Raw genomic sequence first — 144,179 nt, forward strand, 5'->3', positions numbered from 1 at the left:
GGTCCCCAGCCACCACCTGGAGGTTGGCAACCCTACTCCTGGCCACCCCTCCCATCATTGGCGATGCTGCTGTGCCCACTGTGTCTCCCAGCCACTCCCCCTCCCCAGCCTGCTGACAGGTTAAGTACGTTGTCTGCTTGTGCACAGGAAGCACTTTTGTTTTGAGGGGAGATTCAACCCTCCCATGTTACTTTTTAATGATTTTAGGTTTTCCTGTAAACCCGGAGGACTCCCCAAGTTTGCAGAACTATCTGATTTATGCCAGTTGGCCCTGATCAACAGATTAGGCCACAGTTGACTATTAGAATTTAAGATGACAAGCCCTTGTTTTACTTACAAGAAGTTCTCCTTTTTTACATGGAGCGGAGAATCAGATTTTGCCCATTCCAATTAACCACAACTGAGATTATGGTGAAGAGAGGGATGTGTGGGACATTATAGCCCCTGTGGTGAGACCGTGTGTATTTTTCATCTGCCTGTTTTCCTTGGCAATTTCCTTGTTTTCATTTGTTACTTTTAAGCCATTTTAACACCATTTCTGCAACATGTGCATACCATTCATATGCAATTGATGCAAAACCATCAAAAAAATTTTGATGGCAGTGTTTCCATTTAATTTTGTTAATATGATTGAGAACAGGACAATCTCAGTTTTATCATGGCTGTTAAGGTTGCCAAGTGCCTGGAGAAATGCCCTGTCTCTTTGGTAAAGGCTTAATGGAATGTGACCTACCTCCATGCCCTGAAAAGCATCGGCTGCCCATTTCTGCACATTACGTTTCTATTAAAAGGGGCAGGCCATTTTTCTCCAGGCCTGCTGGCAACCCAACTAGCTGTAGAAACCATAATAGAAACTTCTTCTTGTACTGTTACGTGTGATAGGTCATCTTCTAGTTTTGCAATCTGACAAGAACTGCAAAAACAGGACAAGTATGTCACACCAAGTAAGTCTTATAGCTGGGTTTGGCTTGATGCCTATGAGAGTTTTCATCTCACTTGTATAACCTTTACTTTCCCAGGTCCTTTTTGTTGTCATTTTCAAATGTTTTTCCCTGTTTTAAATTAGCGCTAAATTCATCATGTGAGTGGATGGAGGAAGTGTAGGTGCTAACTAATTTGAACTTTGGAGAACTGGAGTACAAATAAGTGACAGAGTGGTTTTTTCCTTCCAAAAGTATCTTAGGAACAGGAAATAAAGTACACAAAAAATGAAGCCACGTTAACTTAACAAACATTCAAAGGTCTGAGTGGAACTTGCCACAGACATCTTACTTGAAACGCCTCATAGTACACTGTGTTCTCTCTAGCCGATTTCCACAAAAAGTACTAATGGGAAAATATTTATTTATCATATCTGAGTCATCTTGAGGAATATCAATATTTTGTATGTTACTTATTGAAGAGTATTAAAATTATAACATCCTAGCTGTCAGGATTCACTGTACATAAACATGCATTATGTTCAACTTGGATTTTAAAACAATGGCCTTTTGCATTTGTTTATACTGAGTAACTCCTGAGTATTATTAATCTTATACTCTACAATAAGTTCCAGGGGGGGAGGGGTCCAGTTAGGGTTGCCAGCTCCAGTTTGGAAATACCTGGAAATTTGGGGGGTGGAGCCTAAAGAAGGTGAGGTTTGGAGCAGGAAGGAACCTCAGCAGGGTACAGTGCTATAGAGTCCACCTTCCAAAGCAGCTATTTTCTCAAGGGAACTGATCTCTTTTGCCTGGATATCAGTTGTACTCCCAGATCTCCAGCTACCACCTTGAGGTTGGCAGCCATAGATCCACTTATAAACATAGATGCATTTAGTTAGGTTTTTCGAGACCTCTGAGCAATTTTGTTCTGAACCAAACACATCAGGTGTTTTTTTTTAATGCTTTTCACTCTTGTTCCTAGGCCTACAGCCAATCACGTTTGAAAAATTAAAATGGCCTGAGGGTTTTTGGCTATTATCAAGTGTTTTTCTTTCTATAGTGGGAAAGGGGAGTGTCTTATTAATGCCAGGGACTTCAGGTGTTCAACAAGCTATTTATTGAACTTCTATAACACAAAGAAAAGTCAACAGTTCCTCCCTAGCGCCTGCTTGCTCTTTCTTCCCTGGGTCTCCTTCTAACTTCCTGTTTCCTGTTTAGTTGCTCCTCCCCTGTTCCAGCTCCTTAATTAAGTTTACATTTTACTACATTTTCCCCCCTTTTGAGTTAACAACAGTTTCATTTTAATTATACTAACAACAACATTAAACTATAAGCTATCAATATTCTCCATGAACTTCCTACCTTGAGGTGGTTAGACTGTCAACCACCCCAATAGTACCTGGGGATTATTCTGCCCCATTGCAGGTTGCTATTGCTATCTATAGGCAAAAGAAGTCAATCTCTATAGGAAAAAGAGGTCAATCTCTGTAACATGCTGGTTTTTAAATCACTCTGCTTCTTGAGGTCATTCTCTCAGGGTTTGAAGGTGGGGAATAAGATTTGCTGAGTGTAGACTGAACTGGACCTGGGACAGACACTGATGAGTCAGTTCCAGTCTAGTGATTTGTGGATGAGCTTTGCACGTTGTCTGGGTTTTCAGTTTCTGGAGCTTTTGCTGGTGATGTATCTGAACGTTCTTCTGGTACAAGTTGCAAATGTCTTCTGTTTCTGTACTGGTTTCTACAAGGTATGTTCGTGGTGTTTGACTTTGTTTCAAAACTATTGCAGGATCAGACCATTCCTTTTGGTCATCAAGCTTTGTTCTCACCTGCGACCCAGTGGTGATCTTTGGCAATGCTGTTACTAGGTGAGCAGCCTGACCTCCCGCCCTGGTCATGGCAACCACACCAGAGACTCATTATACTGCCTAAGTGGCAATGCCCGTCACTTTGGCAAGTGTTCCTTTGCTTCGTGCAAGCCAGACTGTCCAGGACAAGAGACTGGGTCGCCCCTAAACAAGCCAGAGGGAAGCCATGATCCTGATTGTCTCCTGATCCAAAGAGAAGCCATGGAGCCGAGGCGAGAGCACCACGTAGCCTTCTCCTACATTTCCCCCCTCCCAACAGTTCAATCAGCAAAACATCCGTTGCAATCTACATTAGCAGCTGGAGACGATTCCCACAGCTGCCACATCCTGGAAAGCCGAGATTCACACCTTCATGGGACATTGCCATAAATCTCCAAGAGATAAGAATCAGATTCCAGCCAGTCCTGCGGATGTACGAATCACTGGTGTCAGGATAGTATATAATATTGCCACATCACAAGAAGTCTTTGATCCCCATTATTTTGAGAAGGAGCCATCTGGGGTAATCTCTTCCCCTACCCCCCCGGCAAGCCCCTCACCACCCCGCCCCCAGAGTAAGGTATAAGTGAATCCCCCAAAAGTCCTTAGCTCTCTCTCTTCCTCTCTCTCTGATACTGACTGTCACTCAGCCAGAGTGAGCAGCCATGCTGGAACATACAGGGGACTCCACCTGCCCCCTTTTTATTCCTCTCTGCCATGGAACTCGGACATCTTCTGGATTTGGTAATGTATTACCCACCAACAACCTTAGAACCGTCTCTGTATATACCACCTTTTTCTTTCTTAGGAATTTCTGTATGTGTGCATGCATCATTGAATGTTTGCTTATATAAACTCTCTTAATCCGAAAGCCATTTGCCCAATGTCTTTATTCAGTGGTTACTGAAAACAACTTTGGTATACATTGGGTGTTGGGCTCTTTTCCTGCATTTGGTAAGTCCTTGGTGACCAGTGTGGAGCTGCTGCAATATTTCTTCTCTGTTCTGTGGTGGGATAACAATGTGGTCACCACGAAAAAGTAGCCCCTGGGACTCTGTGAGGTGTCCCCATTCAGCAAAATAGGGCTTGAGCTCACTTGGTATACTTCACATGTTTTGTGACCAACCTGTTTTCACAAATCCCAATACCTTTTGTAGCTCTGCATCAGAGGTGGTAAGAGCCTGTAACTGTTGGAGTAAGGAATCCAAAATTGGCTTCAAGCTTTGCACAGTGGTTTCATAACATGCAACCTCTTCTACAAGTGTAAATGCATCAGCATCAATAGTCTTCAGTGGATGTCATGACAATGTATCTGCAATGACTAGAGTTTTGCCCGGACGGTATGCCACCTGTGGGTTAAATCTCATCAGACGCAGGAGTCTTTGGCATCTTATTGGTACTTTGTCCAAGTCTTTACAATTTATCAAGGGTACCAAAGGTTTTTGATCTGTGAAAAGCTAGAAGGAAGTGAGACCATAAAGATATTTGGGAAACCTTTCACATATCCAAACGGCTGCTAAACACTCCTTTTCAATTTGGGCATAACATGTCTCAGAATCTGTCAGTGTTCTGGAGCAAAACATGGCAGGTTTCAATTCTCCTTCAAATTCTTGGAGGATCACACCTCCCAGGCCATAGCTGCTTATGTCCACACTCACAATGGTGCAGCGAGTGACATCATAAAATGCTAGTACAGGCATCTGAGTCTGAAGCTGTTTTATCTTCAAGAATGCTGCATCTTGATGTGGGCCACAGTGCCAAGCAACATCCGCCTTCAGCAAGTCATTTAATGGATGTAAGACCTCTGCTAGGTTTGACAAGAATCTGCCCAAATAGTGCACCATGCCTAGGAAACGTTTTAAATCAGTAGTGGAGTTTGGAGGGTCTATCCCCAATAGAGCTTCTATTTTCTGTACATCTGGCCTGATGCCATGTTCATCTATGCAGTGGCCAAGATAAGTGAGAGTCTTCTGGCATATGAGGCATTTTGTATCATTCAGCTTCAGGCCTGCCCGTCACAGAGTGTCTAGAACCTTGTCTAGTCAAGCATCATGCGCTTCCTCTGTGTGGCCATACACCAAGATATCATCCATGTACTGTCGCGGTTCGGGCCGTTAAGTGCCTACACTCTTAGAATGTACCATTTACTAAGAAATGGAGTTATCTTATTCAGCGAGACACCACTAGACCGGAATCAACTGTTCCTAGAAACTTGTTATTGCTTCTAGGACATCTCTTGAATACGCCAGTAAATTTATAATAATGGACAAGAGTAGAAGTATATATAAAAAACATTTATTTACATTATACAATATATGCTTTTCGGTTGCAAAAGCCTTAAAATATCATATAAGGATAGACATCATTAGTCTTAAACATGTTTATGTAGCAAGTAATCATTCACATTCTCTATGCCTCCATAAAGGAGTATCTTAGTCAGAATATACTCATAAAGTATCCTTAGTGCAATGCACCTTCATTCAGAATATAAGGTTACAGAAATCCTGTCAAAATATGGTTAATTCTTTAGAGAAAGATTTGGTTAGAAACATCCTAACTTAAATCATTCAAAACATCATAACATTTCTGTACAGCAGACACACTATACCTTGCTGTGTCATCTGTGTATGTGCATTGTGCATATCTCACAGAGTACAGAGAATCTCCTTTCCCTTCTCTGGTCTCTTGCTCTGAGGAGGTTCAGAAGTCCCTCTGTTAAGTAGAGGACGTTCTGACACAATCTCAGAGGTCTAGCTATTATCCCTGTGTTCAGGATGCTTCTTAGCATTGGTAAGCCAAATAGGCTTAGTTTGTAAGAATCCATAAATCTGATGGACTCTCAGTGTTCCAATACATGGAAAGATCTCTGCACTTAGATTCCCATTCAAAGAATAGGAATTCTAAGGGTCTCTATCCTCTTCTAGGAATAGAGCAGTCTCACAAGAAGACTGTAAGTAAGATATGTTGAAATATCCAGATCTTGATATTTCAAGATATCTGAGAACTTCTGTCCACGCAAGGATCAGAGTTTCAATGTTTTACATCTCAAGCCTTTTGAGATGGAGGTACTACGCCAGACAGCTGCAGTCTGCCAGCCATAGGACTCTAAAATGCAAGCTGGACTGTGGCTGGTATTTATACTATTTCTAGACCCATTAAGAGTGAAGATTATTCCTTTCCCCTCAGGAACTTTTCTTCCTTAGCCCTTGAAAGGATAATTTTATTCCCTTTCGTATCCAAAACCAGGAGCTTTGGTGGTTTCTTTTCCTGTCTTCTGATATCTTATTGCCCAAATATGGACATCCTTTCCTTTCAGTCCTCTGTGCCTAAAGTATAAATCCTTATTTCTGAGTTTCATGATCAAGTTACATATTTAATTTCTATACCATCCTCTTCGTTAGGACTATACGCATTAAATGAGACTACTTAGAAACCTGTAGCACAACGTTTAACTATATAACTCATGAAACATAATTTTAGCTGACATTGTCACTTTACAAACTGTTTTGTTTACATAAGTTTAGCAGGTTTATATTCTGCCGCTTTCTCTGCTGCATTCTCTGCTGCAAGATTACAGTAGAGCAAGGAAGCATATTATCCTTATGTTGAGAGAATTATGTTTAAGCACACTTCCAACTATTAATGCACTCTTAGTAGATTAAGATTCTGACATCTGGCAGCTAAGGCTTTTACGCTGCCCCTTCAAGGGCAAGCCAGAGTAACTTTAGTAGTTAGCTTTGATTAGAGCTAACCTTGAACTAGCCTGTCAGCATGACACAGAGTTGCCTGTCAGCATGACACAGACTTTCATTATACATTACACAAACCTCTGTATGTGTATGTGTGTTTAAGTTTTATATGGAATTAATTCTGCACATGTTCATAAGATACCATGATCATGTCAGAGACTGCTACACCCTCTCCTATGAACATTTGCAGCATTTATTCCCGCAAAATATTCAACATGTCACAGAAATACAAAAACACAACTTAGGTACTTTCATTAAGTTGTAGAGTCTTTCAATTGTCTTGGATCTGTCATTCCAATTTTTGAATCCTCCATTTCTTATCTGTTCTCACTCCGAGGCTTAAGGGAGAGAGAGACCCTTAGTTAAAGGGTCCAAGACAGTAAAAGAACTTAATTTTGTATAAAGCCTCTCTGCATATTCTAGAGAAGTACTGATACAAAGTATTGAATACAGCAGTATTCTACCTCATTTTATACATTTAAGAATATGAGATGGGAATCCATGAGCATAACATGCCTCATGAATCCCCCCCATGCTCATGGAATACCATAGAATCAATCACCAAAAGTAAGTAGTAGTGAGAAACAGTATCACTATTACATATCAATACAAATCAAACTGTAATACAGCAGAGCCAGTACATGTAGGCTATTACAAAATATTACAAAATAACAATGAAGTACAATGAAGGAGATGCCGTTACATAAGTCTTCATGCCATAATATAATGTCTTCTTGAATCAGTTGTCTTCAAACATTTGCATCTGCAAATCCATAGTTCTTCCTACCTCAGTGGAGGAAAGTATTTAAAAACAATCTGTTAATCATAATTCCAAAGCACTTAACAGTAGCTTTACTGTTCAAACCAGTGTTAAAGCTTAACTAAGCTCATAATTGCAACTGCAATCATACAGTCCTTTAGTGTTACTTCTCTGAAAACACCAAGACCAGGGTCATATAGCCCATATAATTTACAAGAACTTTGACCATGAAAATCCTTGACAATATATAGTTCAAGCAGTCTATGCTGGATACATACAAATTGTGGCATATATGCATTCCTTTTAGCAATGGTTATAATTGCATTGGAAACCTCAGTTTCATAAAAGCTTATTCAGTGAACGAGAAAGAGTAGAGAGTTACACATATCTTATCTGGAGCTGTTGGCTCTGAGCCCAGACACAGCTCTCTTCATTTTTTCTAAAGTCAAGCTTCGGCACAGGAAAAAAGTGGTCGTTTTAAAATGTACTGTAAATGATAGAACGCTCGTTCATTCTCAAAAAAGGTTAATCTCATGTAGATCGAGATGAGCCCTCAAGTTATGTATGATTTCGTAGGGTTGCTTTAAACCCATTCCAGAATTGGTCTTTTTGGCTTTTGGTTTAAAAGCATGGCCAAACGTTAGTCTCAAACAAATTGGAGTTGCAAGGTTAACATTGCAACATCTACAAAAATATGTTCTGGGTTCTTCCCTTCAGATTGACATCCAAAGTGCCAGAAACCATGTTTCCTGGTCATCTCATTGTGAGAACCCACAATTAAATTGGAGCAGAGTGTACTGCTATATGGGCCCATATCTTTCAACATGAGTTTTAATGCAGAATTAGCTAATTCTAAGAGATCATTAAAATCATTTAACACAAACTCTTACATGTCACTGTCACTGTGTGTCAGTTGTGTCATTATGTAATCTTGCATTCTATGACACAAGTAAACATGACATCCTTACAGTTATAGTTCAATTCTGTATAATACTAATACATTCTGAATTGTAACAAACATGAATAGTATATTTATAATATACTCACACACCCATAAATCTTAAGACCTGCTCACTGCGGAGACCAGAAACTTGTGTCTCCCTTAGTGGGCAGCACTCATTATGGGTGAACAATTTATGTTTGTAAAATATAAATGTGAGAAGCTTTCACATTCTTAACATACAAGTATAGGCAATACCTCACATTACATTGTATAGTTATTACATTGAATTAGGCATATAATCAATTATGCCATACATTCCCTGTGGGAAACATATCATTTTTACCTCCAATTACCTGGTGCCACGAAATACTCTAGGAAATATTCTTGTTTACACCCTTGGCGTAATCTTTTTGTATTCAGCTTTCAAAACTCTAGACCATATTATTTCCATCTCTGGATACATATCTTCTTTGAAGCACTTTACTTGCTTGTAGTCATATTTTGCTGAACTGTGAGCTTTTCTCAGCCATGTTAGCCAGCATATGAACATTAGTATATAGAAATCTATACAGTCTTGTTTGACTATTTCTTCTTATCACCAGAGCTTCTTTGGAGTATAAACCTACAACTTTGTTGTGGTTTTCTATGATCTTCCACTTCAAGTTTATCTTCAGGAAGAATAAGATTACAGTTTCTTTCTTTCTGTATCAGTATGTAAAAAATATTATTTCTCATTCTGGTCATCATAATACAATTCTTCTTGTTGTGCTGTTTAGTCTTGGATAATCATCCGCAATGAACTCTTTTGTGGGCCATTCACGAAGTTTTTTTCCAAGAGGAATAACACAAAAAAGAGTCTCAATGTCCCGTTTACGTAGCTACATATCTTGGACTTCCTAAACTGAAGTCCCTCTCCTTAGGACAGAATGAGGTTAAAGCTTCCAGCTTCTCTTGTATATGGAGCTTCCATAATACAGACTCACTGATCTTTAATTCTTTTTCCAATGGCATTGGAATATACTGTAATATACTGAAGCATAATTATTTCTTGCTTCTTTATCATAAAGCATTTATGCTAGTCTTGCATTTTCTTCTTGGATGCAAAGTATATAAAAAAGTTCACTGTACCTTTATCAAGGCTGTCTTCAATCCTTTGTTGAATGACAAATATGGTTAATATGGTTGTTTCTTCCATATTTCTTCTGACATGAATATTGATTCATCACATTTATGGTATCATCAGTTCCTCCAGCCCATATAAGTTTGCATTTTAGACAGTCTCTGAGGAGTTTGCCTCAAACTCATAAAGGTCTATCATGAGAGTCCTTATTTCAAAAGGTCCTCTATGCAGGGGTTTTGACTTGCTGCAATCCGATGTATATTGTACTGGGTGGTATCCCAAAACATCAATTGCTCACAAGCTGAGAAGTATTCTTGCTTCTGAGTATATAAATGGGTTGGATGGATAAACAGTTGTTTTCACGCATAACATATATCACATCATTTTTCAGACATCAATACCTGCTTCTGATGGTTAGTATGGATAACCAGTGTCAAGTCACCAAGCAGGGGTAGGTTCCAGATCAGAGTTAGTCACTTATTCTGGGGGGTGACTTTTCCTGCCAATTCAATCAGAGACTCATCAGGTTAGTCCCTGTATATTCTCTTCTTCAGCTGCACATCTTATGTAGCAGATGGATTCCAATACAGTTCAGATACAGTAGGCCTTAGACATCTGCCCGTTGTTTATAGCTGTGGAGTAAATACAGTTTTACTTACTTCTTTAACAATGATCCCTTTGGGCTGTGTTCCATCATATTATGTTCCACTATGTGGTTTTCACAACTCTTCAAAATATTCTCTTCAGATCATTGTTCAATTATTTTCTTCAAACATATATGGTCCTTTATTCTCAGATGACCTCAGGGTGGTGATGGCATTTCACCAAATTCTTCTTTCACATCTGCTGGAAAGTAAGATCTAAAACACTTGTACTTTCTGAAAAGTATAACATATACTTATATAAAATATCTTCATGTTTCTGAACATTATCATTGGTCTGAGTAACATCAGCTGAACCTTATCCAAATTCCTAGACACCAAGATTCCTTTTACTCTATTTGAAGATAAAAACGAAATATTTTTACAATGAATCATTGTATATTTTCTTTCAATCATATTTTTAATGCATGATATTTACTTAGTAATTACACATTGGGGAACAAATAGGAGTTCAATCATACTACATGTCATTCTGTCCTTTTTTCGCTCCACTTACCCATTACTTAGGGTGTGACAAACGCTCCTGTATTGATGATCATAATTGCCCAGGTTTCAGTTTGTCTATCCAGCAGACAACTATTTGTCCTTAGTACAATAATCTCATAATAGCATAATGAGGAACAGAAAAGTGAGTAGCAGACATCCCTTCAACCACCTGAACACTCGTGGGTTAAGAACCAAGTAAAGAAACATACATTCCATTTCATTAATATTCATTTGTATTCATCATGTTTTACATTCTCTTATATAAAGACATGTTTCAGAAATTCCAGATATTTTCTAATCTGGCATATAGCATTGTATGTGTACCTTAGTACTTCAATTCAACATATCAATGCATTTAAAACCTTATGTACCTTAGTACAACCATCAATACATCTTAATGTATCTTAATATATCTGACTGCATATCATACAGTTATCACATAGAGTTGCTTACTTGCTCAGCCACCTGTAGGCTGTTATTGAAAAGGCTAGTACAGTATAGTAGCCTTCATTTCTCTATAAGTACTTAGAGAAATGCCCATTGGTTTAGTTGTGCCCTGGCTCAATGTACAGTATACAAAGGGCAGTAGATTGCAAAGTAATGTTACCTTTACCTTCACCTTATGAAGTCAGTCAATTCCTGACTGTGGTATTGTCATTGTAGTCACTTCTACAAGCTTTGCAAATATATAGAGCCAAAATCTCCTAAGCCATGCTTTAGGATCCTGCAGGAATAAATACCAATGGTTTAAATTGTGTGCTTGCAAAACACTCTGAATTCGAACCCACGTCTGGATTCAAACCCTTCGCTCTGTCCTGCCGCGGTCGCCAACTGTCGCGGTTCGGGCCGTTAAGTGCCTACACTCTTAGAATGTACCATTTACTAAGAAATGGAGTTATCTTATTCAGCGAGACACCACTAGACCGGAATCAACTGTTCCTAGAAACTTGTTATTGCTTCTAGGACATCTCTTGAATACGCCAGTAAATTTATAATAATGGACAAGAGTAGAAGTATATATAAAAAACATTTATTTACATTATACAATATATGCTTTTCGGTTGCAAAAGCCTTAAAATATCATATAAGGATAGACATCATTAGTCTTAAACATGTTTATGTAGCAAGTAATCATTCACATTCTCTATGCCTCCATAAAGGAGTATCTTAGTCAGAATATACTCATAAAGTATCCTTAGTGCAATGCACCTTCATTCAGAATATAAGGTTACAGAAATCCTGTCAAAATATGGTTAATTCTTTAGAGAAAGATTTGGTTAGAAACATCCTAACTTAAATCATTCAAAACATCATAACATTTCTGTACAGCAGACACACTATACCTTGCTGTGTCATCTGTGTATGTGCATTGTGCATATCTCACAGAGTACAGAGAATCTCCTTTCCCTTCTCTGGTCTCTTGCTCTGAGGAGGTTCAGAAGTCCCTCTGTTAAGTAGAGGACGTTCTGACACAATCTCAGAGGTCTAGCTATTATCCCTGTGTTCAGGATGCTTCTTAGCATTGGTAAGCCAAATAGGCTTAGTTTGTAAGAATCCATAAATCTGATGGACTCTCAGTGTTCCAATACATGGAAAGATCTCTGCACTTAGATTCCCATTCAAAGAATAGGAATTCTAAGGGTCTCTATCCTCTTCTAGGAATAGAGCAGTCTCACAAGAAGACTGTAAGTAAGATATGTTGAAATATCCAGATCTTGATATTTCAAGATATCTGAGAACTTCTGTCCACGCAAGGATCAGAGTTTCAATGTTTTACATCTCAAGCCTTTTGAGATGGAGGTACTACGCCAGACAGCTGCAGTCTGCCAGCCATAGGACTCTAAAATGCAAGCTGGACTGTGGCTGGTATTTATACTATTTCTAGACCCATTAAGAGTGAAGATTATTCCTTTCCCCTCAGGAACTTTTCTTCCTTAGCCCTTGAAAGGATAATTTTATTCCCTTTCGTATCCAAAACCAGGAGCTTTGGTGGTTTCTTTTCCTGTCTTCTGATATCTTATTGCCCAAATATGGACATCCTTTCCTTTCAGTCCTCTGTGCCTAAAGTATAAATCCTTATTTCTGAGTTTCATGATCAAGTTACATATTTAATTTCTATACCATCCTCTTCGTTAGGACTATACGCATTAAATGAGACTACTTAGAAACCTGTAGCACAACGTTTAACTATATAACTCATGAAACATAATTTTAGCTGACATTGTCACTTTACAAACTGTTTTGTTTACATAAGTTTAGCAGGTTTATATTCTGCCGCTTTCTCTGCTGCATTCTCTGCTGCAAGATTACAGTAGAGCAAGGAAGCATATTATCCTTATGTTGAGAGAATTATGTTTAAGCACACTTCCAACTATTAATGCACTCTTAGTAGATTAAGATTCTGACATCTGGCAGCTAAGGCTTTTACGCTGCCCCTTCAAGGGCAAGCCAGAGTAACTTTAGTAGTTAGCTTTGATTAGAGCTAACCTTGAACTAGCCTGTCAGCATGACACAGAGTTGCCTGTCAGCATGACACAGACTTTCATTATACATTACACAAACCTCTGTATGTGTATGTGTGTTTAAGTTTTATATGGAATTAATTCTGCACATGTTCATAAGATACCATGATCATGTCAGAGACTGCTACACAGACACACCATCCAGATGCTGCAACAGTTGAGTCATTTCGCTTTGGAACAACTCAGGGGCACTAGAAATTCCAAAAGGCATTCTATGAAAAAAGTACTGGCCAAATGGTGTGATGAAGGTGGTTAGTTTTGCACTGTCCGGATCCAAGCAGATCTGCCAGAATCCACTTGCTGCATCTAGTCGTGAAAATATGCGAGCACTGGCTAGCCGTGGAAAGATGTCATCAATAGTAGGAAGGATATACTTTTCCCTTTTTACTGCTTTATTAAGCTGCTTCAGCTCTACACAGATTTGCACTGAACCATCCTTTCTGGGTACTGGGACCATTGGAGCACACCAGTCAGTGGGTTCTGTAATTGGCTCTATAACCCCACAGTGAACCATCCTATTTAATTCAGCTTTCACTTTAGGAAGCAGCAAGACTGATATGGTTCTGGCTGTGCTGACAGCATAAGGTATGGCGTTTTCCTTTAACCTTCTCTTTATTGGGGCAATCTGCAGAGTTCCCAACTCATTTTGGGGTCCTATAGGGAGTTCATCTAGATGACATATCAAACCCATTGCGACAGCAGTGTCCCGGCTCAGTAGGTTGTTAGATTGGGCTCGAAGCACGTAGACTTTAAAACTGTAGTTCTAGCCTTTGTATTGAGTTTGAGCATGAAAATATCCTGCACAACTCAAACTAGCTCTCCCACGACTAGAAAATATTGAGGACGTTTGATGGAGAGGAGGAAGACTTTTAAGGCGCCTATAGACTGACTCTAGGATAACATTGACATCTGCCCCGATGTCTGTTTTGAAGTTTAGAGGAAGGGAGGTCACTTTTCAGTTGTAGTTGCTGGGTTAGGTCTTTGTCTAAAATGCCCACTACTAGTTGATCTGAAATGGTTTCGCTTTTGCGCCCACCAAAATCACAGGCCTCTGCTTTCTTGTGCAGCCATCATATATAGGTCTCAGCACACTCCCCTGGCTTCTGTTTTCTCTGGTGAAAGCAGGCCCTCTCGTGAATGAGGTTCCATTTGGGCACAAAATAGCCACCAGATTTCCCCAAGATAAGACTATAGTCATCCTTGTCCCCATCAGCAGAGAAAGCAAAGGAGGTAAAGATGTGGGCCCGTTGCATAGATTAGGGAACATACCTGGATTTCCCCTGTTTCTTTTCAGTTTTTGTTGCAATCCTGTAGCGAGAGAAACATTGTTTCCAGTCAGGCCATCCAGCAGGCCTGCTAAAATCGAAGGTGCTGGAGAAAACAGCCACTGCAGAGGCCCCGTCTGCCTGTAGTTCTGTAGCAGTGAGTGAAGGCTAAGACTTCTGACACCATTAATGCCAGGGACTTCAGGTATTTGTACAACAAGCTATTTATTGAACTTCTGTCACACAAAGAAAAGCCAACCGTTCCTCCCTAGTGCCTGCTTGCTCTTCCCTCCCTGGATCTCCTTTTAACTTCCTGTTTCCTGTTCAGTTGCTCCTCCCCTGTTCCGACACCTTAATTAAGATTACATTTCACTACAGGGAGGTTAGGTGTGCATGTATGAGAATAGGATATAGGTTTCCAAGAGCAAATGGGAAGTCAGAAGAAGGGGTTATATGGTAAGCATTTCAGGTCAGGAAAAAAATAGTCATGCTTTATTACTTACCAGTTTGGCTCATGTCCTGCTTGCCAGCCATGATTAGGGAGCTGAACAGGGTTCTGTTTGAGTGTACCTCAGTGAATTTGGATGCATTGGATTGGGGCAATTACAACTCTTTTCCCCAGGATTAAACTGCTTCCTTGCAGCCACCTCACTGATACCCCCCTTCTGCTGCTTCAACCTCCAAGACACATAGTTTAAAGGGAAAAAAAGTTTGAGCATTTTGAGTTCAGGCTTACTCTGAGGTGTCTCTGTGACTTTGATGTCTGTCCATGTCCATATTCTTGCAGTCAGTTCTTGTGATAACCTTTTGAATAGATGCATGGGTAAAAAGCAGGTAGGCAATCTAGCCAATGTTAACAGGATGCATCCAACTTTTCAGGCACAAAGAAGGGCTGACAAGCAAGTATTTCTATGCATTATAAAACACTTAAGTCAGTTTAATGATCCATCTATAACTCCAGAGGAATGCACACATCTTGTAAATGATTCAAATTACCAGAATTCTCAGACTGGGCAAAAGCAGGCATGTTACAAAACCCTGGTCCTATAATATGTGGCTACTGCACAGTCGCAAAGCTGCTTGACATGGTGCTATGTTTGAAATGAACTTTGCCAGGGAACATCAAGATTATATGATCAAGAACTCACCTTACATGCAAAACAAAACAAGAGACGTGCATGGGCAAGTTGTATTCATGTCAAAGTTCACAGCATGCCTAGAAAATGTTTATGTCAGATGGGGATCACCATATTCCAAAAGGAGCAGAAATCTGCCCCCCTTTTTAGCCAGCAAACCTATGGTGACCCAGTAGGGTTTTCAAGGCAAGAGGCATTCAGAGGTGGTTTGCCATTGCCTGCCTCCATGTCATGCATGACCCTGGTATTGCTTGGAGGTCTCCCATCCAAATATTTGCCAGGGTTGACCCTGCTTGGTTTCTGTGAACTGACAAGATCAGGCTTGCCTGAGCTATCCAGGTCAGGGCCTTAAATATAGTTAATTATTGTGGCTTACAGTACAACACTATGCAGAGTTACTCCATTCTATTGATTTTAATGGGTTTAATTGGAGTAATTCTGCATGGGATTGCACTGGTGGCAACTTCTAAATTTAGTCACTAGGCCTGAGCAGGTTCTTTACAAAAGCGGCACATAATGCTTTACATACATACATACATATGTGGATCATTCTGACAAGCTGGAAACCAAACTATTAAATAAAGGTACGCACCATAAATTATTCAAATGCTTCCTTCTTTCCCTAGTTATATCTAATACTATGTCCTTTATTTTACAGAATGCCCCAAAAAATACCTCTGCGTTTTTTGAGACGTTTATTGCTGTCCTGCCTGGCTTTCACCAAGGTCATCAGATCAAACACTCTGAATATTCAGTCTACTGTGATCTGCGTAAGTTGTCTTAACAGTCATGTATCAACCGCAAACACTAGTCTTTCTCCTTCCCATGTCATGAAGTTTCTCCCTTTACCCAAGACACCCTTGGCATTCTGCCACAGGCAGCATTCTCACCACTTTGACTCGGTCATATTTATTAACGCAGTCTGAATAAACACAGCTGATCAGAAGCAGCCTGTATATCCCACTCAGATTTTCCCCTTCTTCAGTAACTCCAGCCACAGTAGCCAACTGTCCTGTTAGTCAATGCAGCTTCAGCCGAGCTGTATATGAAGAACTGGTGTCCCTGAGTGAGTACAGGGTGAACATAAGCTCACTAAGTAAACATTTTTTTGGTGAATTTTAAAAGTCCAAAGGAAATAACATCCCTGATTCAAATTAATTAGCAGGCTAAGGTTTAGTACATACACAGACCTTGCTTCTGCAGTCAGCACAAATGTAGGATGCCCTTTTTTCGGTCAGGGAAGACACACAGGATCTACTTGGCCAAAGAATGTTAGCCTGTTTATGGCCACAGTTCCCAATCCATTTTGCAGTAGTTAGGGTGCATGCCTCTTAGAAATCAGCCCCCTTTCGTTCCTTGTGTCTAATACTGACAGCTGCCACTTACAAACAGAAAAATTAACTCTTTGAACCAACATTACTGCAAAAGTTCCACAAATTGAGACTCTGTAGCTCAAAATTCACTGCCAGTTTATCTTCCTATCGCCACTATCAGCCCATTCCGGAAGGGAGGTTAGTTAGTCAACAGCCATGGATGGTGCAGCCACGGACACCTCCCGAGAGGCTTCCCGGATGGAAAATGAAAATTTAAAAGGCACTTACAAGAAAAACCCGTGAAACTTGCCCAATGAGTTTCACAGGGCTACGCCAGCTATCTTGCTGGAGTAGCTCTGCTGCAGTGTAAAGGGGTGTTCCCAGGCCAAAAGGGGTTTGGAAGCTGCCTAAAGCAGCTGCACCCCTGAGAATGCCTTGGGAACGCCCACCCCCAACAGCGGCACAGGCACTTGCTTCCAGGAATGCAGCAGCACCGGCGCCCAAGGCCCGCACTGCTGCACCATTATCAGGGGCCAGCATAAGTGCCCCCTTGCTGGCGCAGGTGCCTCTTATCATGGCACAAAGTGTCATGGATGCTGCCACAGAGTCACACCAGCTCCTATGTGGCTCCAACCCCACCCCCATTCAGGGTTGCACGGTATATCTTCTTTCCAAAACAGAGATATATTGAAATGTTTAAAGGTGCTCAGGTTCAAGCTTCAGTGATGGGAACAGAATTCCAAAGTCACAGGGCAAATATCAAGAATACCCTATTGACTGTACATGATAAACAGATGTTATTGTTAAGAGAACACTTCATTTAACATTTAGAGACTATAACGGGCTGTGAAAAAGGAAGCCACATTTTAGGAATGTTGGATACTAATCAACTCAAGATGATATGAGTAGGTCATACATTAGAGACCTTGAATATTGAATCTCATTTTGTGAGGGAGAGGACTCTTCTTGAAAATCTATGATGCAAGAATCCCCAAAGTAGTGCTGGAACCATTTATTTATTTATGTCATTTATACAATGGCTTCCTCAAAGCAACTTACATCATTCTCCTCTCTTCCTGTTGGGTATTAGATAGCAAGCTTTGCTACATGTCAGATAGTTAAGGGGTTAATATTGTAACTGACCAAGTGGTCAGTTTTGGTGGCCATTGCGGCCGTGCCTAAGGGTCACGCATACAATGATTTGCATGTTTAACTGCTTTCGATTCCTTTGTTAGAAGTGAAAGCAGTTACCCCTCTTCTCCAAACATGAGCCTGGAAGGATGGGAGGCTTTCTTGCTCTCAAGAATGCCTACTCATGAGGAAGCTTAGTGCCTGCCAGAGAGACTCTGGCAAGTCTAGGGAACCTAGAATGTAGACAGAATTTCTTGTTTTATTCCCAGTGATTTTACCCTCTACCCTGAGTTAGAGTAAAGATTGTTTTTTGCTTCAAAGACAAACGTCTTGTGTCTTTTGTGCGTGTGTGACTAAGCCTTATTCTCTATAGTTTCAAGAGGAACGATCCAATCCCTCTGACTGGTAGCAGAAAGTTAAGTACTGGGGATTCCTTCACTGGAATAGCTCCCCCGATTTTAACACTTCCAAGTCAAGGCTGCACCTACGACAAAAGCCAGACTAGACTGGGAGGATTTTTGACATCTCACTGACAAATTTCTGCCTTTCCCTCCTTTCCTCTCCCCTGACTTTTATAAGAAGCATAAAAATATACAAGTATAATTGTTGACCCCACCATAGGATACTATGTATCTACACAGTCTCTTTCTATTATTTTGTCAGAATATGTTTCATTTGAACTCAGGAATCTAAGAAAGAATCTCTGGTTAGTTTCATGCTAGAAAACAGCCAATTGAAAAAGATTCCCTTCATTTTGACTTTTTTATCCCATACAGGCTTGATGCCATTCTTGGTGTGGCATAAAGTTAAAATTACAATGACATTTCCCAGAATCTGAGTATCAACTGCATGTATCAATTGAATCAGCAAAAACTGCTCTGGGAAGCCGTCTGCCAGCTGTTTGTCTTCCTGTCTCTGTGCTGAACAGCCCTCTGACTTGCATTTCTTTGTTCATATTTGTGTCTTAAAGAACATAGTCTAGTTGAGCAATTCAACACGGATAAGTGCCGAGTTCTACATCTGGGTAACAGAAATGAGGGACATGCATACTGGATTGGGGACACATTTCTGGGCAGCAGTGTGTGTGAACAAGATCTTGGGGTATGGGTGGACTGTAAGTTAAATATGAGCAGCCTGTGTTATGCAGCAACAAAATACCCCTAATGCGATCTTGGGGTGCATCAACAGAGGCATAACATGTCCCGGGAGGGGCCCCCAAACCCCCTTCCTGGGCCTAGGGGCGGCCCCCACACTCACCGGGTGTCCCCAGAGGGCTGCATCACCGAGGATCCCTCTCCCCCCAGCAGCCCTTCAAGCCGGCCAGCGGGGAGGAAGCCTGTCAGGAGCCGCCGCAGGAGCCGCCAGCCACCGACCCGCCAGCCCGACCCAAGCCGCGGCAGGAGCCGTGGGCCGATGCAGCTCCAGCCCTGCCGCCGCCGAGAGAGCCGGGACCCGACCAGGCGCCAGACCCGGCGCCACAGCCGGAGGCGCCGCAAGCCGCCCCTGCCCCTGCGGGGCCTGGGCCGCTGAAGGCCGCCAGCCTACAGGGCCAGTGGCCGGAGTAGGAGCGCCCGGGAGGGGCGTGGAGAGGGCAACGGCGGTAGCGCCCCCCCCCCCGCGGCCCAGCTGTTCGGCGGGCGAGCAAGGGCGGGGAAGCGGCGGGGACCACGCCTGACTTCCTATGGCGGGGAAACGAGCCCTCCCCGCCCTTATATGGATTTCCGGGGGGAGGGCTAGGGGCGGAGCTGGGGAGGGGCTTCTCTGGCCTGGAGGGTATATAAGGCCAGAGAAGTCTGCCTGCCAGGGAGGATACTGATGCCAGAGGTGTTCTACAAGGTGTGTCCTGTGGCAACCTGGCGACGGCTGAGGGAGAGTCGAGCTCTGACTCCCCCTCGGATTGGTCTGAGGCGGAAGAGATTGTCTCAGCCTCAACATCCTCCAGGCCAGAGACCCTCGTAACGGCCACCCCCAAGGCGCAGCGCGACATAACATCCAAATCTCAAAATGTCATAGTTCTGTTATACACTGCATTGGTCAGGCTGCATCTGGAGTGTTGTGTGTAATTCTGGAGGCCCCGCTTCAAAAAGGATGTGGACAGAATCGAGCAGGTGCAAAAAAGAGTGATGAGGAGGATCAGGGGCCTGGAGACCAAGCCCTATGAAGAAAGGCTGAGGGAGTTGGGGATGTTTAGTCTGGAGAAGAGGAGGCTGAGGGGGGACATGATTGCTCTCTAAGTATTTGAAGGGCTGTCACTTAAAGGAGGTCAGGCAGCTGTTCCTGTTGGCAGCAGAGGATAGGACTCGCAATAATGGGTTTACACTGTTGGCAGAAAGGTACTGGCTGGATATGAGGGGGGAAATTTTTTTTACAGTAAGAGTTGTTCAACAGTGGAATTAGCAACCTAGGGAGGTGGTGAGCTTCCCCTCACTGGCAGTCTTTAAGCAGAGGCTGGACAAGCACTTGTCAGGGATGCTCTAGGCTGATCCTGCATTATGCAGGGGGTTGGACTAGATGGCCTGTATGGCCCCTTCCAACTCTATGATTCTATGAGGAATTTTCTGTGAGTGCAGCTTTATAATATACCTTTACCAGACATGACCTATACATAGGCAGGGGAAAAGATGCCCTATTGAGGACTTTAAATTTGATGCTGTAATGGCATTGTGATATATGGCACCTGTACCTGATACTCCCATACTGATCCATTGATAAGCATGGCACACCAAAGATTTCACAGCAGTTTTCATCCAGAGGGAAAACAGAGTTCTGAGATGTACCTCTGAATGGCACACATATAAAAAGAAATACCTGTCCTATTATCTAGCCCCTCTGGCCCCCATCAATATCAGTTTTATGTGTACCCCAAAGACCTTTGGCCAGGGCCAGATTAAGACCTTTAGAGGCCCTAGGCACTTAAAAGATTTTGGTGCCCCCACATATATGTAAAAAACAACAATTAATATTAAATTATTTAATAATTTAAAAAATAATGTGTTGAGCCTAGTGTGATTAGTGCGAGTATTCTCAGTTCCCACTTTTTCTTCATCCTTATGTTTTTTTTAAGGAAAAGAGTAAAAACTGTGATGTTCAAGGGGGGGGGGGTTGAGTCACTGTATGTACGTAATTTTTTTCCATTTATTATGGGCCCCCCTATTTGTGGACCCCTGGTTCAGCTGCTCCATTTGCAGTTTTGCACCATATGGTCCATTGTTGTGGCTGGAGATGCTATTACAACTGATCTCCAGGTGACAGAGAACAGTTCACCTGGAGAAAATGGCCGCTTTGGAAGGTATGGTATTATACTTCATTGAAGCCCCTCCCCTCCCTAAACCCTGCCCTCCTCAGGCTTCACCCTCAAAATCTCCCAACCTGGAGCTGGCAACCCTAACAAATGCCATAATTCATTGTATTATATTATTTATTTATTTCTATTATTGTAAGTATGTATATTTACACAGATTTATATAAATTGTAAATATTATTTATTTGTTATTTATTTACAGCATTTGGAGCCGTCAAGGTGGCTAACAATTACATATTTATAATTTGTTTGATTTTTTTTTCTAATGAAAGTTCTTAGAATGTAAAATCATAAGGCTATTTTTTCTGAGATTCTGTACCATGGAATTTTGCATACTTTATGTTCCATAAATAAATGCTTGCCATCCTTTGCGGAAGTCCACTTCCCCCAATGATAAAAAGTATTTGCATATTCTACACTTGTAAAGCGAATGCACACGTGCGCTGTACCCGTCACAGTATCCACCACAGTGTCTATTGGGTTTTAAAATGGTTCACTTTCAGTTTCAATATCAACAAATTCTGGAAAGATGTGGAAGGAAACCCAGAGGCATTCTTAGCATTGGTTGCATGGAACAATCTTCCAATTAGATTTCTTTCAGTAGAAACTAAGGCCCACCAGAGGGTATCCTAAACCTAGTCTCTATTTTGCACCAATACAACACAGTACTCGCTTGCAGATCACTTTCCCCTCAGACTGTAAACTTTCACCAATCCTGTGAAAACATGCAAAAATTGAGTCCAGCCATTTGCAATTACCACTTTCTACACAACTATTTCCCCTGTTGCCGTAAGGTGGCAGCATCCACTCACAAAACCTAGCTACTGACGAAGGGAAATGTTGGAACATTTCCCCCTACGCTCTGGGAAGGTTTGCATGAGCTTGAAGCTACACCACTTTTGGAAGCTTTGTTTGGGAAATAAACATGGGGCAGGGACAGGTCAGTAAAAAAAAAGAAGAAGCCCAGAGAAATGTTTTTTAAAAGATTTAAGATCTAAAATATGTGTAGTTAATTCATTGGTCTCAGCTCTGTCAGTCTACATATGTAATAAGGCACCATACAGTGGTCCACATTACACCAGTTAGGATATGAAGGAGAGCAGTGGTGTTACCCAAATACATCTTCATGTGTCAGAGCTGTAATGTGCAGAGGGGTCCCCTTGCTAGCACGGAACAAGCACAGCACATGTACTTTGGGGTACTTTCATACTTCGGATCTTATCCTTTGTATACCACAGTCCAGATTCAGATCAACACTCAGGGAAAACGAGACTCTTAAACAGAAGGGGTTTTTATTTTATAAAGGGAAGAGAAACCAAATTAATTTATGCAATACGGTGGAGCAAAACTGCCTACCTACTGGGGAATAAAACCGAAAGGGAGGAGAAGAGACATATGAGCCTGCTCTTGGAGAGAAGGGTGGTTGTCCTTAGCAGCAAAGAAGCAGAGCCAGGAATTGAAACTGACCAGGCAGGGGAAGAAGACATGGAGATGGGTCCATGAAACAGAGAAGAGAGAGGCCGACTAAGAGGCTGGGGTAACGGGATGAGTCTCAAACTGGCTACAAAATTGGGGCTAAAGGGGAAACTTTTTATAGCTTTTTGCCTGAGATGAGGAGAGAAAGGGGTGTTGGCATTGGAATGTGAGACTAACAAAAATGTGATCTTTTGAGGATGAGCCAGCCTGAAAAGAAGTCCTTTGTCTGTGTGGTAGAGAGTATTCATTCTGTGCATGGGAAGTATTAAAAATGTTCTCTTGGGGAGATTGAGAAGTTCGGTCTATGGCTGAGTACTTGTCATGATTAAGGAAGGGTTGGAAGCTTCTTGTCCTGTCGTTTAGATAGCTGAGAAATTACTGGACCCATTGCTTGTTGTTTTGGAGATCTGGGTCATTAGTTTATATCAAATTAACTGGGAGGAGGCTCCAGGATCCTTGGGGGAAATGGTCCTTGATTGAATCTCTCTTAGGGTGGGCTTTTGCATGATTGATAGAAGAGCTACCTTGCATTCCTTTCCTCTTTTGGCATGACTCACTGCCCTCTGATATCACTTTAATTCAGACTCCTTTTATCAATCCTAGGCCACACTGAAGCGTACGTGTGTACAAAAGGAGGGAAAAGCCATTACAAAATGGTGGTTCCCAGGGGTTGAGGGTCTCGGGGACATCAAACTCTTGCCATGTTTACATGTTACAGTGAACACACATTCAGTTTGCATGCACAGGAACTTGAATTAGTATTGTATTTCCAACAGGATGGCTTCATTTTTGCTCCTTCTTCATAGCATGCCAACTTGCTAGCAGCTAGCCACACCCTATGGCCATCAAAATCAACAAAGCATCTTACACAAGGTGCAGACAGATATAAGCCTCATGTTCATGTCCTAAAAATTCCATTCTCCCTTCTTGCTTTTTACCTTCCAGCCTGGTGAAGAGTTCTGGTGAACATGAAAGCTTACACGATGTGGTATGTTACTTTGGTCGGCCTTAATAAAAGGTATTGCATGGTTTCTGGTACTGGTTTTTGCTGTGGAACAATCTGGCTATCTACATTTTAGTCTACTTTGAGAATACAAGAAAAGTATCACAAACTCATTAGTTGTTGTTTTTAAAACTGAAATTGTACCAGTACTTGCAGCTCACCCTTTTGTCATTTGGTATTTAAAAATATATCTCAGCAGATATGCCATGATCAGTGTCTCATATTCCAGGTTCGCCACAATTCTTCCCCAAACTTAACAACTGCAATCAATCACCAAACCATTCCTTTCCTGCCAGGCAGTAACACAATGTGCAGCGATACATGTTAATGTAATGTGTAGCCGGCAATCCACGTTTTTCATTACACCATTTAGAGGATTTCCTAAATTTCTTGGCCTAAGTAGAGCATATTTCTGAGGAAAGAACTTTTCCTCAGACCACTCATTTCTGCGCCTTCCCTTTCCTGCTCAGGAAAAATCTCCTTAGAATATTTCGATAGTATCATATCTATAAAACTACCAAATTTCATTACCAATAAAATTGCACGTTAGGCCACACTTAAAAGATTAGGACTGAGGAGCCATTTTTCTTTTTCAATCTGCTAACATATTTCCTTTCCCATTCAGAAACAATTACAAGGAAACTTTGGTTTTGAGCCTAAATATAGGGAAGATAGATTATGTCACAGTTTTACAAAAATATCTCTGACAGACCATTTGTGTCAGAAATAAATGCCTTCTTGCAGACAAAGGATGGTTGTTCCATGTGGTTACCCAATGCTTGAGAGCACATGTCTGGGAGAGCTGCAGCAATAGGTATTCATTAGATCAGATGGCAGGACTGGGAAACTGATCATACTAAATGAGGCACATATATATATGATGGCAGGCTGGTATTCCTAAGAAAAGGTTTAGTAATGGACAGTACAGCTGGAGAAATGATGCTGAAGAGGTCTTAAATAATATCCTGAGATGATTGCATTTTCAGTGATTCTCACTATCTACTATAAAATAAAAAATTGGAGTTCCCCCTAGTAAAATGTATCTCATCCTTCCTTCAAGACGGTTAAGGCAGCACACACTGTCTTCATTTATCCTCACAGCAACCATATGTAGTATGTCAGGCAGAGAGAGACTGAGCAGCCCAAAGTCACCCAGGGAGATACGTGGCAGAATAGGGATTTGAAGCCAGATCCTTCCCCCAAAAAAAATCTGGTCCAAACTGGCTCTTATTATAACAGAAGCACTGTGTCAACCACTACAGAAACAGGGGTGAGATAGAAGACAATAGGGGCAGCCCATTCCTGAGCCTTTTGGTGGCCAGGGACGGCCACGGCTTTTGGGATCCATCCAGCTCTACCACCAATCACTGTCATAACTTGCCAGAGACCCAAGACCAGAAGCAAAATAACTCAGCAGACTTCAGGGCGATTAAGGTTATATTTAGTTTATTACAATGGTATCCAAATACAGAGCAACCTTTGGAGTCATAAAGTGAGGTGCCAGGATGAATTAAATGAAATGCTATGAATCAGTTTAGATTATATACTGCAAACCAGTGCACCTTCTGTACATACAATACTGTACATTTTAAAAAGTTTCCCACCCACCCCCATTCAAACAAAGTGAATGCTATTTTGAATGAGCAAATAAAGGCTGCAATTCTAAGGGCTCTTTCCCGGAAGTAAGTTCCACTGAATAACATAGGATTTACATCTGAGTAGAGATTATTAGGATTGCTTCTTTAGTTTATTGATATATATATACAAAAAAACAGTGCAAATGTAACAAAATGGCACAGAGAACATATGTGAGACTCATCAGAATTATAATACAAAGGGCCCACTGTTCCTTGGAGTAGTGGTTGAGATGTACAGCGCAACCAAAAGCATTAACAATAGATTATGGCTTAAACAGGAAGAAGAACTACATAGAACTGGCTCTGTCACATATGGTCTTTCTATTTCAGGTGGTACTGCCATCATTCCTTGTATCTGAAATTTAAAATGAAATAAAATGATCTTCTGCATTTGATCTACAGCATACATGTTTAAAAAGTTGCATTTCACACGGTAACAAGTGGGTCCTGCAATCTGTGAAAACCACTTATGATCACAGATATTTTCCCCATTGCCTCCCCTCAACAGTCCTTTTCAATCCAAGGGAAGTTCATTCCTGGCACTGCAGGATGCATGTGGCGAGTGGGATAAAATCACCTTTTCTGCCTCATCTTTCAGTGTGGCTCTGATAAAGGAAGAGGGAAGAGAGGGTAATTTCACTGCCTTTCCTCTCCCCACTATGGCCTCCTAACCCACATGGGTCATAGGGATAAGCTTTCCTAGGGTTGAAAATGAATACAGTTATAGGAATGTGGAAACATTCATGGATCATAGGATCTAGCCCAGGATCTGTTCATCTGTATCTTATCTGGTATTATCATCTGCAGTACTATATAATAGTGTATGAAACTCATACAGTGGGGGTGGGGGGTTGGCATTCAGTGTAAATTGATTTATTCCTGCTATCTAGTAGCTAATTCCTTATCATGCCCTGTTCCATAAAATTACAAACTATGATCTGAGTAGTAAGTACCCAAACTATGGAGGGATGTTTCTTCTGTATAGCCTCTCTACAGTGCTGTGTAGCATTACACCATGGCCACTCACCACAGGACGCATTCCATTTGTTTAATTAAGGCAAAATAATACAGTATTAAGTTTATAAAATTTAAGTTGCATATCCCTGAAGGAATCATGGGGAAAGGGATCATGTGTTAGGATATAATGCCAGAGAGACCAGGTTTGCTACTGCAACATTGTGGAAGCAACACCTGGTGCAAGTGTCCCATAAAGGAGCAGCTAGCCACTCAGTAGCCATGTACCTATACAGTGCTGCCTTCTTTGTAAGTGCCAATTTATCTGCAGCAACTGTTTGCCTATGACTGTTCCAATAAATCAACTCTCTTTTGGACTTTTGGTCTGTGGATGTTGTTTTGGGATCGTTTAAGGTTTAGTGCTCACATTTTGGCACTTACAAAGAACTAAGGTACAAAGCAGGGTATATTAAGGACTGTGGAAGGAACACATCAAAGGGGAGCATGAAACCCCCTCCCTGGAGTAGGGAGTCATATTCACAGGAACTTCAAAAGCTAGCAGGAAAGCATAACTAGGGAAACGGCCTTGACTAGGCACCTGGGAGGAAGACAAAACAGTGTCAGGCCGTGCTGGGAAACTGTTTGCAGAAGCAAGGTCTGACATCACTACACCACACTGGATGCTGTAGCAGTAGTAGGGACTTCAGCCTTGGGATGGGTGAACCTCTCTGGATTACCAGATTCAGGAGGTAAACAGCTGGTAACAGGTATTGCAATAATGGCCTTTGTGAGCTTGTGAGTCATTTCTCCGGCTGCTCTTTGAAACAGAATGCTGAATCAGATGGTCTTGGTCTGCTCATAAAGGATGCAGTTTGACTGGGGTTCTACAGCTTATGGTGGTATGATCCTGTTTTTCAATTTATGGCTTGGAAACATGACTAGAATAAGTCTACAGTCTATACCAGTGATCCCAATTGTGGCACCATGGCACCCACCAATGTGCTTCCTGGTGCTCATTTGCTTCTTTTCCAAAGCAAAAGGCTAGTCATGGCTTTCGTCCTCCTCTATGTAGCAGGAGAACCCAGAAGCAACCAATTTCATAGCAGGAAGATTCTTGATTTGCAACTTCCCAACATTTTGTGACTGGATCCAATACCCAACTGCAGACATTTTCTGATAGGCCCCCGTCTTCTGTGGCAGCCATTTTGTGGTGGTGCCCATTCCCTATTCTTAAAATTATGAGTGTCCATAGGCTCATCAAGACTGGGGGTTCCTGATCTACACAGTTGAACACATGAAGCTGCCTTATACTGAATCAGACCCTTGGTCCATCAAAGTTGGTATTGTCTACTCAGACCGGCAGCGGCTCTCCAGGGTCTCAGGCAGAGGTCTTTCACATCACCTACTTGCCTAGTCCCTTTAACTGGAGATGCTGGGGATCAAACCTGGGACCTTCTGCATGCCAAGCAGATGCTCTACCGCTGAGCCACAGCCCCTCCCACAGTTGGTCATTCAAGTGTAATTAATATGGATTAAACTTACCGTCCACTCAGCATTATCAGTCTTAGAACATCTTACATTCACTGGCAGCCTAAGAACAAAGTTATTGTAGGAAAGACCCTGTTCTCTGGTCCATTTAAACTTATTCATTGCATCCACAAAAGAGAGGTTTTTGTATTGTTTTGGACTCTTGATAATGAATGGCCAAGTCCTGAATTTGAAAATTAAAAAAACAAACACATATTCATAATATTTCTGAAATTCTTGTACCAGATGTTTAGAATGCGGTTCATTTTTAAATTGAATGTTAGTATTAAATAGTGAATGATTAATGCATCAATCCATTTAATGCTAAATTTATTTGAGCATGATCCAGACCTATCTATCACATTTCTGCACCACCTTTCTTCTAGGGAGCTTAGGGTAGTGTACTGAGAGTGACTGCCCCAAAGTTACCCAGTAAATTTCATGGCTGGGCAGGGATAAGGATGGGAAACACATATGCACACAGATACCAGTTCCCATGCCATACCAGTCATACCAGCTGAGCCAATAGTTCCTTTGCTTCACAGGTACTTAAAACATTATGTACTTTGCCCACACTTGCTCTGTTTTTTGCTTAGTATGACCAGTGTTATAAAGGGTTAGAAAAGTATTCCTAATTTCTTGATGCAAACACTAAAGACTTGAGCAAAACTGAAAAAATAATGTACCCTATTATATTACTTACACACACACCCCTCATATTAATACACCCTGGCATCTGGGATTTTTCCAGTCCTTGTGTGGACTACACAGAATGCTGCATAATGCAGTAAATAAGATTAGATGACTTAAAGGTATCATTCCACTCTGACTTCTATGATCCTATTAGCAAAGTTTCACATTATCTAGAGCTGAATGCTGTGGTCAGTTTCTCATAAGCAGCATATCCTTCAAAATATATAATGTCTTGTTACAGACAGATGTTGCCTACAGGCAAATCCAAGTTTTAATGTGGGCAGTGCTTCTGATTTTTGCTTCTTCTGAGTTTCTCCCTGATTTATCCGTTTCAATTTACTTGGTTCCAGTCAATGAGTTACACTGATACATTTGTTTTACAGTGTTGTTATAGCTTGGGTTTTGAAATTTGTAAATACCAGTGCACATGCATACAATGCTATTGCTGTAGCTTTCTAGTCATTTCATTGTGTGATTTCCCCCCTGTTTATGATCTTAAGCAAGGGCATGCATTAAAATACCAGATAACTGTTTTGATTTTTTTAGCATGATTTTTTAGTGGTGTCTCTGATTGTATCAACATTCTTTTTCAGTTAACAGATAGGTCTCAACATAGCAGCTTGTGTTTTTACTGCACATCTAACTTGCTGTTGGAAACCCAACCATGGTCCAGATGTACAAAGAGATATGCTTAGAAAGTTAGCTTTTCATTTGAAGGAGGTAATGATGGAGACTAGATTATTCATGCCATCGTATTTCCTATTACTATGTATGGGTGTGAAAGCTGGACAGTGAAGAAAGCTGATAGGATGAAAATGGATTCCTTTGAAATGTGGTGTTGGAGGAGAGTGTTACGGATACCGTGGACTGCCAAAAAAACAAATCAGTGGGTTCTAGATCAAATCAAGCCTGAATTGACTTTAGAAGCTAAAATGACTAAACTGGGGCTATTTTGGTCACATCATGAGATGACAAGAGTCACTGGAAAAGACAGTCATGCTAGGAAAAGTTGAGGGCAGCAGGAAAAGAGGAAGACCCAACAAGAGATGAACTGACTCAATAAAGGAAGCCACAGCCCTCAATTTCCAAGATCTGAGTAAGGCTGTCAAAGATAGGACATTTTGGAGGACTTTCATTCATAGGGTCGCCATGAGTCGGAAGCGACTTGACGGCACTTAACACACACACACACACACACACACACACACACACACAATGATGGAGAAAAATGGATTCTGGTTTATGATGAGAAATTTAATCTGCTCATGACGTGACCCCACACCGGCATCCATGCCACTTTACCATGGCGCAAAGTAGCACCTACGCCAGTGTGGGAGCAAACATGCCAGTACCGGGGAGCCACAGAGCTGCGCTGACCTCCGCCGCCATTGCAGCCACACTGGCAGAAAAGTCCTAAAAGTGTGTGTGTGTGGAGGGGGGGGTGTTCCTGGGGCATTCCCAGGGCACAGCGGATGTCAGTCAGCTTCCAGACCCCTTTCAGCCTGGGAATGTCCCTTGCCCTTTGCCATTTTTGGTGGTGCAGCCCTATTATGTTCTATGGGGGATTTTTTTTTTGCATTTTGCATGTACCCTTTTTAAATTCTTGTTTTGCGGCCAGGAATCCTCTGAGGAGGTGGCGCAGCTGTGCTACTCCTGGGCGCCATGTATCCACCCCACCCCAGGAATGGGCTGCCCAACAAGAGGCCATCGCCATATCCTATGAAAGTGTGTTGTGATTAAGCATTGTGTGAAGAACTGTTTCCATTCAAATGATACATAATTAAGTATTGGAATGTGCATATAGCTGACAATTCCTTCAATAATCAAATGAAGTCAAAACTATGTCATGTGTTTTTGGATTACTTTTGGATTAGGTCTTCCAAGAAGGGATAGTTCAGTTAATTGCCATTTTATTTGAAAGAAAACCCTCATATTTTGAATTTTTGGCCCAGCCAAAACAATTGCTTTTCCCCAGACCAAATATGCATCTTTCTTCCCGTCATGATGAATGCACACTCAAGAGAGCACATCATTCATTAGCATATTTTCTTTCTGTCATCAGATACATTTGCATGCTTGAAATCAGAACCTGCAATTTTCTAGCTGTCTAGATATTTTGTAAATATAAAATATCTGCCAAATAGAGGCTGCAAGTATTGTACTCTGAAGATGTGGGATGTGTAAGATTTTAATTAATTTAATTCTAGCATATTAGAAAAATGTTATTTTTCTATTATATTTGTAAGCTGTGGTTATTTATATAAGTCAGTAGAAAATAGTCCTGTCTAACTTAAACTGAACAAAGCAGGTGATTTTTCGTATCTGGTACAGGATATCACCAAATAACAGATGAGATCATATACATGTGACCACAAAAATGAGATCAGAGTTAGGGTGGATTTGAGAGGAGGAGATATTCAAATCCTCTTAGAACAAAGAACTCTGGAAAAGTATAAATATGAGGACTAGGCGGAGTCTGTTAGGAGACTTTCACTTTTGAACCCGAAAAGGGCTGAAATGTCTTCCTCTTTTGCCTGGCAAAATAAAAAAAGCTTTTTTCTCCCTTTGCTTCTTAAACCTGGCGTCGTCTCTACTTTGTGATAATAAATCTGGTCACAGAGGAGAGTGTATATTTACATCCAACAAAGATGCCTGCCCTAAAATAATTTGTAGAATTATGTGTTAATCACTCAGTAGCACAGAGCTCCAGACAATAGTCTTAACTCTGTAAACCATTATCCTACATGCTAAAGCACCAACATGTTAAGCATTTAAAGAGGTACTGCTAGGCTTAATGTCTTCATTTACTTAACCTAATTTCAGCTCTGCCCTCTCCTCTCAATGCTTCAATTTAGAGCATACTTTTCATCACTTTGATTTTACAGTTGCTGAGAAAAGTTACGTGCCAGTAGTGATGGACTGAGCTCTCTGCAACTTGACTGAGAATGGGTTTTTTTGGGGAAATGGTTTCTTAAAAAATAAAATAGTTTTATTTGCAAACCTATTCCAAAGTTCAGGCCCCTCTGTGCTCCTTCTCCCAATCAGTTAACACTTTCCCAGCCACCCCTTACCCTTCTCCATTTGCTGACAGTGGCAGCAACAGGTAGGTCTTATTATAAGGAGACTTCATGGTAGGGCTTCCATTTGGACCTCAGTGCTGCTACAGCAGTATTCCAGGCATCTTCTTCCATACCTGACTGCATATGCATGCTGCTGTGGTGTAGGGCATGTGGCAACTGACAGGAAGCATATGACTTTGTCATTATTAAGACACTGCTGCTGTCCAGTTTCTTGAGGCACATGGGATTTGTGCTTCAGTTGAATAGTTTTTAAATATTGCTTAATAGAATTGCAGTCAATAAGTAATAGTCAAGGTCAGCAGGGGCTGGCCATTGACATCCAAGACATACTAGCTTTTTAGCAGCACAGCATCATATACCCCAGACATTACATCTATCCTACTTACCTTACTGGTCTGTATATATCTTTCACACCAATAAACTGAAGTTGCTCCATGATGTCTGGAATGCTTGCACATCTGGTGAGATTTATTCTTGGATAGTACAGAAGATAGGACAAGCACATTTCATTTCTGGTACTAAAACCACCCTGAAATTGTAAAAAAAAATATTAATCTAAGTCTCAGAATTTGGGGGAGAAATCTGGAATGCTCCCTAGGATTGCTCAGTTTATTCTCAATAATTACAAGAAATCCATACTTAAAATGCAGATAATATATAGAGTAGCAGTGGTAAACAAAGCCACAGCTATGACATGTTTCCATGCAAGCTGTAAAATTATAAAATAAAGAGAAAGATTACTTACAATAGGTGATAAATGGCATATTGTAAATGAAAAGTTATTTCAGCTTTATCTTACAGCTAGGAATTTCCTCCCTTCCCAGTGTCATTCTCCTCATAAGAATGTTGAGAAGACCAAATGGTTTGTCTCGAACTACACCACTCAGCAAAGTTTGAAGCCTTCCTCTGATGGCTCCTTAGGTTAGAAGAACGTTTCGAACTCTGATGAGCAGAGTGGTAAGATGAAAGCCAATATGGCCAAAAAATTCAATTCCTGATCTCATAGCCCTCCTGGCCATTTTACTTAATATACGCCCTGCTCTTCTCCCTATAATGGAAACCCAAAGTGGCTTAGAACAGTCTCATCGGTGGAGATTAGCAGTTTCTCCAGACTCAGAGGTCAGCTTTACAAAACTGATCAATCTTGATGTTAATTCTCAATAATTAACTATTTAAATCTCAAAATATTGTTTGCGGCTAGTATTTTTGGAGTCATTTTCATTCCACATCAAGTCAATTTGTAATTTCTTACCCAAGTCATATGTGATCGATTTACGGTACTATAATGACATTCAGTGACTAAATTATCTCCCTGAAAAACAAAATGGAAGAAATACAATTTTACAAATTTTAGCATGAACACCATCACTTTGGAAAGTGAGTTTTTTCAAAGATGTAGCACATATGCTGAAATTCTATGTTTGGTATTTATACTGCATAGTATTAAATATATGGACACTGAAGCCGGAGATTTTGCTCCCCGTGTCCTGAACCCCAGGAAACTTCATGGCATTATCCCAAAGGGCGGCCTTGAACCTCAGGTCCTGGTCTTTCCGAGCATTAGGGGTGAAGAGGGCACAGGCATGGCAGGAAGACAGAATGTGGCCCTCACCCAGACAGATGAGGCAGTCCTTTTGCTCGTCTGATTTTGCCCTCTTCATCCTGCAGGACTTGCACTTTTTGAAGAGTGCCATAGCAGAATGAAGTGACAGCTTCCAGAAAAGAAGAACGATCTGATGAAATGATGAAGCAACCCAAAAGACATCGGCTAACCTCGGTGGCAGAAAGAGAACTGAGGGAAGGATGCTCCCCGCCCCTCTGTCACATGTCCAAAAGGGCGGTAAGGACCACTGCGGGAGGGGAGGGGGAGCAAACCTTGTTGCTGGGCTAAAAATGAAGCTTTCAAAAAGTCTCCACAGCTGGCCTGAGCATGCGCAGTTCCCATGTGGCACTGCAAAAAGGCCACGAAGATGAACTCTTGAGTTCACATGATGGAGTAAAAGTAGCTTTTGGTACTGCTGCAACAGTGACCCACTGTCCTCTTCCAGACCTGACATGGATACACTGCATTTTTTTGAAGCAGTATACTTTTCAATAGTGCTTCCCATGTTATGTGCATGGTGTTATTCTGAATTCAAAATATGAAATGGACTAGAGCAATTTTGATCCAAAATTAACACATGCAACTTTGAAATAATTAACAGTGAATCAACATATTTGGGGCTAGAAATTTTTTTAAAAAGTTACATCGAAATTCTTGGTTCTTAATGCTGTGCAGGCAAAGGCCAACATTAAAAGTTCTAATAGTCTGGTCATAGCTACTGGGGCACTTTCTGTACTCTGCCTGTTTTCTAGTTCATTGATTAGTATCTGGGCATCGGGAGTTTCAAGAGAGGTGGCAACTGTAACTTCCACATGAGTGGACCATTGAGCTGGCTTCAATAAATTTCCCTTTTGAAAAAGGGGGACCTTATGAGCCAATGGTAGAACACCAAAATTTCCTTTGATTGTTAGTGAAAGAGGTAGATGATCACTTCCATGGAAGGTTTCAACTTGCAATTTCATATTGCAAGGAAATAAATTTGGAGAAACTAAAAAATAGTCTATCAGACTTGCACCTCTACTCAAGAAGAAGGTATACTCTCCCATTTCATTGATGCCCACCCGGCCATTTTTTAAATCTCACAGTTGTGGGCTGCTCTTTGGCTTGGTGCATTAAAAAACCCCCACTAATGCTTAATAGGTACAAAGAAAGTGTTGAGCATTAGGTAGCGAGCTTTGTTTCATTTTAGACAGGCAAGGGTTAATATTGAGGTTAACCAGTTCAAGGTATGATGTAACCTGTAATATGTTAATCTAGCATTTGGTCAGTGAAGAGCATCCGTTGGAGACATGCCGCTTGTCACATACACAAGTGAATCTGCATTTTACTGTGCTTTCCTTATAACCTTTGTTTAGTAGAGAAAGCACAGTCCTAGTTAACTTTTGACCATCAACCTGGAAGGATGGAGGGGCGATTCTTATACCTAGAAATGCCTCATGTTTAAGCTTAGTGCCTGCCAGAAGCATCTGGCAGTATAGGTAACTGTAGAGATGTAGAAAGAATTTATTTGTTTTACCTCCCATGAACCCTATCCCTGATTTAGTGAGTAAAGGTTGTTTGACTAAGACAAAAGGATTTTGTCTAATTTTGTGCGTGTGTGTCACTTACTATATTTTCATTAGGCCATAACCAAACGATCCAACCCTCTGAATCGGTAGCAGATACTAAGAAGTAAGGCTCAATTCTAACAGAAAGTAGATATTGTTATGAGTAGGTGGGGCAGTGCAGTGTTGTCCAAAACAAACAAAAGGGGATGGGGAGGGGTAGAAACAAGAAAGAAAGGACAAAAGAAAGAATGAAAGAAAGACATTGTGTGGCAATAACAACACACAAGGTCACGACACATAATGGTAATCAGAAATTAAATCTACTTTTCAATTTTTTGTAAAAAGCAGACAGTAGAGAAGCTGGGCAAGACTGTTGCATGTATTTGAAGAAGAGTTGGTTTTTATATGCCAACTTTCTCTACCACTTAAGGGAGAATCAAACCAGCTTACAATCACCTTCCCTTCCCCTCCCCACAACAGACACCCTGTGAGGTAGGTGGGGCTGAGAGAGCATGACTAGCCCAAGGTCACCCAGCTGGCTTCGTGTGTAGGAGTGGAGAAACAAATCCAGTTCACCAGATTAGCCTCCACCGCTCATGTGGAGGAGTGGGGAATCAAACCCAGTTCTCCAGATCAAACTCCACTGCTCCAAACCACTGCTCTTAACCACTACACCACACTGGCTCAGCTTGTAATATGGATATTTCTGACCAATATCACTTCAAGCCTCATTTCCAATCATTACTGAAATGGGAAGGAACTTATATATATTCATACGGGCAAGATGAGCCTTTCTTCTTTTAGATACTGAAACTCCTGGAAGTTGAAGTCAAAGTCATCATCATATGCTAGAAGCTGCTGTTCATTGCCGTTGTGGAAATGGCGCACCCTTATAGCTCTTCCAGCAAGGTGTGCATGTAGAAGAACAGCAAAGATGTGAATTCCACTTGGCTTCTCAGCATCCAGGGCCTAGGAAAGACCAATGAAAGCAATCAGCTTACGTCAAAGAGTCAGTGGGTGCACACTTGATATCAGAAGAGTGAAAAGGCTACATTTACACATGTGCAAGACTCACCCCTCTGCACACACAAGCAGTGTCATCAATATATCTAATTCTCATAATATTGCATCTGTGGATACTTAAATTCAGAGACCAGAGCCACGAGCAGCAAGAGAGGATCTTTCTACAGTCTGAGAAAAGCTCCAGGTTTCCCCTGGACTCTTGAAAGTTCATAACCCAAAAATATTGTTGGTCTCTAAGGTGCTACTGGACTGGAATCAAGTTGTTCTAATGCAGACGAACACATCTGCCCTCTGAAACGATCTTCATGGAAGGTTTACAGAAAAATCTCAGATCTAATACACACACATATACATATACATCCATGCATACATCCACAGGGGGTTGACCCCCCCCCCCAAAAATAGAAGCAGCACCTGTAGGCAAAGCAAGCTATAAATCCCCTGACTAATCTCACTTCATCAATTAATACTCTTTCATCCCACAGCACCACCCCAATTTATCGTGAGCGTTTGTTTGCTTTGTATATGCAATGTGGTTCACTGTCGACCGAATGGAAACCAATGAAATTTTACATTTAGTTTAAATGTTATTGTTTTGTGTATGAGTGCCATTTACTTTAGGTGATGCTTCCTCCATGATGAAATGATGAAAACTGTCAATATTTATGGAGAAAAATACTTGTGAAGTGAAGGCCTAAGCCTTCTGTAAAATTCTGAGTTCCTATCTATATGATTTATTTTGTTTGGGATTCAGGTTGGCAAATATATTAACAGTTTTGGTATCAACAAGGTAAGCCCAAATCTTAAATTCTACCTATAAATATGGACTATCAGTACAAAAGGAATGGTCTAATGAAAATATTTCTTGATACAATGAACTTTCATTTCCTATCACACAATGGCTTGCAATTTGAACATAAGAAAAGCCATGCTGGATCAGACCAAAGCCCATCAAGTCCAGCAGTCTGTTCACACAGTGGCCAACCAGGTGCCTCTAGGAAACCCACAAACAAGATGACGGCAGCAGCACCATCCCGCCTGTGTTTCACAGCATCTAATATATTCGGCATGCTCCTCTGAACCTGGAGAGAATAGGTATGCATCATAACTAGTATCTATTTTTACTAGTAGTCATGAATACTCCTCTCTTCCATGAAAATGTCCACTCCCCTCTTAAAGCTTTCCAAGTTGGCAGCCATCACTACATCCTGGGGCAGGAAGTTCCACAATTTATCTATGTGTTGTGTAAAGAAATCTTTCCTTTTATCAGTTTTGAATCTCTCACCCTCCAGCTTCAGCAGATGACCCCGTATTCTAGTATTCTGAGAGGGAGAAAAGCTTCTCCCTGTCCACTCTCTTCAAACCATGCATAATTTTATAGACCTCTATCATGTCTCCCCTTAACCGCCTTCTTTCCAGACTTAACAGTCCTAAGCATTTTAATTGCTCCTTATAGGGCAGTTGCTCTAGTCCGGGAACATTTTTGTTGCTCTTTTCTGCACCTTCTCAAGCTCTGCAATATCCTTTTTTAGATGTAGTGACCAGAACTGTACACAGTATTCCAAGTGTGGTCTCACCATAGATTTATACAAGGGCAGTATGATATCAGGATTTTCCTCCCACTCTATAGGGTCCCCAGTCACAATCCCCAGGCTAAGAGCCACAGGGTAAGAGGCAAAGGCTCGTGCCTCTGGCGAGGAGGAGCCTTTGCAATTTAAATGCTCACAGCCCCGCCTCTCACACACAAACTCCACCCATAAAAAACCCCCTCTTTAGAAGGCTGCAATCAGGCTTTAAGCACCCACTCTCCCTCAGGCACAGTAATCAGTCCTCTCCCAGCAACCTCAGTTAGTTAATACTCAGTTAATTGAGGCTTCCCAGCAGTTTTAGGAAAGGCAAAGGTTAACGCTCACCTCTCCCTCACTGATGCTCTAGGAATTTTCCTATGTGTCTGGGATCTTTACCGTAGAGACCCGGGCAAATTCCCTGAAGTGACGTTACATCCTCCATACTTCACCCTCCCCAGGCACTGCCTTTGAAATCTCCTGGTATTTGCCAAGGCAGTGCTGTCAACCCCTAATACTGCATCATGAAGTTAAGCACATTTGGAAATCTCAGTACACGAGTATCTGCCTTCTCCAGTACAACACACCCCACATAAGTAATGGGCTGACTAATTTATAATATTATTCTTTGAATTAAGTGATTCGCAGTGCATATAGAATTACTCCAGTCTAAACCCAATGGGCTCAACTCACTGTGTTAAAAAAAAAAAAAATCCGTCTATGTATGCAGAATTTAAAGCAGAAGTTCTTGAACCTCTCATGGACTTATTGACAATATTTTGTCTCATGAAATTAGGATGTGTATCCAATGAAACATCCATCTACAAGGTTTTCTCAAATTGCCCTTGAAACTCAGTTAAAAAAAAAAAGGATAGGGCTTGTCTAATGCACGTGACGACGAGAAAGCCTGACTGATGGAAGTCAAGCAGTTCCCCAGAGTGTGTGTGTGTGTGTGTGTTAAGTGCTGTAACTTCCGACTCATGGCGACCCTATGAATGTAAGTCCTCCAAAATGTCCTGTCTTTGACAGCCTTTCTCAGATCTTGCAAATTGACGGCTGTGGCTTCCTTTAGTGAGTCAATCCATCTCTTGTTGGGTCTTCCTCTTTTCCTGCTGCCCCAGAGTACTGACTAAAAAAAAATCCATCATTATTATTCAGACTACTTACCTTAGTTTGCAATTGATAGCATTAACAACATGTATCCTTTTGACCAGAATACAAACCAAGGATATGTGCCTTTTGCAGAAATCTGAGTACTAAAGCTCTTATTTACTGTAGTTTTTCACTACAGAAGTTGAAATTGATAGACACATGCCATTTTTAAAATATGTACAGTGGCTGTTGTGTCCAACAGTGGGACAGATTTGTCCCATGTGCACATATCCCATCTTCTGAACCAGGACATAGAGAGAAGTAAATATCTGTGTACTAATAACTATATCAGTATTTATCATTTTCATTGGAAGAAAGATGCTATGTTTAGTTTATTCAGAGAATAACACTTATTTCGCTAGACAGTAGACATACTTCTTTCAGGCATTCCAGAGTGCAGTGACCCTCTGACATGAATTCAGGCATGGCTGGTGGGATGTTGTGGAAGAGGCTGACCCAAAGACCTGCTTCAATAACTCCAGCATCGTATCTCCTCAAATCTGGAGTATAAAATAGTCTCAGTCCGGAGTTATCCATATTCCCTAAGAACAAAAGAGCCATTGTCAGCTGCTGCTACAAATCAGCAAAGAATACCATATCAGTTTTAAGTTGCTTTGGGACCCACCCATCAAATTTTATGCAAGGAAACAAGACAAGAGAGGGATTGTCCTTAAGATCGGTCAGACAGGTCACAGGAATCAGGAAAGCGGTAAACGAAGCCTAGTCACAAGAGGGTGGTTGAGCAGAGCAGGATGAACTTTGCACTGTTCTAAGCCATACAGAAAATTCTTATGTCCTTGTATGGGCTTTTCAAGACAGAAGTGGCTTAGTATAATAGATGCACAGTTGTTAGTTGTGAGGTATCATCCACATGACTTATCTCAAGGAAGCATATTGCTTGTTGCAAAGGTATCTCAACTCAAGTTGCAGTATTTTGTCTTCCCCTGGGTCAGTCATCCACGGCAATATGGAGTGCGGTAAGAAATGTGGTTTCATATCTGCCTCAGATACCTATTAGATAATGCCTGTAACAGTTGCTAGGGAGGGAAGGTGGCATGGTATAACCCAGTCTCATCAGATCTTGCAAGCTAACCAGGTTGTGCACTTGGAAGGGAGACCACCAAGGAAGGCTCTGCAGAGGAAGGCAATGGCAAACCACCTTAGCTTCTCACTTGCCTTGAAAGCCCCTTGCTGGGGTTGCCATAGGTTTGCTGGGACTTGATGGCATTTTACACACACATAACAGTTGCTGTGACAAGCAACTTATTTCAGTTCCATGTCTCCTCAGTTATGGGTTCATTACAAAGGTTTTATTTATTCCTTTTTTCTTTGCAGGCTGAGTGCTCCCCCAAGGTAGCACCCAGGCAGGGGGATAATGAAGCAGCCCTTAAAAGAAATACATAAATAAATGCATGACTGCCTTTCCTTTTCAGAGCTCCTCTGATCAATAGATCTTGAGCAATGACTGTAAGAGTACTAAATTAGTTTCTAAAGGAAAATATGATAGACAGGTGTTTAGCAACTGATAAGGTTATATTCGGATCACTATCTAGCATCAGACAGGGAATAAAAATTATTAAATGATAAACGTGATAACCCCCTTTTGGATGCACACCTTAACATGGTGAGGGGGTTTGTGTGTGTCAGTGAAGCCGGGAGCAATACCGACAAGAGACTAGACTCCCGGCAGAGTCACTCAAGACGGAATGGTCATAGCTGAGACAGCAGACGAAGATGCACCCACCCACTTCAGGAATCAATGGCCACATCCGCAGAAGAGAACAGGCAGTTCCAATGATGATGGGGGCAGAAGAATCCTTGAAAGCTAGCTACTGGGTGGCAGCAGTAGTGGAAGGTGACATTGGCGGAGGATCTTTTGTAGACAACGGCAGTGCCACTACGGCTAACCCTGGTTAGTACTGTGCAGAAGAAGGCACTGGTAAACCACGTTTGACCAACCTTTACCTTGAAAACCCTATGATGAGACAATCCAAAATAGAAAAAGATATAGTGCTGGAAGATGAGGCCCCCAGGTCGGAAGGCACCCAACCAGCTACTGGGGCAGAGCGGAGGACAAATACGAGTAGCGCTGTTCTTAATGATACGACTGGACTAAAGCCAAAAGGACATTCACAGTCATTGATGTGAATAGATGCAAAAGGAAAGTCCAAAGCTGTTTGTCACATAAAATAGGAACATGGAATGTGAGAAGCATGAATCAAGGTAAGCTTGAAATTGTAAACCAAGAAATGTAATTGTCAAGAAGTTGAGGTCCCTCAATTTCTTGGATTTCATGATTTTCTTGGTTCATAGAGGCCTATGAATTTTGCGCTATTGGGATTTTAGACCAGCAAAATAGATCCATTTTGAAAGCTGCTTCTGGGGAGGGAACAAGATAGGCAACCAGCTGCTTCTTGTTAAACCTTTCTCTCCCCTTTCTGGAATGCAAGGCCGTGCGTTGTCATGGTAACTAATCGGTCAGCCATCATGACGATGTCCAGGTGCAGGGAGTTCTGCAGGCTTCATCACCTGAACCCGTCAATTAGTGAGTCAGCATTCTTTTTTTTAATAAATTTTTTATTTTATTTATTTTATAGCAATCAAACAAAGTATTCAACAATCAATACAAGTAAACATCAGAGTATAGATTCTAATTAATAATTGTTGGAAATACATCCATATATAGATAATAAAAAATAAAATATAAAAACTTCCCCTACACTTCCCTCAGTCTTATCATTTTATTTGTTATCTCCTTTGTTTAAGATTCTAATCCTAATATTATTACAAACATTTACTATTTCATTTACCTATTTTAAAATAAAGAGAAAAAAACAAAAAACAAAAAACAAAAAGGAAATAAGAACAGATATAAAAATAGAAATAAAAATGGATTAGATAATATGTAACATTTTTAACCTCCTTTAGAAATGAATATTCTAATTTCTCCGTTTCTCCCACATATCTAATAACTCAATTATGTTAATGTCATTAATTATGCTGTTTTTATCAAAGCCAAACCGTTTAATCAGACCATTTTAGTTAAATCCCAAAAAACTAAGCCCTTTGACCCAGTCTCTTTATCTTAAATTTCCAACATCTTCTCTTTCCCAAAAAATTTGAATGATGAAGGGCATCCATGGAGGTTGTTAATGCAGTTCCCTCTTTAAAAATTGATGTAAGATAGTGTATCTGCAACAGATTTTCTTCCATCCCCAAGGTGAAGAGAAAAATCCCGGTGTTTCCAGCTATTTGCCCTTTTAAGTTCTCCCAGTTAACTTTGAAAAGTTCATCAGGTAGTACATACAACCAAAAATTCAAGTCGCTTACATTCATCTCCATGGTTATCAGTCGGGTAAATTCAGTTTCTTCTTGCAGGTATATATCCTTCGGAAATCCTTTGTAGCTCTCCATCTCCTTTGCAGTGATTAATTCTTCATTGAATGGTTTATAATTTGGGGAGCTTCCTTCTCTCATCTCAAATCTCATTGTCATAATCCGGACTTTAATGTCCTTAAGATCTCCCAGAATTTCATCCAATTTCTGAATAGCAAGTTCATAGGTGTCGTTTGTCAGAGAGAAGAGACGGTCCATGCATTTAATCTCACTTTCCATGGTTGCCACTTCTGGTGGTTAACTGAAATTTAATTTGTAAGATCCGGACAGGAATATGTTGAGTTGTAAAATGATGTTGCAGGGGGTAGAGTAAAAAGTTGCACATCTGCCTCCCTAGGAACTGGGGAAGTATTTGCCAGTTACACAATGCCACACATCCGGTCTCAAATCCCATAGAATTCTCACGATGGCAGACAATAGCTGATACTTCCGGGTAAGACGTGGCAAAGGGATTTGTTTACTCAGAAAAGCCTCCTCCCAGAAATAGGGGGGAATCTGCTCATCCCTCCTTCTTACACTTCAGGAATTCTGATTGGTGGCTTTACCGTCATTCAAATAGTCCCGATTGTTATGTCTATCCACTGATCAATTTGATTAAGATCCTGTCGGCTTATCGAATGTTTTTAAATGCCAAAGAGTCAACCAAATCTCAGATGGGAGGATTCGGATTCTACAGATATTTTTTCACTCCTTCAAAGCTTCCAATTCCAGGTAAAACAAAAGAGTTCTCGTTACTTACTCAGATTTTAGAAGAGTAGGTATTTTTGCTTAAATATTGTTGCTTAGATGGTGATAGATAGGGGAGAGCTGAGCCTAGATTCCAAAGAAATGTTCCCAGCAATGGTTCCTCCTCAAGCCAGACAGGACCTCATCCAGGATTCCAAGAGTCGCACGATGGCTCTCTCAGCAAAACTGGGGGTCAAACCGCACTTCATGGACAGCAGGAGAGATCCTGTTTCCCAATCCACTGTTTAGGATCGGGTAGGGGTGCAGGATTACACCCCAGATTTGAAAGAATCTTGGTTCTCTTGGGAGCCCCCAAGAGACGTGGCACTCAGTTCAGCATCCCTAGCGGAAGTTTTCCAATTAGTGAGTCAGCATTCTGACCAAGCAATTAATCAACCATTAAATTACTTTCATTTTCTCATTGGCTCTTGAGCTCACACCATTGAGAAAATGATCATAAAACCAGATCAGTTCTGAGCCTAATTATGCTCGTTGGGGGCACAGCAAGAAGGCTGTGCAGGCGGCATCACAACCCATTCTGATTTTGGCCCTAAGGGGAAACTCTGGTCAACTTGACATGCTTGGAGAAACTTTAGACAATTTGTGAAACTTTTGAATGCTGGAAGCATCTCTGGAAGATGGTAACTATAAACCTGATGCAAGAAATCTTTGCCAATCCTTTTGAATCAAAAAGACTTTTGAATGTATTAGTTAGCTATGCTAATGGTTTATTATTTTATTGCCTATCACTTCATGAAACCCTTTTTCTTTCCTGTAAACCAGCATAAATCTGATAAATAAATTGTTAGCCTTTAAATGGATTGTGTAATTTGATTTTGGGATTCCAAGCCTAAATCCAAGTGCCTTGTATGTGTTTTGACCACGCTATAATTGTGCAAACTCTTTTGGGAAGTGTGAACAGTCCTGGCTAGGTCTCAGCCTGGCAGGTAAAGTGTCACACTGAATTTGAAGCTTGCCAGGGGTTACTCTGGAACCTTGCCTGGAGGCTTAACTTTTGGTCCAGTGTTGGTGGCAGCTACTCATTGAACTTGGCGTGGAAGCCCGGAGTTTAATGTTTTGCTTTTTGGGAAACTTTTGACCACCCTAATACCTAACCAAAGCAGCCCAGCTGGTGGAGGCTGGCTGGAGCTCTTTCACAGTAATATTGTGGAAGGCTTTCACGGTCAGAGTTCATTGGTTCTTGTAGGTTATCCGGGCTGTGTAAAAAAATACCAAGACCATGGTTACACAGCCCGGATAACCTACAAGAACCAAGAAATGTAATGTTTGAACACTTCAATCCTGGGAGTAAGTGAACTAAAGTGGACTGGATTAGAACATTTTCAATCAGAAAATCACAGTGTTTTAGTCAGGGAATGACAAAAATAGAAGAAACGGAGTTGCATTAATAGTGAGACAAGATGTAGCAAAGGCAATCAGGAGCTATAATGCAAAGACTGACTGAATAATATCAATCAGACTTCAGGGAAAACCTATCAACATAACCATCATTCAAGTTTATGTCCCAAATACAGATGATGATGAGGAAGAAACTGAAAGTTTTTGTGCAAGTGTTCAAGAAGAAATTGATCACACACCTAAGCAAGATGTGCTGTTAATCTTAGATGACTGGAATGCAAAAGTAGGAAACAAAGCAGAATCAAATGTTGGCGGATTTGGGCTAGCAGCACGGAATGAAGCAGGAAAACGACTCATAGAATTCTGTGAAGACAACAATCTGTTCATTGCAAACACATGTTTCAGGCAACCAAATAGACAATTGTACACATGGACATTATCAAACGGCCAGTATAGAAATCAAATAGATTACATAATTGGAAGCAGAAGATGGAGAAGCTCTATTCTCTCGGCCAAAACAAGACCAGGAGCCAACTGCAATACAGATCATGAACTGTTAATATCGAAAATCAAGATAAAGCTGAAGAAAAATACCAGAGCATTAATAGCACCAAAATACAGTCTAAGCAACATTCCTGAAGAGTTTAAAGACCACATAAAGAATAGATTTGCATTACTTAGTTCAAATGAATGTAAACCAGAAGAACTATGGGTAGAAACTACAGATATTATCAAGGAAGAATGTGCAAAGACTATTCCTGTAGCCAAAAGAAATGAAAAGCCTCAATGGATGTCTGAGGAAATTCTTAAAATTGCCAAAGATAGACGAGACGCAAAAGTAAAAGGTGACAGAAACAGAATCAAAAGTCTAAGTTCAGCATTCCAGCAACTTGCACGTAGAGACAAAGAGAACTATTATAATAAACAGTGTAAAGAAATAGAAGAGAACAACAAAAAAGGAAGAGCAAGGGATCTGTTCCACAAGAAATCAAAGGGAAATTTAAAGCACGGTTAGGCATGCTGAACGATCAACATGGAAATACATTAACTGAACAGGACAAAATAATGAAAAGCTGGGAACAATACAGAAGAGATGAAAGGATGACAGTTTCCTTCCAAGAAGAATCTTTTGAAGAAGAACCTACAGTATTAGAAAGTGAAGTGAAAGCTGCACTAAGAGCAATTGGGAGAAACAAATCACCAGGAGCAGATGGGCTATCAATGGAGGTATTCAAAGCCACAGAAATGGAGTCCATTAAAATCTTGACAAGAATATGCCAACAAATATGGAAAACAAAACAATGGCTCACAGATTGGAAACGATCAGTTTACATCCCAATTCCCAAGAAAGGAGATGTCAAAGATTGCAGCAACTATCGAACCATCACATTAATTTCTCATGCAAGTAAAGTGATGCTCAAAATCCTACAACAAAGACTGTTACCATATATGGAATGAGAAATGCTTGATGTTCAAGCTGGATTCAGAAAAGGAAGAGGCACCAGAGATCATATTGCAAACTTAAGGAGCATACGAGAGAATTTCTCTCATATGCTCCGTACGAGAGAAATTATCTCATATGCTCCTTAAGTTTGTGTTTCATAGATTACAGCAAAGCTTTTGACTGTGTTGATCATGACAAGCTGTGGCTGGTTTTAAAGGAAATGGACGTACCACAACATCTGATCATTTTGATGCGCAACCTGTATTCTGGACAAGAGGCTACTGTTAGGACAGAATATGGAGAAACAGAATGGTTTCAATTTGGCAAAGGTGTTAGACAAGGATATTGAGGCATATTCCATTGCAGGAAAGACTCATTCCTCTAGTGGAAGTTTCTTTCATTTAGCAAAAAGGAACTATAATACTATCAAGGAAATCATCTCAAGACAATGCAAGTGAGGCCATGCTGTAGGTTCCTTCCTACAATGGCACTGTCCAGATCCTTGAACAATGAAGGTCAGACCAGAACCAAAGGGCTGAAATTAAATCAAAAGAATTTCGTCTAGACATTAGGAAGAATTTTCTAACAGAGCTATTCCTCAGTGGAACAGGCTTCCTCGGGAGATAGTAAGCACTCCTTCCCTGGAGATTTTTAAGCAGAGGCTGGATGGCCATCTGTCAGCAATGCTGATTCTATGACCTTAGGCAGATCATGAGAGGAAGGGCGTCTTGGCCATCTTCTGGGCATGGAGTAGGGGTTGCTGGGTGTGTGTGGGGGAGGTGTGAATTTCCTGCATTGTGCAGGGTGTTGGACTAGATGACCCTTCCAACTCTGATTCTATGACGTTGGCATAGGAAACAGGTGCAGCCAGGTGATGGCAGGTGTAGGAAGGAGCTCCCACTACAGCCTTAGGGAAGAACCCACAGCACAAAGATAACATGAAGGGAGGGGGACAAATACAATTGAAATCTATGGAATTAAACACAGTAGGGCTTGTTTCTTGGTAAGTGGCTTCCTGTGTAAAGTACACAGTTCTATGTCCTATTTCAATAATTGTTAACTTGCATGAAAAACCCACTCGTTTTATGAAAACGTATACCCTGATATGAATGTAAAACATTGCAGCCCATTGCTTCCATGGGTTCAGTTGAACTAACTTTTTTCTAAATATATCTGAAGCTTAGAAAACAGAGGCTGACATAATAGAGATTTTTTTAAAATTACCCAGACAACAATGTTAAGAGACTGAAACCATTTTGCTAGTGGTGAGTTTATTTCAACAAGCCTCTGCCATATTCTTACATTACAGTCGACTGAATAGGCATATCATATAGTATAGCTGGCCAGTTGTCAGCAGCAGGCCATGAGGATGGTATGCAGTAGTGCGATTGAGCTGCTTCCAGGTGCTGTTGTGCTATTCTGTCCAAGGCCAGTCTATGCCCCGTGTTTAGTCTTCATAGATTCCCATACTGTGGGAATCGCCAAGTACTCCTTCCTGCCTCTGGGAGGGGGGTTGCCTGGGTTACTAGTTATCTCCTTTTGCTTTTCCATATATGCCATGTACCTTGCCTTTGCCCCTTACTAGTGTCCTTTTGAATATGGCTTCTGAAACCTGTCGATTCTAACCAATAAAACTGCTTTCGTGGACTTGCCGTCTGCTGGAATCTGTTTATGGGTTTGCCGCAGGGCTAGAGCTTACACCAGTATTCTGTGGCAATATGAAGCCAATGTCTTGCATTGGCTTAATTTTCTTTGGGAAGTTGGGGCTCATGTTTGGGTGCATAGTTCACAGAATACACATCCCTAATTAGATATAAACTGATATATCTCCAGTTCACATAACATTCTTCATCACAACTTCAACATGGGCCAGTGCAAGCCCAGGAGATCTTAAGCAGCAAGGTGGACTGTCTGCTGCTAACTCATTTCACCTATTTTAGAAAAAAACTAGCAAGAAAATATATGCAAATACATATTATATTGCAATCTATATGCAAATGTATTAGCAAATACATGAAAACGTATTAGCAAGTTTAACAGCTTAGAAGTTAAAATGGAACAAAGAAAAGTAGTACCTTCCAGATATGATGGATTGTCATAATGGACTTCCATAAGCACATATTGAGGATCCGTTGCTGTTCCAATGGATAAACCAACATGAGGAGGATATGTGAAGCCCTGAAGTTTGAAACATGCAAACAGAGTTAACCAGGCTCTATTGCTATAACATGTTGATTTAGTTTGGAGCATGTCTTTAATTACATCTTGGTATGCCAGCTGAAGAAAATGAAAGATCCCCTAGAACTGACACAAACCCGAAACCGCTACTAGAGTGACAAATATCTGAGTCTGCAGAAGTCACACCCAAGATAGACATAATGCTTTATCATTTTAATTTGTTCTGTTGGATTTTTATGTTTTTGCCTCATTTTTACATCTCCCATCATTGCAGCAAAAAGTGACTGGATAGTGGCAATGGGAGCATGGCTACCCGACTTCCCACTCCTTCCCTAATCATCACCCCTTTCTGTTGCTAACCAAGGTGAAATTATGGAAGAGAACTGGCAATATAATAACAATGATAGGCCAGATATGAAAGGAACCACCCAAGAGCTCATAAAAATGGTAAAAAAAAACAGCTAACTGCAACACCTTCAAACACCATTAGTATTTGATAAATAAATTACATTTAACCTACCTCTCCTCCAATGGCCCAAGCAAAAATTACTGTTTCACATGTGAGGAAAGAATCCGGCATGTTTGGATGATAGCACTCATGGCCATAGTCCAATACACTGTCATTCAGAGTGCTGCTACACTGATAGAGTAGGATGTGATGCACCAGACTCTCATGCTCCTTCTGTATCAGTGGTTCAACCTATTTAAATGATAAAGGAAAGTGTTGAATCAATTCTGTTCTTCAATCAAAACAAAAGGCAACATCATCTATAAAATATCAACAAGACATGTATTGTTTTCAATAACAGATTAAAAGTGCATTCCTGAAGGGGGGCCGAATGCTCTTAGCAGCTGGCGTGACCCCTACGTCGACATCCGTGCCACTTGCACCATGCAAACTGGCACAGTCACCGGCATAGTGCCACTTATGCTGCCCCCCCTGGACAGCGGTGGCAGCATGGGGCTCAGGCGCCGGCAGTGCCTCCCATCAGCGTCCTCCAAGCACAAGTCCCTGCGCCAGCATCCCAGGAGGAACTTCTGGGGTGTTGTGGGGGGGGGTGAGGGTTCCCCACCTCTCTGTGCAAATCCCATAAAGCCACTTGCTCAGACAGTCATGTAGAAACAAGGATCTTTATTGAGAGCTTCAGAAGATGTAAGCCATTCACTGGTTAAAGTTGCAAGTAAATCCGACTACTCTACTACAGAATTATATCTCCTCCAGAGAAGCAAAAGGTCACACCTATGTTATGGGAAGCTACAAGATAGATGGGTACGGTACAGACATCAATCGTCCCCAGGGTGCTAGTTAGGGTTATCTACTTTCCAAGGCCGGAATTGGCAAGAGGGAGTGAACCAAAGCACAGCCGGGGAACACAGCAGGGGAGGCACTCGTGAGACAAACCAGTCAGGGCCTGACAGATATGGCACCTGAACTCAAAGAAGGCCAAATGGTCTGAACTGCTTTTACGAGTCCAGAGGGAGGGGGGAATTGGGATCAGAGCACACAAAGACATACAGACCCTCACATTCTGCCCCCCTTAAGGCCCTCCTCCCCCGAGGTCGGGCGGACGAGGTCGGTCTGGATAAGCAGAATGGAATTCTCGAACCAAACGAGGGGCGGCCACATGGGGAGCTGCCACCCACTCATCCTGAGCGGAGCCCAGGTGTTTCCAACGAACTAAATAGAACAATTTTCCCTTTTTCAGTTTAGAATCCAACACTCGAGAGACTTCCAAATGCGTTTCCCCCCCCACACACACAACAGTAGAAATCTCAGGCTTAGGGAGGGGATGGAACTGAGGTGCTGGAACGTACGGTTTCAGCAAACTGATGTGAAACACAGGGTGTACTCCTCGAAGAGATTTAGGGAGTTCCAATTCCACGGTAACATCATTGATCACCCGGGTGATGGGGAAAGGGCCTACGTACTTGTCACTCAGTTTTTTACAAGGTCGCAGGGAGCGTAGGTTCTTGGTGGAACGGTATACCTGACCCCCCACTTTGAGTTCCCACCCCGGAGACCGATGTTTATCGGCTTGATCCTTGTATTTACGTTTGGCCCTTTCCAGATTTTCCTGCAACCAGGGCCAAGTGGTTTGTACTACCTGTACCCATTCTTGAACCTCCTGCACCCCCTCAAGCTCGGGGGTGATGTTGGGAGAACCAAAAGGTCCAAAGTCTTTCCCATAGACCACACGAAAAGGACTGAAACCTGTGGAAGAATGGGGGGCATTATTGTACGCATATTCAGCAAAATGCAGCAAATCTACCCAATTGTCCTGGTGATAATTGACATAACATCTCAAATAGCACTCAACCACAGCATTGACACGTTCGGTTTGACCATCCGTCTGGGGGTGGTAAGCTGAAGAAAGTCCCTGTTCTTCTACCCCCATTACTTTTAGGAAGGCCCTCCAGAATTTGGCCACAAATTGAGCCCCCCTGTCGGAGAGGACCTTCCTTGGGATCGAATGGTGTTTTACCACGTGATTAACAAATAGTCTAGCCAGCTTCTGAGCTGAAGGTAGACCCGCACAGGGAACGAAGTGAACCTGCTTGGAAAATAAGTCCGTTATTACCCACAACACAGTTTTCCCCCGACTGGGGGGCAAGTCAGTAATAATGTCCATAGCAATCACTTCCCAGGGCATGGTTGGAGTTTCAAGTGGTTTTAAGAGTCCGGGAGTCTTCCCCATCCGTCTTTTGGCAGTGGCGCAGATGGGGCAGCTGCGCACATACATTTCCACATCAGTTCTCATGCCGGGCCACCAAAACTGCCGCCGCAATAAATGCAAGGTCTTGACAAACCCAAAATGCCCCGCAAGTTTGGCCCCGTGAACCATCCCCAGGACCTCTTTCCGGAGTGCCTCTGGAACATAGATCTTACCCCCCTGTGCCCATAAGGAGTCCTGTTGGGTGAGCTGCGTGGGGAGGACTTGCCGTTCCGCTTCCTTTAGAGAAGCATCTCGGAGCCGCTGCAGAAAGGCCTCCAGGATCCCTTTGGGGGGGGGAACTTGCTGGTACTGGGATTGGGAGCGGGTGGTGACTGCGAGTCCCGAGGCTTCCCCCCTCTGCTCAGGGGTGAATAAGGAATCTACTGGTCGATCGAAGTCGTTGCGATACTGGGGAAGCCTAGAGAGAGCATCCGCTAACGCATTGTCTTTCCCTGGTACATGCTTTAGAACGAAGCGGAACTTAGCAAAGAACTGAGCCCAACGAATCTGTTTCGCGTTGAGCTTTCTAGCCCCTTTTAGAGCCTCGAGGTTCTTGTGATCGGTGCAAACCTCAAACGGGGATTCCGCCCCTTCCAGAAAGTGTCTCCAAATGGTGAGGGCATGTTTGACAGCAGCTGCCTCCTTCTCCCAAATGGCCCAGTTAATTTCCGACTGGGAAAACTTTTTAGAGAAATAGGCACACGGTTTCAATTGGCCGTTCCCGTCCCGCTGTAAAAGGGCTCCCCCCATGGCTACATCAGAAGCATCCACTTGGACCACGAAAGGCTTATTACAATCGGGGTGAGCAAGAACGGGCTCGGACGAGAAAAGCAGCTTGAGTGTATCGAAAGCCTGCTGGCAGTCCGAAGTCCATTGTAATCTAGCTGAAGGCAGAGCGGCGTTTGCTCCCTTCCCCTTAGTGCGCAGGAGCGAGGTGAGGGGGAGCGCTACCTGGGCAAAATTAGGAATAAAATTCCGGTAAAAGTTGGCAAAGCCTAGAAATTGTTGCAAATGTCTACGCGTGGTGGGAGGTTCCCAGTCCATTACTGCCCGAACCTTCTCGGGGTCCATTTCCAATCCTTGATGGGAAATTACATAGCCCAGGAAGGTGATGGAGGGTTGGTGGAAATCACATTTGGAAACCTTAGCAAACAGTTTGTGCTCGCGCAGCCGCTGCAGCACTTCGGGCACCAGTTGAACATGCTCTTCTATGGTTTCAGAATAAATGAGGATGTCGTCCAGAAATACCACCACCCCTCGAAACAATAGATCATGTAGGACTTCATTAATTAATTGCATAAACACACTCGGAGCCCCCGAAAGTCCGAACGGCATCACTAAATACTCAAACATTCCAAAACAACAAGAAAATGCAGTCTTTGGTTCATCCCCTTCTCGGATGCGGACTCGGTGGTAGGCCTCCACCAAATCCAATTTGGTGAAGATTCGGCCCTCCTTCAATTGCGCGAGAAGGTCTGGAATGAGAGGGAGGGGGTATGCGTTAGACTGAGTGACCGCATTCAGTCTACGAAAATCAATGCAGAGTCTTAAATCCCCCGTCTTTTTCTTGACAAAGAAGGCGGGAGCCGAGTAAGGAGCTTTGGACGGGCGGATGAAGCCCCGCGCCAAATTGGTGTCCAAATACTCGCGCAACACAGCCTTTTCATTTGGGCTCATGGGGTACACCTTCCCTTTGGACAGTTTGCCATCCCCCACTATTTCAATAGCACAGTCCGTTTCTCGGTGGGGGGGCAATTCGTCGCTTTCCTGCACGTCAAACACATCTGCGAACTGGGAATACTCGTTGGGAAGCTGGGGTGGAGCAGTCCCGGGAAGGGGGGCCCCCACTAGGGCGGCTGCCGGGGCGCTAAGCACCCTATCTTTATCATGGAGTTCGCATGAGTTGCGAGGGAAGGTGAGCGTCCGCTTCATCCAATCTATAGAGGGATTGTGCCCCAGCAACCAGTTCATTCCTAAAACTACGGGTGCGACTATGGGAGCGATGGTAAAATAAAGGCGCTCCCAATGTTCCCCTACGGACATGATGACCGCTGCGGTGCGGTGGGTGACGGGTCCCTTTTTAAAGTCACTGCCATCCATCTGGGCAAAGCGGATGGGTTCGGGAAGCCGTTTCCGCCTAACTTGAAGCACCTTGGCTGCTTCTTCGCTCATCATGGTACGGGCACATCCCGAATCCACCAGGGCCGTGAATTCTAAGGTGGGACCCCCTTTGGGTAGAGAAAGTTTGACTTTAACATATACATTGTCTTCCTGAGCGCTTACCATCAGCGGAGCTCCTTGCACAACGTTCGGCGCGGTCTGCTGAGGAGCCCCCTTTACAGCAGACCGGGGGCGTTTTTTGCCGGCAAGTTACAGTCCTCCTCTTCGCTGGAGGAAGTGGTCGTGGTATTTGTAATCCGCGACTCCGACGAGTCAAACGTTGCCATTGTAATCTGTGACCCCGATGGGTCGGTGGTGTCCGAGGCTACGACCTCGGTACGAGCGTGCAGGGCTGAGGGAGCGCTGCGTCGGCTCGGAAGTGGTGCGCCCCTCTGGCAGCGAGGTGGCCCTTCGGGGGAGGGCTTCTCAGGTTCGGTTGTGATCAGACGAGTCGGTCCCGGACGTCCGGTTCGAGACGGGCATTGCGAAGCAAAGTGTCCTTTTCCCCCGCAAACGAGACAGACCCCGCTCTCAAAGCGCCTGCGGCGTTCGGCCATGGAGGGTCCACTCCCCGAGGGAGTGCGGGGTTCCTTCGGGCCGCCGGGTCTGTCTCCACGGGGTTTGGTCTCTCGTCCGGTGCGTTGTCGGGACAGAAGCAGCAGTTGCTTACGGTTTTCAATATCGGCAGCGTGGCGAATCCAGCCTTCAACGTCAGGAGGGTTGCCCTGCATGAAAGCCCAGTGTTGTAAGTCCGGGTTTAAGCCCTCCCGGAAACACTGCACCTTGGTCGTTTCGCTCCAATCCAAAACCCGACTTGAGAGCGACTGGAACTCACTAGCATACTGCGTGACTGTCTTAGTACCTTGGCGCAGTTGTTGCAGGGCCACCTTGGCTCGCTCGCCCAAATGCGGGTCCTCAAAACGGTGTCAAAGGGCAATCATGAAGTCATCCAGGCTTCGCAAAACCGGGGAGCGAAGTTCATACTGCTGTACCATCCAGGCAGCCGCTTCCCCTTGTAGGAGAGAAGCGACATACTGGACCCGGGAGTCTTCCGAAGTAAAAGTCTGGTTTTGCTCACGCATAAACACATCTACTTGTACCATGAAAAACGTTAGTTGGTCACTCGACCCGTCGTATGTGATTTTCAAATCCCTACGGGCCGGTGGAGCAGGTCGGATGGGGGGTGCCTGGGGCACGGGGGCTGGAGGCTCACCGTCCGGCGGATTGGCGGGTGGAGTCTGAATCTTCATCACATCCATGGCTCCGGCCATCTCCAGCATCACTGCTTGCATAGTATCCATCCGGTCCAACAATTCCTGGCGTTCCGACTGCCAGCGCCGTCGCTCCTCTTCCATCTGATGGAGCAGTACGGCTTCCTTTCGGGCGGGATCGTCCTCGAACCCCATCCCGTGCATCACAGTCCGTCTTGACTGTGTGTCGCTCATCGGTAGCGACCAATGCTTAGGGGTTTGTAGCCAGTTCTCCAAGCGAGTTTGCTTGGGCCTCGTTCCCAGACCTAATTTGGAGTCGGGCTCACTGGGCGTCTTCCCAGTCGACTTCCCATCTGGAGGGGATGAGTCCGGTTTCGTGGGTACAGCATCGCCCTTCTTGTCGCCGTCGTCCGGCTTATCGTTGGAGTCCCCGTTGCCAGCCATAGCTGTCCAGAGACGGTACAGGAGCAGGACAACGTGGTAAAAGACTTGCAACTTAATGTGAGGGTTCCCCACCTCTCTGTGCAAATCCCATAAAGCCACTTGCTCAGACAGTCATGTAGAAACAAGGATCTTTATTGAGAGCTTCAGAAGATGTAAGCCATTCACTGGTTAAAGTTGCAAGTAAATCCGACTACTCTACTACAGAATTATATCTCCTCCAGAGAAGCAAAAGGTCACACCTATGTTATGGGAAGCTACAAGATAGATGGGTACGGTACAGACATCAATCGTCCCCAGGGTGCTAGTTAGGGTTATCTACTTTCCAAGGCCGGAATTGGCAAGAGGGAGTGAACCAAAGCACAGCCGGGGAACACAGCAAGGGAGGCACTCGTGAGACAAACCAGTCAGGGCCTGACAGATATGGCACCTGAACTCAAAGAAGGCCAAATGGTCTGAACTGCTTTTACGAGTCCAGAGGGAGGGGGGAATTGGGATCAGAGCACACAAAGACATACAGACCCTCACAGGGTGGAGCTGCCATTAGGCAGCTTCCAAACTCTTTTTGCCCTGGGAGCACCTCCCAGGATGCACCACCTTTTTATGTGGTGCAGGCCCGCTTTCTCCTATGGGGGGAAAAGCCTTTTTTCCTGGTTTGGAGAAAAGGCCTTTTTCCCCCTCTGCAGCAGCCAGGGAGTTCTGAGTGGGTTTCTCAGCTACACCGTCCCGGCCACAGCAGTTTGCCCCCCGCCCCCATTTCAGGAATCACTATAAATAGCTTCACACAGAAGCCAAGGAGAAACTGAATACTAAACGTCTCATTTATTAAGGACTGCATTGAACTGATCTCAGTCGAGCAACTGTAGCTTTTCAAAGCTTGACTCCGAGAAAACACAGTGCTGCCTCCTCCTCCTCCTCTACTTCTTCTTTTTCTTTGTTGTTTTCTTCTTCATTGTCTTCTTCTTCTGTTCATGGTTTTTGCTGGTTTTGCAACCTTATTATAAACTGTGACTACCCTGTCGAAACACATGTATGCTTAGATCTGATCATCTCAGGACATATACCAAACAATGTAGGGTTGTGCAAAAAAAAAAAAATCTGTAAATTTTGGGCTCGGGTTTATTGGTCCTGATTTTTTTCAGGAAACCTGAAATAATCCGAATTACCATACCGGTAAATTTGGGGATTTGGCTTATTTTCAGGTTTCCCCCCCAAAACATTCAGCCATTAGAGTCCATAGGGACTTTTTGCGGCTCCTGGGGGGCGTTTTTTGCAGGTAGAGCCCCCAAATTTTCAGGGTAGCTTGAAGGGACTCCCTTTGCAAGAATCCCCAAGTTTGGTGAAGACTGGGTCAGGAGGTCCAATTTTATGGGTTCTGGAAGAGGTCACTCCCCCTCCTCCATACAGAAGCACTGCAAAAAAATCCCCATAGACTTTAGTGGTGGAAATTTTCAATTAGCCTACTTCTCACATAGACCTGAGGTGGAGAGGAAGTAGGCTAACTAAAAATTCCCACCACAAAATTCTATGGGGATTTTTTTGTGAAGCTTCTGGGTTTGTTTGTTTTTTGAGATAGAGGTCCCAAATTTTCAGGGTAGCTTGAAGGGACTCTCCTTGCCAGAACCCCCATGTTTGGTGAAGATTGGGTGAGGGGGTCCGATTTTATGGGGTCTGGAACAGGTTGCTCCCTCCTCCATAGAGAAACACTGCAAAGACTTTACATCTACCTCAAAAAATGCCCCCACAGGAACTTTGCAAAAAAAATCCGTGTAGACTTTAATGGGTGGTAAAATTTCCCAGCACATTTTCTTGAAAGCAATGGGAAGACAGGTCTAAGTTCCAGCATAAAAGCGGAGACAAGCACAGGCCGATACCTCCCTCCAAAACAACTCACGCAAGCCCTACACAACCACCAGACACCAACCTTGCAGCACAACAAACCACATAGAGAAGTCTAATGGAGTCAAGACTCTTTACAAAAACCATGAAACACAACACACCACAACAAAATCAAAAGCAGGGCCCCTTTTGCCATCCCATACAATACCTACACTATGTGCAGGGCAGAGGCCAGACACAGCACCCAGGCATGCACCCAGGCACACCCCACAAAACCCACATCCAGCCACATGATGCCAGGTAGTTGGAGGTCTGGGGGCACTGCTACCAGCCCAGATGTGGTGTCAACCAAGCCAAACCGATGCACAGTGCAAAACCTGACAACAACAACCAGACATGCCATACATATACCCACATTTTCCCCAGGCCTCAGACAGTGAGAGGGAGGGGGGTCGTTATGCTCCCAGATCCTCCTCTCTCTGAGTCTCACACAGGTAGAAACTGTGGTGTAGGGCTGTTGAAAAAAAATTAGGTAAAATTCGGATTCGGTAAAATTCGGCCTGTTTTTATTAAGGAAATGCCAAAGTCCGAAATCCCCCACTTCGGGTCCGTGCAATTCAGCATGAGATCTGGAGTTCAGGGAAAAATTTGGCCGAATAAAGCTATTAAAAACACAATTGCGCCTTTCCGCAGCTCCAGGGGGAGCATTTTGGGGGGTAGAGGTCCAAAACTTTCAGCGTGGCTTGAGGGGACCCTTCTTGCAAGAACCCCCAAGTTTTGTGAAGATTGGGTCGGGGGGGCTGAGATATGGGCCCCGAAAGGGGTCCCCCCTTCTTAATGTGCATCTCTGACAATGGGGGTTTGCAATTAGCAGAGCTTGCCACCCACTCCCGAAGCTCCCAGCCCCGACAAACAGCTGAGCTGGGGGGAGCAAGGGCAGGGCAGGAGTGAAGAAGTTTGCAAACCATGCAAAGCAACACGTTTGCAGCCATGCAAACCATGCAAAGCAACACGTTTGCAACCATGCAAAGCAAAACGTGACACCTGGGAGTTTGCAAACCATGGAAAGGGACAGAGGCATGCTAAAGGAGCAGGAGGGGGTGGAATTTCCCCTTTTGCATCGGACTCGGGACCAGGCAAATGCATTCTTTAAGTCACAAATTGAAAACCAGTTTTGGCAAGCATCAAAATAGACCTAACCGATCTTATGAATGAGGGAAAACCTGAGGACACACAACTGAAGCCCCCCCCCCCTCAAACCAGAGAGAGAGAGACTCGAGGGGGCACACACACCCCAGGCAGAATGGGTGAAAGCCCCCTTTGGCTTCCCCACCCACCCACAGAAACTGCTCCCTCCTCACACACACAGAGACTCTGCTTCCCCCCCGCACACACACACACAGGAGAAAAAGTATAGAGAAAAGCCCCAAAACGGGTCTTACTGTGGATGTCTTCTGTTCCATCTTCTTCGCACCTGCCTCGCCCTTGCTCCCCGCAGCTCAGCTGTTTGTCGGGGCTGGGAGCTTTGGGCGTGGGTGGCAAGCTCTGCTAATTGCAAACCCCCATTTTCAGAGATGCACATTAAGGAAAGGGGACCCCTTTCGGGGCCCATATCTCAGCCCTCCTGACCCAATCTTTACAAAACTGGGGGTTCTTGCAAGAAGGGTCCTCTGAAGCTATGCTGAAAGTTTGGGGGCTCTACCCCCAAAAATGCACCCCCTGCAGGCACAGAATGGCTCGAATGTGCACACGCACCCCCCCAAGGGGGATCTCTCTCTCACACAAACAAGATACTCTTTCTCTCCCCAGGCCATGCATCAGCTGGGCTCATGCACTCAATCGTGACTGATTGGCCAGAAGAAGACCCAGCTTGGCCACCGATTGCCGCGGGAGAATGCTGCTTACTAACTGACGGTTATGCTGCTGCGCCGAACCCTGAATTTGCTGAATTTATTTGCCGAACACCCCAAACTCGCTGAATCCGGCTCCCCGTTTTCCCACCTTTTTTGAGTTCGGTTCCATCCGAACTAAAAACCACCGAATCAGGGGAAATTCGGCTGCTTTTCAGTTCGGGACAAACCGAATTGACCGCCCTATTGTGGTGATGTGGCTGCCTTTCATCATCACTGGATCTCCTCTTCCCACCCCCCACCCCTGCAAAGAAGAAAGTTACGGGGTACACACTTGAAGAGCTTCATTACTGTGGTAGCCAATCTGTTGGTTTCTGCTGTGTAACGCATGTTTAAAATGCTGACCCCTATCCTACTGTGTCCTCTTAAGAGACAAGGAACAGTTTTGGTGCAGCTGCATCAATCTCAGCAGCATGCAAATTTGGTGTGGGTTGCATATCCAAGGGGCTGAGTGAGTGAGCCGAGAACCACCTTCAACATTCCCCTATGGCGAATGGCCATGAAGGGTCAATAGAGGCCTCGGTGTGCTTGCAGGTGTGTTTGAGGTGGCATTAGGGGCTGGGGAGGGGAGACTGCCAATTCAATTAAGAATCTGACCTGCCACTTCTTTCTAATGATTATGACTTTTTATTCTGGGAAGAGCATTTCACCCAAACTTTCCAAGACAGGCCCTGAGGAGATGCTGACACAAACATGTGCTCACCTCAGTCCTCCTCAAAGTCCAGAACTGGGAAGCCAAACAAAGGCAAGTTGACCTTGAGGAAGAATAACTGCTCTGCATACCAGGGTGCCAGGCATGAGCTATGTGGGCTGAGCATGTCGCCCAAATAGGAAAAAGGAGCTCACTCTGGACACTTGTCGGAGGGCAAAAGAGGAGCCTCTGGGCCACTACAAAGAGGGCCAGCCAGACTGACTCCTTCATGGCCCATTAGCTCAGCGGACTCGTGGACTATGACTCATAGGGCTCCACAAAGTATTCCCTCACCATCGCAGCCCCTGAGTCCTGTCTCGTGACCCTCATCCTCCCAGAGAAGCCGAGTGCCCACCTGATGAGCTCCATCTCCCGGCTCATCTTGGGGGGGTTGCCCCGTGGGGGCTAGCGGGTTGGGGGAGGTGGGGGACAAGCAGCAGAGGAGCTGCTTGGGCCCCCCACCCCCTTCTCCCCTAGCAAGGTCCCCCTTTGGGCTTGCATTTGTGGCACATGCTGGGAGAGTTTGTCTCTCCAGTGCACCAGCTGGTTGGCCCACTTGGTGATACTGCCCTTGATGCATGGGTCACACATGGTCACCAACATGTAGACTTTCATCTGGGCGAGAAGCTGAAGACAGGTTGTCAGACTGTCTTGTAGCATCTGCACCAGCGGGCGCACTGCTGGAAGGTACTCTGTACATCCTTTGGCTGGCTCCAGAAACTCGGCCATCCTCTCATGAAGTGTGTGCGTCATGGGAATGTCCAGAGGAGAGCAACTGTGGGTAGTCCTTACAGGGCTGAAGGACCTCCACAGTTTGAGAGATAGTCAGTCAGTTGTCCCAGCTGAGCTGGCTCTCTAGCCGCAACACATCGCTCTCATGAAACAATGCCCTGAGGGCTGTCTTCTGCTCCACCGAACGCTCAAGCATGGTGTGGGTGGAGTTCCAGCAGAGGAACTAGATGGTCATCTGTCAGCAATGCTGATTCTGTGACCTTAGACAGATCATGAGAGGGAGGGCATCTTGGCCATCTTCTGGTTCCTGGGGTGTGTGTGGGAGAAGGTAATTGTGAATTTCCTGCATTGTGCAGGGGGTTGTATTAGATGACCCTGGTGGTCCCTTCCAACTCTAGGATTCTATGATTCTATGAAATAACCACATGATTGTGATAAATCAACCTTAGAGAATGATAAGACTGATATTTTTCTATAAATATGCACCTCTGTGACAAGCAAATCATGTTTCTTTGGCTGGAAGTCTCAAAAGAAGAGGTGAACATCTCTTGTCAAGATCTGGGGTAACTTAGGCTTTTTTTATAATCCCTAAAAGCAGTGAGATAGGCTTCCAGCAGAAGATGGCCGACGAGCGGGGCAATTTTTGCTAGCCACTCGCAACCTTCTCCAAGTTGGAGGATCTTTGGCTGAAGCTAAAGACTCGGTGTCTCAGGAATCCTTTTCTGAGCCACCCCTCCATTAGATTGGAGGTCCACATGTTCTGGGCACCTGTGATTTTTAACGCAGGCTCCAGGCGAAGCTGAGAGCAGGACAGGTGCTCCTGAGCCGGCCTGAACTCTGCCATTTCCCCCTCTTTTTATTTTGCTTTGTTCTACTTTTGCTGTCTGTGTTTGAGCCTAGCATTCAAGATGGAGGTCGGATAATTGCTTCAGGTCATCTCTAAAGCTGTGAGTAATTGCTTAATAAATGTTTGGCTGGAAGAAGAGAAGCTGCGGTGCAATCGAAACTAAACAAGAAACAGCCCAGTGGGGGAAGCAAACTTACTCCGATGGGCTGTAAATCATGTTCAGATAAGAACTGACATTAAACTTACTATTAGTGAAGTACTGAATGAGCAGTCCTGCGTGATTTTCCTTTTTAAAATGATGAGCCAAGTGTCAATGAGCCAGGAGCAGAGAGTGTGTGAAGGAGCTGAGTGACGACATTGGGCAAGTGCAAAGGAGCTGGGAGACGGGCAGCTAACAGATGTTGAAGGGGTGTGTGAGGAGAAATGACATCAGCGGTAGAAAGACTCCCGATTGCATTTGGAGGAACTTTGATGTGGACTGACAGAGGAGAGCTGGAGTGCTTGGAAAGGGGAGACAAAGTTTTGTTTCCTACTAAGCGTTTTTACACCCCGTGTTCTGTGCTTCCTGGGAGCGTCTGGCCCTCTGGTTTACAAGACTTTGCTGCAATTGGTGGTCTAGGATTGGTGATCTCTTTTAATGGGCCCCCACTCGGTTTGGTCATTTATTTTATGAACTAACTTTAAAGGTCTCCATTTTTTATTGTTGGACTGCCCTCCCACCTTCCTTTTTCTTCACGGAAGCTGTACTAGATGGATAGTTAAGCCAAAGACTCACGAACACCAACTATACAACAGTGACACCCAGTGGACAATTGAATAAAAGACATTCTATATTCAGCCTGCAACTAAATTTCACTGCAACTAAATTTCCTCCCCTTCTTGCATTAATTTCAATGTGGTCTGCTTAATTTTAAATATTTCTTAATACTAACTCAAGGCATAGTATTTAACCAATTAATTGATTAATAGTTACTCATATTAACTAATTTTGTACAAGTCATTACTAACCTAAATTAACTGATAAGCGTTTCAACTTACAAGAGATCATCAACCGTGAGAACCATTTAAAATTTCAAGGCTTTGATGAAAAATTCGGTGTGACAGACCTTGAAGGGGAACTAAGATCACTCTTACAACAACATTTTATCTTCGAGACAGTTTTCTTCAAATAGAGATGATTCATAGAATCAGCTCAGTATATGCAAGGAAAAATAAGACTCCCAGAGACATTTTTGGTTAAATTTGCATATCAAAGAATGAGAGACAAAATTCTAAAAGCGCAAATGGATACTCATCTATAACAAAAATGAGATACAAATTCTTTCGGATTTACCAGCTAATGTCATACAACAAAGGAAACAGTTCGATGACTTAAGAACCATTCTCCATAGAAAAAAGAAACAGTTTTGTTGGATTGCACTTTACACATTAAATATATCGCTACCATTAGGAAGGAGAATTGTAAAATCCAAAGAAGAAGCTGATCAATTGATAGAAGAATTTCTCCACCAATCTTCATCATATCCCAATGAAGCGGTCAGTATTGCTTCAGGTAACTAGGTGTCAGGATCATAAGCCCATCTCTGGTTCTTTCCCAAGGATCCACTCAGACAACTTGAAGTCTAAAGTTAAACTCTTTATTAGAAAGACTAACAGATACAGACTAAAGGCATGACAGCTCAGAGGCTTGAAAAGTTGGCAATGTCCCTCAAGGAAAGCTGTAGGTTTTAAAAGCATAAGTCCAGGAAACTCGCCTGACGTTTCCAGGCAACTCTGATAAGGTTATCACGGACAAAGACATGGGTAAAGACACAACAACTACTAGGTGCTCAAACAGCATAACACTTTGGGAAAACACTCTGGGAAATGGAAGCAGGCCAAGACCTGACATTCTGCTCCCCCTAAGGCCCTCCTCCCCCTGACAAAGATCGAGGTTTGTCGGGATAGGTCTCATGGAATAACTGCACCAGGCGAGGGGCAGCAGCATGACGATCAGCGACCCACTCGTCCTGCCCAGGGCCCAAATGCTTCCATCGGACCAGGTAGTACAACACCCCCTTGTGAACACGAGAGTCCAGGATCTTAGAAATTTCAAAGTATTTCTCCCCCTGGACCAGGACAGTAGACCCCGGGGCGGGTTCCGGGTGCCAATCAGGAGCCGCCACGTACTTTTTAGCAGACTGATATGAAACATCTGGTGGATTCCTTTCAGAGACTTTGGGAGATCCAATTCCACCATGACATCATTGATTAGACGTGAAATAGTAAATGGTCCCACATATTTGTCACTGTGTTTTTTACAAGGACGAGGTGAACAAAGATTTTTTGTGGACAGATAGACCTTGTCCCCCACCTTTAAATCCCATCCCAGGGAACGATGCTTGCCTGCCTGTTTTTTGTTGTTCTGTTTAGCTTGCTCCAAGTTCTTGAGCAACCAAGGCCAAGTGCTTTGTACAACCTCCACCCAGTCTGCAATCTCCGCACTGGCCTCCCCTCCTGAGAAGTCCACATTACCCAACGACCCAAAGTCCTTGCCATATATCACGTGAAAAGGGCTGAAACCTGTGGACTGGTGAGTGGCATTATTATAGGCATATTCCGCAAAAGGGAGGAGGTCCACCCAATCATCCTGATGGTAATTGACATAACAGCCCAAGTAGCATTCCAGAACCGAATTGAAGCATTCTGTTTGTCCATCCATCTGGGGGTGGTAGGCACTGGACAATTCCTGTTCCACCCCCACCAAATTCAAGAAAGCCTTCCAAAACTTGGCAATAAACTGGCTCCCCCTGTCGGAGATTATCTTCTGCGGGAAGGAATGTAGTCTAAATATATGCAGCACAAATAAGTGAGCCAGTTTTTGTGCCGTGGGAAGTCCAGCGCAGGGGACTAAATGGACCTGTTTAGAAAATAAGTCCATAATGACCCAGAGAACAGTTTTGCCATGGCTTGGTGGGAGGTCCGTGATGAAGTCCATGGCAATAACCTCCCATAGTGCTGAAGGGGTATCCAGAGGCTTTAACAGTCCAGGTGGTTCCCCCCCTCACTTGGCCATGGCACACGTGGGACAGCTCTTAATATATAGGTCCAAATCCTGCCTAATTCCAGGCAACCAAAACTGCCTGCGCAACAGATGCAAAGTTTTTACAAAGCCAAAATGCCTGGCCACTTTGGCTCCATGGCAACGTTCCAGTGCCTCCTTCCGTAGAGGCTCAGGGATGTACAGTTTGGTACAATTGAACCAGTATCCGTTTTGGGCATTCAAAGTGTCAGACAAGGCGCCTGCCAACTCCTCGTCCTGGGTTGCCTTACACAAAGACAATAAGCGCAGGGTTGAAGCTGTCCCTCTGCTCCCTTTTGAAGCAAAGCCCCGCCCATTGCCACATCGGAAGCATCTACTTGAACTCCGAAAGGCTGTTCACAGTCGGGGTGTTTGAGAATTGGTTCTGAAGTAAAAAGGATCCTTAACGTCTGAAAAGCCTTTTCACAATGGGGGCCAGTCCAACCGGGCGGAGGGTTGGGTTGCTGTGGTGTCCTTCCCCTTAGTTTTCAACAGGTCCGTGATAGGCGGAACCACTTGGGCAAAGTCCTTGATGAACCCTCTATAAAAATTAGTGAACCCCAGGAACTGCTGTAACAGTTTACATGTGATGGGTACTTCCCAGTCTAGAACCGCTTGCACCTTGGCGGGGTCCATAGCCAGCCATCGTGTGAGATGATGTATCCCAAAAAACTCAATTTATCCTGGTGAAATTCACACTTAGCCAGATTGGCAAACAAGTTATTGTCCCGCAGCCGTTTTAACACCTCCTTCACCAGTTTAACATGTTTATCATAGGCTTTTGTATAGATGAGAATGTCATCTAAATAAACAACTACCCCTTTGAACAGCAGGTCATGTAACACTTCATTTATCATTTGCATAAAGACACTGGGAGCCCCCAAAAGACCGAACGGCATAACTAAATATTCAAACATCCCAAAACAGCTGGAAAATGCCATCTTCCACTCGTCCCCATCTTGAATCCGTACTCGATAATAAGCCTCGACCAGGTCCAGTTTAGTGAAGACCCGTCCCTCCTTCAATTGGCTTAAGAGATCTGGAATCAATGGAAGGGTGTAGGCATTAGTCTGAGTCACTGCATTGAGTCTGCGAAAGTCGATACAAAGCCAGAGGTCACCCGTCTTTTTCCACACAAAGAAAGAGGGGGCTGAACAAGGCGCCGTGGAGGGTCTGATGAAACCCTGCGCTAAGGTCTTATCCAAAAACTCTCTTAGCACGGGCTTCTCCTTGGGGCTCATGGGATACACCTTTCCGTTAGGTAACTGAGTGTCCCCCACCAACTCAATGGCACAGTCCGTTCTCTCGTGGGGGGGGTAAGAAATCGCAATCCACTCCATCAAACACATCGACAAAGTCATGATATTCTTGGGATAATCCTGGAGGGGGTGGCCCCTGGTCTAGGGAAACCATCGCCTTGCAACCATGCACGGCCATTTTCTTGTGGTGGTGTTCACACTGCAGCTGTGCAAAAACCACCCTTTTTATAGTCCAGTCTATAGTGGGATTGTGGCCCTGAAGCCAGTTCACCCCAAGTACGACAGGGTACCGAATGTCTGGGACTATAGTAAGGTGTATTTGTTCCCCATGAGAGCCGACCCCTAAGCCCATATGGCGGGTGCAGCGGTGCACCGGTCCTCCCTTCAGTTCGCTTCCATCCATTTGAGAAAAATGGACCAGCTGCGACAATTCCACGGACGGCACCCCCAAATGCTTGAAAGTGGCTTCATCAATCAAAGTACAGGCAGAGCCAGAGTCTACAAGAGCCACTACGGAAATCTGAGGTCCCCCTTTGGGATTTTGTAATGTCATATTTAGTAGCATAGTGTCTGCCGCTCTGCTTACCATCTCTGGAGCTCCCAGTCATTCTTCCATTGAGGTCTGCTGTGGAACTCCCTTTACAGCAGATCCGGGTTGTTTTTTTGGCGACTGCCAAACCTGCTCCTCCCCGTCAGACGTGGAAGAGTCACTCTGGTTGGAGCCCTGCTCGTTTGTAATCCCTGGCTTTGATGAGCCCTGCTCATTTGTAATCCCTGGCTCCGATGAGCCCACTGCTTTGAGATTGAGTGCGGAGGTGCTTTTCCTTGACCCAGTTCACACACTCTTCCCACGGTCCCTGGCACTGTGCTGTGCAGCTTCCTCCCATGTGGGTCGCAGGGTCGCAGGTGGGTGTTGCGCACGAGAGGGACAGTTGGCCGTGAAGTGACCCAACCCGCCGCAGGCCAGACACGCACCTGTCTCCAGCCTTCACGCCCTCTCCAAAGGCAGTGGAGCCAACATCCCCACTCCACGGAAGTCTTGGCAGGGCATCAGCTCCTGCCGCAGAGCCGGCTCTCGAGCCCTACGCTGTTTGGACAGAGTCAATAGCTGCTGGCGATTCTCAACTTCCACCGCCAGCTGGATCCAACCCTCCAGATTGGGAGGGTCCCTTTGCATAAACGCCCATCGTAAAATCTCCGGATCGAGGCCCTCGTGGAAGTCTTGCATGTGTATTGCCTTGCTCCAGTTCACCATTTTACTGGCGAGTAGCTGGAATTCACTCGCAAACTGCGTGATCAACCTGGACCCTTGCCGGAGTTGCAGAATGGTCATCTTTGAGTGTTCGCTCTGGTATGGGTCCTCAAACCTCTGCCGAAGCGCGTGCATAAAATCATTTAGGGTAACTCCCGGGCCCTGAGGTCATACAATTGTACCATCCAGCTGGCTGCCTTGCCTTCCAGCAGCGAACCCACATACCGGACCCTGCTTTCCTCGGACAGAAACATACCCGCTTGCTCCCTCATAAATCTGTCCACTTGGATTAAAAAGTAGGGCAGTTTCTCACCAGAACCCTTAAGTCCCACCAGAAAGCCGGCGGCTGCGATACAGGCGGTTGAAACGGAGGAGGAGGCAGTAGAGGTTGCGGCAGAGGAGGCAGTAGAGGTTGTTGAGGGAGTCCTGGGGGCTGGTTGTCCGGGCAGCGCCAGCTGCACTGGCTGTACAAGAACGCCGCCACCATCGAGAGGTCTCGGGACGTCGTCCGGGGGGCGCGTTCACCTCCGCTCCTCCAATTCTTCACACAAAGTCTCGACTACACTCTGCAACCCCGACAGTTGCTCCGCCAGGTCCTGATTTTGCTGCAGGAGCCGCGCGTAGTCCCCTTCCTCCGCTCGCCAGAGTGGCGGTTGCCGCACTCTGGTGCCCCAGTACAATGGCTCCTCGTGATCCCTTGAGCCCCCAGCTTGGGGATCAAAACAAGAGTCCATGAAGGGAAGGGACCCCAGTCCCCCTCTGGCAGCACTGACCCCGCTCCATACCAGCATCAGGTGGTCACCTGCAAGAGTCTCCATGGGATGGGAGATCCAAGGACCTGGGAGTGAACGTCCGGCTGGCCTTAGCGGGACTGTTTCCTTCTCCACAGGCTTTTTCAGATCTGGCACCACGTTCTCGGTTTTGTCCTTCTCGGACTTTTCATCATCCGACTTCCGTGGCTCAGTCTCATCGTCGCTCATGGTGGCAGGGCAGGGTAACCTTTCCACTGAGCAATGCGAAAACTGTTACGATTGCCAACTTAATGTCAGGATCATAAGCCCATCTCTGGTTCTTTCCACTCAGACAACTCGAAGTCTGAAGTAAAACTCTTTATTAGAAAGACCAGCAGATACAGACTAAAGGCATGACAGCTCAGAGGCTTGAAAAGTTGGCAATGTCCCTCAAGGGGAGCTATAGGGTTTAAAAGCATAAGTCCCGGAAACTCACCTGACGTTGCCAGGCAACTCTGATAAGGTTCTCACGGACAAAGACATGGGCAAAGACACAACAACTACCAGGTGCTGAAACAGCATAACACTTTGGGGAAACACTCTGAGAAATGGAAGCAGGCCAAGAACTGACACTAGGTTTCTAGATTTTGTATTTTGCTAGAAAATACGATACCTTATTTAACCAGTTACCCCATAAGTAGTGATACAAGCTTTGAATTAAGAAATTCCTTTTTACTGTAGAAACTTCAGTAATTTAATAAAACTGACAAGCTATATGCACAATATATATAATAGAATATAACAAATGAATATAGATTTAACAAAACACAATTATAAATCAATTATCAACCCATTAATGATCATGCCGGGGATCAAAGTCCCCTACAGATAGCACGCAGCATGTCTGGGGGATAGAGTCCCAATTTCTCTCAATTTCGAAGCCCATTATATAGGTTTTACCATGGGAACTCTTAATCTTGGGGATTTACTTATGGCACCTTCTCAAGGATTTTCATGCATTCTCTAAACATATTTTAACCCTTTTCACCTGTTTCACACCTTTACATAGCAGATGCAAGGTCTGCCGATAAGGATATTATCAGATATTCAATGTCAAACCCATTACTCAGGTAAGGTGTGAAAAGGTCTTGGATAAACCATTTAAAGCATCCTTGAAAAGGATCTAATACATTCAAATTACCCCCCCTTCAGGCAGCATTCCAAGATTCAAAGAGATGAGCATTTGTCGTTCTTATCTGGATGTTTATGTTTTAGCCAAGGTTGTTGGCTGTGAGCCCGGCATCCAAGCTGCTAATAGCAATGACGTGATGGCATAAGGTTTTTTCTACTTGCCAGCTAACTTACATGAAAACTAGCTTTTAATTAACATATGCTGCATATATATCTCCTTTTAGGCTAAAATACGGCTTGCCTGCTACAGACCCCCCTGTATTTGTTACAGACCCCCATTTGTTAATTAACCAATTATTAAAAAAACATGAAGCTTATGATATGAATATATAATTACATAAAAACAATATGGTTATAGAAAAGCTATAAGGCAGGATTTCTAGTACGTGAGTACATGACTATATGCAACAATGATCACATGATTACATTTAACATACTAAAGATACATTATATGTGTTGTCAGTATAATTAAAGTACATTTTTACTCAGGTTAGTAAGAGTCTCAGTTATTCTTCAAGCACACCAGTAGTAGAAGAGAAGAGCAGACTTCTACAGAAGATCACCAATCTGCAGAAGAACTCCTGCTGAAAAAACTTAGACAGAGACAAGGCATTAAGGAGGAAATACAACAATTGTCACAATTTGAACCTCAGACACCTAAATGAGAACAGAAACAAGTAAAAGAGCTACTTGAAGTGTTTAAGACCCTTCTGTCACCGGAATTATTGTGAGAAATTGAACAAGAAAGACTCATTCAACAAGAGCAACCTTTGGCCATAGAAAGTTCCCAATCCCAAAATGAAGAAGAATCCAAATTGGACAAGGCAGCTGCTATTTTCTAAGATGGAGAGTCTGAAAATAACATTCATTAACTTAAACGGTCTAAACTCCCCAACAAAAAGAAAGAAAACATTCCATAAACTTTTGAAGCTATCCTCAGATGTAATTTGTTTACAAGAAACCCATATCAAGGATAAGCATGAAAGACTTTTACAATGTGGGAAACTGGGCTCTCTTTTTACATCATCATCTCCCATTAAAAAAAGAGGTGTCGCTATATATGTAAAAGGCAACAAACTGTCTGTGATTGACACCAGCAAGGACCAAAAAGGAAGATACCTGATTTTGCTGACACAAGGAGCTAATGGAAAGAAGTTTACAATAGCTAACATTTATGCTCCAAATAATGCTAAAGAAAAAAAATAAAGACTTTTTTGAAAAACGTCAAGACTTTTACCAAGGAGAAATTCTTATTTTCGGAGATATGAATGGAGTGATGGATATTAAACAAGACAAGTCGGCTTGATCCAAAGGGGGCAAGTTACCGATAATTTTTTTCAATCCTTGATAGACTGGAGTTTGATCGATAATTGGAGATTCAAGTACCCCAAACAAAAAGACTTTACATTCATCCCAAACAGACATAATTCACATTCGAGAATTGATTTGAATTGGATTTCCAAATCCTTAGTTAACTACCTGGATGAGGTTAACATTTTACCCGGAACATTTGCTGATCACAAACCACTCCAGATGATACTATTTGCTGACAGAAAAGGACCTAGAAGATGGCGGTTAAATGACAGTTTGTTACTTCGCAAAGATACTCTCACAGAATGTCAAGAAGAAATCAAAAAATTTTTTTGAAATAAACTGCACACCAGATATGTCAGCAAGAATAGTCTGGGATGTGAGTAAAGCATATACGAGAGGCAAATTTATGGCCATAGTGTCAAAGATTAGGAAAGACAAACTCTTGTTGATCAACAATTTACATGAGAAGCTTAGGCAACTAGAACGACAACATCAGGAAACTGGAAATAAGCAACATATATTGAAGATAAGGGACTTGAAACACTAAATTGATTTAATTGAGACAGAAGAGACGCAGAAGAAATTGAGATTCACCAAACAGAAATACTTTGAACAAGCAAATAAACCTGGGAGACTTCTTGCTAATTTGCTGAAAAGAGAATCAAAGAAGGATTTTAGCAGTATCTAAAGACAATCACTTATCTAACAGGGAAGATGACATCCAAGAGATATTTAAAAGTTATTATTCTGAATTATATAAGAAGAATGACTCCTCACAATTTGACATGGATTTGTACATAGACTCTGCTATGATAAATAAATTTACAGATGAAGATTGTCTAATGCTCAACCAGAGGATATCAACCCAAGAGATGGCAGATGCTTTTAGAAAACTGAAATAGAATAAAGCACCCGGCCCAGATGGACTGACGGTGAATTATTTTAAATCTTTTGAGCAGCTGTTGATGCCTCAATTGCAAAGTGTTCAATGACCTATTAATAGACAGCAAAATACCTGCATCATGGGAAGAAGCTCACATATTGTTAATTCCTAAAGAAAATCAAGACGGAACCTATCCTCAATCTTACAGACCAATCTCGTCATTGAATGTGGATTATAAGATTTTCACATCTATCCTAACAGAAAGATTAAAGAGATGTATGTCAAGAATCATACACCCCAATCAAACAGGGATTTTACCGAAAAGACAGCTGAAGGATAATGTTAGAGTGGTCCTGAATGCCATCAATTATTTAAAGACAAATAAAGACAAAACTGTATAAATAATATACAATAAACTGTATATTATATTATATTATTATATTATATAAATAATATAAAATAAACTGTATAAATAAATAAAGACAAAGCCATACTGTTTTTAGATGGGGAGAAAGCCTTTGATAATATATCTTGGAATTTTGTATTTCAGGTATTGCAAAATGTGAACTGTGGCCATCAATCCATGATTGCAGTTAAAGCTGTATACTCTGTTCAATCAGCTAGACTTCTACTTAATGGATTTTTGTTGGACAGCTTTAAAATTGAAAAAGGTACCAGACAAGGATGTCCGTTATCTCCGCTGTTATTCAATTTGGTCATGGAAGTCCTGGCAAACAAAATAAGATCGGATCCTAACAGACAAGGACTAAAATATGAAGACCAGGAATATAAGATAAGAAGTTATGCAGATGATGTGGTGCTGATTAGTCAATGTTCGGAGAGGTCACTGCAGGCAATTATATCACAAATTCTTTTGTGCCTTTATTTTTCTCTGTCTTGCTCAATAAAAAGAATCTTTTACTTGTTCAGTAAAAGATAAATGTTTATGCAGGTGTCTTGTCTGGTTTGCTAATAGTTCAAGGGAAAAGAATGGACTCACTCCCAAAAACTTTTGCTTTATCAGAGTTAGAGACAGAAAAGTTTATCTAGTGTGATAAACCCTAGAGAATTCTGTGGCTAATCAGTATTTTCACAGGCAAAGCCTTGGGACTTGTCCAGTGCAGAGTCCTAAGTAGGGTGTGGGAGAGAATCTCTCACTACAAAAGGGATTGGGGGAACTTACTCACTGAACTTAATAATACTACTCAAGGTGGTAAAGTTATAAAAAGGATCCTCAAAACAATATATAATCCCTAACAGCCCATTCCTGAGCTGACGGCGTGGGGGAACGGCGGGGAAGAGGTACAGCGGTGCCTCCCCCCTAAGCAGTTTCGGCTAAGCCGTTAAACAAAAAAAAAGCCATTTTGTGGCTTTTTTTTTTTAACTGGGGTTTTTCACCCCATTGAAAACAGCTGTTCCAGCCGCCGGTGCAAGTGGGCAAAAGGGAATAGGGAGCTGACTAGTCGGCGGCTCCTCCCCACGGCCCGCCCCCGGAACTCCCCCCTGTGCCGGCACGGCCTCTCCACGCCGTTGCCAGCACCATGGAGAGGTCACACCGGCGGAGGGGGGAGGCACAGTCCCGCAGCGCTCAGCTGCTGGCGGGACTGGCCTCGCCGCCTGTGTGAATGCATGTAATCACATGATTACATGCATGATTACATGCATTTACGCCGGAGGCGAGGTCACACTGCCTCCTATCAACGTTCAGCCACATTCTCAGGAATGGGCTGTAAAATATCTAGTTACAATTTCTATCACCTTCTTCTGTCTTCTTGAAGAAGACAGGAAACCAGAACAAGAAGTCTGTAAGCAACTGAACAAAGCCAACCATTTCCCCCCAACTGTCACTAATACTCCGTGGAAATAGAATCTTCACTACATCCTTACTCATGACAGATGGCTTGATCGAGATGAGCAACCTGGATCATTTACCTAGGTGTACAGTACTGGGTGAGGACTCTGCCTTACAGTAAGGGCCTCTTACTCCTTTGTTCTGATGTCCTTGAACCAGTCATAGAAGCAGAATAGAGTTTCGCATGCTGATGGTTTGTTTCAGAGCAGAACCAGTAACCATGCAGGACTATATTTATTTATTTGTTTATTTAGGACATTTGCATATCTTGCCTTTCTCTTAAAACAAGCAGGTGACAACATAAATAAAATACAGAACTATTAATTTTAATTAAAACACATAGTTCAAAATAAGTAATTAAAATAACTAAGCATGAACCTATTCAAGATGCCCCAGAAGCTCTTTTAAGCAATTCTGACATGCAGCCTTGTCTGAAAACCCCAAGCAAACATGCCCTCCCTACCATTATCAGGAGTCTGTTTCATAACAGCAGGGTAGCAAAAGGGCCAGCCCCAGGCCATTACTAAATGTCTTGAGAGTGAAGGGACTTTTGGAACATGCTGTTGTGAGGAGTGTAATCGCTGCATGGTCCTTCAAGTACGTGGGCTTCAGGTCATAACGGGCTTTACATGTAAGCACCAGCACCTTAAATTGGACCTGGAAACAAATAGACAACCACTGAAGGGACATTAGGAACAGAGTACTGTAGTTCTAATGGGCAGAGACTGGTAGCAAATAGACTGCTGTTATTTTCCACCCGCTGAAATTTCTGGATCATCTTCAAGGGCACATCATAGTAATCTACTCTCGAGGTTACTATATTAGTATGATGTTCTTTTCTCATCTTCCATGCCCTCATATAGAAAGACCACATGATAGCTCAGAGCTAATTATGTCATCAGAAAAGAGCAGGATAGGAACACATGCCAAAACTGCAATCCTGATGAACTAAAATCAAGGGAAGTTTTTGGTGCAAAACATTAAAAACCATTTAAAAATGTGATATAGAATTTTTAAATGGTGATAGTAAAATAAGAAGGGCACCAGTTAAAAAGTTATGGGAATGTTCTTTCCCTCTGTCTCTGCTTGAAATAATGGGATGTTTATCCAAACATGTGATATAAGCCACCTGCCTCTGTGGGGTATCCAACCCCTGCTGTGTCTCTACTCACAACTTCAAAAAACCAAACCCCCTTCAAAAGCAATGGATCGTCACCAGTTAGCTATTCACATCCTTCCAATGTCAACTTCCTAAACACTAATGTTAATTCAAACAAGTATTCTTTTGTTCAGCTCTCTTTCTATATAAAAGAGGAGGAGGGGGAATCTAAAAAGAACCATTTGTGTATAATTCCCTTCTGCAGTATATTTTGTATCAGACTTTGCAAATTTCAGGAAAAAAGTTATGAATCCTTATGACTAAAAGTGACAATACAGTAACCTTCTAATAACTGTACAATAGTGAGGAACTGTTTTTGCATCTGGGGACTGAGCGGGACGGATGGGGGAAAAGGGTGTTGAACTAACCTGTAACTTGTTCATCAGGACTGTTCTGTGCAGGCGCACACTGGACTGCGCAGGTGCTGACCAGGCACAGATATGAGATTCAAAGATTTCTAGAGCTTTCTAAGGCTTGTAGGGCACTCCCCACCCCCATCCATTTGATGAAGCCACCATGTGGCAAGAGGGAGCAGCACCCCTTTCTCTCAGTTCTCCGGAGCCATCAAAGGACCCCACGCTGCAAGAAACAAATTGTGGAGAACCCACAGTGGGGCCAGGAAAGAGGAGATGTAAGCCTGCTCAAAGTCTCTCGATGGACAACAGTAACAGGAGTGTAAAACCCTGTTTTCATTATTGAGTTCCTCAGTGCAGTCCAACTTTGGGACAACAGCAAGCTGAATAATGAAGGAGGTGGGTATGATGCTCTCAAATGATAAGCTGCTTTCCCAACCACAGAATCACACCTATGTCCACAGAGCAGTAGCATACAAAAGCGGAAGCAGGGGACCATGTGGCAGCCTTGCAGATTTCATCAAGTGAGACTCCCTGAAGAGATGCTGCAGAAGAAGCCTGAGCTCCTGTGGAATGGGTGGTAGCCAGAAATGAACAGTAAGGAGCCTCACCGATCCTTACCGAGGCATTCTGCACTGACTGGAGCCTCCGGATCAGTCCCAAGGGCAGCTGTACATAGAGCGAGTTACAGTAATCCAGTCTAGAGGTAACCATTGCTCTCTGGCGCCTGTCATTTCAGTCGCAGAACACTTCTGCTACTACCAGGGGCCGTCATTCTACTCTGGGACCTGGAATGTTCAGTCTGTGCTGCTAAAGACCAGGAATTCAGTTACCTCTGCCTGTACTTTTGATAGTGAAAAGCTCACATAGAGCTGAGATGGCCTGGTGCTACTTGGGGAAGCTCCAAGGTTTGTGCACAAAAAGGTCTGAGATTTTCTGACATATTGTATGTGTGCAGTCTGAAGCGAGACTCGTGCTGAGCTCAAGGACTGCTGCTCCAGGCTCCAGCGCCTGTTGTTCCTATTGAACTATGGACTGTAGCCGCCCAATCACAGACTTGGGGGCGTGGCTCAGGGTGGTTGGGAATGGCATATAAATTGGGGTGTTGTGCAGTTGAGTTCAGTTCGATTCCAGTTTGCTAATAAAGAGGTTGCTGTTGGAACTGCATATCCAGCCTCATGTATCACCCACGCATACATAATATCAACTTCTCAGGATTACCAAAACCTGAGATTACATTCTGAAGTAATTTTAAATTGCAAATCTATGATAAAATCCTGAGAAAATTAATTTTTTTAAAAAAATTCAAAATCTAGCCATGACGTTTAGTCCTAATAAATTGGGTATTTTTCTATTGCTTCTGTTTAATTTTTTCAAATGAACTAGCATGGCCCATGAAATCTAATTTTTGCATTCGAAGTGTGAACAAAACTTTATGCAATCACATTTTTTCCATGTCACAAGAAAACACTGTCCAATAATTACCAGCATTTGTTCTGGTTTATCTACACCATGTGTTGTATTGGAATTGAAAAGTGATTAGTGAGAACCACTTCATGATAGTGTTACACATGGACCTATAATAGGGTTACCAGCTCCAGATTGGGAAATACCTGGAGATTTGGGGGCTGGAGCCTGAGGAGGGCGGGGTTTGGGGAGGGACTTCAGTGCCAGAGAGTCCAATTGCCAAAAAGGCCCTTTCCTCCAGGTGAACTGATCTCTATCGGCTGAAGGTCAGCTGTAATAGCAGGAGATCTCCAGCTAGTACCTGGAGGTTGGCCACCCTAACCTTTAGGTTCTAAAAATGTCATCAGCCCTTATCTAGGCTCAATGCGTAATCTTAATCAAGTCACTATAGCTTTTCATAACCTATCTCTCAGCGTTCTTTTGAGATATTTATTTATTTATCTCATTTGTACCCTGTCTTTCTTCCCAACAGGGACTCAAAGTGGGAAAGGGGGCCTGGTTATACTCTCTCACCCAGGGCCCACAAAAACCTGGAAACAGCTTTGCCAGATATCCCAACTTTAGAGCATGCGTTCAGAATCACTGTTTCTTGGATGTCTTTGGAGGAGGCACTAGAACTTCAAACTTTATTTTGACTCCTGAGAGAATTTTGGTTTCATGAGCTCCCAGGTGGGGAAAGGGTGTTTGTGGAAGGGGGAAAAATACCCCCCTGTGACTAGGGTTGCCAGGTCCCTCTTCATCACCAGCGGGAGGTTTGGGGTGGAGCCTGAGGAGGGTGGGGTTTGGGGAGGGACTTCAATGCCATAGATGTCAGGCCTACTCGCTGAGTCTCAAGTAATTTCGTTTTCTCACAAACTTTCCTCCACAGATTGTTCAAGGACTGTTTTCCCTCAACTGCATTCCTGCTCCCTTTGAAGCTAGCTAGTGCCCGTGGGAACTGGAATGCCTCTAGACTGTTTGAAGTAATCTCATAAAACTGTATTGCTGAACGCTTTTTTCAATGTTCTTATATTATCAAGTGCATGCCATTTGCCCCCATTGCTGTCTTTAAACTTCTAAGCTCTGCTTGCCTGTGATACCATTAAACCAACTCTTTTAAACTACTCAGTCTCCTGTTGTGGCTTTTGGTTGTCGTTGGGACAAGTGCTTACATTAAGACAGCAATCACACCTCTCTTATCTGTCAGGCTAGCGCACCAGATCGGAGCTAGGACAGTGCTCTCCGAGTGACCTACCCGTGGCTGGAGCCCTGCGCGGTTCGCCCAGTCCCGGGTGAGAGTGGATCTGCTCCCCGGGTGGTGGGTTCCTACTAGGAGCCCTGAAAGGTTTCCATCCTTGGTCCCTTCCTTTAGGATCAGTGGCTGATGACCCCGAGCTCGTACGGGACGTTATAGCTGAGTTACATCAAACTGATGCGGAAGTTAATCACCTGACTGGACTTGTTCGTGCTCAGTGGCGTTCTCTAGCTGCGACGGTCCCCTGGATGTCTGACATCACGGATACCAGCGCCTGCCAAAACCTCCACACCCTTGACTGGTTGCTGGAAGATGCTCAGTTGGCGGCAGAGGATTTACAATTGTTGACTAGCCTGTTGGCCGGACTAACTTCCAGTAAAACGCAAACTCTGACTGCGGTCCTGACCCGTCCTGCCAGGTCTTCAGACATGGCGACCCCGGTCACACCAGCCCCCAAGCTCTGCCAAGCGGAGGCGCAAGCGGTGGCCACACGGGTGGCTGCCCTTTTTCAGGGCCATACTGCAGCCACTATTTCAGTCCCTGAGCTCACGAAACTCCTGACCCCCGACTTCGGTGCTAATGCGGTGGCCTTGGCGGTACAGATTCAGCCGATGTTGGATCTGACAGATCCCGCTGAACTCCTATACACTTTGGAACAGGAGGCCCTTCCACTCGTTACCACGGAACTGGCCGCCCAGTTAGAAGCCGACCGGACCAGGCACGAGCAGCGTGCCTATACGGTGGGGAATCTCTCTGGGCCGCTAATTTAAAGGTCAGCCAGTCCCGCTGGGCTGGCGGCACCGGCGACGAGGTGTTTTTGCTGCAAAACCAAAATCTGGACCTTATGGAGCAGGTAGCGCGCTTACAGGACCAACTACCCCTGGTACTCAAAAACAATGACCAGTTACAACGGGTTCAAACTGCGCCCGTTGCCCCAGCTCCCATAACACCACAGCAGCCACCGCAGCAACAACTGCCGCAGCAACCAGCTGCGCCGGTGGTTCCTCCTGGCGGAGGCCCCGCAGCTCCTGGCGGGGGTCCCGTTGCTCCTGGCGGAGGACCCATAGTTCCCGGCGGAGTGCCTGTTGCACCTGCCTTACCGGTACTACCGGGCGCGCCGGGGTTACCGGGAGCCCCAGTTCCTGGATACCCGGCTGCACCCCCAATACCATGGAGGCAACCGAAGTTAAAGATTACTTATGACGGCTGAGTTGAAACTTTGCCCCGTTTTTTACATCATGTGGATAGTTATATGAGGGAGCAAAAACAATTCTTCCCTACCGAAGATAGCCGTGTTCGTTTCGTTGCCTCCCTGCTAACAGAAAAAGCGGCCGATTGGATGATTCTCCAGTTCGATACGCGATCCCGCTCCATTCGCTCCCTCAACAATTTCATGTTCGCCTTGAGAAGGCGCTTTAAGGATCCCTTCATGGGAGAGAGAGCCAAAGCGGAACTTTTGCAACTCAGGCAAGGCTCCTCTCCGGTTCAGGAATTCGCAGATGAATTCCAACAACTAGCGAGTAAAGCAGTGGACTGGCCTGAAGCTACTCTTATCCACTACTTCCAAAAAGCTTTGCACCCGGACATTTTGAACTGGTCTTATATGCGAGGCAACCCTGATACCCTAGAGGATTGGATTCTACTGGCCGAGGAAGTAGAAAGTCGCCAACGGTTCGTTTCCCTGGTCCGAAATCGGGCCAAAGAGAGGGGCAGTCAAAAACCTCCCCCCAAACCTTCGATTCCCAACCCGACTCCCTCTGGATCGCGAGACCCGATTCCAGAGAGGAGCCTGTCTCGTTTGCGGTGTTATGGGCCACTTTGCAGTGGCTTGCCCTCAACGTCCAGAGCCCACTCAATCGGGCGTACCGCCTCGAGCTCGAGGGCGACCTCAACGCAGAGGCACCGCGGCCACCCGCAGCGCAGTGCCAGAACAACCCACACCCTCTGCACTTCACATTGAGGAATCGTCTAGTCTCCCTGCACCCATCGACCCCGTAGGGTCTTGGATTACAAGTGCCCCAGTGGGGGACAGCTCTCCTTCTTCCAACAAAAATCATCAATAAAATTCCCCAGCTCTAAATCTAAAATCTCCTCTTGACCTGTCAAAAAACGGACACGGTCTGTGGTGAGTGGAGCGTCCCCACAGACCCCTGCGGAAACCCCTGCAAAGCCCAAGGCTCCTGTCATGGTAAGTAAAGTCAAAAATACTGTGTATGTGGACGTAGTGTTACAACACTATAAAAAGGGCCCCCAGTTACATGTCAAAGCACTCATAAATTCCGGCTGCGGGCGCTCTTTAATCAATGAGGCTACGTTTGCAGCTCTACAAGTCGAATCCGAAAGCCTTCTGGCTCCCGTCCAATTCGCCCAAATGGATGGTAGCCACTTTAAAGGGGGGCCAGTCGACCGTCGCACACGGGGAGTGGCGATGAGCATCGGTTCCCATTGGGAGCAAATAGACCTTACCATTACTCCAGTCCGTTACAAAGTCATTTTGAAAATTAACTGGCTCAAAGGGCACAGTCCTTTCATAGACTGGGAGGCTGACAGTATTGCCTTTACCAACCCTAAGTGTGACCAACATCGACACGAGGTCGCAGTTGCTCCTCTACCCGCCCCAGCCTTAACCTCCGATACTCAACCGTCAACCCAATTACCCAAGGCATACCGAGACTTTGAGGATGTTTTTGATGTAAAAGAATGCGATGCATTACCCCCCCCACCGTACTACGGACTGTGCAATTGAAGTGGTGGGAGACTGCAAACCGACTAAAAGCAAGATTTACCCTATGAGCGTTTCCGAACGCACCATGCTGCGAGACTTTCTAGACAAAAATCTTGCTCGGGGGTTCATTCGGCTGTCAACCGCTCCCAACTCAGCCCCTGCTTTCTTTGTCCGTAATAAAAGGGTGACTTGCACTTGTGCATTGACTTTCAAAAACTCAACGCAGTCACCCAAGCCATCGCCTACCCCATTCCGCTGATCTCAAACATCTTGAAACAACTAAGGGAGGGGCGCATTTTCACCAAACTAAACTTGGTTAAAGCTTATTACCGAGTCTGGATTCGTGATGGGGATAAACCCCTCACAGCCTTCTCTAGCTGCTTCGAAATGTAAGAATTTCTGGTGATGCCTTTTGGGTTAAAAGAGGCCCCGGGGGTCTTCATGCAACTCATTAACAAAATCCTCCATGATTTATTATATTGGGGCGTGGTGGTTTATCTCAATAATATCCTTATTTACTCTAATTCCATGGATAAACATATTACTCTAGTCAAAAAAGTGTTAGTACGTCTCAAAAACAATCAGCTCTACGCTAAGTTGTCTAAGTGTAAGTTCCACCAAAAGCAATTAACCTTCTTGAAATACATAGTTTCACATCAAGGCCTCACCATGGACCCTGCTAAAATACAATCTGTACTTAATTAGGCTCCTCCCTCCACCCGCAAGCAACTGAGGCAGTTTCTCGGCTTCGCCAATTTTTACCGTAGTTTCATTCCCAACTTTGCTCAAGTGGCACTGCCACTCACCAACCTCCTTAAAACTAAAGGTAAAAGAGTCTGCCACGTTGCCCACCGCCAAAGTGCATTAAACAAATCAATGTCAAACTGCCTTTGCAACTCTCAAACAGCTTTTTACTTCTAAACCTGTGCTGCAGCATCCCAATCCAAACCAAATGTTCATTGTGCAAGTAAATGCGTCTAACGTAGCTATGGGGGGGGGGGCTCTTTTGCAAAGAAGACCAAACGGTTTTCTTCGCCCCTGTACTTATTTTTCAAAAAAAAATGCGCACTCTCAACTAAACTGGCCAATTTAAAAAAAAAAGCTGCAGCCGTCCATCATGCCCTTACTACGTGGAGGCAGTTCCTAAAAGGTTCCAGGGCCCCCTTTAAAGTCTAAACCAATCACAAAAATCTAAAAGCCCTCACAAGGGCCCACAAACTGTCCGCAAAACAACAATGTTAACCTAACTTCTTTGCTCTATTCCGTTTTGTGCTCAAGCATGTGCCTAAAAAGCAAAACGTGCTAGCTAATGCTCTTTCCAAGCTTCCCCAGTATCCGGTAAAACTCGACCGTCCTACGGTCTCCTTATTCACCCCAGCGCAAAGGGGAGCTCTACCAGTTCTAGCTGTACAAACTCAGTCCCAAACTCTGCTCCAGTCCCAGCCCCAAGCAGCAAACAGCAAAGCATCTATCAAAAAAACCCCAACTCCCTCATCTGTGATACCATTAAACCAACTCTTTTAAACTACTCAGTCTCCTGTTGTGGCTTTTGGTTGTCGTTGAGACAAGTGCTTACAATAGAGTCCAATTGCCAGAACAGCCATTTTCTCCAGGTGAACTGATCTCTACTGGATGGAGATCTCCTGGAGGTTGGCAATCCTATCTGTGACCCTCTTCCCCCTCCCCCTCTAGGGTGGCGCTGGGGTCAGGGTGGGTCTGGAAGGCCCGGGAGGCCGGGCGGGAGGGTGACCCGGGGGTTATATAAGCCGACCCTCGGCTTATACGCGGGTGCCTAATTTTTCCCCATTTGGGGGGTGAAATTAGGCACCTCGGCTTATACACGGGTCGGCTTATACGCGAGTATATACGGTACTAGCACAAGGCATGTTTAGTCCAACTGAATTCTAGGGGGAGCTGTAGGGCATTCAGTCTACTGTCCAGAACTTACTGAACCCATAAGTGACATCACACCTCTATAGTAATCGCCAGAAACCGTATGGTAAAACTATAGAGTTTCTGGTGATTCCTAGAGTGGAATGATGTCACTTATGTGTTTTCCCCAGAAATGATGTCACATCATCACCTGATTGTCTTTTTTTAAAACTTTTTTTTCTCCCACTTGTTGCAGGAACAGCAGTGGGAGATAGGAGGGAGGAAAGTGGCGAGCTTGATTGCACCCCATCTGCTGCAAGACAAATCTTGGATCATGAAATGGTGAGCAGGCCCCTTTGTTTTTATCTATGTAGCTCTAGATGCTTTTACAAGTAATAAATTACTGTGCTTCCAGGTCACTTTTGAACATGACAGAGTGCTGGAAGAGTGGATCGGAATATTGGGAACTGGCTTTATGCACTCACTTTATTAATGTAAGCACATTAGCCTCGGTCCCATACACTGCTGAAATCAGTAACAGCTGAGGTATTGCTAGGCTTTTTTATGTTTTAATCTTTAAATTTCTTGTTTGCCTTTTTCATAAGTGGCTTCTCATTTTAAACAGTCATGGCTATGGCACTGACTGAATCAACCTGTTTTACATAGCAAAACCACGTGAATTCCCAGTACTTTTGACAGTACTTTCCTATGTGGTCTAGACTAGCTGACAAGAAAATAAATTAGTGGAAAGACCAAACGTTTCTTTGAAGTTGTTATATCACTGTGGGTACAAAATTTCCAGACAGCTCAGTCAGGACTTAGGAATCATAAGGGAAAATTATTATGACCACAATTGAACTATTGCAAAGGTCAAATGATATGAATGAAACAACAGCTACTCTCAAGTCTAGCAAGTCCAGCAAGCAATGCATGCCTGGAAGAAAGAACAGGAAGCTGTGGGGGGGGGGGGAGAGAATTAACATAAAAAAGGATTATTATGGGAAATTAATAAAAATTGGGGGGAGCAGCGAGACTGAGAAGCAGACATTTTGGGGGACATTTGGAACCTACCATCCACAGTCTAAAATGGTACAGCCTCTAGACCTCTGCACTTACCATCTCTTCCAGGCACTGGTGAAAGGGAGCTTTGACTCTCCAAAGCTTTGTTTATTTTGGGGGGCCCTCTTGGCTGCGCCATACACATGTCTCCATATGGTAAGTTCATTAGAAGGCTCAACATCTATAGGATGTCTCTGAATAGTTCTGTGGAAGCTGTGGTTATAGCTTTTGACCAGCTCCTGTAGCACATCCCTACACTTAAAAGTGTTACGTGCTGTAAAATATTGCCACATCTTGGTTTTAAAACTTCTGTTAAACTTCTCAACCATCACCGCCTTAACTTCAGTGTTGGTGACAAAGTGGTGACTGAGATCCTTGAATCCAAGGATTATAGTATTAAAGGATAGGAGTCAGAGTATGAAAAAAAAAATCAGCTTTCTATTATCTTTCCTATGAGGCATGGCAAAATTATGTGTTTCATCCTTAAATAATAGTCATGGGTATTTTCTATGTACCCTTTTCATCTGGAAGATATAAGATCTTATGTCAGTTGTAAAACATCTGCTGAAGAATGTTGATATCTTAAGGCTTTTTAATAAAATAAGAACCTGCATGAATGCAGAATGATGTCTCTCCTCAGAATCTAGGGATTGACTATTAAAACCACTAGAAAAAAACCGTCACAGCAAAGGAGATCCATAAACAGGATCAGGCATTTGTGGGTGTAGCCAGTGGGGATTCAGATGCATATCAATATGTGCATCTGCTAGGGCTGTGCAAAAAGAATTTTCAGTAAAAACTGGATTCAGATCTAATGGACCTGAATATTTTTTTTGTAAACCTGGATATTCCCAAACCTCCATATCAGGAATATACGGATTCCTGAAAAAAATGTGGGCCTATTAGACCTGAATCCCAATTTTACCACTCCCCAACTCCACTACCCCCCCCCCCACACACACACTCCAGGCTGCAGCTGTGGCGGTGATGTGGGCACAGGAGGCAGCAGCAGGGGTGGGGGGAGTTCTGCCAGCCAGCAGGTAAGTAAGGAAGAGAGGAGGGGAAGAGGGGAAGAGGGGAGGAGGAGTCTTTTTTAAATGGCAGTGGGGCTGAAGTGGCCCGAATCATGCCGAAAAAATTTGTCATTATTTGGGGATCTGCTTTTTGGCTCCCTTTAAATTGCCACCATTTCCCCCCCCCCCCCAGCTTTGCTGAACACTCACCCGTAGTATTTGCTTCATGAGGATCATCTAGCTTCCATTAAACTGACTAGGTGTGACTTTTGATGGGGATAAAGATACATGTTTGCAAAAAAGGATGTAGATTTGGAGGTTGCCAAATACACGTCTCTTTGTTTCTTTGCAGTAACATGGTTATTTATTTTTAAATAAACTATTTAGAAACTAATAGAAATAATAACCCTCTAGCACAAGCTTATGCCATCCACAGTAACACATTCTCAGAGCAAAACATTGTACCTGCCACAACTATTCTGTTTATCCAACTTCAAAAAGACTGTGAACAGGAGCCAACATGTAGAAGACATTCCCAAAGGCACATGTACCCAACATTTCACCAGAAATGATTCATTAAAGGTTATAATAAAACTGCTTACAAAAGGGAAAGAAAAACCACTTTTTGTAGCTGGCCAGTTCATGAAAATTACAATTAGAAAAAAGAAAATAAGCTAGTTGTCTGGATATTTGTGTTGCATGACATGCCTTTTTCAGGAAAGATTAGTTTTGAGTTGTTTATTCAGTGTTAGACTGCAAAACCTAATTTAATGACAGGGTTGTGTTTTTCTTATTATTAGATTTAAAAAGTAATTATAGCATTTTTAAACGATGAAATTGGCATTCACTCAAGCTACTTATATGAAAAAGGCCGTGGTTTCTTCAAGTGTTTGTGAGCCAACTTATCCTATTATAAGTCTATTGTATTGTAAGCCTATTGTTGTCAGAGGTTGCCTTTTGATTCTTCACTGAATGTCTTCTGATTTCTTGCCTAGCCATGCTTGGGCTGGCCCGTACAAGCGGTCAGGCTCTTGACATGAGTTAGGCCAGTGTTTGCATTTTTGCGTTGATGTTCATTTGCTCTGGTGTTCCCATTCCCTGTTCCCTTCCCCCCTCCCTTTGCCCTGGCCTTGAGCGGCTAATGAGCAGTACCTTGTTTAGGCTCCTTCTCCCTCCTTCCTGCAAAGCACTGTTATCTATTCATTTCCCAGGCCGTTTGAAACTGCACCTGTGATGTAATCATGCTTTAAGTTATGCCTTGTAGTCTGGCTCGTCATTAGCAGCTTTGAACATGCAAGTTGCCTTAGCTGTTCCTGTTGCTTCTTCAATAAAGTTTACTGCTTCTGACTTGACTGTCTGAGCGAGTGGCTTTTTGGGAATTGCCCAGGTTGGCTGGAGAACCTGACAATTGTAAAAGTTGACAATTATTCTAGTATGTGACATGACAAGCCCATCAGGAAAGAAAGGCTCTGACCTGAGGCAGTTGTAGAATTGCTCTGGCCTCCATAGCTCCAGCAGGACCTAACAGGATTGTTTTACACTATATCCTCTCCTTGACCCTTGTCTGTGCAATGAGGGTAAAATTACACAGACTTTTATATGACACAGGCAGAGGAATAACACCAGTTCAAGAGCACCAATGGTTGCTGGTTTATCAATATTAGAGAGAGAAATACTTTTAATATTTAGTGCCACAAACTGCATTATTTTGCAAATCCTACAGTAAAAGAGATTGCTTCCTTCTGCATTCAGTTCATCAGTTCCTTCAAAGACAACAAACATGTCACTCTGCATGGTTTTATTTCTTATATTGCCCTATTCCTCTTGAAACCACTTCTCTCCAAACCAAAGGTTATCTTCCCCTCCCCTTACCTAGCCAATTATGTGTTATAATAATTTTTTTAAAGTTCAGACCCGAGAAGCAAACAGCTACTGAAGCAGAATGCACCCTGCAGTTTTGTATATTCCATGCTATCAAATTCCAGTACCACATGTTGGATGGGATTAATATATATTGAAATAAGGCAGCTTAAAGGTCAGATGCAATGGGTACTAGATTTAGGAAGGATTACAAGCTCAGTGAATAACATTCCAGGAACTGCCTGTTGAGTATAGATGGCCTCATCTACATGGGGAAGTCAGACCTCCTCCCAGAGTGACATCTCAGCTTAAAGTGCTTTACTTATGACCATTTCCCATCCCTTTTTGTTTGCTTTACTTCTTTTGAAGTTGCTTTACTTCTTTTGAAGTTACAGCTGTAGGCTAGATTTTTTCACAGTGATTTGTCCAAAATATCCAAGCTACAAAATTCTGGCAGGCTTAAATCTCATCTCTCCCCAATAAATCTGGTTAACAAATGTTATTAACTGAAACTAACTTTAAAACAGCAAAATAATATATGTTTACTGTGAAGAAATGCACAGGATAATCTTAAACAGAGTTAAGCCCCTCTAAGTACATTGATGTATTTTATCTCCCTATCTCTTCAATCTATATGCAGAACATATAACTAGGAAAGCTGGATTAGATTTTGATGAAGGCGGAGTGAAAATTGGAGGGAGGAACATTAACAATTTGAGATACGCCGATGATACTACATTACTGGAAGAAAATACCAAAGACTTAAAATGACTACTGCTGAAAGTTAAAAGAGAAAGTGCCAAAGCAGGACTACAGCTGAACATCAAGAAGACAAAAGTAATGTCTACAGGAGACTTACACAACTTTAAGATTGACAATGAAGAAATTGAAATTGTTCAAGACTTTCTATTCCTTGGCTTCACTATCAACCAAAAGGGAGACTGCAGCCAAGAAATCAGAAGGAGATTGAGACTGGGAAGGGCAGCCATGAAAGAGCTAGAAAAGATTCTTAAATGTAAAGATGTGTCCCTGGCCACCAAGATCAAGTTAATTCATGCCATCATATTCCCTATTACTGTGTATGGATATGAAAGCTGGACATTGAAGAAAGCTGATAGGAAGAAAGTAGATTCTTTTGAAATGTGGCATTGGAGGAGAGGGTTACGGATACTATGGATGGCCAAAACAAAAAAACACAAATCAGTGGCTTATAGATCAAATCAAGCCTGAACTGACTGTAGAAGCTAAAATGACTAAACTGAAGCTGCCGTATTTTTGGTCACATTACGAGAAGACAAAAGTCACTGGAGAAGACAATCATGAAAGGAAAAGTTTAGGGCAGCAGGAAAAGAGGAAGACCCAAGAAGAGATGGATTGACTCAATAAAGGAAGTCCCTTGCTCCAGATTGGATGGGTATCTCCAGCCATTTCTACTGCAACAGATAGGTAGGGAAAGATGCTAGGAAAACCATGCGATGAAAATATTGTCGAAGGCTTTCACGGTCAGAGTTCATTGATTCTTGTAGGTTATCCGGGCTGTGTAACCGTGGTCTTGGTATTTTCTTTCCTGACGTTTCGCCAGCAGCTGTGGCAGGCATCTTCCACGGTTACACAGCCCGGATAACCTACAAGAACCATGCGATGAAAACTTGCCTTTTTCTCTGTCTTGACAAGAGCTTACCACTTGTCTCTCTTAAGTTAACATGAACATGCAGTATATGAAGTTGTTGTCCTAGTAGTATGTGGTGGGTGTTATGGGAAGTAAAAACTGATTTTATTGTTTGTGATATTTGTATTTTGAAAAATCAAAATCTGCTGCCAACAACCGAAGTAACTTTTGAAAATACTTAAAAAATCAGTTGCTGCTGGCTATATTCAGTAAGTTTTGTTACGTACTTGGCAGCTTTCAAGAGGACAGTGGCTTATAAATCTAGCCAGGTAGATAATCTTTGACATGTAACAGGCATAGCCAAACTTGCAGCGAAGAGAGAATCTGCCAGATCAAAGGGCCCCAGTACCATAGAAGCCTCATGATACACAGCCAGTCTGATTTTATGGAGCTCAGACTGCTTTGTGAAGTATGAATATACTTAGAATACAAACCTTCTTGTTGTCTGTTTTGTCTGCATCAAAAATGGTGCAATTTGCATGAAGAAAAAAGTAAAGTAAGGCCACAGAATAATAACTAGTTAAAGCCTATCATTCGAGATAAGCAACAGTGCTCCCATTAAGTATCAAATGCTGTTGCTGCCTCTTTGGCTTTCGATCAATCATGCTCTCAAACCAGAGCCTCTTTGTGTTTTTCACACTGTGACTTTGACATTAATGCATTCCTGTGTTAAAAAGTCTTGATACCCATGGCAACAAGATTTTTGAGGGGCTCTATTCTTTTAATGAGAGGCTACTCCAGATCTGAAAATATGCTTAATTAGCATCTGCTTGCCTGTTTCAGTGTAGATAAAGTATTTTGTTCCAGTGTAGATAAAATGTTTTGGCTTTTTCCCCCTTGATGCCAACCACAGGCACAATTTTTTTCACTATAGAATTTGAATAATACTAATCTGGAAGGTGTCACTGGCAGTCATTTCAAAAACAGCCATCCAAGTTATGTCATGTTGCTGAGAGCCAGTGTGGCGTAGTGGTTGGACTAAAATTCAGGAGAGTCAGCTTCAAATCCCCACTCTTCCATGGAAACTTGCTGGGTGACCTTGGGCCAGTCATATACTTTCAGCCTAGCATGCCTCACAGGGTTGTTGTGAGGGTAAAACAGAGAATAGGAGACTTATGTAAGCTACTTTAAACCCCCGTTGGGGAGAAGGATGGGGTAAAAATGAAATAAACAAATAAATAATGAGATGCACAGTCTCCTGTGTTTATGACCCCCTTTTCCCATTCATGACAAAAGATCAGTATCACTATTGATACAAATTATTACTCCTATCCATAATTTAACATTCCTAGCCAAATATCACCAGTTTGGGCTCACTTGCAACCCAACAGAATGCATGTTTACTTGGAAAAAAGTTTTATTGATTTGAATGACATTTTTACTTCCATGCAGGCATGGATATGACTGTAGAAACAGGACACTTTAAACACGTTTACATTACAAATGTCCTAACAAACTGTGCCGGCTACATACTTCCAAATGCTGCATGTAAATGACTTGATTTGGAGTGCTTGGATTACTTTCTTCTCTGCTATGGATCTGCTGACTGTCCTTGGGAGTGGTCACAGTCTCCATGCAATAATTACCTGCTGCCAAATGTTGTAATAATTAGGGAATTTTAATGCATGGCCATAGAAAATAAAAACAAAGTGGGAGGAATCTGAATGTGATTTCAAACTGGAGTTATTTTTAGAATCTGTGTTTTTACTCTTGTATTTGGTGGCCAGAGAAACTGTAGGTCATTGTTGCTTTTTGTCTGCAACATGCCATTGAGCTAAATATCTAATCCATCCTCTTTTATGAAGGAAAATCATGCACCTCAGGGATTTCCATTTGATGCAATAGAGTACAAGAAGTTTGTATGCAAATCCATATTAGAGATGCCATATCAAAATAAACATCTTTATGAAAAATCTTATATAAAATTTACGCAAAGTGGGAAAGAGGTTTTTAGAAATTTAGAACAGATATTTACAATGTGAGACTAGGAAATGACTTTGCAATAAAATGTGGCTATCATTCTTAACAGCAGTTTTTCAGTGTCCCTTATTAGACTTGCCCCTCTGCACAAAAACCCCCAACAATGTCTCTTTTTTTAACCACAAGGTCTAACATTTCAATGCATGGTGCAGTTGTTGCTTTCCACTTTGGAAGAATTATTTGTTTAGTGCCCCTGCCAAGGCTTGTGGGATCTGAAGTCTTTGTCCTTTTGCTTCTCAGCATATTGTTGTCATGCTCAATCTACCATCCTATCTCTCAAGAGAGGCTCCAGTACTAGCAGCAGGGAGCCCTTTATGTCAGCTCCAAGCGGAATAGCCCTACAACCTTTCCTTTCAAGTTTCCAGCTAATTTTCTAAACTTCATTACCCTCTGCTTTGGCTCTGAAGCAATTCTCTAACCTTCGAGTCAGCCATTAGAAACAGAAGCTCCAAAGCAGGAAGCACGACAGAAGAGGGAAACAGAATTGATAGATGCAACATTTGTTTATGTAGTACATTTTTATCCTGTCCTTTCTCCAAGAAGCTCAGGGAAACACACATTGGTCTCCCTCCATGCCTCTGTCATTTCACTAACAAAGTAGAATCCCTTCTTCAATACCCATTTAAAAATCCCAGTTACCGTATATACCCATGTATAAGCCGACCTGCGTATAAGCCGAGGTGCCTAATTTCTCCCCAAAATGGGAAAAAATTAGGCACCCGCGTATAAGCCGAGGGTCGGCTTATAACCCCTCCCCCCCAGCAGGCTTACCTTCACTCCAGGCCCGGCAAAGATGGTGGCGGGGGCAGGGCCCCCGCAGGAGGCTCCCCCAGGCCAGTCCTGGGCAGAGGGAGCCGGGCGCGCCTGGCGGCGGCGGCCACACAGCCTTCCCACGGCCGCAGAATCATTCAGTTGTAACTATTTAATTAGAGCTTAGGGAAGAATTTGGGAGTCTTAATTTTCAGTAGATATGATCCATTGTTTTATAAAGTACCTTTACTGATTTATCATATTTTAGAACATTTAAGATATTAGTACTGTATATAGACAAAAACTGTATGCATGGATGTGTCCTTCAGATGTCTGTGAAACCAAAAAGAGCATATCTAGCCACATAGTATATCTGCATTCCTTAAGGAAGCATTACTGGCTGCCACAGGAAAAGCGAATACATCTCAGATCTCCAAGTGTGTGAAAGTTCATAATCCTTGCAAACAGAGTAAGCTGGAAAAGGAAAGGAAGTCCACATGCAGTTTTTAACTGGGATAATGACAGCAAAGGGTTCTTGCCCCAGCTTATTTAAACATTCCAATCTGTCCCTAGGAAGGATCTAAGGGGATATTCTTCTGTTTATTGACAAACTTTAGTCCACTAAAAGGTAGATGTGTGTTAAGTGCCATCAAGTAGCTTCCGACTCATGGCGACCCTATGAATGAAAGTCCTCCAAAATGTCCTATCTTTGACAGCCTTGCTCAGATCTTGGAAATTGAGGGCTGTGGCTTCCTTTATTGAGTCAGTCCATCTCTTGTTGGGTCTTCCTCTTTTCCTGCTGCCCTCAACTTTTCCTAGCATGACTGTCTTTTCCAGTGACTCTTGTCGTCTTATGATGTGACCAAAATCCGATAGCCTTAGTTTAGTCATTTTAGCTTCTAGGGTCAGTTCAGGCTTGATTTGATCTATAACCCACTGATTTGTTTTTTTGGCAGTCCACGGTATCCGTAACTCTCTCCTCCAATACCACATTTCAAAGGAATCTATTTTCTTCCTATCAGCTTTCTTCACTGTCCAGCTTTCACACCCATACATAGTAATAGGAAATACGATGGCATGAATTAACTTGATCTTGGTGGCCAGTGACACATCCTTACACTTCAAAATCTTTTCTAGCTCTTTCATGGCTGCCCTTCCCAGTCTCAATCTCCTTCTGATTTCTTGGCTGCAGTCTCCCTTTTGGTTGATGGTGGAGCCAAGGAATAGAAAGTCTTCAACAATTTCATGGGGCTGTTGAATTTAAAAAAATTCAGTATAGTTCGGATTCAGCTGAATTCAGCCTGTTTAGATTCGGGATATGCTGAAGTCCGAACTCCCCCGCTTCGGGTCCGTGCAATTCGGCAGGAATTCAAAGTTCGGGGAAAAAATTCGGCCGAATAAAGCCATTAAAAACACAACCGCGCCTTTCTGCGGCTCCGGGGGGGGCATTTTTGGGGGTAGAGGTCCCAAACTTTCAGCGGAGCTTCAAAGGACCCTTCTTGCCAGACCCCCCAAGTTTTGTAAAGATTGGGCCAGGGGGGCTGAGATATGGGCCCCAAAAGGGGTCCCCCCACCCTTAATGTGCATCTCTGTTCAGAGCTTGCCGCCCATGCACAAAGCTCCCAGCCCCGACAAACAGCTGATGAGAGCAAGGGCGGGGCAGGTGCAAAGAGGTTTGCAAAGCAACACAACTGCAAAGCAACACTGCAAAGCAACACAACTGCAAAGCAACACCTTTGCAAATATGCAAAGGGCGGGGCAGGTGCTAAGAAGTTTGCAAAGCAACACAACTGCAAAGCAACACAATTGCAAAGCAACACCTTTGCAAATATGCAAAGCAACACCTGACACCTGGGAGTTTTCAAACCATGGAAAGGGACAGAGGCAGCTAGCTATGCATAATGAGCAGGAGGGGGTGGAATTTCCCCTTTTGCATGGGACTCGGGACCAGGCAAATGCATTCTTTAAGTCACCATTTGAAAACCAGTTTTAGCAAGCATCAAAATAGATCTAACCGTCGTATGAATGAGGGAAAACCTGAGGACATACAACTGAAGCCCCCCCTCAAACCAGGGAGAGAGAGACTCGAGGGGGCACACACACCCCCAGGCAGAACGGGCGAAAGCCCCCTTTGGCTTCCCCCCCACCCACAGAAACTGCTCCCTCCCCACGCACAGACTCTGCTTCCCCCCCCACACACACACACAGAGGAGAAAAAGTATAGATTAAAGCCCCCAAAGGGGTCTTACTGTGGCTGTCTTCTGTTCCATCAAGAGGGGCTGGGAGGAGGACTGGGTAATCCAAGACGATTCCATTTAAGCACGGAACGTTTTGCTCTGGAGATGCATACAGGATCGGGTGATCCATTCATCCCAATAGGGAAAAGGGGAAAGCCCATATCTCGGGGTCCCCTGACCCAATGTTTACAAAACTTGGGGGTCTCTTAAGAAGGCTTGTCTGAAGCTTCGCTGAAAGTTTGGGGTCTGTACCCCCAAAAATGCACCCCCTGCAGCCACGGAAAGAGAAAAGGGGGGACCCAATATTTCTGCCCCCACTGAACCCATCTTTACAAAACTTGGGGGGTCTCTTAAGAAGGCTCGTCTGAAGATATCCTGAAGGTTTGGGGGCTGCACCCCCAAAAAAGCGCCCCCTGCAGCCATGGAAATGGAAAAGGGGGGAGGGAAAAGGGGTGGAGCCCATATCTCGGGACCCCCTGACCCAAAGTCTACAAAACTTGGGGGGTCTCTTAACAAGGCTCTACTAAAGCTCCGCTGAAAGTTTGGGGTCTGTACCCCAAAAAATGCATTCCCTGCAGCCACGGAAAGAGAAAAGGGGGGAGCCCATATCTCGGCACCCCCTGACCCAATGTTTACAAAACTTCGGGGGTCTCTTAAGAAGGCTTGTCTGAAGCTCCACTGAAAGTTTGGGGTCTGTACCCCAAAAAAGCACCCCCTGCAGCCACGGAAAGGAGAGAATATGCACAAGCACCCCCACACACAAACACACACACACACGAGGATTTCTCTCACTCTCTCCCCGGCCTGGCCGCACATCAGCTGATTCCTCCAGTACTCAATCCTGACTGATTGGCCAGAAGAAGACCCAGCTTGGCCACCGATTGGCCGGGGGAGGAGACTGCTGCTTACTGACGGTTATGCTGCTTACTGACGGCCCCGAATTTGCCAGATTTATTCGTGAACTCCCGAACTCGCTGAATTTGGCTCCCCCGGTTTCCCGCCATTTTTGAGTTCGGTTCGTCCCGAACTAAAAACCGCCGAATCAGGGGAAATTCAGCTGTTTTTCGGTTCGGGCCGAATCGAATCGACAGCCCTACAATTTCAATTTCCTCATTTTCAACCTTAAAGTTGTGTGATTCTCCTGTAGTCATTACTTTTGTTTTCTTGATGTTCAGCTGTAGTCCTGCTTTGGCACTTTCTCTTTTAACTTTCAGCAGTAGATAGGTAGATAGCAACATATATTTAAATACCGTTTCTGAGAATACAAGGGTGAGCACAAAATCCACACTTACATGTTCATAAAAACACACAGGACTCAGAAAATACTCAGAAGAAAATATGTAACCAGTTCTCCCTTGTGGTTTAAGAGCCTGTAGCTGCTGATCTTGACTCCCTTCCTGTATTCTTTTTCTGGCTTTTGGCTTAGAGAGTAAGGGTAGAGACATGCATGCTTGTGGTAAGAGCAGCAGCACAGAACGAAGTCTTAGGCAAGTGATGGAAAAGCACTACAAAAGTCCACGTGGAAAACCAAACAATGTTTGCCAAGTTATACTTCCCCAGGAACAATTCCACAAACATTCCAGCAGAAGAGACCATTATGTTGAAAGAGGCTATAAGTACATATTTAAACGATTCCGCATCAAATAGTTTGAGATGGTCTAAGTTAGGAACCTTTTTTATCCTTTTTGAACCTTTGACATTCTGATGCAGTGTAGTGGGTGCAACCACAAAATTGTTGTCGTGAGCGACATTGGCTCGGTGTTCCTGTCTAAATTCTGGCAGGCGTTTTTGGGAATTGTTGGGGTACAACAAGGTTTATCGTCAGCCTATCACCCCCAGACTTATGGGCAGACGGAGAGGGTGAATGCTGTCATTGAATGCTACTTGCGCTGCTTCACCAATTATCACCAGGATAATTGGGTCGATCTGTTGCCCCTGGCGGAGTACGCCTATAACAACTCTGTGCACTCTGCTACTGGACAGAGTCCCTTTAAGACTGTCTATGGGATGGAATTCGACCCTTTGGGGGTGGTTCCCCTCCCGCCGGGAGGCGACCCACGGAGGTATCTGCTTGATCTAACACCGTCAGAAATACTTGGCCGGGACTTGTTAAACAGTTGGACCAGGCTAAGGAACGGTACAAGGCGCAGGCTGACAAACACAGAGTGCCTCAGTGGGATCTTGTGGTCGGGGAAAAGGTATACCTTTCCACCAAGAACTTAAAGTCCCAAAGGTACTTAAAGTCCCAAAGGCAACTTAAAGTTGCCAAAGGTACGTGGGTCCATTTACTATATCCCGAGTAATCAACGAGGTCACTGCTGAACTGGACCTTCCCAAGACTGCAGGGGTGCACCCCGTGTTTCACGTTAGCCTCCTGAAACCCTTTTCTCCCACCCCTGATTGGCACCCCGAACCCCCAGAGGCAACACCTATCATGGTGCAGGGAGAACAGCATTTTGATATTTCTAGGGTCCTGGACTCCAGGCTGCAGAGGGGTCTGCTGGAGTACCTGGTACACTGGAAACATTTGAACTCGAGTCACGATGAGTGGGTTGCAGCAGAACACGTGAACGCTCCCTCTCTGATCACCAAGTTCCATCGGAGTTGTCCTGACAAGCCTGGGAACCCGGGGAGGGGGTCTTTGGAGAGGCGAAATGTCAGATAGGGCTTCTGACAGCTCCGTCCTCAAACAAGATGGTTTCCCTGCAAACAAGATGGAGTTCTCCGTGCACTCCTCCCCCCCCCCCCGTTTTGCACACAAGCTCCGGCCAGAGATTTATAATTGTATTGGGACCCGCCCGTGTAAATCTTTGATCTGATATCAGGTCCCGCGCACAAAGCCGAGAGCTCGGCCATCTCCTCCACTGATTGTTGATAATTGTTTCTGTTTCAGTTTTACTTAAGTCGTTACCAGCAGGAAACGACTACATTGTCTCTTTGTTCCTGTACCCTATTGTATCAGCCCTATAAATGTATCCACACTCCCCCTGTCATGTATTCCAGCCTTGTGCGTCTCTTACTGAAATCACTGACTTTCTGAAATAAATCTTTGAATTGCTGCTCTGCCTGGATTGAAGGTCTATTGCCTGAAACACTGTGTATTTGCTGAAGCCTGACAGTCCAGCAGTCTGTTCATACAGTGGCCAACTGGGTGCCTCTAGGAAACCAACAAGCAAGATGACTGCATCAGTATTGTCCTGCCTGTGTTCCAAATTGCACCTAATATAATAGGCATGCTTATCTGATCCTGGAGAGAATAGGTATGCATCATAACCAGTATATGCATAATTTTATAGACCTCTATCCTGTCTCCCCTTAACCGCCTTCTTTCCAAGCTTTCCAATGCTTTTTGGCATTCCCCCGCCTTCCAGAAGGCTTTCTTTCTAGTCCCCCTGCCTCTCTGTTCCTTCCATTTTGCTGGTGCTGGCTGCTGTGTGTGCTCCTCTTGGGATCCTGAGCAGACCTGCCTGCTGGCATTGGATCGATCTAACTGGATTATAATTTCCTGCCTGTGCCTGCCTGCTTCCTGGTGGTCTCTCCCTCGACGTGGAAGAGATCTGCCTGAGCTGACCTGCCTGCTGGAATTGGATTAATGTATCTAACTGGATTATAATTCCCTGACTGTGCCTGCCTGCTTCCTGGTGGTCCCTTCCTGGACGTGGAAGAGAAGAGAAAACATCCACAGTTTGACCCTATCATTTTATTTAATTTGGGGCTTTTCTTTATAACTTGTGGGGGGGGACAGATTCTGCTCTGTATATTTTCTTCGGGTTGGGGTGGGCCTGTGTGCCCCCCTCCCTCTCACTGTCTGAGGCCTTCCTTCCATGGGGAAAATGTGGGTTTGTATACCTTTGTGGCATGCCTGGTTACTATTGGGTTACTGTAAGGTCTGAGTTCACCTGTTGAATCCCAATCACCAAACGTCCAGACAGGGTATTCTAAGAGGCTGGTTTATTTGGGAAGCATAAGGTGAGTAGCAGGAACTTACAGGGGAAGGTACGAGGACTCTACAGGGGGGAATACAGACAGGTTGGAACATATACAGAAAACCAAAGGCACAGTTGGTTACCAGGCCGAGCCTGGTTCCCATGGTAGATTACAGTTATCACACAAACGGAGAGAAAGCAGTCATAACAAACTTCTGAGAAACAGAACCTTGAAGGCCTGGAGCTCACAGTTACTCTGTCTGTTTGGGGGTAGGGGGTAGATGGCCAGCTTCCTGCGAACAACTTTGCTGGCTGTGGGGGAGACCTTGAGACTGAGTTAACAGATTGAGGAATTTTGGTGAACTGTGCTTGCTTCCTATTGAACTCTTGGCTTGCCTCACCAGTGTGATTCCCGCCTGTGGGGGGGATCCAGTGTACTTTGGTTGAAGTTAGCTTGGGTTCCTAGAGTGTTGTGTCGCCTCACCTGCTTGCGGGGGGAGGGGATCCAGCCCATCTGCCTCATGGCAGTGATTCCCTGGTGTGAAATCAGGCTTCAGATTGTGGGGGGGGGGGCTTCTACTGTGGTTGTCTTGCTTGTCTTAGGGTTAGGGTAAGTTTTTTTGTGTGTAGTTTTTTGTAGTTGGTTGTGTTAAGGGTTTTTGTTAACAGTCTAGAGTTGTCAGTGACAGTGTGGTTGTGCATGTTGTCGATCTGCTTCTATGTAGCTGCCTTGTTTGTGATGTTGGTGGTTAAATGTGTGTAAGGGTGCACTAGTTATTAGGTAGGGTGGAAGAAAATGGCCTCAGTTAGTGTTAGGCAATGGTGTTCCCCCCATGGCTCGGGGGGGCATTTTTGAGATGGGGGTCCTAAACTTTCAGGGTAGCTTGGGGGGACCCTCCTTGCAAGAACCCCCGAGTTTGGTGAGGATTTGGTCGGCGGGGCCTGGAAGGGGGCTTGCCCCCTTCTCCATAAAAAACAATGCAAAAGGTTTTGCATTGGTTTTTATGGAGAAGGGGGCAAGCCCCCTTCCAGCCCCCCCGACCCAATCCTCACCAAACTCGGGGGTTCTTGAAAGGAGGGTCCCCCCAAGCTACCCTGAACGTTTGGGACCCCCACCTCAAAAAATGCCTCCCCCCAGAGCCTTGGGAAAAACCTCCCTATGCCTGCCTGTGCTGGGAGATTTCTCATTAACCTACTTCCCATGAGGGGTTAACACTTTGGGTGTCTGTGGTTAACACAGACCCCCAGTGCTAACCGCATAGGAAACAAGCTTCATGAGAAATCTCCCAGCACAGGAAGGCATAGGGAGGTTTTTCCCACGGCTTTGGGGGAGGCATTTTTTGACGTGGGGATCCCAAACTTTCAGGGTAGTTTTGGGAGACCCTCCTTGCAAGAACCCCCAAGTTTGGTGAAGATTGGGCCAGGGGGTCCGGAGTTATGGGGCCCGGAAGGGGTCTCCCCCCTCCGCCCATTGCATGAATAGCACCCAGCTTCTGTTCTTTCCTATGGGTGGATGGGGGGACCCCTTCCGGGCCCCATAACTCCGGACCCCCTGGCCCAATCTTAACCAAACTTAAGGGTTCTTGCAAGGAGGGTCCCTCCAAACTACCCTGAAAGTTTGGGACCTCTACCTCAAAAAATGCTCCCCCCCCCGAGCTGCGGAAAGGCACAAATGTGCTTTAAATGGCTTTATTCGGCCGAATTTTTCCCCCGAACTCAAATCTCGCGCCGGATTCCACAGATCCAAAGCGGGGGAGTTCAGACTTTGGCATTTCCCGGATCAAAACGGGCCGGGTTTTGCCGGATCCGAATTTTTTTGAATTTTTTTTCAACAGCCCTACGCCTGGGGTGTTTTTCAGATTTATAAAAAGATCTGTCTTGCCTGTTCACACCTCCAATCACTAGATTTTACGTGTCTGTAGATGGGGGTCACACATTGCTATTAGATATATTGATCTGATGATAACACAGTGCATTGTGCTGTGCTCTGTTCCAGTGTGGCACAATCGACGGGTACAGAATTCTGGGGGGTGGGGGAAGAGAGAATGGAATTCCTATTACAATGGAAACTTTTTAGTGGGGTTTTGTCTTTATTTATTTTTTACTTTCTAAGTTCCAACTTTTCACTCAGATTTGGAGATATGTCAAAACTAAAGTTGATGAAACAGTATTGATTTTTAGAAGTCAATAATATGTCCTTATTCTTCAATGATCTTCATTATATTTAATATCTACAAATACAGAGAGCTACAGCAAAAAAAAAGAGGGAACATATTTTAGAGAAGCAGAAGCAATCGAACTGGACAGCTAGATGGCATACCTTTATTACATGATGCTTTTCACGAACTGTAGGTATCTTAAACATTTGGCACCAATACGTTGTGTCTTTGTCTGGTATAGGCACCTGTCTTAATAAAAATAAAAAAGAAAAGCTAATATAAAACTCTAATTTTTGTTCCCTACACAGTCATATAATAATTTCATCCACCTTGTACTAATACTCAATAACAGTAAAATCCAAAGTAACTTACGTCTTGGTTGGTCAAGTCAAAGAAGGGCAAGGAGGGAGAAATAACAACAGTTTTCTCAGGGTTCAGTAAACGCAGACTCTTTGTCCCCCGGTTTGAACCATGATAATTTTGACCTGTTGCTCTGAAGTCTTTGTCATGGTATGCCCATATCACTCTCACTGTGCTTTCCTGAAAGACAAATTTAAGCAATTAGCCATAATAGGGGGGAAAATAAGCAGCTAACCAGATGAATTTTGCCTCTTTAAATAGCAGCCCTTGTGTTTCCTTTCCAAAAGGGCATTGGACTGTTGCTGCCCTTAATTTTAGTTTTATGAGCAATTTTAACATTTTCTGCATTGTCTCTTCTTTTAATTATTTACACTTTGAATTTGTGGTTTTATGTTTTAATGTATGCCACCTCGAAAGGTTTGGGACAAAAAAGTGGGATAAAATCTAAATCCATATAAATAAACAATCCTCCAGAAATCCCTAGGTTTTTCTTTAAAAGAAAAAGAAGACTAACTTGAGGGTTAAAAGGCACCAAAGCCTTACCCCAAATTCCTCACCAGTAACATCTGCACAGACATCAGACCCAAAAACAAACTGCTGAAGAGTTGCATGTGTGTGTGTGTGTGTAAAGTGCCATCAAGTCACAGCCGACTTATGGCGACCCCTTTTTGGGGTTTTCATGGCAAGAGACTAACAGAGGTGGTTTGCCAGTACCTTCCTCTGCACAGCAACCCTGGTATTCCTTGGTGGTCTCCCATCCAAATACTAACCAGGGCTGACCCTGCTTAGCTTCTGAGATCTGACGAGATCAGGCCAGCCTGGGCCATCCAGGTCAGGGTGAAGAGTTGCATAGGAAACTGGAAATGGTGTGCAAAAACTGGAGATAACCTGGCAGCTAAGATGAGAAGGCAGCAGAAGTGATGGCCAGCAGGAGGAGGAGGAGAAGGAGGCAGTGAGCTGAAACCAGCAGGCAAGATGTAGGAGCCAGAAGTGGGAGCCAAAACCAGTAGGGGAAACAGTAGCCAGGGCAGAAATAGTGGGAAAGGGAGGGGGGAATGGGATTATCCCTCTCTTGAAAGCAACTGTGGAAATGTAGCATAGAAATGCAATATGACATTTTCTGGTCTATGACTGCAATAAATTATTATTATTATTATTGTGGGTCCCCCTCTTGTTGTCATAATAAAAACAACAACACTATGTTTGAGTGATGAGGAAGATTAATGGAGCCTTACCGAGGGAGCAGAATAGAAACACTCAGGCCCGGCCGTCACCGTTCAGAGGTGCTCATTTAATTATAAATCAGCAGATGCACCAATTTAGCAAAATCCAGACACTATAGCATATTTAGCATAACAATTAATGCAGCCTTGAAAATGAAAGATTAATGAATAGCTTTATTTTTGACAAACTATTTTATTTACTCAGTTACTATTTGATTAATTTCTCTCTTCCTCAATTGGATTTATCACAAAATTACCGTTATGCTTTTGTCATTGTCATCGCAAGTGTGAAGTTGCCGAATGAAAACTAATATTGTATGGGTACTATTTTCCATGGCGTACTCCAGATGGTAGTCCTGCTGAGAGTCTTTTTTCAGTGTTCTGTCTGCATCTGTAAAATAATCCTGTCGAAGACAAAAAATGAAAACATCATCCTGCTGGTTTTTTTCCCTTGCGTCTTGACATCTTTCCCCACTTTTCCAGGAAATACAGAAAGAGTAAAGCCATGTCATAGATTTCAATATAAGTCTTTCAAAATAATAAAAGTGGAAATTTCTAAAATGTAGAAAACCTCTTCACAATATGCAGATATTTTTCCAAACAGCTTATAAAATAGGAGGACAGGGGAAAAACTGACCAAATTTGCCTGTACTGTAGGCAACCCTCCAAATATCAGCAAATTTCAGGGCAGGAGAAGTCTGTTCTCGCAAAAAAGCTATGTTATATGGGTGATATTTCTTTATAACTATTCAGTGCTAATTCATTTACTTTTGGGGGGGATTTAAACAGGAATATGATATTGTCATACACTCTTCACATGGTAAATCACAAGAATGAATTTGGAGAAAAGATAATCCCCATTGCAGAAGTGATATAATACATAAGCGGCTTCTGTAATGTAGTGTCATTAACCTCTTCACCTCTGAATTCTTTGCCATAGCATGCCGCTGACTCTCCGTTTCCCAGGCCACCACAATCCCTGCTACAAATACAAACTCTTTCATGCTCATTCCAAAAGCCCTTCCACTGGTTTCAGGAATAGGCTGGCAATATGGTCATATTGTCCCTTTTAGCTTCCAAGGACCTTTATACACTTATTTCATATTTTACTGAAGTTGTTTGATCCTTCCTCAAAGATTATGACTTCACCTTTAAATATTCTAAGGCACTGAGCTAGCCTATAGTTTCTCTATCTTCTGCCCTACATCTAGGGTTGCTAACCTCCAGGTGGTGGCTGGAGATCTCCCACTACTACAGCTGATCTCCAGGTGACAGATATTAGTTCACCTGGAGAAAACAGCCACTTTGGAAGAAGGACTGTATGCCATTAAATCCCACTGAGGTCCCTCCTCTCCCCAAACCCTGCCCTTCCTAGGCTCCACCCCCCAAAATCTCCAGGTATTTTGCAACCCAGGGCTGGCAACCCTATCTATATCTTTAGTCTTTTTTAGCGTTACCAATTGCCCGGTTATGGCGGGCAATCTACCGCTCTTTGCAGTTGTTGCCCGCCGAGTCTCAGCTGGTTGGTGGGTGGAAGTAGGCAGGGAAAGAGAGGGGGCATGACTGGTGTCATCTAGGCGATGACATCACTTACCGTATAAGCGGAAGTACCAGGGGGGAGGCTTTTCCTGCCCCCTCCTGATCCTCAGTTCCCAGGCAGCTGGTTTCGCACCCCCCACACACACACTGCCACTCAGGTGTTTGGCGGCGGGGCAGGCTTTCTCTTTCCTTCTGCCGCATCTCCACGGCTTCCCTGGATGCCCCAGCAGTGCGAGCCTTCTCTGCCTTTTCTCCCGGGGAAAACGTCTTAGGAAGCAGGGACATCGGGCAGAGCAGCAGAGAAGGCTTGCACTGCTGGGGAGCCCAGGGAAGCTGCAGAAATGAGGCAGCGTTAAAGAGAAAGCCAGAGCCACTGCCAAACAGCTGAGCCGCGGTGGGGGGGGAGCGTCTCTGCCGCTCTGCCTGACCTCCCTGGTTTCCCAGGCAGCTTTCCTCCTCTGCCTGGGAAACCAGGGAGGTCGGGCAAGCGGCTTTGAGTCCCCCCACCACCATGGCTCAGTTGTTTGGCGGTGGCACGGGCTTTCTCTTTAGCTCTGCCTCATCTCCGCGGCTTCCCTGGTCGCCCCAGCAGTACAAGCCTTCTCTGCCGCTCTGCCCGACGTCCCTGCTTCCCAAGAAGCTTTCCCCAGGAGGAAAGGCAGAGAAGGCTCTCACTGCTGGGGTGTCCAGGGAAGCCGTGGAGATGCGGCAGAAGGAAAGAGAAAGCCCACACTGCCGCCAAACACCTGAGCAGCGGTGGGGGGCACGCAAAACCAGCTGCCTGGAGACTGAGGATCAGGAGGGGGCAGAAAAGGCCTCACCCTGGCATTTCCCCTTATACTGTGAGTGACATCATCACGTAGATGACACTGGTCACCACCCCCAACCCCGCCTCCCTAAATCTCCCGCCGGTTGCGAGGTGGGATCTGGCTACCCTAGTCTTTTTACACACACATACACATTCCTTTTTGTGAGATGAAATTAAGCCCAGTTAACATGTGGCTTCAAGAGACTTGGTTGCTCTTGCCACTCGAGTTGCTTCTATGCCACTTAGGGTTGCCATCCTCCAGGTGGTGGATGGAGATCTCCTGGGATTACAACTGCTTTCCAGGTGACAGAGATCAGTTCCCCTGGAGGAAATGGCCACTTTGGAAGGTAGACTCTATGGCATTATACCCCACTGAAGCCTTTCCCTTCCTCAAACCCCACCCTCCTCAGGCTCCACCCCTAAATCTCCAGGCATTTCCCAACCTGGAGCTGGAAACCCTAACATCACTCTAGGTAATAAGTTTATCATTAACCCCCAACATTATCAGAAATTTTGCCAGTTTGGTAGGCAACCATGCAATCCATTCAAATCATACTGGCAAGAGAAAGAGCCACGCTAACTGGAACTGCTTGGGGGATCTACACTGGCTACAGCAACCATGTTAGCTGGAAATAAACATTGGGTCCTTCTGATTACAGGGGAAGAGAGTGGGTGAGGGCTTAGTTTGTGCTTATGTTTGGGAAAGAGGAGGTGGGTCAATTTTGCTGGGGAAACTATCCCATGTCTTACAGTCTAAGCTCACTTAGGGACATGAGTCTTCAGTACTCAGCATTTATCTGTGTTCAGGCTACTTTTGCTACAACTGAGATTTACATGTTTTCTGAAATGGACATTGCCTAAATATGCATTTTTAAAGGAACCTATCATAAGCAATTATAGGCTGATGGGTGGACCCAAACAATTAGATGTCTTTCATTCACAGGAAACCATTTGGAAACTGAAGCAACACATGGTAAGTTCATTTTAAAGCTCATAAAAGATGTGGTGTATAATTTCCTACAGATGAAGGAATTGATGATGAATTGCTCCTCACATGTTGACCCGGCTCTCGCGCTCTCAAAAGATTTGCAACTGATATGGTTTCTGATTAGCGCTATACAAAATGGCAGGGAGAGTAATTTCTTATAGATGTAATGAAAGGATGTAAATAAGCACTGTTTTATCTTTGAAGAATGTAAGCACAGCTGTGTAAGGAACCTTAAGGGGGGGGAAATCACAGCTGTCATTGCATGCCTGAACAGGTGTTTAAAGGGGGAAAGAAACCTTCTAAGCACCCACAAGATATTTTTGCTCTCTCTGATTAGTAAATACGAACAAAACGCTTACTATTGTACTGAGGGTCTCCAACACAGAAGATCATAAGATTACCTGATAGCCTAATTATGGAATTTATCAGTGGATATGGGCTCATGAAATATTTAATGCTTGAGAAATACTAGCCATATTCCTATTGGCAGCAAGTTGATATCTGTCATATTCTGCATCAGGGCTGTCAACAGCCACCACATCCCTCAGACAAAGAGTGCTTCTGGGACTAGAAGACTACATATACAACTCTTGCTTAGAAGAGTTATTCCGCTATTGTCCCCCAGCAGCAGCATCCAGTTCCCTGGACTTCCAATTGTTGACAGTTAAGATTGCACATAGCAATTAGGTTGAAATGATCCAAGTGACAGCCAGGTGATAGCTGGAGTCACATGATAGCTCGATGACTGAGCAAAAATACTGGGCAGAACTGGACTGAGCAGGATAGTCCTGGCAACTAGGCAGCCAACAGTTCATTGGCTGGAAAACTGTGCCAGAAGTGTATATATCTGTACAATATGTGTATAGTGGTTGTGGGTTGTGAGAAGGAGGTGCTGGCGAAGCACTTTATCACTGTGAATAAAAATAGCGCTTTTGTATACGTGCTGTCTCTGCTGTATTCACTTGCTGCTGGGGAAACTAATGCTTCTCAAAGACGCCATCACCAATGTGACTTGATCCCTGGAACTCTGTACCCTAGTCCCCCTTCTCGTTCAATTTTGTGGCATAGTGGCTAGATCAGATTAAAATCCTGAGCTGTCTTTCTTCCTAACCTACCTCATATGGCTGCTGTGGAAGTACAATGCTACTCTGAGCTCCTTGGAAGATGAGTGGTATACAAAGGGAATAAATAAATAATAATGACAATCAAAGATGACTCAATAGATACAGGGGTGATATAGATATGGAGAATTAAGCAAGTCTTGTTTCAGCCCCATCCCCACCCAGTAAGGTGACTTTCCTAAGAATCCCTAGTTCCTTTCCCTAGCATGGAGTTCGCTTTTTTTTTTTTTTTTGCCTCTGCGGCACACTGAGTCAATATTTTTATTGACCTTTCCACTACAACACCTAGATCTTTTTGTCTCTCAGTATCGTCCAGTTCAGACCCAGGGATTTTTTCCCCAATGTGCATAATTTGCTGTTCCGTTGACATTTGTGCTCACTCTTCTACCATAAACTCATTAACCACAAACTGGAGCAGATTTGCAGTGAGCAAAAGGGTTGCCAAAAGGGCAATGGCTATAATTACTTTTGATTTCTCCAATGTAACCTTTCAGGCATTGTAACTATTTTATCCTGTCCTTATTTCAAGGATCTTAGGGTGGCAAAAACAGTTATCCCTTCCTCACTGTATCCTTACAACAACTCTGTGAGATAGGTTAGGCTGAGGCTTCCACAATGACTTCTGAAGAAGTCATTGCAACCATGTAACTAGTAACAGTGTTGGTCTAGATTACAGCTTCTTAAACTTTTTCCACTTGCAACCCCTTTTTGCCCGAGAAATTTTTATGGGACCCCGGGTATATAGGTAAATAAAATAAGTATACAAATCAAACATTTACTGATAATAAATAAGAAAGAAAGCCCCCAGGGTGGAATGACAGCCCCCTGGACTAGCATAAGTGATCTGGGACTGGAATGAAGGCCCCCAGAGTGGAATGATGGCCCCTGGGATGAGTAGAAGTGTTCTGGGATTGGATTGACAGCCCCCAGGGTGGAATAACAGCCCCTGGGACTAGCAGAAGGGTTCTGGGATGGAATGACAGCCCCCAAGGTGGAATGACAGCCCCAGGGACTAACACAAATGTTCTGGGACTGGAATGACAGCCCCAGAGTGGAATGACAGCCCTGGGATGAGCAGAAGTGTTCTGGAATAGGATTGACAGCCCCAGGGGTGGAGTGACGGCCCCTGAGACGAGCAGTCCCAGGGGCTGTCATTCCACTCTGGGGCTGACATTCCAGTCCCAGATCACTTCTGCTAGTCCAGGGGGATGTCATTCCACCCTGGGGGCTTTCATTTCAGTCCTAGAGTAGTGTATCTGGAGACCTTACTGGAAAATCCACTCCACATTTTCCGGCAACTCTTTTTGCGCTGTAATGTATTTCAGTGGAGCCCGTGCAAGTCAATTGGCAATCCAGGCTCCCATTATCTTCAATGGGCTGTGCATCTCTCCTATTGTTTCTAATGTGCTAGCCTGTCATTTGTTTTAGTACATCCCCTTCCAAAGTGGCCATTTTCTCCAGGGGAACTGATCTCAGTCACCTGGAGATAAATTGTAATCCCAGGAGATCTCCTCTGCAGGGCATTGCTGCTGCTGAAAATTTCACAGGTTGATCTCGCTCATATTTCTTTTTCTTGAAGTCTGTTTTAGAACTTCCAAGTATCACTATTTGGATTGTGTTTAAGAAAATGCACAACTGAGCATACTTTCCCTAATGATTCAAGTGTTTATGCGACTGCTGCTCACTTTACACTTCAATCCAGGGCGCACTGAGGGCAGGGGTCTGACCCACCCAAGCACACGACGACACGAGGGGCGCTAAGCTATCACTTTGCATTTCAAACCTTAACAATCGAGAACCATTGGGGCTTGCAAACTTCCCCTGTGGCCAAGGAACAACTGTCTCCCTCAGCCCCCGTCCACCAACTGTTTTGCAAGGCATTGCATGGGCCAGCGTGGTGAGAGAACCAGTGTGGTGTAGTGGTTAAGAGCGGTGGTTTGGAGTGGTGGACTCTGATCTGGAGAACTGGGTTTGATTCCTTACCCCTCCACATGAATGGTGGAGGCTAATCTGGTGAACTGGATTTGTTTCCCCACTCCTACACCTGAAGCCAGCTGGGTGACCTTGGACAAATCACAGCTCTCTCAGCCCCAACCACCTCACAGGGTGTCTGTTGAGGGGAAGGGAAGGAAAGGCGATTGTAAGCCGGTTTGATTCTGCCTTAAGTAGTAGAGAAAGTCGGCATATAAAAACCAGCTCTTCTTCTTCTTCTTATGCAACTAGCATTGACCGCTGGCTTGCATGGATGCCAGGCATGATGAGATCCCAGAAAGAGTTGCGGGAGGGCTGGTTTGCCCAGCACGCACGATGCCAAAGTCTGCCTCGAAGTGGGGGAGGGGAGGGAGCAATTGGAAAGGCTCGTGGCACTTGCACACAGATCAGGGCTCTCTGTCCCACTTTGGGGGAAGGCGAGGCATGTCCAAACTTCTCCCTTGCAGGCAAGGCGGGTGAGTGACTTCACACTCCTTACCAGGCATGGGGGGAAGACCTGCCTGGATGGGCCCAGGCGAGACGGGACCAAGTCCAGGAGCTACGCTGGCAGTGCAATGCTATGCCCCACTGAGGAGAGGCACTTGGCTGGCTGGTGGGCCGGATAGGAGCTCTCTAAAAAGCTAGATGCAAAAGTTAGAGCTGCCTTGAGCACTCTCGTGGCAAATAAAAACTTCCTTCAATGATGTTGGAAGGGCAATACTACTACAAATGCAAAAACACTGAGCAATTTCTCTGAAGCTGCACCCGTCTTTACCCAAAAGCATCTTTGCTTCACTGCACTGAGTGTGTGTGTGTGGGTGTTTCCCCCTTGCTTAAACACATCCAGGATCAACATCTACATTACTACCAGTTGTCTGAAACTGAGTCCGCAATTAGCTATACAGCACTTTACTGCAAACTTTTCCCTTTTAGCTGAACTCTCACTCCTTCCCCTTTTCCCACCCTCTTACAGAAGAGCTGTTAAGCACGCTTGAGAGACTGCTCTGACTTAGACATGGGTCCTGCACTTTCCAAATGGCTAGAACTGGGTTCCCACTCTAATCTCTGAACTCCTGGAATGCCTGGCCACTAATGCATCATTCCCTGCTCACACTTCACTCGGCCACACCTTTAAAAACATGAGTAAACCCTTTGTAAAGTTCTCTTTCTCTTTCTGCCTCTGTAAGGTAATTACCTCCTTCAACCTGATTGATCTGTTTACAAAGAGTTAATAGAGTCCTCTTTCATGTCCTGTTCATCATACCAGCTACTAAAGCAAAAGCCCCATGTAAAACACAGTGGCAACACCAAAAGGACAAGAGAAAAAGATATTTGTTTGATTTGTGCTGTTCATTTAATCTTGTCCTGATTTTGGAAAAAGTGCTTTGGAAAAGTTTTCTTACAAGAATAAAAACATGGGGAAACAATTAAAAATACTGTAGAAGAAGAAACATTTGGCTTCTTTAATTTTGCTTTGTTTGCTTACTGTAGCTACTATGCAGTCATGTTTCCAGCCAAATTGTTCAAATCTTCCATTTTATTTATTTATTGGATTTTTATCCCACCCTTTCCTGACCAGGGTTGGCTCACATCCAGGCAACAACATCAACAATATTCCAGTTAAAATACAATACATCATAATAATACAATGACATATAATTAAAAGCCTATAATATATCCCAAAAAACTCACAGATTAAAACCAGAAGATCCAGATGGTGCCTTTCATACTAGCACTGGTAGCAGAAAAGTCATGTGAGAAGGCAGAATAGGCAGAAATAAAGGTGGCTCAGGGAGGCCTGGCTGTGATGGAATTGTTGCTGTCCTCAAATGTAGGCTTGGTGGAACATCTCTGTCTTACAGGCTTGTCAGCTACATCTTAACTATATTCTTTTTGATAGAAGCATGTGTGTGTTAAGCACTGTCAAGTCAGTTCAAAACTACAAGTTCAAGCTTGTAAACAGAGATGTTGACAGAGGCATACCTAAAAGATTAAATGCCTACAGTGAAAAGGTTGTCTGAATAACCAGTGTGAATGGGCCACAATCCAGGGCACATTAAAATGGTATTAAATTTACAATTCTGGGGCAAAGTGATTGAATGAGTGATAGCAGAACACCAAAAAGAGACTTCTAGATCCCTGTCAGTCATGGGTCAGATACAGCTTCACTTGTTCTGGTGGATGAACTCCAATTACATTTTTACTGGCTTTGTTAGACCTATCAGTGGCCTGCCAGCACCATGGACCACTTCTTTTTATTACATTGTTTGGAGACGATACTGAGGGTTAGTAGCATTGTACTCTGCGGCCTTGGCTTTTTCTTCCCAATATCACTGTCAAGAGTTCCATCAAAGACACAGAATCGGTTGCCTGGCCCCTAAATTGTGGCATTACAAGATATTGTCACCTATTTTTGTTTTATACGTACATCTGGTCATCAAGTAAGATTATCCAGCGTTCGGGGGTTGGGCGTTATCAATATGCTATAATATTCAATATATTAATATGTTTAACCGCTGCAAAAGGAGCACTTAAGCTGAAGAAAGGAGTAGTGGCTATTTTATTTTTTAATCTAGATAATTTTTATGCCACCTTTCCAGAATTCTTCTCTATAGCACTTTCACAGTCATTTGTATGACATTTGTGTTCATCTTAGCACAAGACTTTAAGATACACAAAATATCTGCTGTCCTAGTCTAACCTTTTTCCTAGAAATAATAACATTGATATAAAACTTTGGGTAGCTCTATTTGTTAAATTTGCTTTTATACGATAATATCAGCACTCAAGTGACAGCAGAGCTGGATGGTGGGGGCACCTCAAGTGGTACAAATCACACTTCACATAATCATGATGAATTCTTCCGTATTCATCCCGAGAAATGAACTACTTTTAAAATGTATTAGGCTAATAAATCGGTCGTTTCCTGGATCCCATTAAAAAATACAACAGTTGTGTGAGATACCTACCAATTCTTCAAAAAGCAGGATTTTAGTGATTGCCTTTTTTAGAAAAATAAATAAATCACAATTTAGTTCTTTCAGAATTCTTGGATGAATGGCATCCAAGATTTGTGAACTATTATGTTATCAGTTAAAACAAAGAAGAAAAATTATATGCTGTTGCGGAATAGAGAGATGTATCAGAGACTAGATGAATGAAGTTCAGACTATGAGGAATACAGGAAATTGTGAAATGCTTTTGCAGCCCATCTTGAGAACATGCGATTAGATGGCTTTTTGCCCCCTTAAGAGGTAACGAGGGATGAGCAAAGTCATCATGCAGAGTGCAGAAGACACTGTGGGCCACACTGAAGACGGCACTCTTTATACCCACGTAATAAATAAATTCTCTTTTTGCATCCAGGGTCCAAATAGGCTTAAAAGAAACGTTTAAGCATGACAGCATGGAATCTCATGAAATATGAATTGCAAAGACACACAATGATAAACCAAACAAATGCCCTATCATAGCCTAATGCAGACCATAGCTATTGCTCTTACCAAATCATCTGCTCCCATAGTTTATGAGTTTTCACCAATGCATTATGAAGTCAGGACACTTAAGCTGCCACCCCCAGACCTCCAGAGAGGAGAACTTCCTGTAAGAACTGAAAGGGTGCAGAAATCTATCAAGAAGCATCTTTCAGTGCAATCCTGCAGAAGGTTACTCCAGTCTGAGCCCATTCATTTCCTGGCATAACTCTGTTTAGGACTGCACTGTAAGTGTTTTGAGGGTATTTGGGCGGTAGGAAGCAATAATAGCTCCCAAAGTACGGGTAACTTTGAGGATCTATACACAAGTTTGAACAAAGTCAAGTGAAAATTGTAATTTGTCATCATTAAAAATACTAACTAACCACAGATGTGAGTTCCCAAAAGGGCAAACGTGAAAACACATGGAGTTCTCAGCGGGCTTTCGGTGCATCTCTGAACATCGAGGGATTTAAAAGGGCATTACTTTGCTTAGCATTTCAACCGGCCTGCTACCGAAACAGCTCCCGAAAAGCTTTCTGCAGCTTTTTCTCTTGAAAGGAGCCCGGATTTCGTCGGGACTCTGCAGCTCCCGAAAACGCGCGCTCAGAATCCAATGAAGTAACAGGACTCAGCCACGAGACAGAAGATTGTCCAGAAAGTCGGCCACACTTTTTGTGTCCTCTCCGATAAGTAAAAAGCACTCCTCGCCATCCCCCCCCCGCCCCCGGCGCTGCATTTATGGAGAAAGACCAAAGGAGAAGTGGCCTAATTTCAGTGTCCCGACCGGCCCGGGGGAACACAGTCAATGGAAAGATGGGAGCAAGCAGGCGCGCGCGCCATCGGCGGGCTCACCTGCGCGGCCCTCCGCGTCCCCTCCCGCAAGCCCTGGAGGCTGTCTAGCCTGACCCGCCCGCCCCTGCCGGGAGCGCTCACCTGCAGGTAGGGCCGCCCGCCGTCCAGGCCGCCCACCGCCAGGTCCGCCGAGGCCATGGCGCCCGTCGGGGAGAAGCCGAAGCCCACGTAGCCCCGCGTGCGCACCTCCAGGCGCACGGCCAGCGCGCCGCCCTCCAGCGCCCAGCGCAGCCGGTAGCGCCGCGCCCCGTCCAGCACCGCGCTGTGCGGGTAGCGGCGCCCCGACGCGCCCGACCCCCGCGCCCCGACCGGCCCCAGCAGACCCAGCAGCCCCAGCAGCAGCAGCAGCAGCAGCAGCGGCGCCGCCCGGGGGACCCCCATCCTCCGACGCCGCCTCCCTCCCTCGCTCGGCGCCTCCGCCGGCCGCTGCGCTGGCTGGATAGCTGGGGGGCGGGGGGTCCGCGGGCCCGGAGGGGGCGGGGAAGAGCCTGGCCGGCCGGAGACCCCGCAGAGGCGCCGCCCGCCCGAGCGGACAGGGCTGCCTTGGGTGGCCCCGGGGTCTGGTCCGCAAGAAGGCAGCCTTCGCGCGCTCACGGCTTCGCCGGGGCCGTCCAGCCCCGCCCCCTGCCCCACGCGGGGCATTCGCAGCCACCTCCCCCCCCCGCCCCACACCCCCACCCACCCAGCCCCCGGGCCCCCTTTTGCAGACGAAGGGTTCTCCATCCTTCTTTCTTCACGCAGCGGCGGTCCTGCCTGCTGCCCTTTCCCCTGCCCTGCAGCTATTCGAGGCACACAGGGGTTGTGCTGAAGGGGAATGGTCCAGCAAGGGCAATGAGACGGAGGGCCTCGAAGCATCCAACCCCTGAAAGCTTTCTGGAGGCAATGCCAGTCCCCGTGCCACCCTCACTAGTCCAAATGGCACTGGTCGGATTGAAGGACCGCCCGCAATTGTTTAGTCAAAAGCAGGGAATCGTCGAGGGATGGTTGCACCAGGTTCTGTGGGGTGGCGGCGGCATCTGGGCTGCTGTCAGGCAGGTACTCTTCCAGGCCTTGGTGCGCTCTGGACATGTGTGACGGATACAGGGGTAAACTCTCGGAGACCTGGTAACTGTCAGCCAGCACCAAGCAAGCAGTGGGCGGAGTCTGGAAAGGTGACAGGTTTCTTTGTGGAGGGAGAGAAGAGATCTGGAGTCTTCGGCTCTGAGCTCCTGGACTGTGTGGCGGTGTGGAGAGACTCTGAGGACACTTGTTCAAATCCTACCTAGCTTGTTTAGAACCAACCCTGAGCAGTGACAAGGGGAAGAGGGTGGCCGTGTGAGATGAGAGCTCCTTTCTGCAGTCCCTTGGCGGGAGGGGGCTTCTGAAACAGGGAGACTCCCGACTCAGGGTTGTTTTGGGGAAGAGAGATTTGTTTCCACGGAAGGTGGGAAAGGTTGCGGATGGACCTCCACTCACTGGTACTTCGGTGTGTGCTGGGCTAGTCTGAGTCCACGCCAAGCATTTTGAGTTTAAGAATATTTTGAACAACATCTAAGTATATTACTGAGTATTCTGAAGAAACTGAACTTTGAATTAAGATCTGTGCCTGAAACCATCTAAGAATTTGAACTGCCTGTAACCATTTAAGCTTCGTGCCTCTCTTGAAAGAATAACCAACCAACAAAAAACCTTTCTGTAAATAATAAACATCTTTTTATTCATACTTTTAAATTCAACTTCAGCCTCTAAGCCTTTCTATTTCTACTGCTGGGAAGGAAAAGGAAACTCTCCTCACAAAAGCAAGGGTGATTGTCTGTGGGGAATAAAGAGTATTAAATCCTCCTCTCAGCTACTGGCAACGGAGAAATTTGTGAGGGTACATAAAGGTGGGGAAACCAGAACAGAAACTCCTTCCCCGCTCCCTCACAACATCCATAAGTCACATCTGGACTGTACCAATCTTTGGCCAGCCCTGTTATCATATAAACCGGATTTGGCAGGATCAGGGCAAGCAGTGGTCCAAAAGAGCGGCCACAACACAAAATTCCTGCCCTGGACAGTCTGCCTTTCATTTGGTTCTCCAGACCCCTCCCGGGCACTCAGGCACCACCGACAAAACCAGCCTTGAAAGTATTGCTTCTCCCTTTACCATCATAACCGACATGCTTCGACCCACAGGGAATAACTCAGACCTTCGGGAAATGGATTTACAAGGAAGATGCTCTAACCGATAGCCATCTAGAAACCAGCCCATTGGTATAAAATGATTTTAAAAAATCATTTTAGAGCTTCTTATCTGGTAAATATAACACCGTATAGTCTTAGAGCAGCTTTCACATCACTTTCACATCACTGCAATTTCAAACTACGCCCACGGAGCTCAGTGGAAGTTCCAGCCCCCATTATATACCTGCCCTCTTTACACTGAACCTCTGAATAAGTTCCTGGTAGATATTCTTTCTGCTTTATACTCATTATCTGATGCTGACAAACTAATTTTCTTGCTTTCTGATATCAATGGCACTTTATGGCCTAGTGGGCAGGAAAATTAGGGCAAAGAAAGCCACTAAATGAGGAGCCGAACTGGTGTATTTTAATCTTATGACTTTTTTTTAATTTTTTATTGTTTTCTCATTTAATACATCTCCTAAATCATTATTCAATTATGTGAATCTTATAAATGTGTAACAAAATTGGAAATTTAAAAAATATATCTAATATAAACAAAAGCGACTTCCCCTTCACTCTCTTCCATCTAAAATTTAAAATGTATATACTTTTGCTAACATATAATCCCCATCTATATATATTGTATTTATCTTATTTTATCAAATCCAGTTCATACAATATTTTAAGATAACTATAGTAAAAAATTAAACCAGGGATCAAACCAAAGAATATCCTTTAAATTGACCTATCGAAAAATAATCTTCACAATAGATTCTCCACGCCTCCCATTCCCCCCAAAAGTGTACATTATCAGTCTCATTTATAAAAGCTGTAAGTTTAGCCATCTCCATCATTTCTAACATTTTACTTATCCATTCTTTTTTTTCTGGTATCTCGTCAGTCTTCCATTTAGCTGCATATATCAATCGTGCCGCTGTGGTGGCATATATCAAAAATGTTCTATGAATAAAAATTGAATCCGGCACCATACTAAGTAGCATCATTTCAGGCATTTTAGGTATATTCTGCTGTAAAATCACCCTTATTTCATTATATATCATTTCCCAAAATCTCTTAGCTTTTTCACAAGTCCACCAAGTATGATAAAAAGAACCAATTTCCTTATTACATTTCCAACAATTTGGTGACATTACGGGAGATGACATTGCTAGTTTCTTTGGTGTTAGATACCACTTATACATCATTTTATATGTATTTTCTCTTAATAATTGCGATGACAATAATCTCAAGTCTCTTGTCCACAGTCTTTCCCATTTCTGCAATAGTATATCGTGTCCCAACATTTGTGCCCAACTAATCATAGTAGGTTTTATTCGATCTTGTTCACAATTAAGTTCAAGCAGAAGTTTGTACATCTTAGATATTAGATGATCATTTGTATCCAACTAAAGTTTCTGCAAGGTTGATTTAATCTTTGAAAAACCTGTTTTTAAGTCTCGCAAACAGACTGAATTAACTTGGTGATACTGGAACCAAGATAGTAAGTCTTTAACTTCTTCATATTCTTTAAGTGAATAGTTTGTACCATCCCATTTCAAAAGATGTTGATAAGTTACAAATTGAGCAGGCCTTAGTGGGCGCAAAGTTAGCATTTCTTGAGATGAAATCCATAGTGGAGTTTTTATTTCTAACAGATGTTTGTATCTAACCCATATTCTGTAAAGGGAGGATTTAACCATATGTTGCTGAAATGATGCATGAGTTTTAATTTTATTATACCACAAATAACCATGCCAACCACTTCTATTATCGTAACCCTCAAGATCCAACAATCGTTTATTTTTTAAGTCCATCCAATCTCTCAGCCATACCAAAGCCGCTGCCTCAGCATAAAGTTTAAAATTAGGAAGTGCAAGTCCACCTCTCTCTTTAAGGTCTGTCAAATATTTATATGCAATTCTCGTTTTTTTACCTTGCCAAATATAGTTCAATATATCTTTCCTCCAGGTATCATAATACTTTACTTGGGATATGATAGGTAGATTTTGAAACAAAAATAGTAGCCTTGGGAGTACATTCATTTGTATCATTGAGATGCGGCCTAGCAAAGATAAGTTCTTAGTATTCCAAACCATCTTGTCTCTCTTTATTTCTTCCCACAGTTTAACATAATTATTTGTAACCAAGTCCGCATTTTTTGTGGAAATCCAAATTCCCAAGTATTTCACTTTCTTCACTTTCTGCCAACCTGTTGTATCCATAACGTGTTGTTGTTCCAAACCAGTAACATTTTAAAAAATCATCTGTGTTTTCTCTTGATTGATTTTGAATCCTGAAACTTTACTATAAGAGTCCAATATCTCTCTCAGCTTGGTTGCTGATTGTTAGGGTCATCCAAAATCAATAACAAATCATCAGCAAATGCTCTCATTTTAAATTTCTGTTTTCAAACCACATACGTCCTCGGATTCACGAATCTTACAGCATAGAGATGCTAGGACCAAAATAAAAAGCAAAGGGGAGAGAGGACAACCCTGTCTAGTCCCTTTTTGTATGATGCAATCTCCTGACATAGATTCATTCACCAATATTTTTGCTTGCTGTGAAGTATATATAGCATCTATACCTCTTCTAAATTTTCCCCCAAAGTTGATTGCTTCCAAAGTTTTTTTCATATAATCCCAAGAGACCATATCAAAAGCCTTTTCTGCATCCAGGAAAACAAAAGCTGCTTTATGTTGAATATTATATTCATAATACTCCAAGGCATCCAAAAGTACCCTCACGTTGTCCTTAATTTGTCTTCCTGGAACAAAGCCTGCTTGATCCTCCTGTATGAGGTCCATAATAAATTTTTTAATTCTAGATGATAAAACTGAAGCGTAAATTTTGTAATCCACATTTAACAGAGAAATAGGTCTATAATTAGTTACTCGTTCAAGATCTCTCCCCGGCTTATGTATCAAGGAGATAAAAGCATGAGTCCATGTTTCTGGTACTGATCCTGTTTCTGTTATTGAGTTACAAAGTTCCAAAAATGGTTTCATCAGAGGTTTAAAAATGCGATAAAACATGGCAGTAATTCCATCAGGGCCTGGAGTTTTATCTGTTTTTTTTTTTTTTAAGCTTCGTCTAATTCTTCTAAAGAGATTGGCTCATCAAGTAGTTTCTGTTGGGCTACTGATAGTTTTTTAATATTTGTAGAATATAAGAATTTTTCCATCTTTTTTATCGATATTTCATCTTTCTGGTACAACCTGGCATAAAAAGATACAAACTCTTTTTGAATATCTGTTGTAGTATAAACAGGACCTTTAGCTGTTTGTAGCTTAGCAATAAACTGTTTTTGAAATGAGTCCCGAAGTTGAGTTGCCAGAAATTTACCTGGTTTATTTGCCTGTCCAAAAAATCTTTGTTTTGCATATTTCAAATTTTTATTCATTTCTTCTGAAACCACCATATTCAGTTGATGTTTGAGGGCCTTTATCTTTTCCTGTATATTATCTCTTGAATCTTTTTGTAATTCCAAAACCAAATTTTGTTCAAGTTTTTGTAAATCCCAAAGTATAGTGTTAGTCGTCTGTAATTGTTGTTTTCTCCAAGCCGTATTCTTCTGAATCATAAATCCCCTTACCACCACTTTGAAAGCATCCCATACTGTATTCAAGGTGGTTTCTCCATTCATATTAATTTCAAAGTAATCCTTAATCAAAGTAGATAATTCCTCTGACAACTTTTGGTCTTTCAAAAGTTTATCATTTAACTTCCATCTAAATGCTTGGCGGTTATTCCATTCAAAAGAAACCGGGTTGTGATCAGAAAAAGTCCCTGGTACAATATGTGTTTTCCACAGTTGTGTAAAAATAGATTTACTAGCCCAAATCATGTCAATCCTTGAATGTGAGTCGTGTCTTGCTGAGTAGAAAGTAAATTCTTTAGCTGTCGTATTCGTTGTTCGCCAAATGTCTTGTAAGTCCAACTCAGTCGTCATTTGAAAGAAGGTCTTTGGCAGAATTCCTTCCTTTTCCATTTTGGCTTGGGTTTTCTTATCCAGAGATGGAGAAATAATTCCATTAAAGTCGCCCATCAATAAAATCTGTTCCTGAGCATGTTGAAGCAAAATCTCATGTAAGTGTTCATAAAATTTAGCTTTCCCTTCATTGGGTGCATAAATTCCAACCACCAATGTTCTTTGACCCAATATTTTTGTCCGAATAATAATAGTACGGCCTTCTTCATCTTTGTATACCAATTCAGGAGTCAGACTGGGATGTGCATAGATAACTACTCCTTTAGTCTTTGTTTTAGATGATGCAATAAATGCTTGACACAACATTTTTCTATCCAAATATTTTCTATCCTTTTTAGAAATATGAGTTTCGTGTAGACAAATTAATTTATAGTTTTGTTTTTGTAACAATTTGAAAATTCTTGCTCTTTTTATTTTTTCATTAAGTCCATTGACATTCCAAGAAATGACTTTAGCCATGATGATTCTTTAATGTGATATAAGAGTCTTATGATCTGGTTCCTCCTGATGCTCCTTTCAGTGAAAGATCCTCTTCTTCTTCTTCTTCTTCCACTTCTATTTCAGTCGAGGGGACATCCACAAAATCTCTTTTGTACTTCCCAACATCTTGTAAGGTAGTAATAGTTGCCCTTACTCCCTTGTACATGAAGGTTAACCCTTGTGGTAGAACCCATCTGTAGTTTATTCCATGTTTCCTTAGTGTTGCAGTAAAATCTTTAAAAATGCTTCTTTTGCCATTAGATGTCTAGGAATATCTTTTAGCACTATCAAGGTGGTTTCTCCTACCTTCATTGGGTTGTCATATTGAAGTTTCATAATGGCATCCTTCATCCTAATATCATAAAAGGTAATCATAACATCTCTTGGTTTAGTTTTCCTCAATTTTGCTGGTAGAGGAATCCTGTAAATTCTATTCACTGCGCAGTCCAATTCTTGTTCATTAATTTGAGTTAATTCTGCAAGGCTTCTTATCAACGTTTCTCTAGAGTCACCAAGATCTTCATGGAGATTGCGAACTCGTGGGTTGGATTCTCTAGCTTTCATATCCATCATAGCCAATTGGTCTTTCACTGTATCCTCCTGGACCAGGATTGCATCAATTTGTCTCTCATGGCTCTCCACCTTCTTCTTGACATCTTTCTGATCTTCCATAACTTTCTTTAATGATCCATCCAATGTCTTCACATCTGTAGTAATTGTGGTGATCTGGGTCTTCACTTCTTTCAATTCTTCAGTTACACCATCTATCTTCTGTGTTAAAGTTTGAGCCAAGGAATTCATCATAGTAGTTAGTTGCTCCATTTGCTTTGACAGCTGTTCATGCTGTTTGGCTGTAGTTTCATTTTGTTTAACAAACAGTTCTTGGATTTTCTTCTCCATATTACCGTCTTGAGAGGAATCCTTAGACTTAGATATTGCAGGCGATACTAGTGATCCTGATCTTGGACGAGACATTTACCTTTTCTTTCTTTTTTTGCGATTTTGGCAGGTCCATTAAAAGCAAATTTGTAGGGTGTGGGTAGATTAGTAGTTGTTGCTTAACATAATCGCCAAAAATTTTTTGCTTGAAATACTTTAAATCGGATAATATTTAAGCTTTGGTTCTCATAGGTTATCTGGGCTGTGTAACCGTGGTCTTGGTATTTTCTTTCCTGACGTTTCGCCAGCAGCTGTGGCCGGCATCTTCAGAGGAGTAACACTGAAGGACAGTGTCTCTCAGTGTCAAGTGTGTAGGAAGAGTAATATATAGTCAGAAAGGGGTTGGGTTTGAGCTGAATCATTGTCCTGCAAAAAGTAACAAAGGTAATGTGCTAACCATTGTCCTGTAAGTATCAAGATAATGTGCTAATGAGGGTGGAACCATTGTATACTGAAGTGATCTGTTAATGTGTGAAATCCAAAGCTAAGCTGCATGGCTATTGTTGACTGTAGTCTTTGTTAGTCTGGAGGTTTTTCAAGACAGGAAGCCAAGCCTTATTCATTCATTTAAGCTTTAAGTTTTTAAAAACCAACAAGTTTTTTCCGGACTCTCTAGGTCGGCAGAGGCAGGAAGTAGGAAGTAAACCAGAAATTATGCAGTCACAGACCTTCTGGTGTCCCCCTTTTTGTAGTTTCTTCCACCGACGAACCTTTTAGTTGATGCACCAGGGGGTTTCTTCCGGTCCTGCGCACTTGTTCCACTTCCCTTCTCCCTGCAGTCACAGTTCAGCAGCACAGATCCGTTCCTAGAGGTCTTCCAGTACCATCAAAAACGAAAGTTAGAGACGTGGATTGGAGGACCATCCCAGCCGGGAGGAGGTAATGTGACCAAGGAAAGGGAGGGATTTATTGCTCTTCTTTCCTCAAATGTCACAGAGTTCGATTGGTCCCTCTCACGTCCGTCAAAAAACTGGCTGTTTTGTCTACCCGCTGATTGATTTGATAAGGTCTGTGCCACGTTATCTGATGGCTGATCTTAATCGGTATAGTCTTATTCAGTGGGGGAGGAGTAGGCGAGATTCCCAGTGGTTACTGCTAACCCAGTGGACTTTTTATATATTCGGTAAGATCAAAAGTATTCTTGTACTCACTTAGACTTTGTAGAGTGAGGTATTTTTCTTAAAATAGTTCTTTAGTTGGTTACAGGTGCTGGGGGTCCAAGCTTTTAGCCAAAGAAAATGCCCATGGCGAAGCCTTCTCCCCTCAATGCCTAGCAGGACACCATCCACACCTCCGGGGGACTTAAAAAAGCTCCCTCGGAGAGTATGGGAGTCACACTGCTATCTTCAGGCTGCAGAGGAATTCCTGCGTCCCAATCCACTATTTTGGACCGAGTTGGTGTGCTAAAAGCACTCCAAATTAGAGCGTATCCTGGGCCATGTCCGCACTGGGCGTTTGGGGCGCCAACCTCTGCGGGCTTTCCTTGCATGTTCCCACTTACTCTGTTCGAAGGATCTCCGAAGCGTCATCAGAGCGCACTTTCTCCGCAGTAAGAGGATCCGCTTATAAGGCGAAGTAAAAAAATAAAGCGTCTTCCTCACCGGGAGCCTTACAGTGGGAACATGCAATCCGTGTTGAATCCACTTCCTGCTGCCAGCCCACTTCCTGCTGCCAGCCAACCACCCCACTCCTCCCGCCTCCCTAAGGGAAGCTGGACCAATCGCCGTCCTCTTGCTTCCAGAGCCGACTGGGCATGTGTGGGAGCCCGTTGCTCCCAGCTTATCGCATGCAGCGAAGAAAGGCAGAGCAGTGGGAACAGAAATTTAAAATCGAGTTGGATTCTTGTGTACTGGACACGTTGCAATTACGAGGTAAGTTGCTAGTGCATTCACGGGCTTGGATTCTCTTGGGAACTCTCCCAAGAGACTTTTGCCGGGGCCGGCACAGACACCCGAAGTTCCTTAACCTTATGACTTTTAAGGGATTTTATATTTTAAGTTGTTGTAATATTGTCTAGATTGTAAAGTCATGCATAATAAACATAATAATAAACATGACAAAACTAGCCCAGGGGGCAAGCTGGTGTCTGGACAAGCCACAGTTTAATCATGCAGTCAGCAGGGTGGGAACAGTAATTGTTTGGACGTTTTCTGCTACTCTGTCTTGCAGGCTCAGGGCAGGTTGCCACAGAGTGCAAACTACAACCTAAAAGATTTAAATGAAAATCACATTAAAAGCAATGACTGCATATGCAAGAGGACTTAATGTTGATACATACTCCTTCATATCTTTTTAACTACCTTGTCATATTTGTGGTCTAGGTTGTGGGAAAGGTGGGTTTTTATCACCTATTCATTGTATGTTTGTGGGCAGAACTGGAATTCTAATTGTGTTCATAATTATGAATAGAGAGGAGTATTACTGTGATCTTGTCTATAATGTAATATCACTTTGATCAGCCTGTTGCAGTTCCCTTTGTGACATTCATCCCATGAAATCTAAAAAAAAAATAATTGACCTCGGGCTCGTTCCTGTAATGTTTGGGGTTTTTTTGGGGGGTGGGGTTACCCTGCAGTGGTACAGAGAAGTTATTGTGTAAATCGTTCTTGTGAATATTCAAGCAATTGTTGAAATTATGATTGATTACATCCTGGAAAATTTCTGAGAATGGGGGTAAAAGTCTCCACTATTAGTAGATTTTACCTACAAGCCCTTTATTAGTTGTACCCGTTAACAGTGCATCACAGTGGTAAAGGTTTATGCAGATGAAGGATTTTAAACTGTGTAATCCTTCAGTGTGCCGGACATTCACAAGCTGTACAGGGACGGAGCCAATCCCTGTGCTGATTGCTGCTTATACAGATACAAGCCTAGGGACTAGCAGGATTAATGTAGGCTTTATAGTCTAAAGGACTGTGTAATGTAAGTGCCCTGCCCCCCACCAATGCTATTCATTTATTTAAAACATTCTTATGCTGCCTTTCTACCCAATCAGGGGCTCCAAGGCAGTGAACATGAAAACAATTGAAAAATTAAAAACAACATTTAAAATTACAAAATAATTCAATAAAACACATAGGCATACAATGCCAGAACTAAGGAGGAGGTCAACCACCATTGTGGGTATATGCCAAATGAAACAAATAAGACTCCACTCACTGATGGAAGACACTTATAGAGGGAGACAGATAATTCTCCTCTGGGAGGGAGTTCCAAAGTTTTGGTGACATGACCAAGAAAGCCTTTCTTGGGTCTAGCCTCAGATGGCGGGGACAACTAAAGCAAAGCTTCCGAAGATGACCATAGGGAACAGATAGGTTCATATGGGAGAAGATGGTCCTTAAGGTATGTGGGTCCCAGGCCATAAAGGGCTTTAAAGTTCAATAACAGCACCTTGAATTGAACCCAGACGCAAATTGGATCTCTAGCTCTGTTTAGCATCTCTACCTTGAACTACCTTTGCCCCTTCTTGTTTAGTACTTTAGCTGTGGTGAAGTTTAATGTCTGGATGCTTTTTTTGCACACACTCTAAATGGAAATGATTATGAGAAAGCTAGTGTCTTATGATCACTTTTAAATAGCAATAACAACAAACCACAAACATAGGAAAGCAGGGGAGTTCCACTGAAGGCACATTTTGGCTCAGGTGAACACAAGATGTCCTCAGGAATTATGTTCTGAAGATTATTAGTTCGTTTTTTCCAAGATTATTTATTTAGGCTTTAGGGAAAAGGAATTATGGGAAATTGGCTGCAAACCAAAAGAAAGGTGTTGGTAAAGGGGGTTCCTCTTATACGAAGGGACAAATCCCCACATTCCAACCACAATGTACACTTTTGGATCTTCACTTTATTGGGGATGACATGATGTTGCCTTCAATGTAAGAAGAAGGAAAGTGTTGCTAAGCAAAATCACATGGGTAAGGAAAGAAGGTCAGTGGGTATTTTTCTATGCCATGTGTGTGGTACATAATTCACAAGTCTAGGTGCATGGACCACAGTGCTAAAGTAAAGTATGAGATCACATGTTTCCATTTAGCCTTTTAAACTTGCTTTTTGAAATTTTTCCTCAAGCTGTGCTATGTAGACATTTTTAACTGAAACAGTTCCTGCTGCAGGCCCTCACATCTTCATCTCATTCAGGCAAACACCTTTCTTCATGGCTCATGGTTCAATGGGGCAGATGTTTTGAAAATCTCTCCGAAACTGTAGTGTCCCCTGAGCCTTTAAAGAGCATTGCCTTCAAGCTATCAGGCTCTCAAAGATACTTAATGTCCCTAGTTTTACACTCGTATATCCATCAGTTGCCTGTGTCCTAATTTGTTTGGAAGTTAGTAAGCAGTACAGATCTATATCCAGAAAAGAGGGACAATTTCAAGCTAGTGGACAGAGAGGAACTCTTTAAAAATTAGTTCAAATTGGATTGTGAGTGTCAGCAGTACCTAAATTTAGAAGTATATAGAGAAGGGTAAAATTGGCATGAGGTTATAAGTGGCCATGCAAAAACTGTTCTGGAATATTAAAATGAAATTTGGATTATAGGTTGAGCTACTGAGTACATTAGTTACCAGTGATTATAGCTTCTGCAACAGTTTCTCATTTATCTAAGGTAATGTTAATGCTACAACCCTTTGAGGTATGCTATTGCTTTCCCCATTGCTCAGCTGGAAGGAAATGAAGCTGAGCTCGAGGCCTGCTCAGCATCCATGGTACAGCTAGGATTCAAATTCCAGTGAGAGTGTGTATTTCCAATTCCCTGTCTTTGTACTCTTAGCACTAATGCTAAGTAGAGCAGTTATGACGCACCCCCTTTTACCCTCTTTAATACCCCACTCTCTCTCAGCCTGACTGTGTATGCTGAGGGGAAAGCGTTAGCCTGTGTGTATTTATGATGCTATTAATTTTCTTTACTGGATGCCCTTAAGTTCTGGTATTTTGGGAGAAGGAGAAAAAGTTATCTGTCAGCTCTCTCCACCCCATGCATAATTTTATAAATCTCTATCATGTCCCCTCTTGTCTCTTTTCTAAACTGAAAAGTCCCTGACTCTTCAGCATTACCTCATAGAGAAGGTGCTCCAACCTCCTAATCATCTTGGTTGCCCTCTTCTGTACTTTTTCTGCTCTGTGTTGTTCTTTTTGACATATAGTGACCAGAACTGCACACAGTTCCAACAGAGGCTGCACCATAGATCTATATTGGGGCATCATAATATTGGCCATTTTATTTTCAGTCCCTTTTCTAATAATCCCCAACATAGAGTTTGCCTTTTTTACTGCTGTGGCACACTGGGTTGACATTTTCATTGAGCTATCTACTATGACCCCAAGATCTCTTTCTCTCTCAGTCTCAGCAAGTTCAAACCCCATCAGCACATACTTGATGTTGGGATTTTTTGTTGCTGTGTGCATCGCCTTACAATTACCATCACTAAACGTCATTTGCCACATTGTAGCCCACTCACCCAATTCGTGGAGATCATCCTGGAGCTCTTCACAACCATCCTTGGTTTTCACCATGATGAATAATTTGGTGTCGTATGCAAATCTGGCCACTGCTCACCTCTAGTTCCAGATCATTTATGAACAAATTAAATAGTACCGGCCTAAATAAAGATCTTTGAGGGGGCCCACTGCTTACTTCCCTCCATTGGGAGAACTGTCCATTTTTTCCAACACGTTGCTTCCTGTCATTTTTTAATCCATAAGAGAACCCCTCCTCTAATCCCATGACTGCTAACTTTACTCGGGAATCATTGGTGAGGTACCTTTTCAAAAACCTTTTAAAAGTCCATTCTGTCGTTTATAGATTTTATTTATTTATACCCCAATTTCCAGCCAGATTAACTCCCAAAAAGGTTTATCAAAATCCATCACCATACACAAGTCACCTTACGTGAGTATAAGTGTTATGAAGAGGAAAAGTCAGAAATGCCTTTTAAAGGAGGGATTTCACAGGATAATGCCGGCCACACTTCCTGTGTAATGTCTTCCAAATTTTACTTTCGACACCAATGCCTCTTCCTCCCCACACCTGTACATATGCAGAGAGGCCTGAATACACCCTGTTCCACACACTTGACCTGAGAGATATCTTTTGCTAGAAGAATCAGCAGATGCTTCATTTTTAACTGGTAGTGAGGTTGCAGAGGTTACTTGTTTGTGCTTATTTTGTATTTTTAGTAGATACAAATGTGTTCCACTCACCTCAACATTTTCCTGCAAGACAACGTAGGCAAAAGGAAACCTTCATGGAACTTGGGTTCCACAGTAAACTCCAAACCATTTTGCCCATCTGGCTTTCTTGACTCCCTACTGAATTATAATACAATTTGTAGTTTATGGATTTTGTCTTGACGGAATCTTCAGTCTATCAGCTCTGTGACTGATGTCCCATGCAATGGCATGATAAACTGATATGCATTGACCTGTAAGCTTGGCATGCTGAGAATCAACTGGCTCCTTCAATCATGCGAAGACTTCTGAACAAATCCACTCAAATCCCATTCTCAGAACTGGTTCAAAATCATGTTTTTATCCAAGCAGGGCTACCAAGCCCTGGTGGGGCATGCGTGAGAGAGAGAGATCCTGTGCCCCTAGCTCTGAGCAGCAGCAGGAGAAAAATAAACAAAAAGTTGCTGTCAGCCTGACAGTGTGACATCACTTTTGGGGGAAACACGGAAGTGACATCTGTCATCACTTGGAATTGCTAGAAACTACATTTTTACCTGGCAATCCCATATCCAAGTGTTTTGATTTAAGCATATTATGCATTAGAGATCTAAGAAATCCCATATATTATTATTATTATTATTATTATTATTATTATTATTATTATTATTATTATTAAATGGAAACAAATTAACTACTTAAATTATATAAAAAACCAAACCCATATTTTAAAAATATTTTTACACTGTTAAACCATTCGTGGCTGTTCCACCAAGTGTGATTTTTCCATGGAAGAAAAATTAGCACTCAATTTCCAGTATAAAATAATGTTATGACTTTGCTGATTAAGAAATAAATAGTAGGTAAGGAAATTCAACACTGAAAACAGTAAAAAAGAATAGTAGGAGTTATGATGGCTTTTACATGACATTGGATGGCTGTTACATCACATTGGAAGTATAGATTATTCCACTTATGTAGTTATGTAAAGATATTACATATGGTTTAATCCATGAGAAAGAAAATAAAATGATACAATTAAGGCTACAATTGTATATACACTGATTTATGAGCAATTGAACTTTGCGGGTTTTTCTTCTGAAGTGTGCACCAATCCAGGATGTAAGTTCTGTTGAAATTAATGGAAGGCAAACATTTAACCATGTGTCCTCTGGCCATATCCTAGCATAGAACAGGATATGCTTAAAAGTCATTCATTTTAGTGCATGAGGTTTAATGGTTTGTTCCACTCACACAAGGGGATCTTGTACAAGATTTCCACTGATTTCTTCCCGCTGCAGCCTCCCCCCCCCCCACGCTGTTCCTGGTGGTCTACCAACCTCCAAGGAGTAGAATTTGGGGTAGCAAAACATGTTAAAGTTGGAAGAGAAAACAAGAAAGTGCCATTCTGTAATAGCAAATGCTCTTGCAGGGCAGAGGATCCAACCCACTGGGAATTGTGTGTGCTTAACTGTGAATGCTGGAATGCGCCCAGTCTGCATAACACATTCCAGTTTTGACCCTTAACCTGCCAGTACCAAATACCACACATTTTGTGACCTGAGATGCAGCTAAGGAACAGATATAACCCATGAAGGGGCAAGTGTGAAATATTCAGGCAGATCTGCAAGGTGAAGATCGCCCATAGTAATCCACAGAGGATTTGGCTTCTGAGAGACTTGTCCTTTTTAGTAACAATGATTAAAGACAGTGAAAAGGATAATGGTATGGAAATGAACTTTGTGTTTATTTGTATTCAGGCTAAATATTTTGAACCTATTAACTGAAAGAGTCTAAAGGGGACTCCTCCAAAAGCTGAGGTACAACTGCATCAGTAAAAATAATGTGAGAGTAATAGCTTTCAGTATAAGGCCTAATAAAGCAAAGAATGATTGAGCAAGTAAGCTGACAGAAGAATACTTACTCATCAGACTCAAGACAATTCTTGAAAAAGATTCAGCAGAAACCACTTCATTTGTGTTTTGAACACACAGGCTCAGGTCTGCTTCCAAGCCCAGATCTTCATTCAAACCTTACTAAGAGGATTATGAGGCAATGTCAGTCAATAATAGAGCTACCTCCCCAGCAGAAGGTTGATTAGAATCACAAGGGTCTGGTGAACAGTTGGTTCCTGGACACAATGAAACAATTCTCATAATATTTATTTCCTGCTTTTCTTCCCAGGAGTAGGGTTTAATCTAACAGCGTCCTTGTGAGGCAGGTGGCATTGAGAAACAGTGGCTTTCAGTGTAGTAATGGGAAATAAAGAAACATGAGAAGATTGTATTGCATAATGGTTGCAGAGTTTGAGCAAAGTTGATGAGCTCTCGACCCCTAAATCTCAGCCCCCAACCAAATAAGCAATGAAGCATTTTATCCACATTTTATTCAGTATGACAAACTGATTACCATAAATGTAATTACATCATGAAAATGCTACCCTGAACAGTTTATAAATCACAACTAAGCTTGCCAACTGCCTGGAGAAAAATGTCTTGTTCCTTTAATAAAGGTTGAATGGGATGTTAAAATCATAGAATCATAGAGTTGGAAGGGACCACCAGGGTCATCTAGTTCAACCCCCAGCACAATGCTGGAAATTCACAACTACCTCCCCCATACACCCCCAGTGACCCCTCCTCCATGCCCAGAAGATGGCCAAGATGCCCTCCCTCTCATGATCTCTTTAAGGTCATCGAATCAGCATTGCTGACAGTTGGCCATCTAGCCTCTGCTTAAAAACCTCCAGGGAAGGAGCACTTACCACCTCCCGAGGAAGCCTGTTCCACTGAGGAACCGCTGTAACTGTTAGAATATTCTTCCTAATGTCTAGACGGAACCTCTTTTGATTTAAATTCAACCCATTGGTTCTGGTCCAACCTTCTGGAGCAACAGAAAACAACTTGGCTCCCTCCTCTATATGACAGCCCTTCAAATACTTGAAGATGGTTATCATATCCCCTCTCAGTCTTCTCCTCTTCAGGCTAAACATACCCAGCTCCTTCAACCTTTCCTCATAGGACTTGGTCTCCAGACCCCTCACCATCTTTATTGCCCTCCTCTGGACCCGTTTCAGCTTGTCTACATCCTTCTTAAATTGTGGTGCCCAAAACTGAACACAATACTCTAGGTGAGGTCTAACCAGAGCAGAGTAGAGCAATACCATAACTTCACGTGACCTGGACACTATACTTTTGTTGATGCAGCCCAAGATCACATTTGCCTTTTTAGCTAGCGCATCACACTGATGACTCATGTTCAGTGTTTGGTCTACTAAGACCCCAAGATCCTTTTTGCACACACTACTGCTAAGACAAGTCTCCCCCATCCTATAATTATGCATTGGATTTTTTTCCTACCTAAATGCAGAACTTTACATTTATCTCTGTTGAAATGCATTTTATTGGTTTTAGCTCAATTCTCCAGCCTGTCAAGATCATCTTGTATCCTGACTCTATCTTCTACAATATTTGCTACCCCTCCCAATTTAGTGTCATCTGTAAATTTAATACGTATCCCCTCTATTCCTTCATCCAAACCATTTATAAAGATGTTGAACAACACAGGGCCAAGGACTGATCCCTGAGGCACTCCACTAGTCACTTCTCTCCAAGTGGATGAGGAACCATTAACAAGCACTCTTTGGGTGCTATCTGTCAACCAGTTACAGATCCACCTAACAAAAATAGGATCTAAACCACAATTTGTCAACAAGAATATTTTTGGGAACCTTATCAAAAAGCCTTAATGAAATCAAGATAAAGGATGTGTAGAGCATTCCCCTGATCCAGCAAGGTAGTAACTTTCTCAAAAAAAGAGATAAGATTAGTCTGACATGACTCGTTTTTGAGAAACCCGTGTTGGCTCTTAGTAATCAGATCCATCCTTTCTAAATGCTCAAGGACTGACTGATGATTTATCATCCTATGAAAAGCTTCAGCTGCCTATTTCTGCACATTCAAGGGTCAGGACATTTTTCTCCAGGTCTGTTGGCAACCCTTACCAGAGCCTGTGAATTGTAGTCGTAAAGCTAAATGCAGTGCTATGGTAGCAAGAAAATTTCCGTGCTAACCTAGACATGTGTATAATAAATCACTCAGCTTTTTTTGTAAGTGAAAGGCAATCTTGGGAAGCTGAAAGCTTGAGCAGAGGAAAGAAAAAGGCTCATTAATTATGTTACTTTTAGCCATTTGTCTGCTGAAATTTAACACTCACCATCCCAGCTGCTTTCCCACCTGCAGGGTAAAAAGAAAATCTTATGTCATCTACATGAGTGGGAAAAAGCGGCTTGGAGGGAGGGAATTTTGAGCATAAGTAGTCTGATGGACAAGTTTTAAGCATTGTACACACACACACACATTTTGTTCAAACTCACAGCCTCTGCAAGACAGTTTGGTTGTTGTTGTTGTTTGAAAATGCTGGAAGACTTATTACACATTTTTGTTGTGTAACATATCGTTTTCTCCAAATGAGTTCTCAATATATAAGACTGTAGGTCTGAGCAATTCTTTTCAGAACAAGCTCGCGGATTTAAATCCTCTTTATAAATTACAATCTCGCTTTCTGTCCTCAATCCTCCTTGCAAAAGAATGCAGTTAGGGCTGTTGAAAAAAATTTCGGTAAAATTCGGATTCGGCAAAATTTGGCTCGTTTTTATTCGGGAAATGCCAAAGTTCGAACTCCCCCTCTTCGGGTCCATACAATTCGGCATGAGATCCGGAGTTCGGGGGAAAATTCGGCCGAATAAAGCTATTAAAAACACAATCGCGCCTTTCCGCGGCTCCGGGGGGGGCATTTTTGGGGGTAGAGGTCCAAAACATTCAGCATAGCTTGAGGGGACCCTTCTTGCAAGAACCTCCAAGTTTTGTAAAGATTGGGTCGGGGGGGCTGAGATATGGGCCCTGAAAAGGGTCCCCCTCCTTAATGTGCATCTCTGACAATGGGGGTTTGCAATTAGCAGAGCTTGCCACCCATTCCAGAAACTCCCAGCCCCGACAAACAGCTGAGCTGCGGGGAGCAAGGGCGGGGCAGGTGCGAAGAAGTTTGCAAACCATGCAAAGCAACACATTTGCAGCCATGCAAACCATGCAAAGCAACATGTTTGCAACCATGCAAAGCAACACCTGACACCTGGGAGTTTGCAAACAATGGAAAGGGACAGAGGCAGCTAGCTATGCATAAGGAGCAGGAGGGGTGGAATTTCCCCTTTTGCATCAGACTCAGGACCAGGAAAATGCATTCTTTAAGTCACAATTTGAAAACCAGTTTTGAGCAAGCATCAAAATAGACCTAACCGATCTTATGAATGAGGGAAAACCTGAGGACACACAACTGAAGCCCCCCCCCCTCAAACCAGGGAGAGAGAGACTCAGGGGGCACCCCCACCCCCCCGCAGAACAGGCAAAAGCCCCCTTTGGCTTCCCCCCCACCCACAGAAACTGCTCCCTCCCCACACACACACAGACTCTGCTTTCCCCACACACACACACACACACAGGAGAAAAATTATACAGAAAAGCCCCAAAATGGGTCTTACTGTGGATGTCTTTTGTTCCATCAGGGGGCACCCCCCCCCGCAGAACAGGCGAAAGCCCCCTTTGGCTTCCCCCCCACCCACAGAAACTGCTCCCTCCCCCCACACACACAGACTCTGCTCCCCCCACACACACATACAGGAGAAAAATTATAGAGAAAAGCCCCAAAATGGGTCTTACTGTGGATGTCTTCTGTTCCATCTTCTTTGCACCTGCCCTGCCCTTGCTCCCTGCAGCTCAGCTGTTTGTTGGGGCTGGGAGCTTTGGGCGTGGGCGGCAAGCTCTGCTAATTGCAAACCCCCATTGTCAGAGATGCACATTAAGGGTGGGAAAGAAGACCCAGCTTGGCCACCAATTGGCCACGGGAGATTGCTGCTTACTAACTGACGGTTATGCTGCTGCGCCGAACCCCGAATTTGCCGAATTTATTTGCCAAACACCCCAAACTCACTGAATTCGGCTCCCCGTTTTCCCGCCTTTTTTGAGTTCGGTTCCATCTGAACTAAAAACTGCCGAATCAGGGGAAATTCAGCTGTTTTTTGGTTCGGGATGAACCGAATTGACTGCCCTAAATGCAGTTAGAAGCCCAGCCCTCCCTTTAGCAAGCCTGAAAGCAAGAGTCAGAACAGGATGCCTCATTTTTCATTCTTGATATCAAATATTAAATCTAAATTAAAATGCTCCTGGAAGCTTTCCCCACAATGATGATAATCTGTCAAATTTAGTTTATATTAAGAAGCTGCAAATGTTACACTGTATAAACTTAAGTAAAATATAATTATGTTTGTAGAATAAAACGTTGACTCAGCCTTCCATCCTTCTGAGGTTGGTAAAATCCTTCTGAGCTTTCTGGGGGTAAAGAGAAGATGACTGGGGAAGGCACTGGCAAACCACCCTGTAAACAAAGTCTGCCTAGGAAACGTCAGGATGTGATGTCACCCCATGGGTAAGGAATGACCTTACCATGGGTAAGGCTTGCACAGGGGACCTTTAGCTTTTTAAGTAGTTCATACATACATACCTCTTTAAATCAAGCCTCTCGTTAGAGCTCAAATTAGTCTCCAATGAGCTAATTCCCCCATTAAATATTGGAGACCCCCGGCATTCCCTATAACAACTTTGCTCACTTCATTCCTGAAAAAGCTTTTACCTGCTTCTTGTTTTGTTGCATAAGGCTTTTTAAAAAGTTCTGCTGTTTTTTATTTTTATTTTGGGACTGTTATGTTTTTATAATGATTAATGAGGTTTTAATGTTTTGAGCTAGTTTGGAAATTATCAGAAAGCAATATAAATATTTGGTAATATACAAATCCCTACTGGTTTCTGAATTCAGAGAGAGAATTCAGAGTGTTAAATACTGGATGCATGGCCTCCTCTAGATTGTAATTTTTGTATTTGAACACATTTTATATTTTTTTACCCTTGCATTATGTCCTAAACAAAAGTAGACAATTTGAAGTAAACCTCATTCACGATCTACTTTTACTGAAGTATACTGAAGAACCAGCATGGTGTAGTGGTTAAGAGCGGTGGACTCTAATCTGGAGAACCAGGTTTGATTCCCCACTCCTCCACATGAAACCTGCTGGGTGATCTTTGGCTAGTCACAGTTCTCTCCGAACTCTCTCAGCCCCACCTACCTTTCAAGGTGTCTGTTGTGGGAAGGCAATTGGAAGTCGGTTGGAGACTCTTTAAAGGTAGAGAATGTCGGGGTATAAAACCAACTCTTCTTCTTCTAACTAGAAGAAAACTAACTACTCCACTGAATTCACTGGGTTTAATCTGTGTATGTGTGTGTGTGTGTTCCAGCTTCAGTTTAACTGAGAGAAATGTAACAAGCAGACTGCGCAGGGGTTACTTGCAGTTGCTGCAGTGAGTTTTCCATTCCATTTGCTTACCCCTAGGGTTGCCAACTCCGGGTTGGGAAATACTTGGAGATTTTACGGGCAAATCCTGAGAAGAGCGTGGTTTAGGGAGGGGAAGGACTTCAATGGGGTATAATGCCATAGAGTCCACCTTCCAAAGCAGCCATTTTCTTCAGGTGAACTGATTTCTTTTGCCTGGAGATCAGCTGTAGTAGCAGGAGATCTCCAGCCACCACCTGGAGGTTGGCAACCCTAGGTCATTCTGTTATATCACTTGATTGCTACCTCTAACGTATTTAGGGTTGAATCCCATACAAAATCTCTGCTGATGGAACAGACTTCTGTCAGTGGATTGAAACTTCTCCACTTCCCCCATCCCACTGTGACCCAAAACGTCCCATGAAAGGGTGTTTCTGGGCAACAGGGGATTCACCTGAACAGCACGAGGGAACAGTCGGAGGTCTGCCATGGGAGTAACGAAATGGGCAAAAAAACAGCTCCCTACTGCTGGATCCAACCTTAGGATTAAACCACACAAAAACAGTATTGTGACAGGTACTTGACCAGCTTCACTGCAAGTAGGGAGTTGATGCACACAGTGATTGCAAGCACCACCATATTTTTGATAACCATGTCAATATTGTTGTTGTATTGTGGATACCCATTAACGATGTGGCCATCAGTGACACATTGTCCTGTTGACAGATCTTTTAAAAATTAAGAGTTATTTTTGTTTTTAATTACAAAATCCACATTAAAACCTGGATAACTATTCCCTCTGGCTGTAACGCTTCCATTGTTTATTACTATACCAGAAAGAGCGTGACCAAAAATATCTCAAACACACAGACACACACATAATGCTGGAAGAAGGAATTAATAAAATTTTAACCCCCCCCCCCCCGCAGACTTTCAGGAACATTGAATTTAGTAGGCTATAAAGAATTATAGTATATTGTGGAAAAGTGTACTAAAATCATTTCACAGGGAAAGGATCGTACATACATGCCATTATTTTATGCATTTGGGTTCATTACAAGAAACCAGTTTTGTTTCAGGTTTTTTAAAAGAGGAGGGGCCTGTTAATAAAAATGTTCAGTGTTTAGAAGACAGCTGCATAAATACTGCAGCCTGGAGACAGAACTGACAGATGCTGTCTTGCCAACAGATTATAAAGACAAACACGTAATTATTCTGTCATATAAAATTTTCTGGAATATTTCAGCATTGTTGAGTTCCCATCAGCTTTAGCTGAAGACAATGGCACATTCCTCCAGAGTTCCAGAAGGAGAGCCTACAGCATAAAAGCATAAATAAAAAAGGACAGTCTGGTGATAAATTGTGCACGTGGAAGGAAGGAAGGAAGGAAATACGGGTGATTAGCAGAGTCACATAGTCCATGTTGCTTTGCCTGGGTGATCCATTGCTTTGCAATTTGGGAGGCATATTCACTTTAACATATCCAACAGATGTGATCCGTAAAATTGGACCCTCATTGTTCACTCTTCTTTTCCTCATAATAAAATGTGAAATGTGAGTATGCTCAGGGTTCTACTGAATGTCGGACCATGGATTTCACCTACAATAACTAGCTTGGGAAGTAACGGTAGGAGTTTTGTAAAAAAAAAATTTTTTTTTAATTAATAACTGAGTTGTTAAAAGGTGTGTGTGTTGGAGGGGGGGCAAAGCCCTATCCCCTGCATTTTAGGTCTGATTGAAAAGAGATTCTGGCAGGGCAAAAAAAAAAAAAAGCTTGCCTGTGCAAAATATTGTTGAAGGCTTTCACGGTCAGAGTTTATTGGTTCTTGTAGGTTATCCGGGCTGTGTGACCGTGGTCTTGGTATTTTCTTTCCTGACGTTTCGCCAGCAGCTGTGGCAGGCATCTTCAGAGGAGTAACACTGAACTAACACAGAGACACTGTCCTTCAGTGTTACTCCTCTGAAGATGCCTGCCACAGCTGCTGAAACATCAGGAAAGAAAATACCAAGACCACGGTCACACAGCCCAGATAACCTACAAGAACCAATTGCCTGTGCAACTTTATACAGGCCCAGAGTCTCGTTTATATCATACTGCAACCCATGCAAACCGATGTGCTTAGTCTGCATTCCAGTGCAATATCTGCAATGGATATGGATCTCTGGCACACAAACTAAGCATGTATAGTTGCTTTGCATTGGTTGCAGCACAATTTCATGAGCCCTTGCATCATGTGACAGAGGAAGCTCTTATAGCTTACCGGCATCCTATCTGAATCAGGCTTTTATCCACAGCAAACAAAAAAGTATCTCTGAAGTTGTACTTCCTGTTGTAGGAGATTCAAGAAATTAATTGCTGTTTTGGCTCAGTAGTACTAATTCACATCCAATTCTTCTAATCCATGCAGACTAGCAATTGCTCTCCCACCCCCTATTGTGGATTGTGTGTGAACTGCCCCCAAAGGAACCTATCTGGACAAGTGCTAGCCCCCTGAAGCCTCTCACTCATCATTGTAGTATAGCTACAATATTACAATATTTTTGCACTTAGGCAAAGAGAAATATGTTGGCCTTCCTTTGAAAATGCTACATACATTAAAATGCATAAATAGATGGGGGAAATGTGAAGAGTTTGTCAGAGTATGAAGTAATGTTCTTAAGGATATAAGAGCAGCTGTCTCTGAATTTACTTTCACTGGTACTATCAACACCATTCTCCATTCTCCAGATTAAGGAGGAGGAGTAGGGTACATTTGCTGCATTGTGAAAGAACTTTGCTGTTGTTCTTCAGGAAAATATCCCAGTCTTAGGGAGAAGTCTACTAACTTCACAGTGACCAGCCTATTAAGCTCATGACACTAACAAAACTGCTTCTCCCACATCAAGGGGCCCAAACAGTAATGCAAACTGAAGTTGAAAATTGTTGCTTACTGGGAACAGGGTGGAACATACTATGTACTAAGGGGGAGAAGAGCTACAGACATCGGGATAAACAAGTGGATTATTAGGAAAGGGTCTAAAAATAAGATGGCTAATATAGCGCTTCTCAACCAGATAGCTAAGATCAAGTATGTACGTAATATAACGACACTGTATAGATCCATGGTTAGGTTTGCCAGCTCCAGGCTAGGAAATCCCTGGAGGTTTTGGGGGTGGAGCTTGAGATGGGTGGGGTTTGGGGGTAGAGAGGGACTTCAGTGAGGCATCATGCCATAGAGCGCACCTTCCAAAGCAGCCATTTTCTCCACGTGAACTGATTTCTGTCACCTGGAGATCAATTGTATTAGCAGGATATCTCCAACCACCACCTGGAGGTTGGCAGCCCTATCTGTGGTGTGGCCTCATTTGGAATACTGTGTACAGTTCTGGTCTATGTATCTCCCCCCAAAAAAAGCACTTCAGAGTTTGAAAAGTGAAGAGGTGGGCAACCAGGGTGATTAAGAAGAAGAAGAGTTGGTTTTTATATGCCAACTTTCTCAACCACTTAAGGGAGACTCAAACCGGCTTACAATCACCTTCCCTTCCCCTCCCCACAACAGACACCCTGTGAGGTAGGTGGGGCTGAGAGAGCTGTGACTAGCCCAAGGTCACCTAGCTGGCTTCGTGTGTAGGAATGGGAAAACAAATCCAGTTCACCAGATTAGCCTCTGCTGCTCATGTGGAGGAGTGGGGGAATCAAACCCGGTTCTCCAGATCAGACTCCACTGCTCCAAACCACCGCTCTTAACCACGCTGGATTAAGGGGTTAAAGGGCACCTTTCCTTTGACAAAAGGCTGAAGACCTTGGATTTTTTAGTTTAGGAAAAAAGATGTCAAAGGGAGGCATAGTAGATACTAATAAAATTATACATGGGGTAGAGGATAGAATAAGACAGGACATTTTGGAGGACTTTCATTCATAGGGTCGCCATGAGTCGGAAGCGACTTGACGGCACTTAACACACACACACAAAGGATAGAATATTAGAACTCAGGGACACCTAATGAACTTGATGGAAAATATGTTCAAGACAGACAAAAGGAAAGACTAATGTACTCAATGAGTAATTAAATTGTGGAATTCTTTGCCAGCCTGTGGCCACAAACATGGTCTTTAAAAGGAGATTAAACAGATTCATGGAGGTGAGGGTCCATCAATGGCTACTACTCATGGTGAGTAAAAGGGAACTTACATTTTCAGAAGAAGAAAACCTCTAAGTACCAGTGCTAGAAGGCAACATTAGGAGAAGGCCATGGCCCTTCTATACTCCGACTGTTGGCCATCCAGGACACCTGGCTGGCTGCTGTGCGATGGAGCAATGCTGGACTAGAGGAACCATTGGTCTGCTCCAGTGGGGGGAGGGGGTTCTTGTGTTCCAAGAGATGCAAATGGTGAACCTGTGAGAGAAGGCAGAAGGTGGGTATGTTGTGTGTCTCTGAAGTAACAAAATGTGAGACAAGTAAAATCTCTGCTGAGGATAAGGACGTAACAGCTAGAGGAGACAAAGGAAATATTTGTATGGGTGGAAACCTGGTATAAGAAACAAATGGAAACAGTCTGAAGACCTGAGATAGCGCATTTGCTAGCCTTCCTGAGATAAATTCTTCTGTGGGCAACAGGAGATTGCCAGATTTAGGGAGCTAAGGCAGGACACAGAGCTGTGATACACTCTTGGAGTGTTTTAACTGAGTCTGTTCTACACATGAAGCACACTGAAATGTGGACGAGTTAGTAGTTTTAAGGTCATAGTGAGGAATGCACTAGTTCAGGGTGAAGTTGGGGGTCATGTTTTTAATACCTCCTTGCATAAAGAGCTCAGTGGACTGAAGAAATAAAGCAAACTAGAGCCTCTGTACCCAATATGTTCGATTTTTACTTGCAGGATGTGGCAGCATATTTAAACATGGCATCACCTGCCTCTTAGCTGAAGAGGTACCGCTCACTTTACCACTTCAGCATTCTATCCATTCATATATTTTTTTGTATTTGTGACCATGCTTGAGAGCGGAGGTTGGGGGAAAGGAATCAAGCAATATGGACATATTTAATGTTGCTTCCCTTGTCTTGTTGTCCTTTCCTATGTTGGCCTGTTTAGCTTGTAACTTTCCTTTGGAGGGGCTTTCCATTTGCCATTTCCCCTCCCCCCAATATTTGTTAACTCCCCCCTTGCACTGGTAATATTATAACTAGTACCAGGGTTTAGGAAGCCCAGGAATGGGGTTAGGACATAAGTATCCAGTGAGTTGAGGTAAAAAAGCAGTTCCATCAGGTTAGGGGTGGTTCCCTAGTAGATGTCTGGCTGGCTGAGATAACATCTTGAAGGATCCACAGGCAATTAGCAAAACTTAGCAACTCCTACCCACCCTCCACTTGGAAACACTAGGAGGATGACTCATTTTTAGAGGCTCTGGAAGCCTGGTGGCTGCATGGGAGTGTAGGATAATGATAATGGTATGTTCATACATGCCACGGAGTGCTAACATTGGTTTTTTTTTTTTTTAATGAGAAGCAGCTTAAAAAGAGATGTCAGTGCAGTTACCATGTCCTCATCTGTTTCTCTGGTCTGTCAGCCCCCTTCCTCCAACATTTCCCCTTACAGGGCTCTAAGACATTCTTTAAGCACCTGTCCCCAAGTTCCCCATTATCTCAGGAAAAAATGGGACTAAGTAAACTGCTTTGAGGGCCAAGTCTGATGTTACAAGGAGAGGTTATGTAACCATCTCTCAACCTTTTCAAATGAGAAACAGTCGGAGGAGATTTCAGTTGGGAGTAGAGAATACTGAAGAAAGGGGCTTTCCTTCTTTCTCCAAAAATCAACACCTGAAGCCCATGTGGCTGTGTCTGATTTTCTGTAGAAAAATGGATAATAGGAAAAAAATACTTTTCTCCCCAGACATTCTGCTCTCCCTGAGCTACTTTTCATTAAAAAAAAAAAAAGCATCAAGAGATTATACAAGAATCAACTGATGCTGTACAATGTCTTGCTTTGCCCTGGCTTGTTCTGTTAAATGTAAGATCATTGATATGCTATCACTTATGGGCATATCCTGACAAGCTTCATGGAACAGCCTACTCACAGAGAAAGATTACACAGTACAACACTGTAAGTGCATAGCAGTTTATTATTTACAAACTGCCATCCAATTGTGCACCTATACAACATTAATTGTTCTCCTAATATGAGCAGTAGGACATTGATGCTCCAGAGAAATGTATAGGACTTACCTTATGCAAGATAAATAACAGTGTTCAGTAAAAAATTGGTTCAACACTGTTTCAATACCTGCCCCTCCCCCCAAGACTGTATGTGTATTGATCCTAAGCAACTCACAAATTCCCACCAGTAACCCTTTATACAAATAGAACCACCTCTCGTAATTGCTCAGTACCCAAAGAATGCACCCCCTGTGCTAAAGTCGCCTAGCAACTTAGCCCTCGCAAATAGCTGCTTCCGACTAATTTCTTTAAGAAAGCGTACATTAGAATAACAATTAAGGTGATGAACCACAATTAAAATAAATTCAATTGAAAACACCAAGAAAAGAAAATGCTGCATAATTATGCAGCAGCCAATGGCATCCATAAAGGATTTGTCTAAAGAAGGAAGTCTTTACAGCCCATTTAAATTAGGGTCAAGAGCCTCAATTTGACAGGTGCCTGAATAATTTTTTTTGGGGGGGGGCGTTACCAAGGATTATTAGGCTCTGCATTGGCCATCATCTTACTGTCAATGGAAGCACTGAGAGATTTTTCTGTACAAGATCTCAAAAGTCAGGAAGTCACTTTAAAATAGAGTCAGGGGTTGGGTCATTTAGGGCACACTGTTACCCCAGCAAAGGATACGCTAAACCTACAATATAAGACTTCTGTCTGAAAGCCTTCAGGTGCTTCTATTTCTCTAGGTAGTTTATTCCAAAGCTTATCCGCTCCCAGCTCAGGCCTAAACTCTGCCTGTAAACTGTTCCAAGTGTGCTGAAGCTGGATGTTAAGTGACTTCAGCATATTGGAAGGGATGCAGCACAAGGATCCGATTGCTTGTTTCTTCCTCTTCCATCATTAGAGTGCCACTCATGCAAGAGGAAGGAGGGAATGATTCCCTCTTTCCACTGCAGCCTCCTGACCTCCATGTGGGGTCTGCAACCCTCAAAATAATCTTTCCCTCGCTCAGATATGGCTGCTGAGTGACAGGGGAAAGCCAGGAGCATACGCTGCTGTCAGTGATTTCCACTGCTCCAACCCATTCTGCTGATTGATGTTAATAGTTGGCATGCCTGAACTTCATAGTGATGTGCGTTGCTTTTTGGCCGTATATTGTGATTGACCTGCTGTGTACATTAAAAATAGCAGCCCAAACTTGTTTAAATCTTTACCCCACTCCACCCTTGGCATGTTTCAAGCAAGCTTTGCATATGAAGACAGGTGAGATGTGAACATGCAGCTCCTTTGAAATGTTTTTGGCTGCAGCAGCTCCCATTGTCAAAAAGTCAAACAGCTACACAATTTTTGTAATAAATAAATAAATAAAACCCGCTTCTGTAAAAGGTCAAAAATTATACCTGCTGCATGTGTGGTTCCGAAGCAGGTCAGTGCCTTTCAGTGCCTATGTTCTTAGAATTGACCTCTTCCTGAGAAGTGGTATGTTATCTTATTCAGTTAGTCACCTAATAAGCAGGACACAATTTACTCACAAAAGTAAGTCTTTTTATTGTATAACTTCAATATAATATATGTGTATATGTATGTATTTGTCAGATAGGGCTTCTGACAGCTCCGGCCCCAAACAAGATGGTTTTCCCGCAAACAAGATGGGGTTCTCCGTGCACTCCTTCTCCTTCCCCGTTTTGCACACGAACTCCAGCCAGGGATTTACATTTGTATTGGGATCCGCCCGGGTAAATCTTCCATCTGATATCGGGTCCCGCGCACAAAGCCGGGAGCTCGGCCATTTCCGCCACTGATTGCTCTTAATGGTTTCTGTTTAAGTTTTACTTAAATTGTTACCGGCAGGAAACGACTACATTGTCTCTTTGTTCCCATAACCCTATTGTATCTGTCCTATATATGTATCCTCTCCACCCCAGTAATGTATTCCAGCCTTGTTTGCCTCCTTACTGAAATCATTGCCTTTCGGAATAAATCTTTGAATTGCTGCTCTGCCTGGATTTGAGTTCTATTGCCAGAAACGCCGTGTATTTACAGAAGCCTGACAGTATTATAAAGTCTTTAAAGTCTTAAAAGCATATACAAGAATACAAGCAAGTTCTATATACGAAGTAATCTTAAAATCCAAAATTTAGAATATAAGTTAAAGAAGTCTGATTTAGTTAAAAGAATCTGATTCACACTATCTAGAATAACATAAGGGTAAGTAGTTCATAGGAGCCCTGTGGCGCAGAGTGGTAAGCTGCAGTACTGCAGTCCAAGCTCTGCTCACGACCTAAGTTCGATCCCGACGGAAGTCGGTTTCAGGCAGCCGGCTCAAGGTCAACTCAGCCTTACATCCTTCCGAGGTCAAATGAGTACCCAGCTTGCTGGGGGTAAAGGGAAGATAACTGGGGAAGGCACTGGCAAACCACCCCATAAACAAAGTCTGCCTAGGAAATGTCGGGATGTGACATCACCCCATGGGTCAGGAATGACCCGGTGCTTGCACAGGGGAACTTTACTTTTTTAAGTAGTTCATACATACCAAGCCAGTATCTTCGGAGATTCTCTTAGTCCAAAGATTTAGAGAGATTTAACTTTTCTACCCTTCTGGCACTCATCTTGCTATTTTTCAACCTCTAAAACACTCAAAATTAAGCATTCAAAATAGCTTCAAGGACACTGCTGTTCCTTGCTACAATATTTTCACTAGCACTGTTGTCATGACAACATACTAAATAGTCAGCCAAATTACTAAAAAAATCAGTTATATTATTTATTCAACATATCTGAAACATTTGATTCTACTAGCAACTTCATACTTTAACTATTGCGGGTTAAATAAGCATACCGTATATTTTCTGCCATCTAGTTTCTACTAGGGAGAGAAAAGTCCTTGAATAGTTCTGAATGAGAGTTCAATGGGTAAATTCTGTCTATGTATAACCTTAACATAACATACATATGTTCCAATATGCCAAAGCCTGTAACAGTTCTTCCCTGCATGTACACTGAAAACACCTCACAGGAAACAGATCAAGTGAAAGATTGTATGATAAAATGGATGCATAATTTTGGAGAAAGTATGCACATGAGTCAATGGGAGAACCTTTGAACTAAAGAAATAAAGTTTACTGAATGTCAAGTATTAAGAAAAAACTGGTATAAAATGTTTTCTAGATAGTACATCACACCTAAAGACATACCAAAAACCAACAAGGACTTTAATGGGAAATGTTATAATATAGATGCAACGTTTTATCATATGTGGTGGACATGCAAGAAAGCAAGAAAATATTGGATAATGATACATGATGAAATGCAAAAGATTTTAAAATTTAAGCTTGTGATGGACTTGAAAAGTGCTTTATTAAATATTTTACCAAGCAATATTTCAAAAACACATAATGAACTATTGAGGTATATGGTGGCAGAGGCAAGAGTGGTATATGAAGCAAAATGGAAAGCAGAGAAATGCTCAGATTTAGATGGATTAATAAACTAACAGAATATGCAATTATGACAAAACTGACATCTTTTATACATAATAGGCCAATCTCAGAATTTTGGGGAAAATGGGATTCCCCCACCCACCCAATTATATAGCTAGACATTTGGAACAGAAAATTAAATGATTTAGGATTAATAAAATGCAAAAATACCTAGTTACATTTGGCAAGTAAGTCCCCCCCGCACTTAGGCAATGAGAATACTTGACAAAATCTTAAACGCTGGCAAAACAAATTAAGCAAGGAAACTGAATGAAGTTAGAAATGGCAAGTCCAATGGCGAGTCCAACAATTGAGCACTAACATTCGCTCCTTAAGTCTGGCTTATTAAAAAAACACAACTTTATAGTAAAGAGGCATGAAATTCTGGAATGTTTGTCTCAGCAGCTGTGGGAGCAAAAATACCTCACTACATTTATGGAGGGGCTGTGGCTCAGTGGTAGAGCATCTGCTTGGCATGCAGAAGGTCCCAGGTTCAATTCCTGGCCTTGCAGCTTCATGGGTTCATGTGTTCTTTGGGGAGGGGCAAACTCTGGGCAGGCAACAGGGCTAGATTGCCTTTTGGTTCCAATTCAGTAAATCTACATGAAAGTCAGGTTTCCAGTAGTCAAAACTGAAGACCTTAAAATATAAGCAGTGGTGCTCTGAATGAGGTTGGGACCAAACTAGATAGGAGCCAGAACCCTATCCTGCCTATTTGATACATTTTTTACTCAGAAATAAGAGGGTCTTTGTACAACAGGGTACCTTCTGAGAATTTGTAATTGGCTGCTTTTTGACTGCAAAGGTCTCAAGATTAAAAAACAAAGTCATAATAAACTAATAAAATACATGCACACAGTAGAAGTGGCCCTTCTTATTTTAAAAAGAAATTAATTGTAGGTCTAAGCATAATAAAGAAACATCTCTTTAAGGATTGTGTTAAATTATCCTGGAGAAGAATTACAACAATATAGATGAAACCATTCAAAAAACTGTTAGTGGCAGATGTCAGTCTGACTTCAGATGGCTGTGGTACCTGAAGCAGCATCTCTGAAGAGTATTTAATGGAGAGTAGAATGTATGTATGTAGGGCAAACTGAAAGCAGCCACAAATATCACATTCAAGACTATCCATGGTCAACTCAGGCTTAACTTCTAGGAGTTAAGCCCACAGAATTCCTCCCATCTCACCCAAGCACATTTATGCAAGGCCCTACGGCTTTTATCTTTAACAAGGATGGCTGACCCAGTATTGGGGGGAGCAGTGAAGACTGACCACCCTAGAAAAAGGGCTGGATAAAGAGCTTTCTTTTCCCAAACTACTGTTCCTCTATACACAAGTGATGGAAATAGTTGCCACCTTCCACATAGTGCCAGGTCAATAACCAAAGCTCTCCCATCAGGTACACCTGGATTAGCCACAAAGCTAGTAGCCACTAAGATCAATCTAGAATTAATTAAAAAAAACCTTTTGGTCTTGTTAAGAACAAGGATTTTTAAGAAGTGGTTACAACTAATCACAAATTTTACCCAGATCTTGTTTCCCCCTATGAAATATATATCAGGGGGAAGAAGCAGGAGACAAACCCACTCATTGGGTCTCTGTCAGCCCTTGGCCCACAGAACCAGAAATCACCACAAAGTCATATAGAGTCCAAACAGATGGCTTTTACTGGTCAAATAGGCATACAGTGCAAACGAATAAAATGACAGCTATGAGAGACTCACTAGCTGGGAGATATTATAAGGCAGGAAAGGCGGGAGATTACACGCATAGGCTGAATACAGTTTCCCAGGAGCTGAGTTCCCAGGCCTAGGCATGCGACCTTGGGGGGCAGACAATACAGCGCAGAGACAGAGGCAATAACGAAACCGAGATAGCAGCCTGACATTCTGCTCCCCTCAAGGCCCCCTCCCAGTTCGCAAGGGGGCTGGCCTATCCGGGTAAGCAATGTGAAAGGCGTCGACGAGGTCGGGGGCGGAGACATCTCGAGCGCGTACCCATTCGTCATAGGCAGGGGGGAAATGTTTCCAACGGACTAAATATTGCAGGTTGCCATGGTGAACACGGGAGTCAAGGATCTTGGAGACTTCGAAGTGTTCCTCCCCCCCCACCATGATGGGTTGCGCAGGAGGTGGGTCCGGATGCCACTGTGGAGAAGCAACATGGGGTTTGAGGAGGCTTATGTGGAAAACAGGATGCACACGCCTCAAGGATTTGGGGAGAGCCAGTTCCACCGTGACAGGGTTTATGACCCGGGTGATGGGGAAAGGGCCAATGAATTTGGTGCTGAGCTTATGGCACGGTTGGGTGGAACGGAGATTTTTGGTGGAAAGGTAAACCAAAGCACCCACTTGCAGATCACCCCCGGGGGAGCGATGTTTGTCAGCTTGCGCTTTGTATTTACGTTTGGCCCGGTCGAGGTTGCTAACGAGCCAGGGCCAAGTGGTACGGAGGGCGTGTGCCCAGGAGGCAATGTCGGGGTTCCCCTCCCCCTCTACATCATCTGCAGGAGCGATGGGACTGAAATCTTGTCCATACACAGCAAAAAACGGGCTAAAACCTGTGGATTGATGCATGGCATTATTGTAGGCATATTCTGCTAAAGGCAACAGTTCCACCCAGTTATCCTGGTGGTAGTTCACATAACAGCGTAAATAACATTCAAGTACAGCATTGACACGTTCAGTTTGACCATCGGTTTGAGGATGGTATGCGCTAGACAACCCTTGTTCCACTCCCACCAACTTGAGGAAAGCTTTCCAAAACTTAGAAACGAAACCACTTCCGCGGTCACAAATTATCTTACGCGGAAACGAATGTAAACGAAAGATATGCGTCACGAAGAGGCGGGCCAGTTTCTGAGCAGAGGGGATCCCTGCGCATGGAATCAAATGTATTTGCTTAGAAAACAAATCAGTAACAACCCACAACACAGTTTTACCCCCACTGAGAGGGAGATCAGTCATGAAGTCCATAGCAATCACTTCCCAAGGTTTGCTGGGCGTTTCAAGAGGTTGTAGCAGTCCCGGGGGTTTGCCCTGCGATCGTTTCGCAGCGGCACAAACGGGACAGCTGCGGATGAAGGAGTCAATGTCGGAACGCATTCCCCCCCACCAGAACTGTCTGCGCAATAAGTGAAGGGTTTTCAGAAACCCAAAGTGCCCAGCTGTTTTGGCTCCATGAGCTAAATGTAAAACGTCCTTCCGGAGAGCTTTGGGTACATACAATTTTGAGTCCTTGTACCAGGACCCTCCTTGTTCCAAAACACCAGGAGGTAGGGTATGAGCGGAACGTTCTAAAAGGCACTGGTCCCGAAGGACAGTTAAAAAGGACTCGGAGATGGGGATTTTGGAGGGGGCCCCCCCGTCGGCTATGGAGATCTTAGAAACAGTTATGGGGCTAGTGCTTACGTGCGGCGGCGCGCAGACAGCAGGCGGCTGGGCGGTCGGAGGGGTAGGAAGGGCGGGAACTCCGGTTTGTTGCGGTGGCGGCTGGGCAGCCGGTTGGGCTGGCGGAGCTTGCAAGTTGGGTAAGGTGTGCTGATGCTGGGATCGAGTTTGCACAGCCAGCATAGGTAGGGCCCCACGTTGCATAGGGGTGAACAGAGAGTTGGTGGGTCTTTCGGGTTTTCCCGGATATTGTGGTAAACGGGAGAGGGCATCTGCGAGAACGTTCTGCTTCCCAGGGACGTGCTTTAGGGTGAAACGGAACTGAGCAAAGAACTCCGCCCACCGTTGTTGTTTCGCCGATAGCTTATGGGACCCCGTGAGGGCAGCTAGATTTTTGTGATCGGTCCAAACCTCAAAGGGGACTTTAGACCCTTCCAAGAATTGTCGCCATAGAGTCAGTGCTTTTGACGGACGAGAGAAATAAAGCGGCGGCGGCTTTCCACTTCCTCGGCTAATAGGATCCAGTCTTCGAGGGTATCGGGATCGCCCCGCATGTAAGACCAGTTCAGAATGTCAGGATGCAAGGCTTCCCTGAAATGATGGATCAGGGTGGTCTCGGGCCAACCTACAATTTTACTTGCCAGTCGTTGAAATTCATCGGC

General features: G+C 43.5%; 1 protein-coding gene across 2 annotated transcripts; it reads right to left on the minus strand.

Moving 5' to 3' along the window:
- Positions 1-25,443: 25,443 nt before the first annotated feature.
- On the minus strand, positions 25,444-99,052 carry MOXD1 (monooxygenase DBH like 1). 2 transcript variants are annotated; one of them, XM_056856346.1, is made up of 11 exons: positions 98,909-99,052; positions 97,441-97,608; positions 97,230-97,313; positions 48,038-48,217; positions 47,415-47,517; positions 38,790-38,956; positions 35,452-35,643; positions 32,777-32,836; positions 31,911-32,053; positions 27,767-27,935; positions 25,444-25,625 (listed from the first exon to the last, which is right to left on the minus strand). In XM_056856346.1, the coding sequence occupies exons 1-11, from the start codon at positions 98,984-98,986 to the stop codon at positions 25,458-25,460; spliced, it is 1,512 nt and encodes a 503-aa protein (XP_056712324.1). In that variant the 5' UTR covers positions 98,987-99,052; the 3' UTR covers positions 25,444-25,457. The 2 variants fall into 2 exon arrangements, with proteins under 2 accessions (XP_056712324.1, XP_056712325.1); XM_056856347.1 differs by lacking the exon at positions 98,909-99,052 and having other exon boundaries at positions 97,230-97,317; positions 97,441-97,575.
- Between the last annotated feature and the right edge of the window lie 45,127 nt (positions 99,053-144,179).

This window comes from Euleptes europaea, chromosome 10, assembly GCF_029931775.1.
Source record: "Euleptes europaea isolate rEulEur1 chromosome 10, rEulEur1.hap1, whole genome shotgun sequence".
Taxonomy (NCBI): Eukaryota; Metazoa; Chordata; class Lepidosauria; order Squamata; family Sphaerodactylidae; genus Euleptes; species Euleptes europaea.

What these genes read in the sequence shown, in the direction of transcription:
- MOXD1 (XM_056856346.1), bottom strand. Translation starts at nt 98,986, where the DNA reads ATGGAAAATAGTACCCATACAATATTAGTTTTCATTCGGCAACTTCAC. An exon ending in CAATCCATCATATCTGGAAG is followed by an intron (nt 38,957 to 47,414) that starts GTACTACTTTTC and finishes TTTTGTTCTTAG; the next exon opens with GGAATATGGATAACTCCGGA. An exon ending in CTCTGGAATGCCTGAAAGAA is followed by an intron (nt 35,644 to 38,789) that starts GTATGTCTACTG and finishes GGTCTTTCCTAG; the next exon opens with GCCCTGGATGCTGAGAAGCC.